Source organism: Phyllopteryx taeniolatus, chromosome 9, assembly GCF_024500385.1.
Source record: "Phyllopteryx taeniolatus isolate TA_2022b chromosome 9, UOR_Ptae_1.2, whole genome shotgun sequence".
Classification (NCBI taxonomy): domain Eukaryota; kingdom Metazoa; phylum Chordata; class Actinopteri; order Syngnathiformes; family Syngnathidae; genus Phyllopteryx; species Phyllopteryx taeniolatus.
In genome coordinates, this window is record NC_084510.1 from 6,097,490 (window position 1) to 6,241,668 (window position 144,179).

At 41.1% G+C, this 144,179-nt stretch overlaps 1 protein-coding gene and 1 long non-coding RNA gene across 11 annotated transcripts in view; one reads left to right on the forward strand and one right to left on the reverse strand.

Moving 5' to 3' along the window:
• Positions 1-3,423: 3,423 nt before the first annotated feature.
• Positions 3,424-106,015, reverse strand: chl1b (cell adhesion molecule L1-like b). Of its 10 annotated transcripts, XM_061785371.1 has the most exons (29): positions 105,653-106,009; positions 52,303-52,491; positions 47,510-47,527; positions 45,324-45,432; positions 44,935-45,125; positions 42,807-42,929; positions 38,894-39,064; positions 38,662-38,691; positions 38,429-38,540; positions 38,038-38,219; positions 37,324-37,455; positions 36,439-36,579; positions 34,606-34,717; positions 33,785-33,951; positions 33,536-33,701; positions 33,302-33,426; positions 32,446-32,547; positions 31,978-32,175; positions 31,672-31,742; positions 30,842-31,064; positions 25,203-25,238; positions 24,823-24,938; positions 24,396-24,600; positions 24,154-24,276; positions 20,554-20,733; positions 13,082-13,213; positions 12,192-12,264; positions 12,018-12,098; positions 4,515-4,654 (listed from the first exon to the last, which is right to left on the reverse strand). In XM_061785371.1, exons 2-28 carry the CDS (start codon positions 52,409-52,411, stop codon positions 12,038-12,040), a joined length of 3,408 nt encoding a protein of 1,135 aa, XP_061641355.1. In that variant the 5' UTR covers positions 52,412-52,491; positions 105,653-106,009; the 3' UTR covers positions 4,515-4,654; positions 12,018-12,037. The 10 variants fall into 10 exon arrangements, with proteins under 10 accessions (XP_061641347.1, XP_061641348.1, XP_061641349.1 ...); XM_061785363.1 differs by lacking the exon at positions 12,018-12,098 and having other exon boundaries at positions 3,424-4,654; positions 105,653-105,983; XM_061785364.1 differs by lacking the exons at positions 12,018-12,098; positions 105,653-106,009 and adding an exon at positions 66,054-66,216 and having other exon boundaries at positions 3,424-4,654.
• Positions 106,016-140,646: 34,631 nt separating this feature from the next.
• Positions 140,647-144,179, forward strand: part of LOC133483349 (uncharacterized) — a 4,658-nt gene continuing 1,125 nt past the window's right edge. The window contains exon 1 of the long non-coding RNA XR_009790082.1: positions 140,647-140,756. This is a non-coding gene — a long non-coding RNA (uncharacterized LOC133483349). The remainder of the gene's footprint in view (positions 140,757-144,179) is intronic.

The window sequence follows — 144,179 nt, forward strand, 5'->3', positions numbered from 1 at the left end:
AATTCACTTGCAAGTGTCCGTAGACACACACACGAGGGACTTATTGGCTGGGTGTGGGCCCACTCACTCATTGCGACAAATAAATGACAATGCAAATTTCTTGGGTATCCCCTCACTCACACTCTGGTCCTACAGACATTGATAATTTACATAGCCACCCCCACGACACTTCAGTTGTACGTCCGGGTTCACGACCCTTGTCCTGCCTGCTTCCCCTCCTATCCTTGTCCTGTCCTATCTTGTCCTTCCCGCACAGGGTGTAGTACTACTGCACTCATATCAAATGTGTCATTGTTCTAGGTATATAATAATTTACTTTCCTCATCTTGTTTACAACTAGTGCTTTGTCTTTTGTTGTCTTCTTTTCTCACTGCCCTCTAGAAACCTTGTTCTGTTCAACTGATCGATTTTGAGTCTCAATAAATTGATTCTCAATAAATATGTCATGCCTTGCCTCTCTCTCTCCCCAGCAATCAGCATTACCTTGGCCGTGCATCTTTCTTCAATCAGCACTTATCATTGCCTGCATATAAGACTGCCAGATCCAGGATTCCACTGCCAGAGCATTATCACTCAATTGTGGTACACAGGCCGACTCTCGCACTCTTGTTGTAAGTTACTCGACTTCCTGCAATCACATTTCCCTCCTTGAGTTCTTCTACGTCTCCAGTGCTCCTTACGTGCCCCTCGCTTCGCTGTCCACCCCAGCCATGCTGCCAAGCTCTCCCATAATCTAATAAAATAATAAACCATTCTCCACTACTCCCTCCGCCGCCGTCTGCTTCTGGGTCAGTCAACATTGATACGATTGTATCGTGACAGAATACTCTGGTGCTCGTGGACCCAGCAACCCCAGAAGCATTAAGGGAAGCGCTCACCCACCAAGGTGCCCACATTGGTAGACAGGACAAAATTCTTTGTAAGATTATGGACTCTTTAAAAACCCTCTTCCAACAAGTATCCTTCATATCTTCCTAAATGCCAATTCCTCTTAAATTGTTCCTTAGTATGCAATCTGCTACCCTATTGAACAATCCAAAGTCGCATTTCTCACCAATCTCCTACGCGGTAAGGCTGCCAAATGGCATAATTCCTCCCCGGTACTCGCATCATTCAACTACTTTTTGGCGGAACTTAAAAAGGTCTTCGACCACCCCGTTCATGGCCGGGAAGCCACTCGACACCTCCTTACTCTCACTCAAGGCTCTTGTTCTGTGGCGTCCTATTCTGTAGAGTTTAGAATTCTGGCGGGTGAGTGTGGGTGGGATGATGCTGCACTAAGGGGTATTTTTTAAGGGGCTTTCTGAGCAGCTCAAGGACGACCTCGGAGCCAGGGACGAGCCCTCCTCACTCAAGGACTTAATTTTGATATCTATCCGACTTGACAATCGCTTAAAGGAATGAGCACGGGAGACGGAGGTGAGAGCTCCCAGACTAACTATTCTGCCGCATCCTAAAATCCTGACCACCTCCTCATCACACCCACTGCTTTGAGTGAGCCAATGCAAATCGGCAAAACCAGATTAGACCCTCAGGAAGGTCAGCGCCAACAATTATGTATCTATTGTGGACAACCAGGTCAATTCATTGCCACATGTTCCGTGAGACCAAAAGACCAGGCTCCCCACAAACTGAGAGCCCTGTGGTTAGCCAAACTAACACTTCTCCCGGCTCTCCCTCCCGCCTGGCCGTTTCCTCATTTATCTTGGGCCCTGATTGCAATACTCCGGTTCCCGCTTTTATCGACTCCGGCGCCGAAAATAGTTTTATTCGTGAGGGTTTAGCACGTCAGCTCCATCTTCCTCTCAAACCCCTCCCTTCTTCAAAAAAGGTCACAGCCAAGGACTGGCGACTTATCTCCCCTGTCACCCACCAAACAGCTCTGTTTACTGTACTCATCTCAGGTAATGACCGGGAAACCTCCCCTGAGACTCCGTTAGTCCTCAGGATCCCCTGGCTCAAAAGAAGCACAACCCCATCATCAACTGGACCCACCTATCAATCACCAGGTGGAGTCCTTTCTGCCATTCTTATTGTCTACTTTCTGCCATTCCCCCCTCCAGCAAACCTCAGCCACCTGCCACACCTGTCGATCCCGTGTGCCAGAAGAATACCACGACCTCTCTCTGGTCTGCAGTAAAGATCTTGCCATCTCACTACCCCACCAGCGCCCCAATGACTGAGCTATCGATCTCCTGCCGGGAGCCCCTCTCCCCTCCAGCCGTCTCTTTAACCTTTCCCGCCCTTAGAAAAAGTCTGTGGAGGACTATATCCGTGACTCCCTGGCTTCTGGAGTCATCCGGCCCTCTTCTTCCCCCGTGGGGGCTCCCTTCTTCTTTGTTGAGAAGAAAGATGCCACTCTCCGCCCCTGCATCGATTTCCATGGACTCAATGACATCATCGTAAAAAATAAATCCCCCATCACCCGCACCATCCAATTCGTACAACAACACTTCTAGTGGCCCAGCCTGGTGAAAGACACCCGGGAGTTTGTCCAAGGCTGCTCTGTCTGTGCCCGAAGGAAGACTTCACATCTGGCCCCAGCTCGTCTGCTGCACCACTTACCTATTCCGAGACGCTCTTGGTCCCACATCGCCTTGGACTTTGTAACCGACCTACCTCTCTCTGAAGGTAACACTTTCATTCTTACCATTATTGATCGGTTCTCCAAATATGTCCATTCCGCACCCCTCCCCAAGCTACCCTCTTCCTTTGAAACTGCTAACCTCCTTGTCATTCATATGTTTAAACTCCACAGAATCCCCATTGAAATTGTCTCGGACCGAGTTCCTCAGTTCTCCTCCAAAGTATGGAAGGAGTTCTGTAAGGCTGTGGGCACAGCAGCCAGTCTGTCTTCTGGGTCCCATCAACAGTCCAACGGCCAGACGGAGTAGGGAAATCAGAATCTGGAGTCGGCTCTTCGATGCGTTACCGCACACAGTCCCACCTCCTAGAGCACCTTTCTCTTGTGGCTTGAACATGCCCACAACTCCCTCACCAGCTCCGCCACAGGTATGTCTCCTTTCATGGCATGTTACGGTTTCTAACCTCCGTTGTTTAAGGAACAGGATCATACAGTGGCGGTTCCCGCGGTGAGGGATCACCTGTGACGGGTCCAGTCTGTTTGGAAGGACGTCAAGGCGGCTTTGACTCCGTCTGCCGATAGGAATAAGATATTTTGCTTGCTCTTCAGTAAGGGGTGACAACTCGTGATGACTTGTACCTTTTCCTCTCTTTGCAAAGATTTATTTCTTGGAACAAAAAAACACAAAAACAAGATTGCTTCCTTCATTATTCTGTCCGAAAAAGATTCACCAAAACATTGGTTACAGTAACACAGCAAAAAGGAAAATCTATCTTCCATTTAAAAATAGTCATCTTAATTTATGCTAAATCCTGCCTCTTTTACTAAAGATACGTAGCTCTAGAAAGGGGAGATTTATTTATCTATCCATGTTGTCATCTAAAGATAGTACATGGGGTGCAATGTACCAAGTGCATCTGACCTCAGAGAGTCAACAGGTGAAAAATAATTTTAAAAATGCAGGAAAAGGCAATTTAATACATCAAAAAACACAAATTAATCTTCTCAACATGCAAAATGACAGATTTTTTTTTAATAATACAGTTACTATGGTGGTATGTAAAATAACAAAATCAAAGTGTCAACTGTAACAGTGTTTCTTTTTGTTAACACTAATTTTTTAAATATTTTGACACATTGATATTATGTGAATTGCACACAAATTTTGAAATCAGTGTCATGAATTTGTAATCAATAACTATTCTATACATTCATCATGTGACATTTTGTAAACTGGGCTGTTATAGCAAACAAACAATAATGACCATATTCCCTATGATGCATAATGACAACATTTTTACTATCATCACAAGAGAATCAGGACTCACAAATATTTAAATGTCCAATAAAATATCACTGGAAAATGAACGACAAAATAGTTTGTCTGTATGTCTGAAACAAACAAAAAAAAATAATCACAAATTTCTCTAACAAAAGAATGAATTTGAATTGATATACAGGTATTTGTGTTTATCAAAATAACATTAAGGGCAAAGTTTCCGCAGGGAGGTGAACTTATTGTAGATCCAACAAAAACAACAACAATAACAATCATAATAAAAAATAATAATTAAAAACAAGTCCTCTATATTTTATTGTTGTAATAATGATAAGCATTGACACTTCACGTGCAATATATTATACACCATATATACACAGGTATTTATTAATGGTCATTGAGCTGCAATCAAACAAACAAGGGCTTTATAAAATGAGGATGGCAGTACCATTGGCAATGACGCATTGCATGAGACACAAAACGTGTGCTCTGCATCACTAACGTCTGTGTTCACTTCCATTTGTCCCTCTGAGCAGATTTAATGAAAACAGTGTGCATGGTGGAAGATGGATGCAAGTTGAACTGCTCACGCCGGGCTCTGAGTGGTGGCTTTGATCTCAGATGACACCCTCTTCTCCTTACGGCCCGCGTACTCGCCTATAAAGGAGCCATCTTCGTTAAAGTGAGTGTCTTCTTCAGCGTAGTCTACCAGGCTGTCCCCGCTGTTTCCTGCTTTGATCTCTCTGCTCAGAGAGCGTTGGCTGCCTTTTAGTGGCTTCTCATCGTTGTCGCTGTTTGAGAAGCACAGTGGAGTTAGATTTCTACCATGACTGGATTTATACTGTATGTACATACGAAAGGCTTCAAGGAGAGCAATCTTTGTTTACCATTTCCAAAAAACGCATCAGTGCATTTGGACAAAGTATTGAATGGGTGCAGTTTTAAATTGTTTGGAGATCATTTATTATGTGGTCCCATGATTATGTATTCTCTCCGAATACTTACGAAACGTAATAAGTAAAAATAAGAATAGAATGTTCTTAATTGGATAGTTGTTAATAGTTTTCACAAAATATGATAATTTTTCAAAAAGTTAAATTTAAAACGACTGGTTAGCACATCTGCCTCACAGTTCTGGGGACCGGGGTTCAAATCTCGGCCCCGCCTGTGTGGAGTTTACATGTTCTCCCCGTGCCTGCGTGGGTTTTCTCCGGGCACTCCGGTTTCCTCCCACATCCCAAAAACATGCATGGTAGGTTGATTAAGACTCTAAATTGCCCGTAGGTGTGAATGTGGGTGCGAATGATTGTTTGTTTCTATGTGCCCTGCGATTGGCTGGCGACCGGTTCAGGGTGTACCCCACCTCGTGCCCAGAGATAGCTTGGATAGGCTCCAGCAGCCCGCGACCCTAGTGAGAATAAGCGGTACAGAAAATGGATGGATGGATATTGAGTCTTATTAACTTTAATCTATTTGAAGTCTCTGTCCCAATACTATTAATGACCTAAAAGCAGAGCAGCCAGCCTATAGAAATTCACTCCCAAGACAATCTGTCCAAATTTGTCGGAATGTCCATATTATCAAAATTTCGTCAAGAACATTACCGCGGAACAGTAGTATATTTTGGAATAAGATCAAAATAATTCTGCATAATGTTCAATTGCACAACATGATCATTACTCTAAATCTTAATCTAAATTACAACTTCAATATTTGTTATTTTAATGTTTTTATTGCAACAACCTTGTAATGGCGGACACAGTTGCATCCTGATTCAAAGTAAATAAGATTTCAATGTGCCATCGTCAAAAATATATGTGTCTATGGATTAATTTGCCTTCACAAATTCTGTTTTCAACCGTGGTGAGAAAACAAAATTAAAAAAAAAACCAAGTCTATAAAGTCAGATTAATCAGATCTCAAAGGTCAATTAAAACTCAGCACTCTATTTTGTAAACAAACAAATAACATTGCTGATAGATTAAATTGGATAGTTTATGACAATAGTTTAGATTTTTGTTTTGTGAATGTACTTGTATAGATGTCTGCTCTTGCACGACTATATATATATATACACGCACGCACACACACACACACACACATACAGTATATATATATACTGTATATATACTGTGTGTGTGTGTATATATATATATATATGTATATATGCTGTATATATAATATGCTGTATATATATATATATATATATATATATATATATATATATATATATATAGTGTATGCTATATCTATAAACACAAATAAACTTGAAAAAAATATTTACTACTTACATAATCAACAGTTCACCAATAATTTAAGGACTTATATACAAATTGCTCATGCAGTGGAAGTGAAAATTCTCTCACACCAAGACACATTTTGCTTCATACTGCCTTTGTGATGTGTAGATCCCACTGATTGGGAAATTATAGTATACCACAACCCATGCGGTGGTAGTCTGTTATGAGTTGGACCACTACAGGATTAATGAAACGTGCACAGATAATCAAACACTGATTGCTTTCAGCTTCCTGCTGTGTACTGGGCACTTTGTGCCCAGTGCCATCAGAACAGGAAATGGCAGACTTTCAACACTGCAACAGCTCCCTTCAGGATGCAATGTCTATAAAAAAAATTGTGCACACCACACTGTTAGGCGCTTTGTGACCAGAGGAAGTTTTTATAGTTTGAGGAAGTGTTGGCTAAACTACAATCCTTTTGCGTGTGTCCAGCAAAAACTAGGGAAGATACTTTTTGCACAACATCCCCATTTCCACCAAGCAGAACCGATCAGATTAGCCACAATTTACATATTAAGATAGAAACGGCCAATCCACTTATTCCTGTGCATTCAAATAAAAGGTCAAGAAGAAAGAAAACTAAATACTAGCGTTCCTTCAATGTTGCTTTTTGATTACAATCACGTTTACACTTCGTTATCAAATAGGTATGATTTCCTAGTATTTAGATTGCTCTTTTTGCTTTTACACTCCCTTCTTCAAGCTACATTGTAAAAATACAATCCAGTTCTGCGTTCAGCGTGTCAAACCATACAGTAGCATGCTGAATTGAACTGTACCAGTTGGTGGAAACATGACTCATGGCTTGAGGGATGTTGTGGCATCTTCCATCTTGTTGTGTAACACTTATAAATTCAGTACAGAGCTTTCGTGTGAATGCAATCAGAACTACAGTGGAAGGAAAAAGTATATAAACCCTGCATAGATTGGTAATCAGAAGTAGTCTGATCTTCATCTAAATCACAAGAATAAGCAGTCTTTTCAAACTATGTTTTTATATTTTTATAGAGCTTACAATGTAAACATTCACAGGAGAGGGAGGAAAAAGTAAGTGAACCTTTGGATTTAATAACTAGTTGACCTTCCGTTGGCATCAAGATACCAGGGATTTCTGGTGTGAATGGCTCCCTTGAAGTTATGCCACTGGATCGCTATTGGGTTGAGGTCAGGACTTAGACTGTGCCACTTCAGAACACATATTTCCTTCTTCTGAAGCCATTCTGTTGTTGATTTACCATAATTTATTGTGTATAATGCACATTTTACACAATTTAGTTTTAATTTTTTGTTTTGTTATTTTACATACCACAATTTAGTTTTAAAATCATATGACTTTAAAATGTTGCAGTCCATTTAAGTATATGTTTAAAAATACTATAATTTAACTACCTCTATATAACATGTTTATGAGACTGTGATGCACCCTTGTATTTCATTTTCATAATGTGGCTTTACGGAGGTATTTTCCACCTGCTACGTGGCTATCAGCACGTGAGCCGTCAAGACTCTGGGAAACCCCATTAAAACATGGCGGCTTGCTATCAGAGGATTTCCCAGCGTACTTAGCGCCGTTGTATAATGGCTAAAATTCTGGTTTATGTCAGTTAGTTTCCGAATTCCATGAATAGTTGTTATAATGTGAACGTCGTGGGTGGTGTGGTTCGTATCCCCGCCCGAGCGCATGGCATCGTTGTGTCCCTGGGCAAAACACTTAACCCACATTGCCTACGAATAAATGTCGTTGGATGTTTGGTGGTGGCCGGAGGGGCAGTAGGTGCAGAATGGCAGCCACGCTTTGGCCAGACTGCCCCAGGGCAGCTGTAGCTACACAAGCAGCTTACCCCCATCAGAATATCATGTATATAATATAATAGAATATCATGGAAACATTTATTTATTTCCATTTGCAGTGACGCTGACCCAATTGCCATAACCTCCCCCCACGTGATGGGCTGCATTATTCCAGGCTGCCCTGCTGTGGGACTGCCGCAAGATCACCTAATGGACCCTAAACTAATTAACATCTGACCAAGAAGTCTGAACTCACAAGCATCAGAGGCCCCCAGAACGTTCCCACTGGACCATCTGTCTTTGAATAGGAACAATTACTGGGACAAGGCAATACCCGCTGGCGCTGAGAGGAACTGCAAAGCCGAACCGTGAACTCGCATTTGATGTTTAACCAAAGGAAAATTTGTGTTTTGAAATTTTACGAACTCTGCTGAATTATTCCAAATTTATGCCTTAATGTCTGTGTCAGTGTGTCAACGTTACAAGCGCAGCTGCGAGATTTTAAGAACTGTTTGTCTTGATTTGACTCCAAGCAGCATAAAATGTGATTTGAGCCATAAGCAGTTGATTTGTCAAGACTAAAGTATAAACATATGCTATATATATATATATATATATATATATATATATATATATATAATATATATATATATATATATATATATATATATATATATATATATATATATATATATATGCTGGACCTCTGAGTAGAGAGTACAAAGTTGAGGGTATTTTATATTAAAATATGATTTTAAACCCATTTTATGGGTCAAAGTTGGAAATTAAATTCACGCTGATGGGTTTGGTCTTGTCTGGTCCTCGGTCGTCTTCGACAATCCCCTGGGGTATTTACCTCCTGACTCCCGCCTTCTCGCTCTCTTGTGTCTTTTCTCTCTTTGTGTCCTGGTTGGCTAACATCGCACCCACACCTCTCCTTTCCTTGTTCGGGCACACGGCTCGGTAACCGCGGGCCTTGGGGATGGAGACCCGGCTCCCGAGCCTCGGGGATCGCCGCTGCTAAGCCTCCGGAACAGTTGCTGCTGAGCTACCAGATACGCTCCCAGCCAAACGTGAGTTCTCTGAACTTGCTAGCGGATGCTGGAAAGCAGGCGGGGAGAGAGACGATAACGATCCCCCAACGAGGCGTGACGAACAACGATTTTTTTTCTTCCTCCTCTTTTGTTATTGTTTAATTTTTCTGCATCCTTTTTCTCGTTCGACCAAACCTGTCTCCGTGCTTCCCGAGACAACTGAGACAGACCCCCACCACCCCATCTACCAGCTGATCAACGTTCGTGAGTAACACACCAGTGTTTGCCAGACTGCACAATATTAGTGCCTAATAATTTTGGGGAAATTACAAGCTTCACACCAAATCCTAACTTTGTCCTCTCTCTCCCTCTCTCCCATCCAGACGCTCGTGTTTTCAACATGCTGCAACACGTTCCAAAAAAACTGGGACAGGTGGCAAAAAAGACTGAGAAAGTTGAGGAATGCTCATCATACACCTGTTTGGAACATCCCACAGGTGAACAGGCTAATTGGGAATAGGTGGGTGCCATGATTGGGTATAAAAGGAGCTTCCCTGAATTGCTCAGTCATTCGGAAAAAAAAAGATGGGGCGAGGTTCACCTCTTTGTGAACAAGTGCGCGAGAAAATAGTCGAACAGTTTAAGGACAATGTTCCTCAATGTACAATTGCAGGGAATTTAGGTATTTCATCATCTACTGTCCCTAATATCATCAAAAGGTTCAGAGAATCTGGAGAAATCACTGCATATAAGCGGCAAGGCTGAAAACCAACATTGAATGCCCGTGACCTTTGATCCCTCAGGCGGCACTGCATCAAAAACCGACATCAATGTGTAAAGGATATCACCACATGGGCTCAGGAACAATTCAGAAAACCAATGTCAGTAAATACAGTTTGGCGCTACATCCGTAAGTCCAACTTGAAACTCTACCATGCAAAGCAAAAGCCATTTATCAACAACACCCAGAAATGCCACCGGCTTCTCTGGGCCTGAGCGCATCTATGATGGACTGATGCAAAGTGGAAAAGTGTTCTGTGGTCCGAAGAGTCCACATTTCAAATTGTTGTTGGAAATTCTGGACGTTGTGTCCTCTGGGCCAAAGAGGAAAATAACGATCCTGACTGTCATGGATGCAAAGTTCATAAGCCAGCATCTGTGATGGTTTGGGGCTGTGTTAGTGCCAATGGCATGGGTAACTTACACATCTGTGAAGGCACCATTAATGTTGAAAGGTACATTCAGGTTTTGGAGAAACATATGCTGCCATCCAAGCAACGTCTTTTTCATGGACTCCCCTGCTTATTTCAGCAAGACAATGCCAAACCACATTCTGCACGTGTTACAACACCGTGGCTTCGTAGTAAAAGAGTGCGGGTACGAGACTGGGCTGCCTGCAGTCCAGACCTGTCTCCCAGTGTGGCACATTATGAAGCGTAAAATAGGACAACGGGGACCCCGGACTGTTGAACAGATGAAGCTGTACATCAAGCAAGAATGGGAAAGAATTCCACCTACAAAGCTTCAACAATTAGTGTCCTCAGTTCCCAAATGTTTATTGAATGTTGTTAAAAGAAAAGGTGATGTAACACAGTGGTAAACATGACCCTGTCCCACCTTTTTTGGAATGTGTTGCAGCCATAAAAGTTAATGACTATTTGCTAAAAACAATAAAGTTTATCAGTTTGAACATTAAATATCTTAGTCTTTGTAGTGTATTCAATTAAATATAGGTTGAACATGATTTGCAAATCATTGTATTCTGTTTTTATTGATGTTTAACACAACATCCCAACTTCATTGGAACTGGGGTTGTACTCGAGAGCATATCTGTGTTTTGGATCATTATCCTGTCAACTGTTGGACCCCAGAAGGCCTCAAGTTCTGAAAAATATCTTGATAAACTTGGGAATTCATTTTTTCATTGTTGATCGTTAGCTGTCATGGTCCTGAGGTAGTAAAGCATGCACAAATTCAAAAGTTCAATTTTGCCTCCACACATGGCATTGTGTGTTCCTCCCAAACAATTCAACTTTGGTTTCATCTGTCCACAGAATATTTTGCCAGTAGTGCTGTAGAACATCCAAGGGCTCTTTAGCAAACTTCAAATGTGCAGCACTTTTTCTTAGACAGCAACGGCTTCCTCCTTGGACATGAACTTGTTTTATTTTTTACGTATAGTAGATTTGTCAACAGAGATGTTGGCATGTGCCAGTGATTTCTGTAAGTCTTGTGTGTTTTTTTTTTTTTCATCTCATTGAGCATTCTGTGCTGTGCTCTTGAAATAATCTTTACAGGAAGGCGACTCCTTGGAAGAGAAGTAAAAATGCTGAACTTTCTCCATTTAGAGACAATTGGTGTAAATGTGGACTGATGAACATAAAGACTTTTAGAGATAATTTTGTCAATGAATTTTGTCCTGACCTCAACCTGATTGAGATGCTGTGCCATGACGTCAAGAGACCTATTTACACCAGAGATATCAGGAATCCTGCTGAACTGCAACAGTTTTTTAAAGAAGAATTGTCCAAAATTCATTCTAATCATTGTGCACGTCTTATCTGCAACTATCAGGGAACGTTTGGTTGAGGTTATTGCTGCCAAAGGATGGTCAACCATTTATTAAATCCAAGGGTTCACTTACTTTTTCCTCCCTGGCCTGTGAATATTTGTTATTTTCACTAAAAATATGAAAACATAATTGTTTCTGTCGTTTAGTTTAAGCAGACTCAGTTTGTTTAACATTGTGATTTAGATGAAGGTCAGACCACAGTTTCTGATCAATTTATACAGAAATGTAAGAAATTGCAACGGGTTAACATACTTTTTCCTCTGACTGTATTCCCAAATGTTTGCTTTTGGGAACGTTAAACAGCATGCTATTCAACAGATAAATATCTTTCCTCGCTCTCAATGGTCAGAAACCACCTTGTGTCTAATGATAGACCATAGCTACAGTAGATGCAACTACTACTGCAACAACACTGATGTGCAAACGGCTCACAAAGCTATTGCTGTTTATCACGTACATTCCAGTTCCCCAGCACCATCAAAATTCTTCCACAGAAGAAGTATGAGGCTCCGTGGCAACCTCGTGAGTGTTACGTTCTCTTTGCAGCAATAGGGGAAAAATAAAGAGTAGTACTGAGAGAGGAGGAATAGAGACTTTGATAGTGAAATACTGCTCTAAGGGTGTCACTTACCTGTATTCGCAAAATGTGTCGTCATTCATACCCTGGGACTCCACGTCTGGATGAAGGTCCTCTTTTTCTTTTACTGCTCACAAAATGAGGAAACAGCGTCAGACATATGCTGAAGAGCTCTGCAAATGCGCTCCCATCACAAATTGCAGCCAAACTCTGCACATTCAGATTGTAGTGAAACTAAATACAAGATTGAAAACAGGTCAGAGAGAGCGGTTCTTTGAGGAAAAATTCTGCCTCTTCAATTTAGATATAACATAGACAATTAAGTGATTTACACTGTACACAGGGGCCTATTAGTTTTACACAAATAATACCAATTTGAGACAACAATAATGGGATCTTAATGAGAGAACAAACAACTGAGCTGTGTATCCCTTTTGTTTTCATGATTGGGTGAATGCTACCCAGACACCAACCTGAGGGCCATTAGCTGAGGCTGTGAATAATAAAGGCAATTACAGACTCTCGAGATCCCAGTAGAAGGACAAAAAACATGAGATAACCATAAAGCTTATGTCATTATTAACTACGCACAAACAATATGCAGCATTTGCATCTTGTTCCGCAGTGGGCTCTACATTGTATGGAATGCTGCTGGAAAATCTGAGTGTGTAAATAATGCAACATTCAAATGCAGGACAGAGAAACTAATTTCCTATCACTACACAACACGCAACCATATTTTATGTATAAATTTACATAGTTTTGAGACCTAATACTTGTTCTACAAAAATAACATATTGCTCTATTCATTTTTTGAATAGCTTCTGTAATAAAGAAGATATTTCCATAGCATCATATATGCCAACAGAAATGCAATAATAAAGGAATAATCAATTGATGGAGTAATGGTAAAAGTTTGTGTGTACATATACGTGAGCACATACCTGAATACTTTCCTCCTTTATTTCTGTTGACAAAACAGGCAATCAACACAATGAGTGTGAGTAAAGCGATGGCACACAGCAGGCCAATAAACCAACCCTGGTTAGATATTCCTCCGTGGATGCTGGGAAGACCTGAGGAGAAGAATACTCAGTGACTTTGACACGCCTTAACCTTTTTATCGGACGGCTTGATTGAATGTTTACATCGACAACGACGTCCAGTATTAATATTAAACAGCTAATTCGCCTGTCTAATTAATCAAGTATGGAGCACTACACAAATGGAATTCCTTGATCCATGCCGCCAAATTAAATCCTTCAGACAATGGAGGACCATGATCCTCAAGGACGCACCTGTAGTCAGTAAAAAAGGAGAGGTCATTTCACTCTACTACTTTTTGTTTGATTAATGGATGGATGGATATATCTTTTTGGAATCATTAAATGGAACTTGTAAAGAAAACATGATTAATTAAATCCAAGGAGCAGAGTGTCAGTAGGTAAATGGTTAATCTTAGGTTTGTACACATATAGTAACCTGTGCATCGGTCAGCAGAAGATGCTTGGAAGAAGAGCAGAAAGAATGTCAGCGGAAGAACCCCATTCTGACAAATGCCTGTGATGTTTACAGTTATACAGCTGACACAAGCCAGAAAACTCAATTTTCTCTTAGCTTTGTGCAAAACTGTCAGTCTAAAACAGAAATGTTGACTCGCAACATTCATATCATGCAAACATGGCCTTAGTGGCATGTTTGGCAGGATGGGGTACACTTTCACACGTGCAATTTGCTTTATTAGGTTTAAATAAGTTGTCAACAGTCTATACTGGTTCCATTCGTCTTCACACAATACAAATTGCAAAGCGTACCAAAATGTGTCAGATTAAACTCTGCGATATTTCTTAGCAGTCACAAGAATGTAAACATGATGTACATTTATTGGACTGATCAGGGAAGTAATAAGACAATTAAGCAACAAAAATAAACATCAAATAAAGCAAAACTGTCCTGTTGATAACTTGGACAATCGACCAGGCTACAATACACCAGCAAATAGCCAAGTGCACTTTCAAAGCACGACTAGCGCTTATTATACTTGTTTGTTAAAGAAGACTGCTATCAGACATCCATGTGGGGTGCAAACTACAAACCAAAGACACACTTTAAACTTTGGTAAAAAAACAATAAATGTTGCTTGTGTGAAAGCAGCAGATGCAGTACATACTTTACACAATAAAGGGCACTTCCAGACAAAGATCAAATTGTGCAGAAATGCTTTCCATAAGTTTTGTTAGCATCTGTCAAAACATAGTACTGGGGACTGAGCAATAGTGTCATGATTACTTTCCCACAAATAGAACTACAGATTTTGGGGAAAAAATGGTCAGCACAGAGAAATTAGTGTTATACAGTTATAAGTATTATAAAGTTATACAGATAGTACATATACTGGCAATCTTAGCTAATTGAATAACCTGTTGTTCAATAAAATAATATAAATTCTGCTTAAAATTCATAAACTGATGGAGAAATAGCAAGTTACCTTGGGCTTTTTAATCACATTTAGTTATACATTTGCTTTTTGTAAAATTAAAGTAATTTTTTATTAGCTTCATTAGAATTGACATTGACAGTTTTTGTCTGAATCTCTTCTCTAATTTGCACCATCAAATTTAGACATATCAACGAACTTGGCCGTTTGCTTGCCAACCGGGGAGGAACAACTTCTAATAATGTAGTGAATGATGTGCATCATTAGTATGCCTTGACAGCTGCTGTCTGAGGAGGTTGACATCAATCCACTTCATTTCCCCATGGCAAACATGCAAATCTTCTGTCGTGCCTTCAGCTCAGGTGCTTTATTTACTCAGGTGATAATTCAGCACACATGAACACCTGCGTCTGTGTTGCCCATCCCAACCAGTGCAAATGACACTCTTTGACTAATGTTGATGGATTAGTCTGTGACTATGGTAATTCCAATCATTGGACCAGCACAAGTTTGACTAAGATCAGACATCAGACCCTGGGCTAAAAATATCCCTGGGCTGTCTCCTGTTTATTTTTATTTATTTATTTTTTTGTCATTGCACTTCTTCTGCACTTCACAGCTTGCTATAAAAATACTGGCGAAAGACCACAGGGAGTTGTTCAGACCACAGGGAGTTGCTATATAATATACAGCGTCAAAGTCCAGGAGATTTTTGAATTAAGAGATGCCACCAAATATTCTGACATGACTACTTTTAACAGCTTCCACTTATGCATTTATCTCACTGACCTATTAATATCACCCTTCCCAGTACGTGCTCACATGAGGACATTTCTCCTCATTTTCTCTCCATTCAGACAACTTCTTGTCTCACTGCGGTACTGCTGCTTAGGCAGTTGAGGATGATATGGAAATGTCAGGTGACTGTTGGGTCAATACACTGCCGTGTAGAGTGGGGACTGGGGCCCAACAAATCAATCACTGACAATTAGATGTGTTTGTCCCATTCAAGTGATGGCACTCTCCAGCTACACCGTCTGGCTAGAATATAGATCTTGTCTCTTTTAATTCCCATGGTACAGCAGTGAAATGAAAACTATTCGAACCAAGTGATCCGTAAGTATCAGTTGTAACTCTGCTCATAATTACTAACGGCAGTAAATTATGCACACAAGGGCTGCAAGTAACGATTATTTTTAATAATTGATTAGTTGATTTTTTTTAAATAATCGATGAATCGGATTTAAAAACATTTTAATTTACATCCCTTAATTAAAAAACTGGACATTATTCCAAATCGACTGTTGTTTGTGCGTATGCACCAAACAGCAGTTCAGAGTACCCACCCTTTTTGGAGTCCTTGGAGGGGGTGCTGGGGATCGCTCCCGCTGGGGACTCCATAGTTCAGCTGGGGGACTTCAGTGCTCACGTGGGCAATGACAGTGAGACCTGGAAGGGCGTGATTGGGAGGAACGCCCCCCCTGATCAGAACCCAAGTGGTGTTCTGTTATTGGACTTCTGTGCTCATCACAGATTATCCATAACGAACACCATGTTCAAGTAGATAGGTGTGCACACGTTCACTTGGCACCAGGACACCCTAGGACGCAGTTCGATTATCGACTTTTTGGTCGTGTCATCGGACATGCGGCCGCATGTCTTGGACACTCAGGTGAAGAGAGGGGCGGAGTTGTCAACCGATCACCACCTGGTGGTGATTTGGCTCCGATGGTGGGGAAGATGGTGCCGGTCCGACGTGGCAGGACCAAACGTATTGTGAGGGTCTGCTGGGAATGTCTGGCAGAATCCCCTGTCAGAAGGAGTTTTAACTCCCACCTCCGACAGAACTTTGCTCATGTTACGGGGGAGGCAGGGAAGATCGAGTCCGAGTGGACCATGTTGCCGAGGCGTTCCCGGCCAACTGGAGCTGTGGCCGTAAGGTGGTTGGTGCCTGTCGTGGCGGCAATCCCCAAACCCGTTGGTGGACACCAACGGTGAGGGATGCCGTCAAGCTGAAGAAGGAGTCCTATCGGGCCTTTTTGCCTGTGGGACTCCTGAGGCAGCTAATGGGTACCGGCTGGCCAAGCGGAATGGAGCTTTGGTGGTTGCTGAAGCAAAAACCCGGGTATGGGAGGAGTTTGGTGAGGCCGTGGAGAAAGACTTCCGGTCGGCTTCGAGGAAATTCTGGTCCAACATCCAGCGTTTCACGAGGGAGAAGCAGTGCACCATCAACACTGTGTATAGTGGGGATGGGGCGCTGCTGACCTTGACTGGGGACGTTGTGAGTCGGTGGGGAGAATACTTCGAAGACCTCCTCAATTCCACCGACACGCCTTCCAATGAGGAAGCAGAGTCTGTGTTCTCTGATGCGGGCCCTCCTATCTCTGGGGTTGAGGTCACCGAGGTGGTTAAAAAGCTCCTGGGTGCCAAGGCCCCGGGGGGGTGGATGAGATTCGCCCGGAGTTCCTAAAGGCTCTGGATGTTGTGGGGCTGTCCTGGTTGACAGCCCTCTGCAACATCGCGTGGACATCAGGGACTGTGCCTCTGGATTGGCAGAATGGGGTGGTGGTCCCCCTTTTTAAGAAGGGGGACCGGAGGCTGTGTTCCAACTACATGGGGATCACACTCCTCAGCCTCCCTGGTAAGGTCTATTCACGGGTGCTGGAGAGGAGGGTCCGTTGGGAAGTCGAATGTCAGCTTCAGGAGGAGCAGTGTGATTTTCGTCCTGGCCGAGGAACAGTGGACCAGCTCTAAACCCTCGGTGGGGTCCTCGAGGGTGCATGGGAGTTCGCCCAACCAGTCTACATGTGTTTTGTGGACTTGGGGAAGGCCTTCGACTGTGCCCCTTGGGGAGTCCTGTGGGGATGCTTGGGGACCGAAACCCCTGAAACGGGCTGTTCATTCTCTGTACGACCGGAGTCAGAGTTTGGTCAGACTCCTTCTGATGAGGGTTGGACTCCGCCAAGGCTGCCGTTTGTCACCGATTCTGTTCATAATTTTTATGGACAGAATATCTAGGCGCAGCCAAGGCGTAGAGCGGGTCCGATTTTGTGACCTCAGTATGGCATCTCTGCTTTTTGCAGATGATGTGGTTCAGTTGGCTTCATCAAGCTGTGATCTCCAACTCTCACTGGAGCAGTTTGCAGCCGAGTGTGAAGTGGCTTGGATGAGAATCAGCACCTCCAAATCTGAGACCATGGTCCTCAGTCGGAAAAGGGTGGCGTGCCCTCTCCAGGTCAGGGATGAGATCCTGCCCCAAGTGAAGGAGTTCAAGTATCTTGGGGTCTTGTTCATGAGGGAGGGAAGAATGGATAGGGGGAAATTGACAGGGGTATCGTTGCAGCGTCTGGAGTGATGCAGACTTTGTATCAGTCCGTTTTGGTGAAGAAGGAAGTAAGCCGAAAGGCGAAGCTCTCGATTTACCGGTCGATCTACGTTCCTACCCTCACCTATGGTCAAGAGCTGTGGGCCGTGACCGAAAGAACAAGATCCCGGATACAAGCGGCCGAAATGAGTTTCCTCCACAGGGTGTCCGGGCTCTGCCTTAGAGAGTGGGTGAGAAGCTTGCTCATCCGGGAGGACCTCAGAGTAGAACCGCTGCTCCTCCACATCAAGAGGAGCCAGATGAGGTGGCTGGGGCATCTGATTCTGACGCCTCCCTGGTGAGGTGTTCTGGGCACATCCAGCAGAAGGGGACCCCAGGGACGATCCAGGACACACTGGAGAGACTATGTCTTTCGGCTGGCCTGGGAACTCCTCGGGATCACCCTGGAAGAGCTGGATAACGTGACTGGGGAGAGGGAAGTCTGGGCGTCCCTGCTAAAGCTGCTGTCCCCGCGACTCGACCTTGGATAAGCAGTAGAAAATGGATGGATGGATGGACATAGGCAGTTTGCTTTCATGGAGGACTACAGAAATCAGAGAATATTTACTGTTGAGAGAAGATTTGGACCATTTTAAGTTAAACAAGATCTCAAAACGATTAATTTATTTGCGAACTAGTTGTCGAATAATTTGATAATTGCTTAGTTGTCCATTAATTGATTAAATGTTGCACTGCTAATGCACAGAAACCCGTAACCATGTGGATGTTCATAAATTATGAATAATTTACTTTACAGGAAGACAACATAAAGGTCCAGTAAACAAGTAATCACGTTTCAAAATGCCCTGACAAGACTTCTGTCACTTTTTTTTTGGAAGACTTATTGTGTCAGTATGTCCTGAGGTTCTACCTATGGTGGACTGAGTGGATTTGGTCATGGGAGACTTGGGAGTACTTGGAGGTGAGGGAGAAGCTGATTTGCCTGAAAAGAAACATATACCTTAAGGTTATTAATTGTGATAGGGCTCATATTACTACTTTCTAGTGTTGCAATGCATGCTTTTTAACTACCCAATGGCTTCTCACTAGATTAGTGACTAATCATGCTGCTACAGCGGAAGACAAAATTAGAATTATACATTTAATGTTGTTTATTTAGTCTGGTATGATTCTTTATTTTTATTTTTTTCAGTTTTTCACACATTTATGTATCACTGCGGGGACAAGGTTAATATCATAAGAGAATTAATTAGCATTTAGACTGCTAAATATAAGAATTATTAGGAGGTGATTAGAGCTAAGAAAAATATGTTCTTATTTTCTTCATAACAGTATGCATCGAGTGCTTCCTGCTGATGGCAAGGACAAACAACACACAAAGCCAATTATCTGCACACAAATTATGTTAAAAATACATTTTGTCCAAATAATAGAAACAAGTCAAGTATGCCCTTGAATAAGGCATAGCAGGATTTTCATTATATTTAGAACTATGCCCAAAGTTGTGGATTACTATTAGTATTATAATTAGCTTTAACACAGTGTGTACGTGTATACGTGTATGTGTGAAATGCCATATATCTACACTGTTCTACATACTGGGGCCATCAGTGGGAGCCCGAGTGGGAGCTGTAGGGGCGGAAAAATAAATGAAAGAAAAATACAAAAGGGGCAAGCCAATGCATTGCTAAGCAAGCGTTGGCACACATTAGACATTGCGTGATCAAAGGTTCCGCTTGAAGCGATTCAACTTTTACTGTAAGCAGCACGACAGCGAGAAGACAACAAAAAACAAAGGTGCGCTTTCACAAGGCGGTAGCGAATATGGAACTAATACCTTTAATACTGTAGTTGTTCCACATGCAATGATGTAAAAAAATTGAAACGTAACACAGAAAAGACAATTATAGTAATCATTTCTCTTTGCTTTTCAACATTGAAACAAACAATCACAGACAGAGAGACAATTGAGTTTCTCTTCGCAGGATTGGCAGCCAAATAACAATAACGTTCATTATGGCAGAGTGATAGTAAATTAAAAGCAGCATCTAGTCATCTAGGATGCCTATGGTCTGTTTTTATTGAAACTTAAATACATTTCTGTTTCATTTCCTCTCTAACTGTTCACACCACAGTCGAGTCCACAGATTGCTTTGACTCGAGGTGTGCCATGTAATCCTCAGCAAATGATATGTCATCACAAAGACACAATTACATGCTACAAGTTGGATCATTATGCTGACTTACCCAGCGTCTCTTTCATGATTGCGCAATTAATTATCTGAACCCTCAATTACTGCACAAAGCAATTTTCTTTCTTTCCTGATTGTCTCATAACTTGCACTTTTCATTTAATCAATAAGCACTTGCTCTGACAGTGACAAACGAAAAGCGTCAGTACAGACATTAAATTGCTTGTCCACAAATATAACTTAATAGGACATAAGAAAATCTTTGCTTCCTAGGTTTCAGCTTTTGCAGGCTGAATGCTGTTTGGAAAACAAAAAAACAAACAAACAAACAAGGCTTTGTGAAGCGCCTCACTAAACCCTGATTATAGTGAACCAGTTCTCTGCCATAAATCTAATGTAACAGAAGCACAAAACAGTTTATTCTATCCAGTTTAAACATTGTTGCTTCCACATTTGACTTACTTGCTTCCAGGGTGGTGGTGCTCTCCTCACTGATAATGGGCCCACAGCCTACTGTGGTGCAGGAACGCAAGTGGAACTTGTATTTGCTTAAAGGCTCCAAGTCCCGCAGGGTCCACTTGGTTGTATCGGGTTTGCTGATGTCGATAGTCTGCAGTTGTCCGACATCCTCTGTGTTGTTAACTACAGTCAATGATAAATTGACAGAAACAAATGTTACACTTGGAGATTTAATCCACAGATGAATTGTAAAATACTGACTATAAAAGACGTAGTTAGGAAAATGCCCTTTCATTAAATGTATTGAATCAAATTTAGTTATGAGCTTTGGAAAGTGTTGCAAAAAGCTGCCAAATACATTGTAGAGCCGAGTACAATAGGTAAAGTAAATAGTATATGGTTGTGTGTTTTTTAAAAAAATCCAGTATTTTAGAAAGGATTGTTGACATCTCAGCTGGTAACACCATTGTTTTATGTGTTTTACATGGTTTTTTTTTTCAAGGGCAACGTTTGGTCCAATGATAAAAATGCCATTGTGAACGCAAAATAAACCAGGACCAAATATGTGACACAAAATGAAAACAGTAATTCGGTCTGAACCAGTACACTAAACTACAAGTGTGATCACAGCTTAAAATCAACTGACACCAAGGATATCAGTCAAATCTATCATTGTGATTGGGCATTAAGTTTTGGACTAAAAAGACATTTCTGACCCTTTTGACCTTTTGGGGACACTTCTTTCTCGTGAAAAGCAGCAAAAACTGTGAACATTCTTCAGCCCAACTCACCAAATGGGTTCCTTTGAAACATAGACTTATATGTCGAGGTCATAAATCTCCCTAACATCCACTAACACTCTTATGGAAGCAACAGGAAGTACTTGAACCAAACTCACTTTAAATACAAAGATGGGTGATATGGACAAGAGCACTGGAACAATTAGCAATTTCATCTCCACATACCAAATATGGAGTCACATTCCCCTTCCACAATTCTGGGAATACTTTGGACAGTATTTTGTGTCTACATTTGTACAGACACAGTAGTTGACCTAGTCCAGATTACTTTTCCATTTATTCTTTTTTTTTCCCTCCTTGTCCCAGTTTACATTTGCTGGCTGTCATTTGATTCTTGACCGTATATATTCTTTCAGCTTGATTAGAAGAGGGCCTTTTCCAGTTGACCTACTAGATCACGTCAAGACAAGGGAGCAATGGGTTGCGAGTAATACATTGGCACCACGCTGAGCAGGGAAATGGATCAGCTTTACTGCTGTATGTATTGTTGGTGATCATTTTACTCACTGAAAATATGTACATTTTTTTGTGTCTTTAGATATTTAGGGGCACTTTTGTCATGGTTTTATTGCACAGTTGATACAAGGTCAACTGTGCTAAGGAAACCTTCAGGAATATAAACATTAACTATAAATAAACATATACCATATGTCATAAGGCATCAGATAGAAGCCCATAAGCAGCCAAATGGGAAAATTTAATTTTTTGTGTTTAGTTTGATGTGCTTGAACCTAACATAGATTTGCGTAGGTGTCTACTTAAACCTGCCGTTCTTGTGCTAGTGATACATCTACATCATTCATTTTCATCTGTTGCAGCTTGAAATCTCATTGTTTTTTTTCTGTCCATCTTGAAATGTTCATCTTTCGTTGTAGTTTTTGCCATAGTGTCACCAGATTCATCCTCATTTTCTCTTGTGCATTTAATGATACTGGTTCAAATGCAGCTCATTTCGGTGAGCTGGGGACAGGAGCATGCGTAGAGAGCCTTGTCCAATTTAGGGCCCATCTAACCTTGCACATTCATTCACCTCTCAAAGCCATGCTTTTTACACTGGGGCATAGTTATTCTGTAAAACAGTTTTTGCAAATTTGGAAACATAGAATTGTTCAAAATAGTTAAGTGAAGAATTTAGAGTCAGGGGGAACTTAAATGTCGAATCCAACCCATGATTAATGTCTACTTGATTAAGAGGTGTCTCAAGACTATTCTATATAGGACTGGTCAGTTGCTGAATCACCAGGAATACTGATTCAAATATCTGTACTTAATCAGGACACACGAGTCCGAGGTCTCTATTAATTGAGAACACGAGTCTTCGGGCTGGCTGCCACTAAGGACTCAAGGCGAGTTAGCGGGCTCACAAAAGGCAGCAGACTTTCAGACCATTTGGTTTCCTGACGGACTCCAGACATACTTGAATTAACGAACTCATTGCAAACATGTGACTCGAGTCATTGCAATGAACCAGACGGTGTGATTCACTTAGAGTAAGTCCAGAGTAAGTTGTTTCCCATCACTACATCGATATAGCACACTCAATGAGTCTTCCTGAAAAGATTAGTGTCTGAAATGATGCTATTGCTATTATCAAAAGGGAGGTAGGGAGCGATTAACCAATGTAATGAGGAAAAACAACCATCACTTCCACAGCGGCTGCTTGGATGCTTCGGATTGATAAGCCAGTGATGATTTGACATTCATTCATTCATTCGTTCATCTTCCGTTCCGCTTCTCCTCACTAGGGCCGAGGGCGTGCTGGAGCCTATCCCAGCTACATCCGTGATGATCAAAATATTTTACGCAGTATCCGTTCTACTCCATTGCATCTTCAATGTTAAAATGTAGACACACTAATATTCCTGCATATAAAATGATGTTACAGCAGACCTGCCAGTGAAACTTTGGAGATGTAAACCCATTAAAGGCTGACGTGCGGCTGGGTGTAGCCCTGTAACAGCTGCTGCTTAGTTTCAAATTTCACTTGTGTCACTGAAGGTACCTTGGCAGCTGGCTGCATTATCACGAACTTTTCGCACATGGCTTCCTTCAAGGGGACTTTAACATAGTCACACTTCAATGAGTCCATCAGCTTTATTGCCGAGGCACACTGAAAGTGTCCTCTCCTGAAATACACTGTGACATTTGGCCCTCTTCCCCAGCTGCCAAATCAAACTCAATTAGCCAGGAAATGTGGCAATAAGATGATGTTGGAAGTTACTCCTGAGCTTTACTTTTACTTTTGTTTGAGGACAACAGTGTGTGTCAACACGTGGGATGTGCTCCGTGATCAAATCCCTTTGGGACTGTGAGCTATCGCGGTGATGTGCCCTGTCGACACCACAGGCTCAGTAAAATGGAACCCTAACAGGCTATGACATAGTGGCCTTGCTCTGCTTGAGTCAAGGAATGATCAGGATATGCAGGCAAGCAGACATCACCCTGACATCCAGCTGACATGTTTCCTGTACACACATTCTGACTTCAGTCCCATTTATAGGACAGAACGATTTCCCTTTCTGTGATAGTAATCATGGGCTAGATGACAATCAACAACATAAAGTGCTGCAAATATTTGATGTGATGTGGACGACAAGCCAAGACGTTCTAATGCTGTGGTACACTGTATACAAAAATTGTACATTTGTTATGTCTATTGATTTGCTTCCTTGTTTAAATATTGTAATGCAAATAGGCCAGGGACATTAAGATTATCAATCAAAGGGAAAAATGCTATATTGTCTTGTGGTAAGATCATATCAAAGTCACTTATTATTATGAAGCGATTGGATACTGTACATACTTAGCTGATATTCTAAAAGATATCCTGTCAAAATCCCATTGGGCTCTGATGGTGGGGCCCAAGCCAAAGAGACAGTGTGCTTCTGTGTATGTGTGACTCTGAAAACGGGATTTTTCTCAGGAACTGCGGGGGAAAGAAAGTTGATAAACACAGTAATCAGTTGAATTCTGCAAGCCAGTTTTCCTTTTATGATATTGTGCATTTAAATCAATATATTTTGTGTTGTTTTTCCACATTCCTACCTCCCTCTGGGGTTTTAAAGTTGACAGGATGGCTCCCGGGACCGTTGCCACGACCGTTAAAGGTCATGACGATGAGACTATACTCGGAGAAGGGTTGCAGTCTGGGTATGATAGCATGGTTGCGATCGCCTGGTAATGTTAATGTCTGTTTGTCTCCGTGGCTTTTCTTCAAATCCACCAGACTCCGCAGACGCCACCAGTTTATCTACAAAAAGAAAGAGAGGCCCAGTACCACCTCAGTAAATATCGAACATCACATAGTCCCCTTTGTATGTGTGACATAATGTTGAGGAAGGTGTGCAGAAGTGCATTGTGTTGAAGAGGATGTATAGGAAACAGAGGAATGAGAGCACCAAACGCTGAGACCAGGTCAGGGTCATTTCTTTTAAACTGTGGCTGAAAACAAAGGTCTGTTTTGAGGTATTACCCTGTAGCCTCCCAGATGTCCATGCAACTTGTCCTTGTTTACACGAGTCCAGCTGACCTTGACCACTGAGCTGTTGATCACCACCACAGCTACATCATCAGGTGCTGCGGACGGAACTGCAGAAGCAAACCCAATAGAATACTATATATAGCATGCTGTATGTATATAAGACAGGAAGAGCTACGATTTGGAATACAGACAGGTATTGTGACAAAATCCAATTTAAAAGCTACATCACAAATGAAAAACAGACAATACAGTTATAGATACAGTATATTGGGAAAACACATAACTACAGGGATGGAGGGGCTCTACCATCAGCCACAGAGATGTGTATAGTAACATAAAGGACCATTTATCTTCTATCTAGAGGTCGTGACCTGTGTTGGTCTCCTGGCGACAAGTCCAAAAGAAAGCTACCGGTAAACACAAGAATTAACAGTTGGTTGGTTTTTGTCCAGAAAACATCAAAGTACATAGCCTTGAAAGCCAAACCCATATGAAAATATTTCAATCAAATGTTAATGAATAGCTAAATAGTACTGCATAAAGATGAATTAGTGAAGGTGAAATAAAATGACTTATTTATATATAATCTTTTTCTTTCTCGTCCTTTTTATATTAAAACAATAGATCACAAACACACTGGCTGTAAAAATTTGATTTACACAAAGGTAATCATAAACAAATAGAGCAATGAACATTTTGCTTTGCGGCGGCACGGTGACCGACTGGTTAGAGCGTCAGCCTCACAGTTCTGAGGACACGGGTTCAATCCCCGGCCCCGCCTGTGTGGAGTTTGCATGTTTTCCCCGTGTCTGCGTGGGTTTTCTCCGGGCACTCCGGTTTCCTCCCACATCCCAAAAACATGCATGAATTGGAGACTCTAAATTCCCCGTAGATGTGAATGTGAGTGCGAATGGTTGTTTGTTTGTATGTGCCCTGCGATTGGCTGGCAACCCCGCCTCCTGCCCGATGACAGCTGGGATAGGCTCCACCATGCCCGCGACCCTAGTGAGGAGAAGCGGCTCAGAAAATGGATGGATGGATGGACATTTTGCTTTGTAATTGACCAACATGCATGAAAACTACTGAAATTTAAATTACCAAAATGACTTTTTGACTTTATTTGTGAATAGTGCATCTTTCTTCCTTCTATCCATGCTCTATGACTCCTGTTCTGGGTCACAGGGAAACTCCAAGCTATTGGGTGCCATTTGAAAAGCACCATACTCTGAAAATATTGCAATCACAATACCATAACAATAACAATAAAATTTTCTTGCACATTTAAAATATTTCTAAACTTAAAGATGTATTAAATAGTTCAATCCAAATAATAAATGCTACACCTAAATGTTTAAATACAAATGTTAAATCTAAATATCATTATATATGTTAGAAGATACCTGAGATAGGTTCCAGCACCCCGCGACCCTAGTGAGGATAAGCGGTAAAAGAAAATGGAAGGATGGATGTATCCTAAATGTAATTGTAAAAATAATATGAGAGGAAACAGGTGAAAAAAAGGAGAGTGGATATTTGAGACATTCATTGACTACTCTTGTGCATTTTAGCGAATCTCCAGAATCTCCTTGCTTCGCTTTTTAGCCACAAGCATATATGAAATTCTGAAAATAGTTAAGTGTTATTGTTATTTTTTGTGTGATCCCCTTCACAAATGGCACTACATACGCAGCTGGCTTTGGGGAAGAGGCAGGGTACACCCTGGACTGGATGCCAATCAAGCACACAGGTGATATAAACAAGCAACCATTCACACTCACATTCACATCTATAGGGAATTTAGATTATTCAGTTAATTTAGCATGCGCGGCACGGTGGCCGACTGGTTAGAGCGTCTGCCTCACAGTTCTGAGGACCAGGGTTCAATCCCTGGCCCCGCCTGTGTGGAGTTTGCATGTTCTCCCCGTTTTCTCCGGGCACTCCGGTTTCCTCCCACATCCCAAAAACATGCATGAATTGGAGACTCTAAATTGCCCGTAGGCATGACTGTGAGTGCGAATGGTTGTTGGTTTGTATGTGCCCTGCGATTGGCTGGCAACCAGTTCAGGGTGTACCCCGCCTCCTGCCCGATGACAGCTGGGATAGGCTCCAGCACGCCCGCGACCCTAGTGAGGAGAAGCGGCTCAGAAAATGGATGGATGGAATTTAGCATGCATAATTTTGTAGTATGGGAGGAAACTGGAGTACAGTACTCGGAGAAAACCCACTTAAGCATCTGGATGCACTAATGTATCAAATATGGTTGTTTTAGCCAAGATTATTTTTGCAAGATCTTTTATTTTCAACCACATTAAAGTCCCCTGTTACAGACTAACAAAACATTTTGCACGTTGACAGTGATGGTAATTTCTGAAAATTCCCATTCATCCCTGTCAACGTAAATAGTGGGTCAATATCTTTAAATACATTATTCCATAGAACGCAATGTTATCGCTGTATAAGTTTGTTCTAACGCAGTACCTGTATGTTACAATGTGCAAAGAAACAGTTGCTTATTATAGTACATCCAACAAAGCTACGTTTCTAATGTTTGAAAAGCAAAAGACTATGTTCACAAGTTGTGGTCTCCCATATGGTTTACATGTTACACTGGAAAATCTCAAATGTCATGAATGCTGGCGCTTCTATTAAAACTAAGACAATCTTGAGGTGACATAGAACACCGAGGAGGAGCACAATGATGGAAAAGACCTCTAAATCAAAGTGTAGGAAAGCAGAACGTAAGTGGAGAGACTACACTCCAAATTGACTACGACCTCTACAAAGTCTTTGTAAGTTTAACCAAGAGTTAGTCAGGGCTGGACAGCAACACCTTTCTGAAATAAATAGTAAGAACTTCAACAATACTAGCCCTCTGTTTGCTGTGGTTGACAATCCCCCCTGAGTCAGATCGCTCCAGAACTCCTAATAGCGGATAAAAGCAATGAATTTGCTTCTTATTTTAGTGAAAAAATACAATCCATCAGGTTAAATAGCAGCACAAATCAGCAAAATGATAAAATTATACTACATCTGAAGCCACCCAGGAAAATCTACAGTTGACCAAAAATCAGTTCAGCAGCTGAAACCATCAACGAGCTGTCTTGACTCAATATCATCTGACTTTTTCAAAGCTATTGCCAAGTCTGTGCTAGCTGATTTACAGTAAATATTGAAACGCTCACTTCCGTCAGGCGAGTTTCCCAAAGCTCTTAAAGTAACTGCCATTAAGCCTCTTCTAAAAAATAGAATGCTGGACGCTTCCATGTTAGCAAGCTATAGACCTATCTCAAATCTCCCTTTCATAACCAAGATTGTTGAGAAAGTTATTTTTAATCAACTCAGCAATTTCTTGAACCTAAGTGGACTTTTGGACAAATTTCAATCAGGTTTCCAAACTCATCACAATACTGAATCTGCTCTTATCAAACCGCTAAATGATATAAGGTTGAATACTGACTCGGGAAAGGTGTCAATTTTGGTCTTGTTGGATCTCAGTGCGGCTTTTGATGTGGCAAATCATAATATACTGCTGAACAGTTTGGAAACGTGGGTAGGACTAAATGGAACAGTCCTTAATTGGGTCACGCCCTACCTGGAGGAAAGGAGTTATATTGTAACCATTGGAGAAGTGTTCAATCTCATTGAATGGCGATGACCTATATGGTCCCTCCAGGGTCAGTTATTGGACCCCTCCTGTTTAGCCTGTATATGCTACCCTTAGGTCAAATTCTTCAGAACTTTAATGTTGTAACGGACACACTCTCGCACGATGGCACTGTGACCCCATAAAAACTCCAGCCCAAGCGGCACTGCTCCCCCGCCCGCCGAGGTGGACGACCACGGAGCACGGCAGATTCAACTTCGCACACAGACACTCAGTGAATTACAAGCCTAAGCATCAAAGCGGAGACACCGATACTGGTTTAGAATGCGGACGCTAAGTGAATTACAAGCCCACGGAGCATCAAAGCTGAGACAAAGCCATCAGTTTTCGCACTAGAACGCAAAATTAATTAACTTCCACCACCAGCCAGCCTGGAGAGCCTCAACAACAAAGACTTATCCTTCCTGTTGTGTGCTGTGACACCTGCACATGTGGGCTGGGACAATGGACAATACACGAGCGACCCCCACAGGTGGCGGAAAGCCACTGCAAACCTGGATTAACTGATCACAGTCTTCACTGGATTTGAATGTGATCTAATATTTTAAGAACTTTACATGACTGCCACTAGTGACTGTATTTCTGCAAACTTGAATGTCTGATGTCAAATCTGTTGTCAACTGAACCGGATTAAATGTTATTAAAAAACCTCTGGTCGTCTAGAACTCTTATCTAATTCATGTAGCAACCTTCAAAAAAGACTGAGGATAGGGTTTAAAAGGTTTGTTGTCACTCTGTCTTGAAATTTTATACATCTAAAAAGTGATGTGGTGCCCCATTTCTATGTAGAATATCTTGATTTATAATGCTGTAATTTAAAATTACGCTAAACTGGAAGTAACACAGGTGTCGCTTCCAGCTTACTTTTCTCCTAAATTAATTACATTTTTATTCAACTAATATACGCTACAATGTTGACTATCATAATTATGCAGATGACACACAGTTATATCTTGCAGTGTCTCCAGATGACTACAGTTCAATTGAGGTGTTGTGTCACTGTGTAAAACAGATAATTAACTGGATGAGCCCAAATTTCTTCAATTAAACCACAACAAAACTGAGAGTCACTCTCTGGAGTCACTCTCTTTAAAAACCAAAGGCCAAGTCCGAAATGTTGGTGTGCTGATAGATTTCAACCTGACTTTCAACAGTCATATCAAATCAAATACTAAAATTGCCTTCTATCATCTGAAAAAACATATCCAGAATGAAGGCTTGCATGTGTCAAGCAGACCAGGAGAAGCTCATCTATGCTTTTATCTCAGTAGACTTGACTATTGTAAGGGTCTTCTGACTGGACTCCCCCAAAAGAGCATTCAACAGCTGCTGCTCATTCAGAATGCTGCAGCTCTGGTTCTGACCAGAACAAGGATGTCATATTACTCCAATTCTAAAGTCTTTACACAGGCTCCCAGTTAGCTTTAGAATAGATTTTAAAGTTCTGCTACTGGTCTATAAATCACTAAATGCTTTTGGTCCTGAATACATGAACGAAATGCTAATGGCATATAAACCAAGTCGGGCTCTGAGGTCTACAGAGTCAGGTCAAATAGTGGAGCACAGAGTCCAAAGCAAACATGGTGAAGCAGCATTTAGCTATTATGATGCACTCAAATGGAATAAGTTGCCAACAGAAGTGACGTCAGCCCCAAGTGTCAATGTTTTTAAAACCATTTTTTCCCCCGTCAGGCTTTTTAGAGCATTTCCACTTTTAAATATTTCTTCCACTGTACGCTGTTTTAATTGTACTTTTATTTTTCTCTTTATTTTAAAGGTTTATAAGATGTTTTTATTCTTTGTTTTTAAATGCTTTTAATCATGTAAAAATGCACATTGAGTTACCTTGTGTATGAAATGCGCTATATAAATAAATTTGCTTCGCTTTCCTTTGCTGAATTGCTTGAGGACTCTGCATCATTTGCACAGTTATCATTGTATCAGCATTACCACGTTACTGGCAACCCTTCATTGCTAGGTGACTCTCCGTAGTGTGTTCTTATGTCCTAAAAGTATGTTTTGTCACAATGGCTGTCTGTTGTCATACTAGAGCGGCTCCAACCACCGGAGACAAATTCCTTGTGTGTGTCTGACACACTTGGCAAATAAAGATGATTCTGATTCTGATTTGCTGCAAGGGGTGAGATAATAAAAGTTGCAGTCTGCAGCTGTTTGAAATCAAATTGAAACAGTATAACCAAAACACTTGGTTAAAGCCAGTGTCTTGAAACATTACTGGTAATTATTCTTGCAAAAGCAATGCCTCCACATTAGATACCTTTGCTTGTAAGGATTAAAAACCAATTAGTGCAAGTTTCAAACCAAAATAAAAGAGTGAAGACTCACAATCTTCGCTGGAGTAGCCTGTCACTATGGTTGGCTCTGGGCCCCAACCCTGATTGTTCCTGGCTTGGATCTTGATCTCATAGGGCACAAACGTGGGTGTGTTCTTCACCACAAACGAGTGTCTCTTCACCATGTGTTCCCTCCAGTCGTCCTCCAAGTCCTGCCGTCTGTGGCTTACTTTGTACTCAAGACCTGGCCCGTTGTGTTCAATTGGCAACAAGGGCTAAATAAAAACAGTGAATTGCAAAAAAAAGACGCAGCTTTTAAACTTGGCTTCCTTTATTGTGTAAAATGCCACTTGTATTTCTCTTACACAGTGTCACTCATTTCGTTTCACTAAAATGACAAGTCAGTGCTTGAAGCACTTTCAGTGTTTTTATCTTGCAATCTATTAAAAGAATGGACTGAGTATGCTGCTGGAACGAGGCTTTTCTTAAATTTAGGATCTGGCTACAACATAATACAATTTATCTCTGAATAGAGGACAGTCTGAAAGAAATAGAATGAGGTACAATAATCCACAAAAGCACATTATTAACAGAGGGAGAGCTCATCAATCAAGGACTCAGAAGCCATCTTTTTATGACACAGGAACCAGCTAATAAGTCTCAAGCAAGATTTATCTTGCTGCAATAAAACAGAATAGGAGCGTTGTCTTTCGCTTGGACAGCTTTCAATAGATTCTCATTTAAATAAAGATCTAAGCCAAATAATTGAAATCAATGTATTTTTCTGAAACTTAAAAGGTAGTAGATGTGAGTTATTCAGTTCTTCCACTCAACAAGATTTGCTGTAAAAGTAATAATGAAAAGCCTATAATCTTTTCTTACCTCCCAGTTGATAGCCATTTCATGCGGCAAATGACCTTCGATTTTGATATTTTCCGGGTTCTTGTCAGGGGCTGTGGAAAAGAGTGAGTATAGATTTTGACAGAATTGTTACAGTAGTGTGAAAGAAATCTCAAGTGAAATAGGGACACAAAAGAGAAGATTCTCAACAAGAGTGGAATCAATTATGTCACAGCTTGGAATGTTTTAAAGTTCACGCAGAGCACACTTTGGGCAGCTTTAGTGGCCTCAGGCTCCTTATCCAAAAGTATAAAGTATAATAAACAATACACGGAGGATGCATTAGACCTGTTGGAGGGGTTTTGTATCTCTCTGTGGGCTCACTGGGAGGGCCCCTCCCCACACCGTTAATACCAGCCACACGGAAACGATAGTCGACATGACCGTGGAGTTTGAGGATGGACGAAATGTGATTCCCCGGTACCCGGAGCAGCTCCTTCCAATTTCCAGGCTCCCACTGGCTCTCCTCGTATTGAATAATAAACTCTGTTGAAAGGCAGAAAGACAATCAGCTCCTCACTGCTGTGGTTCTTGCCAAAGAATTGCTTATCTAACCGCAGGCTGTGCAGAGCTCTCCTCACTCTCTGCTTTGGGCTTGTATATTGCACAGAAACACTGATCCCAATTCATGCTTAAATGGATCAATAATTGATACATGTTGTATAACATGTGCTAAACATATCACTTGCACAACATTATAAGAACAATTAAGCATGTTGTATTAAAACCTGACCGTAGCATGGATATTCCTTTTACCTGTGGTTGAGCTGTTGTGATCGTCCCCTGGGGTCCATTTCAGTTTCACACTTTTGGTCTTGTGTTCTGACAATACCAAGTGCTGAGGTGCATCAGGGACATCTGAAAACCATGACATGAGTTTGGAAAAATCACAGACACATCAATCGCAGCATGCAGAAAAGACGGCCAAGGGAACAATTTTCGATCAACTCATCACAATTGTGACTAGATGTGGAATAGCCTGCCTAACTATTGCTCATGCTTATTATACACCATGTTTCACTATTAAATCCATGGCATACTCTGTTGTGACTTGCTGAGATGTTGTTCTGTTCTCAAATGTCACACATCAAAGGTTCCATGTTTTACTAAACCAACCGTTTCTAGGATTTGGGATGTTATATTGGCTCTATGGTGCCTCAGTAAACGTGAACTATGAATTTAAAGTAATCCACACATTTCTGAGTTCCAGACGTTTTTCTGCCGAGAGGCCTGAAATCAGGGCATTCAAATTTCTCGAGCTTATCTACGTCACTAGCGAAGATTTCCACTCCCGAGCCAGCACTGTCAACATAACAAACACATGCTCCCACAAGAGGGTCTTCTGTGTTCACTGTGATGGGTAAAATCCAGAGAACAAATTTCATGTGCATGCATGCATCTCCGTTACAATAAAAGCTGATTCTTCTTCTTCTTCTCCATGGAGGCAAAACCAAGGTGTTTTTTCTTTTTTTTAATGAAATTGATACTTTTATATTAAGTTCATGTTAGAGAGTGACTCTACGGAGGTCTAAATTGCCAAAATATGGCACCTTTAATGTATTATCTGGGTTTTCTGGACTGAATCTGAAATAGTATTTATATGTTAGCTCACCTAATACCATGAGCAATGCAGAGGCAGTGTCCTGGTCCACTGGTGTTCTTCCCACACATGTGTACACACCCTGGTCCCTGTGGCTTACGTTGAAGATTTGAAGGATACCATTCTCCACAAAGTATCTGTCGACAAGAAGATGGAGACACAATATTGATTGACAAAAGTAAGCGCTAAAATTACTTTCCAGCTGGGAATACGTCTGTAATACAGTACATAAATCCAGTACACTACCTTGAATTGTCAGTATAATTTAAGCCTATGTCCATATTGTCTTTTTCCCACAGGAGTTCAAAGTCATTGCTGAAGGACTTGTCGTATTCTGCCAAGCATGAGAGCTGGGCTCGGGTGCCTATTAAGATCTGCTGGTTTTCCGGGGCCACCGTAATTCTTGTAGGATCTTTATAAGCAGGAAACTATTTAGTTTCCTCCTAAAGGAGGACTAGGAACCACTACAAACACATCAGGTACAAAATACTATACCTTTCACATAAAGGGAAGCTTCAATGGCAGATGAACCTTCTGTGTTTTTGGCGTAACATGTATATTGTCCGGTATCACCTTTTTCTGTGGTGTAGATTTCCAATGAGCCATTGTCATGAACGGTAAACCTCGGCCCCACCACAGATTCAGAGGAATCATCCTTGTTCCTATATAAAATAAAGAAATGAAAATACGTCAGCCTCTTGACATTCTTTGAAGAACTAATGGAAAGGCGGAATTTTGCATCATTTTACTTTAAAATCAACTTTACCATTTTTGAAGTGTCTGCCATCACCTTCTCTAATGTTCTATTGAGTTGTGCATAATGATTGCGTAAACTTTGTTGTGAGCTAAAATGAATGTACTGTATGTTGATGGTGATACGAAGACATGATGATATTACAAGCGTACTGCTGCCACACCAGTAAAAAAAACTCGATAACCTAACACATTAACACATGACACTTATCGCGTTAAAATGTAAATTTTATCATGTTACAATGTGAAACTTTCTGATGTTGAAAGGTGAATACTTAACTTTTTCTCTGGTATCATACGCTTCAGTATGATACAAACCTGCAGGTTTTCTTATTCTTCAACATGTAGCAATTAGTGTGGTTTGTTAACTACGCACTTTGTCTCTGTCAGTTCTATTCACTTTAAAGGTCATATATGACACTTTACATATGTACAGGAGCACATAAAAATACCCTGGAAAGCAAAAGGTTTTAATGAAGGATGTTGATGGTGTACGTATCCAGTGGTTGAGCTCTACTGCTCCCTGTTGTTGCGAGGAAGAATAGCCCACCCTGTCCACCCACCAAGTGATAATAGATGGTGGAGAGCTGAAGACGTTGCAGTGCATCATCACTCCCCTCCCTTCGACAGCAGAGTAATCCTCCGCCTCCTTTGTAAGAATCATTGGAGGGAGATCTGCAAAGCAGTAGATTTGAATGAGAAACAGTTTGCACGAGCTTGTGATGGGAACAAAACTACTCTGTGAACAAAAGAAGGCGTGGCATTTATCTGCAGCACTGTGCAGTATCTGGTGTACTGACTCGAGTGAAACAACTAATATTGGTTGGATTTGGTGAAATTCTGTGCCTAATCAGGGGTAATTGTGAGAAGAATACAAGGACACAATAAATCAATGAACATACAGTACACCTAAACAGTTTTAGCCAAGCATCCTACTCAACTGTCTCGCCTAGTTATTTAGCTTTCTGATAGTGTTCACCTTTTTCAACTCCCATATGTCACTCAGAACAACCTGCCCACATTCATTTTCCCTCATATAAGTCATTTTCATAAAATTTCATCAATAACGATAAAGACTTGGCCCACTGAATTTCCTTTTGAAAATAAATTTGACTGAAATGAGCATTTAAATTATTGGCAGTAGTTTGCCATCAAAATGTCATAATTGTTTCGAAAAAAAACATATTCTGAAGTAATATGTTTCAAACTTTCAATGACAAAATGTTTCAACTGTTAGGCATCTGAAAAACGTTTCATGATTTGCAACATGTTTTCTGAAAATGCAAATTATATTTTTGGATACATAGGATTATTCTCCTTTTGCTTAAGATGCCTTTTCCATGAAAATGAATACAAATCTATCTTATTGTCTTCAGGGTTCTGTTTTTGTTGTTGTTTTACAAAGGGTCCTTCTTTGTCACTGAAGCTGTTTTTACCGTTAATGCCACTGGAGAAAGCCTCATTATGTTGTTGCAATACACCAGAGAGAACTGTGAGTTGAAAGGCCAGGATGAGGGAGCCATTTTGCTGTCACACAATAGCAGATAGCAAAATAAATTGTGTTATTTTTTTTTTAGATAAAGATGAATTTGTGGAAGTGTTGGAACTATTGCATGTTTTTACCATTATTACCGTTGTATAAAGACAAGAGTCTAATGGGTTTAATGAGTAGTGGGGATCATTTATGCACTTGTATCTGCAGAGTTTGAAGGGCAACACATGTAAATTGTGCAACTCACACGATTTTTGTGAAGTTGTTTGTCTTTACTGTTACACACTTTTGTCTTTACCGTTATAAAAAGAAGTGTATTTCAATGGGTCACCACCATTTGCTCTGTCAATAAGGGTTGCCTTTACTATGAATGCCTAAAATTTAAAATCAACAATAATGTTTTGAAAACAGGACTTTTAAGCGTGGCTGTTTCAGCATGGGAGACATATACATATAAAACCAAGGCGGCATATATATATATTTTTTTTTTACAAGTTGTTGATCAAATTACATGAAAATAACCCATATACACTTCTACAACTTGTACTTGGACAACATGCTCGTCTTAAATTGTGGAATGGGTGGGAACTTGTTAGCATTTAAATGGCAAGGAACAGAACTTGTCCTTCCTCTGGGAGTGCAAATAGCTGCAATGAAGGAGTGAGGCTCATCAACAGCTCTCCTGCCCTGAGCCCCTTTCAGCATTATGGACATATGCCAACATCAGTACCAGCTTTCTAATGAACACATCAGTCAGCAATCTCAACATGACTCACTGCCAAGCCTGGCATTTAATCCAATATTGTATCAAGGGAAACCTTGCAAAATGAAATTACAAGATGAATTTAAAACAGAGGATGTTAAAACAAAACTTTGGAGTCCAGTACATATTATACATACTTACTCATAACCATGATGTTTGCATTAGCGAGGAGGGTTCCATGTCTGTTGGATGCTTGGCACTGATAGACTGCACTGTCAGATGCTTTGGCGTTGTGCAAAATAATGGTGTCATCAAATACCTTCCTGTTAGCTGCAGGGGCTTCTGGAAGTTAAAATTAAAGAGCAATTGACAAAACAACAGCGCTGTGTTTATTTATTTCGGTACATAAACAGGAAAACATTTTGGGAATAATCATATTTACTTTTGATTGATGGATTGCGCTGACAATTATGCTGGTGTCTTGCAAGTACATTGTGATGTCAGTGTTAAGCTTCTGACCCAATAAAACAAACCTCTTGTTATTTGCATATTTGAATGCCGTTAATGACACCAGCATAACAAACATAGCGCAAATGATCCAATGTTTCTGTTTTCTATTATCTTGTTGTTTGTTTATGCAGTCAAAAAATAGCTCCTCCTTTAATAATACATATATTAAGATGCCATCTTCCCTCCTTCTCATATTGTATCACTTAAAACCAGCCAGCACATTTCATCATGAGTTGCAATACAGTGCAAAAATAGGTTTTCCTTCATTTTAGATACCATCTTTGTATCCCAGTAGAGAGATTTCTATTTGGCGATTCTATTATTTGACGAGTTGGTGACAGCTCAGGACTAAGCTCAAAGTATTTCAAAGTAGATTCCCGTCATCCTCTGAACATTTGATAGTTCACTACCATTCCAGGCCGCTTTTAAGCACTCTCTCCACTTCTTTGCTCTATCATGCACCAAGTTGCGGAAAGTGAAAGAAAAGGGACACAAAACTGTTGATGATTTATAAATTCAGATTCAGTAGATTAGGTCAAACACGAGACAAGTGACATGAAGATCTGTGGGACAAACCATGCAGAGGCAGACCGTTCACCCTCCAAGATATAGTTGGCTGGGGAGTTCCAGTCGCTGAGCACTTGATGAGGACATTTGAGCCGATCATACTGAGCTGACTCTCAGGCTCCAACACCCACTCTGGAGGCTCTGGGAAAACACACAATCAGGAGGCTTTTCCTCAAACTACAGCACATATGTTAATCAGTTACAAGGAGAGAAGAGAGGAGCAGTAACAATATGGTTCATTCAGTACAAGAGCACCGTTGCAATAAAGACATGGGTGTCAGACAGGCAAAGCAAGACACAGTGTTGTCATTAGAAAACCAGTTCAAAAAGCTCTATTGCAACTGAAGGTGACCCTCTATTTTTTACAGACATTTTGACTGCTTTCTTGGAAGGACAATGAAAAGTGACATTCATCTACCAGTCACAACAAAATGACCAGTTGTATGATATCATCGTATCCGATGTACAACTGTATCATATATTCTGCCTTTACAAAGGTAACAAAACTCAGCTTTTTATTTTTTTTATGCCTCAGATGCTTTGCATATGTGATGTGCCAATAACTCCAGATATTTTGTTTCAATCAAATTCCACACAAACAACTACTTTATCTTATAATAAACTCCATTCGGCTCTTTATTAAATCTTGAAGAATGAAGAGTGTTTTGATCAGATGAGATGTGACTGCAAAACGTCTACATCATCACGACACATTTTATTTACCTTCCACGGTTATTGTGAAGTAATGGACTACTTCTCCCAGCCTGTTCTTAGCCTTGCACATATACTTGCCGCTGTCTTCTTGTTCAACACTTGGTACAATCAGCAATTTTCCATGACTCTCCAGTTTGGCTTTAATTGGAAGCTTATGACCCATTTTGACCCACTCGACCTGTGGAGTTGGACTTCAAGAAAATGACCAAAAATTAGGCGTGTAAATACACCGCAGCAATTTATGACCATTATTTATTTTTCAAATTGATTTTACAGTCTAAGAATGCACTTAATTGATGTCAAACTATAACTCTACTGTTGTTTTATATGGCTATATGTTTTCCTCAATTAATGATATATACAATTCTAATCACTCTTGCATACATGTAGTTTAACTCACAATCCCTCAGGAATGCAGTCCAGTTTCATGTCATCTCCCCTGACAAAATGTTTCTCTGTTCTGACACCAGATGGCGTCATAAGCAAGGGTCTCCGCTGCAGGATGGCATTGGCTAATAGGATATGAATAAGGGATAGTAGATCAGGAGTTTATTAAATATTACAATAATACAGCTGCTGTGTATGTTCTCTCACATGTAACACGAAAAAGTACACAAGAATCTGAAAACTCACCAATTTCAGGACTCATGCCATGACCTTTTTCTGAAATGTAGCAGGATGGGATGAAAAAAAATAATCATAACACAAAGTGGATGCAAAATTACGAGCATTACTGAGTTCACAAACTAGAACCAAGGACATGCATATGAATAAGAAAGCATGGCACAGGTATGGCAGTATAATTGCATGACTATGAATGTGCAAATTAATCATGCTGATTTAGGAAGAAAGAGGTGACACCTACTGGTCTTGACAATGACCGACATGGCTGTCTTCTGAACGATGGTTCGTATTCTTGGGAAGGCGGCGAAGCAGCAATAGTCCCTCCTGCTGTCCTTGTCCACCGCGTGAGAAAAGTACAGATCTCCATTCAAGCCCATAGACACCCTCTCATCTTGTTCTATATGTTGAAGGTCTGAGCGTACAGAATGTACACAAATTATTCGCAAATGAAAACAATTATTTGGTGTTTCTAATCACACATGTAAAGAAAATGAGGGCTATGGAAAGCCGTTTGAGCCTTTTAATCAATATTCTTGATTCTATTCTTCTTCAATCTCTTGTACTAGTACGCTCTTTGTCCAACATGCTCTTCGTCAATTCAGCGCACTAGTATCATTTCTGTTCCACTCACTACTCGTAAGGACACAGCGCATACTAATACATTGACCTTAAGATGGATATCAAAGATATCGAACAAATGTCTCCCCATTTTATTCTATTTAACAGGGGTGTCAAACTAATTTTTGTCTCAGGCTGCATTGTAGTTATGATTTCCCTCAGAGGGCCATTAGAACAGTGAAACCATATAAATGTTTAATCAGCAAATCATATTATTACCATTACACAACAAATTGAGGGATAACTAGTTTTGCAATCAGAAGACAAGGATAATAGATTGTTCAAGTAGTACAACCCCAATTCCAATGAAGTTGGGACATTGTGTTAAACATAAATAAAAACAGAATACTATGATTTGCAAATCATGTTGGACCTATATTTAATTGAATACACTACAAAGACAAGATATTTAATGTTCAAACTTTATTGTTTTTAGCAAATAATCATTAACTTAGAATTGTATGGCTGCAACACGTTCTAAAAAAGCTGGGACGGTCATGTTTACCACTGTGTTGCATCACCTTTTCTTTTAACAACATTCAATAAACGTTTGGGAACTGAGAACACTAATTGTTGAAGCTCCAATTAATGCATGTTTTTGGGATGTGGGAGGAAACCGGAGTGCCTGGAGAAAACCCACGCAGGCACAGGGAGAACATACCAACTCCACACAGGTGGGACCTGGGATTGAACCCCAGTCATCAGAACTGTGAGGCAGACGCTCTAACCAGTCGGCCACCGTGCCACCACTTGGGAGCTCTGATCGATAAATCGATGAGATGGAATTTTCATGTTGATCTACAACCCCAATTCCAATGAAGTTGGGACGTTGTGTTAAACATAAATAAAAACAGAATACAATGATTTGCAAATCATGTTCAACCTATATTTAATTGAATACACTACAAAGACAAGATATTTAATGTTCAAACTGATACACTTTATTGTTTTTAACAAATAATCATTAACTTAGAATTTTAGCTGGGACTGTCACGTTTACCACTGTGTTGCATCACCTTTTCTTTTAACAACATTCAATAAACGTTTGGGAACTGAGGACACTAATTGTTGAAGCTTTGTAGGTGGAATTCTTTCCCATTCTTGCTTGATGTACAGCTTCAGCTGTTCAACAGTCCGGGGTCTCCGTTGTTGTATTTTACGCTTCATAATTTCAATTTCAATTTTCAAGCAGGCCAGTCGAGTACCCGCACTCTTTTACTACGAAGCCACGCTGTTGTAACACGTGCAGAATGTGAGTTTGGCATTGTTTGGCTTACTGAAATAAGCAGGGGCGTCCATGAAAAAGATGTTAATTGGATTGCAGCATATGTTTCCCCAAAACCTGTATGTACCATTCAGCATTAATGGTGCCTTCACAGATGTGTAAGTTACCCATCCCATTGGCACTAACACAGCCCCATACCATCACAGATGCTGGTGAGGTGGATTTTTTCACCTGTGGTTCCGAGTCGAAGGTCACCCGAGAGAACTCCGATGTCCGTCGGGCATGGGATGAATGGGCTAATTCGATATATTGAACAAGCCTTAGTGTCATAACAGCTGCTTACATTGCCAGAACAACGAAAAAGCCCCCGAAAAACCCCTGGATCTCAGTTTATCAAGGTTTAATTCTCTGGGCGTGGAATTAGCCCCTCCCTAAATGCTCCCGGCAGATGGCCGTTCCTCATGACCATATTTGGAATCTAACCCGACTGCTGGCGCCTCACCTTCTAACTACGCTCACACCCGGTTCCCTCATCATGTAAGATGCAAAACAATCCTCTTTGCAGACCGGGATGCCTGTTGTGAACCCAAGACATGTTATTATCTGGGGGGAGAATGAAAACCCTAATAAACATACAAATGGTTTAAGGAAGTCCTTTGATGTAGAACTTCAAAGAAAAGATAGTTGGCTTGAATACAGATCTCCAAACATTTGGCCCTTGCAAAGGAACTCTGATTGTGGTACTACTGAAATATACTACACTGGCTTTTGAACTTTGCGTCCATAACAGTCCGGATGGTTCTTTTCCTCTTTGGCCCGGAGGACATGACGTGCACAATTTCCAAAAACACTTTGAAATGTGGACTCGTCGGACCCCAGAACACTTTTCCACTTTGCATCAGTCCATCTTAGATGAGCTCGGGCCCAGAGAAGCTGGCGGCGTTTCTGGGTGCTGTTGATAAATGGCTTTTGCTTTGCACTTACGGATCTAGCGCCAAACTGTATTTACTGACATTGGTTTTCTGAAGTGTTCCTGAGCCCATGTGGTGATATCCTTTACACATTGATGTCGGTTTTTGATGCAGTGCCGCCTGAGGGATTGAAGGTCATGGGCATTCAATGTTGGTTTTCGGCCTTGCCGCTTCCATGCAGAGATTTCTCCAGATTCTCTGAACCTTTTGATCATATTATGGACCGTAGATGATGAAATCCCTAAATTCCTTGCAATTGTACGTTGAGGAACATTGTCCTTGAACTGTTCGACTATTTTCTCACGCACTTGTTCACAAAGAGGTGAACCTCGCCCCATTTTTGCTTGTGAATGACTGAGCAATTCAGGGAAGCTCCTTTTATACCCAATCATGGCACCCACCTGTTCCCAATTAGCTTGTTCACCTGTGGGATGTTCCAAACAAGTGCATTCCTCTACTTTCTCAGTCTTTTTTGCCACCTGTCCCAACTTTTTGGAACGTGTTGCAGCCATAAAATTCTAAGTTAATGATTATTTGCTCAAAACAAATCAAGTTTATCAGTTTGAACATTAAATATATTGTATTTGTAGTGTATTCAATTAAATATAGGTTGAACATTATTTGCAAATCATTGTATTCTGTTTTTATTTCTGTTTAACACAACGTCCAAAGTTCATTGGAATTGGGGTTGTATTTAAGTTACTGTAGAAGAAGGTTTTGATAACAGAAAAAGGCAATAATTTTAGCAAAAATCACGGAAGTTGACGAGCATGATTTGCTTTCGCGGGCCATAAAATCATGTGGCGGGCCGCATCTGGCCCCTGGGCCTTGAGTTTCACACCAATGCTCGACTAGTATGTAATTACACACCATTAGTGCGTGACTAAACATAACTAGTAGGACATTTCTGTAACATGTATGACATTTTTGCACACTAGTAATACTACTAAAATTAAAAGATTATAAAATCAAGTAATAAATGTCGACGAGCCCACAGTTTTGCCTCCCGAATAATATCTAGTTGTTCAACTTGTAGGCTAAAGTTGTCCTAATAGTGTGCAGAAATGTCATTTTGTAGTTGATGGCAATAGTGGAAAAACATTACTCGTGGAATAAATGTTACGAGTAAGACAATCGTTCCACTAGTGTGCTGAACTGTTTTACGATAGTGAGGACAAAGCGTATGCATGGACAATAAGCTGGATATCAAGAATTTTAAATAAATGCTCAAACGGCTTTCATATGAAGACACAAATAGTGTTAACCATCATTCGTGGAGATAATATTTGCAGAGGTATATTCAGGATTCAGGAGATATATTAGACTGAAGTATTACTTACTGATCGTCATCCAATAGATCTGCAGAGGGGGTATTCCTTTCGGTGGCTCACATTTTAAAGTAAAAGCCTGGCCTTCCTCCACCACAATAGGATCGAGCGTTTCTTTTGGAAACTTTGGGACATCTAGAAAAGTAAGACAAAAATTGCAATGAGTAAAATAGTGTCCTATGGGTGGAAATTATTAGCAAAATTTTGTTCTCACCGACTCCCAAAGCTTTCCTAAACTGCAGGTCAATCTGAGAGTGTCATTTTCATATAATGTGATAAATAACAGTCAGGTGTCGGTTGAGTAGCCCAATATTGTACTCGAGTAAGAGTGCTGTTACTTCAACTGCCATAAAGTCGTATCAGTTAGTTTGTGTGTAGTTTTAAATATGTATTTTGTTACAAACGATTCTTGCGGGTTCTGTAAAGTATGCAAGAAGTAGGTTAAATTGATGCACATCCGGTTTGACGACTGAGAGTATAATCCATCAGTCAGAAGGTTATCGACACAGTTGAAGGTACAAGAAGATTTGTTGTGATTTTGTGCAAGTATATTGGACATTTTTGAACTCATTCGTTTCCCTTTTGGATATGTGCAGCCAGCGAGGTAGATCTTTTGTTGATTGAACACTTATGTTACGTGTATGACGTAGTTAAGTTTCTTTTCCACATTGTTTACTCTAGGTGTAATAGTTCGACGACAGAATTAATGTCAGAATGTGACGACATTAAGCCATTACATTAATCAGTGACAATAGAGCTGCAGTGTCCTATGATGTACACTATCCATGGGAAGGAGTGATAGTTAATTTCGAATAATATGACTCAAGTAAAAGTAAAAAGTAGTTTTCCAAATCAGACATCAAATAAAATAAAAATAACTAAATAAAATATGAATGTGCAAATTCAGATATTGCTGAACAATATCACTGAATCTAAAACATTAAAATCTTTATAAAATATACTCTTTGTAAAATAACAAATTAAGGCAAATTCAGCTCCAATAAATGGTCTTATACTATATTGTTTCTACTTGTTAAACAGCACAACCAGACTTGTGAATAGTATGTATGTAGGTGTGTGTGTGTGTGTGTGTGTGTGCGTGTGTGCAAGAGAGAGAAAGAGAGAGAGAGAGAGAGAACACAACAGAACGTACCCTAGAAGATGCATGTTTTAAACTTGTGATGAAAAAAAGAGCTAATGTTGTCATATGCACAGCCAAAACAACAGCAAAAACCGCTACGCTGCATGTTAAAGCTGTTGTTTGTCGTAGTCTGTAATGTAAACATGAGTCGTGCGCGACTGTCATGACTCACTTTGATGGGTCCATGACGCCCAATGGAAGACTTTGTGTGCGGACAATTTTCTTTCTTGCCTTGTTTGATTGGTGAACTGGAGTCAATTATGGTGGATTGGCGCAACGGCGCCCGATGCGGAAGTCAAAAACGAAAGTAAACGGGAGTAGCGTGTGGCATGTAGATTATTGTAATGGAATAAAAGTACGGTTTCTTCTTAACGTAAAAACTTGTGTAAAAGTAAAAAGAATGCTTCATTAAAAACACTCAGACAAGTACAAGTACAAGCAGCCGTGGCCCAGTGGTTAAGGTCATTGCCTGCCACCGTGGGGGACCTAGGTTCAAGACCCTGACCGGACCATCCGCCAACATCCCCCGGACTCACGGCTGCGGTGTCCTTGAGCAAGACACTGATACCCTGAAATGCTCCCCGGGCGCTTCAGCTGCCCCCTGCTCCAGTGTGTTCCACTAACACGTGTATGTGTTCACTGTGATGGGTTAAATGCAGAGAACAAATTTCGTGTGCATGCATGCATGTTCATGACAATAAAAGATGATTCTACTTCTACTTTATTCAAAATGTTACTTGAGTAAATGTAATGGAGTAAATGTTGTACGTTACTACCCACCTCTGATAACGGTAAAGACATTGCCCACTGAATTTCCCTTTGAACGCCTTGGAATCCTTTCCTGTTATTGATCAAATTATATGAAACTGACCCTTAAATCCTTTCTGCCACCTCAAATTGACTCACAATGGAAAGGGCTACCACGACTGGACTGCTCTGAAAAAGGTGTAACCTCCCCACACACACACACACACACAGGCAAGTGTATATGTTACTCACGAGGGACAATGAATTCAATCTCCTTGGATGTGGCGGTCCCCAGTTTGTTTGAGGCGTAACAAAGATAGGTTCCCTGGTACTCTGTAAGGTTCCCATTATTGGGTATCACAAAGGTCCCAGAATCCTCTTCTTTCATCAGCCGGGGATCTAAAGAGGGGTCGAATTCCTGGCCATTTTTCATCCATCTGATTCTACACAATGAAAGTTGTGAAAAGGCAATGCCTTCAGATGAGATTGCAGTTTGCATGTTTCCCACTATTTGTGCTGAGGAACACAAAGTCAATATTTATCACATTGTTGGCAACATAACATTGTCTTCATTTGGCTGCTATCAAGCTTTCCTTCCTCTCTGTCCTTCAAGCTGAGGTGATGCAAAACTTGCTACTCACTCTGGCTCGGGATTCCCTTTGGCCTCGCACGTCATGGGATAACTCTCATCAAAAGGGAAGGCAATGAGGGAGCTTGGCGACTGGGCAGTGATGGTGGGCAGCTGCTCAACTGGGCCACAAACCAGAGCACATGAACATTTGAGTAAATAATAAAAGGTTATATACAGACATTGACAAGTATCACACAATCAATATAATTTACAGAGCATGTTGAAAGGTTCGAAGGTTGGATCCCAGCACGAACATTTCCCCTAACAGTCATTCAATTTGGTACTTTTTCTTTCCAGATTATTCATTCTATATTCAGAATATATACTCACTCTAAGTAATGTCAGTGTGTTTTGACTAAGGTGGTCTTTATAGGTATCTCTAATTGTATCGTGAGACTTTTTCTCCAAAACATATCACAATACTGTTGCCCTATAATTTTATTTATTTGAAAAAAAAATAACACATCACAACTAAAGTATGGACAATATGGAGAAGTGTAGTCCAATGATAAGTTGACTTGTCTAATTTTATTTCATGAGCAAGAAAAGCAGACTACCATTTCAGAACACACACCACGGATCAAAAAGTCATTTGAATTTACTTAATTTGAACATGTACATTGGTTACACATGATTAAAAGGTGTTAAACTAACATACAGTGTTCCCTCGCTATATCGCAGTGCACCTATTGCCGATTCAGTGCAATGCGGGGTTTAAAAAAAACATTTTTAAATATTCAAAGAGCGTATTACATAAAGTAGGTATAAAGAAAATGAAAAAACTCTTCCACATTGTATAAATGCATAGCAGAACCCAGGGGTTGTGAAAAAAATTGTACTTTCATTCTAATATGATATGATATTTTATGTCTAATCTTACTTTCACCGCTCAGCCGTGAGAGTCATGCAGCCCTTGAAGTCCATATTGATGTAAAATTCACAAAATACAAAATACTGGGCATTTCGTTCTGATATTTTCAGATACAGAAGGGGGCATAATTAGAGATGTCTACATAAATTTTGGTGACGATTGGTCGCAGTTTTGTGACTTTAAGAGACGTTAAGATTTTCTCTATAGTGAGCGCCTACGAAGAGGAAAACGTTTCACGTCCATAAAATCCAAAATATTATATTATTATATATTATTGTATTAAATATTGCATTCTCATATTTTCAGAGATTGAACTAGGCATCGGTAGATGGCCACATACATTTTGGTAACTATTGATCGCTGTTTTGTGACATTAAAGAGACATTGGCTTTTTCTCTATAGTGAGGGTTTATAGAGAGGAAAACGATTAACGTCCATAAAATATTAATGATTTCATTGTGATATTTTCAGATGGGGAAGCGGGCATACTTAGAGATGTCCACATAAATTTTGCTGACAATTGATCGCAGTTTTACGACACTAAGCAACATTAAGATTTTTTTTACATTAAGCTTGGACTGTCCCAACGCGGGGGATAGAAAAATGCACGCTATTGCGTGGATTTCACCGATTGCAGAGGTGGTCCTGAACCTAACCCCTGCGATATGCGAGGGATTGCTATATAATATTTGATTAGTTTTTAGAAAAAGAATGTAAAATTACATCAATTTACCACATTTTAATTGTGTGCTACAGAACATGAACTTTTTTCAGTTCATTAAGTGTGGTGTGCTGGCTGAGCCGTGATTCTCTGTTTATTCTTCTATTTTTTAACAATAGTTATCAAATATTTCTTTTCCTACTTAAACAGAAAATCATGATATCAAAACATGACATTCGTTAACCATGGTTGTCTTCAAAAAAGCGAACCAAGTAGGGGGCAATGGAACAACAAAAAGACATTTTTATTGGTCATGAAAGACTGTTAACAGAACGTACATTGATACACAGAACCAACATCCCATGTTGGTGTATCACTACTGTACCGTGAGTGATAATATTGTTGCAATATTGATATTTTGTCAATATGATGACAAAACGTGAGTTACGACATAAATTAAAAACATAAACTCTGCACTACACAACATCCATTGTATGTTTCAATGAGAAAAACAATCCCACCATGGAATGAAATGGGCTATTGGTGAACTAAATATGGTTAATAACAAATGTGCTGCTCAACAACATGACAGTAGATGAACATATGAGATGGGGATGGAATTCCAATAACACAAAGCCACAGTTTTCTTGTTGAATAGACTTACTGTTTACATGACCTAAAACTAGAAAATCCAACGCAGCAATGGAAAGATATTAGAGAAAGCAAAAAGTGAGTAGTTTGGGATTTAATCCTTGTTCTCACATGCTATTCCCCCTTAAGACTGAGCTGCAAAAAGTTTTTTTCATTTTTAGAAAAACTGTTTGAACTCCTCTTTATCGAACCCTACGAGACAGTCTTGAATAATTTAGAGGGAGGGATTTGCTATGCGTTTCCAAGGAAACTCAAATACACACACATTAAAGATACAAGAACATGATACAAGTGAGATAATAGCTGTAAATATATTCCATTCACGCAGTGCTTGATGAAAGTAAGCGTACTCTAAATTATTCAACGTCTTTGTTTTCCCAATGAGGATGGATTTTTTTTTCCCATTTGTTTATCTGTATATGACTGTAAGCAAAAGGAATTGTAAAAATTATAAATAACCTTTCCTTGTACAGTTATGCATTTAGTTAACATGTTTTCCTCACACCACCAAGGCTTAGCTTCAAGTTTGAATTTATTTTGGCTCAAGTCTTTCTGTGTGTAGTTTGTATGTTTTCCCTGTGCTTTTGTGGGGGTTCTCCATGGTCAAACTGCCTCCCATAAAAAAAGGGTCATTGAAGACTAAATTGCCTGTAGGTGTGAATGTGAGTGTGAATGGTTGTCTCGATTTGTCAGCTCTGTGATTGAAAGGTGACAGTTGAGGTTTTACCCCAACTAAATTCAACGACTCCACCTTCCCTGCAAATCTGAACACAATGGAATTTCATTAGCTTGTATGCCATTTTGATGTGCATTGAGTTTGATGGCTGCTAGATTCTTCATGTTTTCATCTTTTTATCATCACTTCTCTTCAGTGTAAAATATATTTTATGTTACATTATTTCTGATGATAATGGCATTTCTAGTGGGCAGCTCCTGCCTTAAAGCTTAATTCAGCATTGTCAAACTCAAATTCGCATTGGGCCAAAATTAGAAATTGAGACAAATTCGCGGGCCAAACTCAATATTTATTGTAATTGACTTTGATTGTGCATGTTTTTCCTTCTCTCCAGATATGGTATGCAATATTAAACCTTATCATACGACAAGACAACTTAACTAAATTGAGAATAAGTAAACTTTAATATTATGAACACGAGAAATCAAATGTGCAATAAAAGACCCATCAGTGGTATTTGTTTCTGATTTAAATAGATAACATCTGTCGATCTAAAATGTAAAATCTGTCGTAAACCTCCTACGAACCTACCTCTCATCTGTCTTGAAAGCTTAACAGCTTTCGTTTGGCAATTTTTGGGAAGGGGAAGTACCGTAATTTCTCATGTATAAAGCGCTTTTTAAAAAAAAAATATTTGTACCCCAAAAACTTTCAAAAGTCAATAGTGCGCATCCATCCATTCATCCATCCATTTTCTGAGCCGCTTCTCCTCACTAGGTTCGCGGGGGTGCTGAAGCCTATCCCAGCTATCATCGGGCAGGAGGCGGGGTACACCCTGAACTGGTTGCCAGCCAATCGCAGGGCACATAGAAACAAACAACCATTCGTACTCACAGTCATGCCTACGGGCAATTTTAGAGTCTCCAATTAATGCACGTTTTTGGGATGTGGGAGGAAACCGGAGTGCCTGGAGAAAAGCCACGCAGGCACGGGGAGAACATGCAAACTCCACACAGGCGGGGACGGGGATTGAACCCCGCACCTCAGAACTGTGAGGCTGACGCTCTAACGAGTCGGCTACCGAGCCGCCTAATTTTAGAATAATTCTTTGAAAAAACATCATACATGGGTTCGCATTATCCACGAGAAATTACGGTATATAATTGCTTGAGGACTCTAGTAGTATAGTTGCTAATGACTGCAACAGTAAAAGAGGGTGCCCTTGACTAAATCTGTAATAATAATAATAATAATAATAATAATAATAATAATAATAATAATAATAATAATGGCGGCACGGTGGGCGAAAGGTTAGAGCGTCAGCCTCACAGTTCTGAGGAGCGGGGTTCAATCCCCGGTCCCGCCTGTGTGGAGTTTGCATGTTCTCCCCGTGCCTGCGTGGGTTTTCTCCGGGCACTCCGGTTTCCTCCCACATCCCAAAAACATGCATTAATTGGGGACTCTAAATTGCCCGTAGGTGTGAATGTGAGTGCGAATGTTGTTTGTTTGTATGTGCCCTGCGATTGGCTGGCAACCAGTTCAGGGTGTACCCCGCCTCCTGCCCGATGATAGCTGGGATAGGCTCCAGCACTCCCGCGACCCTAGTGAGGAGAAGCGGCTCAGAAAATGGATGGATGGATAATAATAATAATGGCGGCACGGTGGGCGAAAGGTTAGAGCGTCTGCCTCACAGCCCCGCCTGTGTGGAGTTTGCATGTTCTCCCCGTGCCTGCATGGGTTTTCTCCGGGCACTCCGGTTTCCTCCCACATCCCAAAAACATGCATTAATTGGAGACTCTAAATTGCCCGTAGGTGTGACTGTGAGTGCGAATGGTTGTTTGTTTGTATGTGCCCTGCGATTGGCTGGCAACCAGTTCAGGGTGTACCCTGCCTCCTGCCCGATGACAGCTGGGATAGGCTCCAGCACGCCCGCGACCCTAGTGAGGAGAAGCGGCTCACAAAATGGATGGATGGATGGATAATAATAATAATAATAATCTTGACTGATGCGCTAAAACACTAGCAATGCATTCTGTGATTTATAGTATTAGCAGCGCATGCGCTATTAACTAGTGGGCCAGCTTTAATACACATTTGATATGGTCTTGGTGGCCAAATATAATTACATCGCAGGCCGGATTTGGCCTCCAACCCCAGGGCAAATTATCCTAAACATGTCTGTCTGGAATTAAAAAAGACATTGTGACAAGATGTTCCACCCCCACCCAGTGGGTAGCAGTATGTACTGTGCATGTGTTGGCTAAGTATTGGTTTTATGGTATTGGGTATATTTTTTTGGTTATAAGTTTTGGGTGCCTAGTGCCACACACCGCAATTGTTTCAGTGAAGCTCCCTCATTGATCTGGTGGGCCCCACAAGGCACACATGTAAGTGGAAAGTAAATTAATTTCTCAATCTGCAGCAGAAATGGTCCAATGTTTTCCATACAATTTTAAACAGTACAGTGGGACCTTGACTTAAATTTAATCCATTCTGTGACTGTAATAAGAAAACTAGCAATACAGTATTGTACTCTATGAAAACATACAAACCATAAAACCATACAGAAATTAAACAATTTCAGCTCATATTTTTCATGCTTTAATTCAATGGATATTGTGCTGCTCCTTGTGGTGTGCACACCTTAAGGCTTCTTTATACTCGCGCAGCCGGTGACCGCGCTAATGTCATTGCGGCTATCCCACGCGCAGTTTGCCTTTATACTCGAGGGCAACCCACGCGCGCAGTTTTGAAAATGTACTGCAGTTCCCCTCCAAGTCAATGGTGTCTCTACGGCTGGTATTGGCGAGGACACCACAGGGTGGAGTTTCCGCTACATTTTTTGGCCATTTCCGGTAGCCGTTTTTACTGTCCTTTCCTCAACAAGGAACAAAGCAACAACAATGGCAACCGCGGAACAGTGTCTGATAGAACAAATGGACCTAGATGACCAGATCATACGTTTAATTATGCTGCAAAATCGATCAAGAAGGTGGCGGCGTAGATGGTATGTAGAACCAAGGGGCACGCTGAGAAGGTCATCACAGCGTGTGACTAAAACGGACCAATCACGAGAGATGATCTCCGCGGCGTTCTACGCGCAGCAACAATTTTTGCCGTGTGGGCGTCAAGTGACGCAGAGGGGCCGCGCGGGCCAATGCGTCGGTCACGTGATGCAATGCGGGCACTGTCGGCCGCGCGAGTGCGGGAGTATAAAGAGGCCTTTAGTCACCAGGGGGACATTATAATACATACAGGCACATATAAAACAAGCATTGCAGATTTGATGGTGGAACACAAAGAAGATTAAGCTGCAGTAACATTAGTTGTTTCTATTTGTAATAATATATGCTTGTGAGTATTGTTATAGTGTCTGTGTGCATGTGTTGTTGTACTGTTTGTGTTTGAATATCCGTTAAAAGGTGTAAAACCATTCCAACACTGATGCTAGTTTCGTTAGCTTGTCTATGACATTTTTCATTGTGTGTTAGCATTGCACTATGAGACTTTTGTAAGGCAAAGTTATGTGATTTGGTTAAGTACAAGATGTGTCATTCTCTGTATTGTATGTTTAGTTTTACAGTAAACTTGAACAGGGAGTGGCAACAAACTAGTACACTTGCATAGAGTAATCCAGACCAGAGCATAATTTACTCTCCCACACTTCACTATTTGTAAGTTATTGTATTTGGAAGAAGTCTGATAAAGTAGTCCTCTTGTATTCAGAAGAAGAACTTTAAAATGATTCATATAAACAGTTGGAAACAAATTTATGGTTGAAGTTTGGTAATCTTACAGTCCAAGTCTTTTTGGTTTTTGGGATTCGAAAGATATTTTGCACTTTCGATTAGAGCAATGGTACAGTGTTTTGTCGCGTACAAGTAGTAATTTAATTTTAAATATTTGATCAAATATATTTGATTTTTCATTTTTTCTTTTCATTTTAACAAGTTTATGGAAAATTTCTGTAGTTAAGAATTGTAACAATTTGTTTCTGACATCTTGGATTACTTTAAATTACTTAACATGTAATTTTTCATGATAATTTTTTTTAACCTCACATCTAGTTTATTATATGTTCGTATGTACATATAGAAGTTTTGATATAAAGAATAAAAGATATCACTAACCTTCCAGTGGGATATCAATGGCTGTAGAGATACGAAAGACAGAGATAAAGGTGACTGAGGCAAGAATGCCAATGATTCTCCAGCTTCTCTGTAGTGTCATGACTTTCATTGTTGATCTTAGACGTCAGGAAAAAAGTGCTTTCCAAGGTTTCCTCAGTTTTTGTCTCTGGAGCACTGAAGAAGTTGTACCTTTGAATGTAGAGCAGACGGAGAAGCCCCCATGAGTCCACCCACGTGTTGGCAAAGCAAAAGGCAAACCCCAGACACAACAAATCCCCCGTGACTGAGAGCTCTCTCTCTCTCTCTATTCAGTCATGCATAACCAGGAATCCCAAATATATTCATTTACGGCAAAAGGGACTCTGCTCAACATGTAAATTTTGATGAAATATTCACATCAAAGTCTTCTACCTGCCCACTCAAGTGAGCCACCCACACACATATATACCCTCCATCATTTGTCTCTCAGTATATTTTGTAAGTTTGATGCCTAAACCTGCATAAAGTGTATTTTCTTTAAGACCATCGAAATAAAATGATAGAGACTGTTGATTTAACGATGCTTGACAAATGTTCAACATCATTCTGGTGTTAATTTTACATTCATTTGAAATTCATGTTAGTCACTGACGGTCTAGTGATTCACTGACTTCAGTGTAGGCACTTCAGCTCTCACTCAGTTGGAATCTGAGTGTGAAAGGTTGGTGTCTTGACCAGGGGATAGTCTGCCTTTCAAATGCAATCAACTGGGAATGGCACCTGCTCGCTGTGACCCCATGCAGGATATCCATCCATTTTCTGAGCCGCTTCTCCTCACTAGGGTCGCGGGCATGCTCGAGCCTATCCCAGCTATCATCGGGCAGGAGGCGGGAGTTCACCCTGAACTGGTTGCCAGCCAATCGCAGGGCACATACAAACAAACAACCATTCGCACTCACAGTCACACCTACGGGCAATTTAGAGTCTCCAATTTATGCATGTTTTTGGAATGTGGGAGAAAACCGGAGTGCCCGGAGAAAACCCACGCAGGCACGTGGAGAACATGCAAACTCCACACAGTCGGGGCCGGGGATTGAACCCGGGTCCTCAGAACTGTGAGGCAGACACTCTAACCAGTCGTCCACCGTGCCGCCATACTTAGAGATGTCCACATAAATTTTGCTGACAATTGATTGCAGTTTTATGACACTAAGCAACATTAAGATTTTTTTACATTAAGCTTGGACTGTCCCAACGCGGGGGATAGAAAAATGCACGCTATTGCGTGGATTTCACCGATTGCAGAGGTGGTCCTGAACCTAACCCCTGCGATATGAGAGGGATTGCTATATAATATTTGATTAGTTTTTAGAAAAAGAACGTAAAATTACATTAATTTACCACATTTTAATTGTGTGCTACAGAACATTAACTTTTTTCAGTTCATTAAGTGTGGTGTGCTGGCTGAGCCGTGATTCTCTGTTTATTCTTCTCTTTTTTAACAATAATTATCAAAGATTTCTTTTCCTACTTAAACAGCAAATCATGATATCAAAACATGACATTCGTTAACCATGGTTGTCTTCAAAAAAGCGAACCAAGTAGGGGGCAATGGAACCACAAAAAGACATTTTCATTGGTCATGAAAGACTGTTAACACAACATTATTCACAATTAACCTACCATGCATGTTTTTGGGATCTGGGAGGAAACCGGAGTGGGTGGAGAAAACCCACGCAAACACGGGGAGAACATGCAAACTCCACACAGGTGGGGCCGGGAATTGAACCCCGGTCCTCAGAACTGTGAGGCAGACCCTCAAACCATTTTTTCTTCACCGTGCCGCCACTTCAAATGAAGTCCTGATAAAAGTAAAATACAACTACACATAAAGCTTTTGTTCAATTACAAAGCATAACATCAGACTTAAACAACTTAAAATCAATGCCAATAATGTGATAATGCCTCTCAAAGTTATGGTTAACAAACAAAGCAATGAGGGACTTGATGCTAACACACAGTGGCAGTTCTAAATAACAGGCTAACGGAAATTAGCATCACAATCGTGAACATTGTAAATGTACTTATGATCATATATTTATTCTATGGAAATTTTTGTTCGTTTGTTTGTTTGCTTGTGCATCCATAGTTTGGTTAGCAGAAAACATCTGGTTTCACAGAGGCTGACAATTGTACTGTACCATTTTGGCTTCTACGTGGAGGATGACAGGGTGTTTGTAACTCAAACATAAAAATTCCTCTCACAAAAGAAAATAAAAATGTTGCAGTAGTTTACATTGTTTGGTTTATAATGTGTTCAATTGTATTGTTTTTTTTCTAAGCAATTAAAAAGATATACATCACAACTCATAGTACAGACTATTTTTCCACTCATATCTCCGTCTATTGACCTGATTGCTGCGTTATCATTGTGGCTGTTGTCATAACATATATCTTTGACCTTGGCTGAGGTCTTCACCAGCCCTTCTGTCTAAACATATTGATATTCATAAAAGCCCAATCACTCTATCAATCTGCGAGACAGAGATCTAATACAGTACAATGAAGAAATAATGAGGACAGGATAACCTCAATAAAACATTAAGGATGGATGGTGGAATGTCACATTTAAAATCACATTCGTTCATCCTTTTTCTTTTTCGCTTATGCTCATTAGGGTCACAGCTGAGCAGAAGCAACATTTAATCTGGGCCAGAGGGCTACACCATGGACTGGGAGGCAATTGCAGGACTTTAAAAGCAACATAAAATTCATAAAGTCTGTTTAGGCGATTTAATCAGAGAGCTGTTTGAGGGTCTCCACGTCTGATAAAAAAGGTTTCAAAATTAGCATACAGTAACATGTATCATTGCAGTTAGTATTGCTGCTTGGGGTTTTGAGGCATAGTTAAATTGTTGAAAGACTGAGGTTTGGCTGCTTTTAGCGTCAAGCATCTCGGCTGTATGTTCACTTGTCTTCCTCATGTTGACAGTAACCCAGTGCACTATATCATGCTTGAGTAATTAGTTTACCAGATAACGCTCAAAATATGGTAACACTGAAAGGGATATTTATGTTAACACAGATATGGTAACACTGAAAGGGATTTTTTGCGAAATGGCATAAATGTAAGGATCGGATTTTTTTTTTTTCCCCAAGTTGCAGAGTTTGAGAAATAGTTTGTTTTCCATTTAGGAAATATGCAAGTGAAACCATTCGGAAAAGTCCAGGCAGGTCAGTGGGCAAATGTGTTTTTGTCACAACCATAATGGATGCGTAAATTATAAGGTAATTCTAAGCTGCAATAGACATTCTCTATCTTAATGAAAAGAAAACCAAAACAAAACAAATCATTGTAACAAGGATATGCTCATGGAACAAATAGTGTGCGGTTATATCTGATGACGTAAGATCAATTGTAGAGATGCAAGAACAAAAGTCCCTGATGTAAAAAAATATATATCTTTTTTTCATATGACAACATTTTAAATATTTGACAAAAACTGTTGAAAATGGGTCTCAAAGTGGAAGTTTTGACAAACCAGCAAGCCTTTCCTTGCATTTGCTATGCTCATATTTAGCTTGATGAGGCAAATTTTTCAGTGAAGATTAGCAGGTGCGTGACCAGCTGACACACAACTCAAAACATAACACATGGTACTGGCACTGTAAGCAACATTATACAGTAACATTTCCAGGCGTTTTTTGTTTGTTTGTTTGTTTGTACGTCCTTGTGAACGGGGATACTATTGACAACATTTTAATCTGAACGTGAAACCTTTTTAAAAAAAAAAAATACGTGAAACATTTGAAAGTTAGGTATTATGTTTTTACTAGATTGTTATTGTGTTAATGTACCCTAAAATGAACAAATCTCCATCAAACAATTAAAAAAGAATAATTGAGCATTGCCATTGTATTTCTCTTACAGTGTGCACTTTGTATAATAGCTTAATGCTCAAAGTAGTTGTATGATTTCAGTCGGCTTTTTTCAAATCTGGGAATACACTGGGGTCAAACTGCTATAGATGCAATTTTAATTAATGATTGACCAGAGACCAAAGAGCAAATTTATTTAATTCCACACAGACTTATTTTCAAATGAACATGCCCTCTGAACGTAACAATAATTCCTCAAGTTAATTACCTAGGGTCCTCGTGGGTCAATACTACTATTTAAACCAGCCTGTGACCTCAGCTCCACCCACATATATCAGCAATGGGGTTCAAGGCTCTCGGTTAGCATTACATACAACACACTCAATCACAATTCAGTGCTATTGACCTTATCTGGAACTGAAGATTGGTGTTTCATTGTTATAAGTCACCCTGAAAAAAAGCTTGAGGCATTCTTTTGTTTCAACGTTTTTCACACATTTTGATTTATGTTGTGAAACGCGGAATGAAATCAAAATGTAGAGGCTTGCTGTAGTTGATTCATGCATTGTTCATGGGTTCGGCATGGTTTAAAGAGGAGGGATAGGAGGAGTTCCAATTCCCCAAAGCATTGTTTTCTTAATGTCCACATTTGCAATGCAGCAAAGGTCGCTCCCCACCTCACACCACTTTGCATGGTTTACATTTTGTTCAAACTGTGCTTAGTGATTTGCCTTCTAATTTAATTTGTTACCCCCCTATTAAACATTTATTGAGAACTAACACTGCCATCTGGTAGTGGGAGGTTCGCTAAGGACTTGACTATGGCAAGTGATAATGTCTACATAGAAGTCACGTTTATGCTGCCTATTCGACGTATATGATGAACACGAGGGGCCCCCTAAAGCTTGCCTGATTTAAAGACCACAGGGTCTTCTTAATCCCCGCCCCATTCAACAGTGATCAGACCAGCCGGAGATTGATGAATCTGGCAGGAGGTTAAAGGCTGTTCACTGTGGGAAGGCCGATAAAAACCCTAACTTTAGTTAGCCAAGACTCAGAGGGGACAGACGCGCTGCAGTGGAGGGGGCAAGAAAAGGGAAACAGTCGGAGGCAAATGAAATCATTTTCACTACTTTGAAAGTCTTGGCGTGACGCTTGTTCTTGAAAACAGTGTCAAAGAGTCAAGATGCAGAAAGACAATTCAAATGTCGACAAAGATATATTAAAAAAATCTACTCGTGGGGTGCTTCACTACTACTTGCCGAGTTTATCATTGTGCATCATGCCAGTGGTTGGCAAACTACGGCCTGCGGGCCACATCCGGCCTGTTGATCATTTTAATCCGGCCCACCAAAGATTGGTACAGAATCGTGCAAATCATATCAAAATCATGACTACATTCATTTGACCTTGTCCTGCAATGCCAAGTGGTTCGACCAGGTTGTGCTGTAATGCCCAGTGGTTTCACAAAGTTATACTGTAATGCCCAGTCGTTCCACCAGGTAGCGCAGTAGTTACAGTGATACATTGAGTTGACTTTGGCTGTTCTGTTTTTACTCTGCCACTGCTCTGAACCCTTCTTCAACCATGAGTGGGCCAAAGAAAAGAAAAGTCGACAGTGAGTGCCAAGTGTTTAATATAGAATGGACTACTAAATACTTTTTCACTGAAGTCCAGTCAAAGGCTGTATGTCTAATTTGTTAAGACACCATTGGGGTTTTAGAGGAATATAACATCAGCTGTCACTTTTCTACCAAGCATGCTGATTATGCTAACAGCCAATCAACGCAGTAACTGATGGCTATGGCTCAGCGGTTAAAATCAAGCTTACAGGCTCAGCAAAACACCTTTATCTGACAAACTGCCATCCAAGATTCAGTCACACAAGACCTTGAAACAGCGCCACGGGACCTGCAGATGCAACTGATTGATCTCCAATGTGATACTGTCTTAAAAGAGAAGTTCAACTCACAAACTGGATGAGTTTCAAGCTTCATTAAGCGCAGACAAATTCCCAAAAATCCAGAACATGCCACAAAGGATGCTGGTAGTGTTTGGCTCTACATGTGTGTGAACAGACTTTTAAGTGTGATGAACACCAACAAAACATCGTACAGATCCCAGCTGAGTGATGAACAGCTCAGATGTGTTCTGAGAATTGCCACAACAAAATGAACACCAGACTTTAATGCAGTGGCGGTTATTAGTGAAGCATAAAAAAATAAATTGGGAAAAGAAAAGTATATTACTACTATAGCTATTATAAATGTACCATAATGATTTTATGCCATTTAAAGTTGATTAAAAAGGACCACAAAATTAACAAACAGTTGGTTGCTAATTTTTCATACATCTATTGGGGACATTTCTTTGAATGCCTATCGGTTATTTGCACAAATAATTTTTTTTGTCAGAATGAGGTTTCTCTTATTAGTTTCTGTGTAAATACTTTTTTAGCTTTAGTTCATACCACTGTCTTTTTTAGTATATGTATTTTTACATTTTTGCTGCAAATCCTTTATCTCTATGACACACTCAATGACTTATTGACTGTTGAAACAAAAATTGGCAAACCTGTTCTATATTTTTGGCAAGATCCGTCATCATATTCCAACCATCTGTCCTGGCCTTGCACCTTGGCTTTGACCCTCTAACACCTTACACATTACAAATTCACAATACTGTATCATTACTCACTTTAAGGGGAAAGAACACAGACAAGTTGTTTTCTAGGGAATTCCACACACTTGTGGAAATGTTGTTGAGGGCGGTGTGGGGTCCAAGAGAAACCATGCAAAGTTCAGTACAGCAGTCTCTTTAGCTGGCACCATCTGCTGCTTTCTCACATAGAGACAACAGACAGGCACGTGTGGACCTAGTGTAGTTTACTGTGAAAGCCTGTAATAGGATTAAGCAGCTCTTCGTCTTGTCTGCCTGGATTAAAATATTGCCTTTGCTTAAGACCAGTGATGGAGCTTCACACTCTTCTGACATTCATAATAATAGTTCCACACTAAATCCTGTAATCATTTATCATTAAAGAAGAACCGCTTAATAAAGAGCCTGAATTTTCTTCTCTGCAAGTGTGAAGACGGACTGTTTCACACATGGTGAAAAAAACACATTGTGTATTTATTTACAGTATTTTCCAGATTTTGTCACAAACCAGTCTTTCCTTTGGCAATAATAAGCGCATTCAATTTGCTACTACAAGCTTGGCCATGCAAGTCATCTATTATTAAAAACATTATTGGTAGGACAAAATCTGAAACAAGACACTAAATGAGATTGGGAAGTGGGAACAAAATTGGATAATTTGCCTCTGTAATTGTTCTATTTTGCTGCACTTCAGTCACAGTAGCAGTGACAGTTCAATTATGCCACCATTAATATTTCAGGAGTGTGTAGCATTAGTAGGCAGAGGGAACTTAGAAGCTCTGTAACCTGTGTGTTCTGTATGAACTGCTGAAGAGTGACCTCCCCAATCCAATATGAACCCTGAGAGACAGCAAGAGTCGATAGAGCTGCTGTCACAAAACAGCAAGAAAGCAGGAAGTGTCGGAGAGTAATATCCACTTATTTTGACCCATTACAGGGGTGCCTGAGTTGAGTTCACTGCCACCATACAGCATATCTGCGCTCACAATCAAAGCAAGAAAATTGGCAGAATGACAGCTCATATTGCAAAAAACTCGAAAGACGAGTGACTCGTGTCTCAAGGCACCACCATACATGTTTCTGCATACCGCGCGATGGGGTCAAACCTGACTTGGATCGGACCATCACAAAAAAAAAAAAAGACAGTTGGTGACTCACACCCGCACATTGAGCGATTTGATTTATGGACGCCCTGAACACTTGGATAGACACTTTTGAGGCTGCACATACTGTACAGTATATTGTACTTTATCACTTTTATTAAACCATAAAAAGATAGAGTGACAGTTAAGGGAGAAACTGGTTGCTACAGAAAGGATGTGGGCTTGAATAAAAGAGAAGAGTGGGGATATTGAATGGCTCGGCCTCGCTCCCATTCGCTTGAAGGTACTCGGCATGGTACTTACATCACTCGTGTACATTTTGGCGACAGAGACTGCGAGCTTCGTTATTTCATCAAGAGGTAGATGTGGAATTATAAATATAGTTAAGTATTGCTGTAAAACATGTATACTTTATATACTCTGGCTCAGGGGGGTCTCGCCAGCGCAAAACTGAAAGCTTATATGCATTTTGATTGCCTGTTATATGCATTTTGATTGCCTGTTATCTGTGAGTTGCTACAATGTGCAACTCCGCAAAACCAGTGGCCGAGTGATGGGCTACGCATCGCTCGGTTTGCGGCAGGCTCAAGGGACTTTTTTTTTTTTTTTTTTTTTTAACCAATAACAAAAAGAACACAAGAACAGATGTACTTAGTCTCTTTTAGTGCGAAATGGTTTGCAGCTGGCCGTATTGAAGCAACACAGAAATCAGGAACATAGCAAAACCTTTCCGCTCTCTTCTCCACATTGGCAAAACATTTCCTAAATGAAATATGTAATCTAATTATTTGAGCATGCTGTATGCATGTCAAAACAAAGCCAATGCTGTCCTCACGATAAACCTGTTAATATGTTTAAGCTAAGCTGAAGGTGTGCCGCACCTGTGTGTATCACATCTTACAGCTTTCTTTTCATCATATTGCTTCTGATCTGGTCTCTTTGAAGCACCACAGGAGTGCCCCCTTCCTAGGACAGTAATCACATTAGTGTGGGAGCATTGCCCAGTGGCCAGCAGAGAGATGAATTCACTAGCTGTACTGCACTGACTGGAGTAATATTTTTGGGGAACAAGCACAGCGTTCTCCTCTCTGCATTCATTCACTTGGGTTGACAAATGCTGACAATTTCCCCTGACGTATCTATGCCACAGCAGGACATGATTAATGCCACTTGTATTTCAAATCTTTCCCTACATCAAAACCTGACGCAATGTATTTTAGTTAACCACACTAGATTTCTGATTACAGTCAGAACAAAAAAGAAGAAAATACATACAGCGCTTGTATAAAATGCCTGTTCAAAGACATAACATAATTACCAGTGAAACAAAAGCTTCGGTGTTATAATTCAGTGCTTGAATTTCCTGTTCTGGTCCTGAGCAGAGCATCTGGACAATACTACAGAGGGTACGCTGTATAATGCCGCTATCAGATATGTGGCCTACTTCCTGTCATAGGGTCAAGCCGAGGTTGTGTTGAGACAAATCCAGTGGAATGATTACAAGACTAGAAACTCAAGATTTACGTCACAGTGACAGTATTTATACTGAATACTACAGGTTTATAAACATTGCAATACTGAATACTGGAGGTTTATATTATTGCAACACTCACCCATTCAGCATTTAGTCAGCATCTACATTTGCTTGTTATGTGGAAATTGTTTTCAGGTAAAGAGTAAAAGTACAAACTGTATCACAAATATTTCTGTCAGACAAGAAATTCCATGGCATGTTTTAACAGGCATACATGGCAAATGAAGTACAACCATCAGAGGAAACATAATTCTGTGAAACCAGTTAAAATCTTCTGGTTTATTTACTGGTTAACTCTAAAAGTAAATGAAATCACAATAATTATCCTTGGAAGATGTCAAACACATTAAAAGAAATATTGAATGAGATGATATAATTATATTTCAGAAAATGTCTATGATTTCTTAGTATCATCAATCCTGCAATTAACAATATTATAGACATGCTGTTCTGAGCAAAACATGAAAATAAAATTAGATAAAGAAATTATTAGCAATTCAACTCTCAGCAACTCTCTCTCTCTCTCTCTCTCTCTCTCTCTCTCACACACACACACACACACACACACACAATCTATTAAAAATATAAGAAATGGTGTTTCTATCTACCAGGGGAAACCCCTCCTTGTCTCTTGTGACGTGAAGCGAATACAGATTTGGTTTCTACACTACCCCAGCTCCATATTAAAAAAAAAAAAGAGAACAGCGATCCAATCAGAGTGTAGCTTATTTACTTGTCAAATATTAATGAGAAATCCAGCCGTCTCATCTACCAGGTATTTTCGACCAACTAGAATAGCTTGAAAAAGGGCATCCTGGGCATTTCTAACACATTATCTTGCAAACCCAATAAAAGGGCATCAAAGAAAAAATATGTCGGAAAAGATGTTAATATATATACAATTGCATGACAGATGAGTTTGTCAGGAATTTGAAGTTGTTAAAAATGTACTGATCATTACTTTAGTAATAAAAACTTCATTGACATAACGTTTCATGATGACTGGGATAAAATGCGACTACATGATGATTGATTATTATCAAAACAAAAATTACTAAGGTAAAATACATAGCAACTCTTCAAGTTCACAATCCCCAAGTATACAGCTACCTGTACCAATGTAAAAGTATTTGTAAATAATTCCAAATGATCCACTTTGAAGTGAGAGAAAATGCAATGTTTCGGTTTTATATTAGATCAGCATGGTAAAAAAAAAATATCCCAGACAAACATGAAAGCTTACTGTAATTTTTCATTCATCAATTGAAATTAATTACCAACATGTTCATGGAAATATACAATTTTATAACGTGTACCATAATCCTCATATCTCTTAAATACATTACCAATTTGAGGACAATTTTAACACATTGCATTGCAATGATAAATACTTGATATTTGTACAACTAAAACAGACATGTCAATCTCCCAGCCCGCGCGGCAATTTTGTCCGGCCCGCAGGATCAAGTTTGAAGTCACCATGACACTGGCCCTTATAACCGCATCAACCAAACCTGTGCACATAATTCCATGAGCAGTCTTCTTATTTGTATGAACTATACAGTACTCAGTGTTGGGGGTGTACATAGCGACTCTGCAAGTGAAGTCCCACGCCGCCATTGTCTCGCATTGGGAGATGAGAACGCTGACCGTTGAGCTAATAGGCCGACCCGCCAGCTCAGCGGCCAGTACCCTCTTTAAGGATGGGAGAGTGAGGTTTATTAACATACATCTGCAAAGCCGAGCTTGCTCCCGTTACACAGGAACCAGTTTCAAAGGAGCCACATGGCTACTTATGCGCCACTCGTGCATTTTAAGTACTAGTAACTGTTACTGTACTGGTAATTTCATTCGTTGATTGAATGAAGATGCATTGCCGAAGAACTCTGAGCTGTGTCAGCGCAAATCTGACTGCAAATATTTTTTTTTCTGCATCAAAAATCACACGTTTATAGGATTTGGAAACAATAGAATACTATATGGTGTAGCGGACATGCACGCCGCAACTTTGAGGTGTCACAGAAACTCGCGACCACCTGAGAACCCCCACTCCTCCACACTGCCCTGCTGTGAGACGGCAACTAGGACAGGGCCTGGTGTACGTCAAGTGGACTTTTACCTAATTAGCAGCTTCCCGTCAAATTTTGATTCCTGTCTTCAAAAGACTCCTTCCCCGACCAAAAGATTGGAGGGATACTCCCTTCATATTCACCCATGCGCGTGAGGTGCCACCCACTGGCGTTGAGAGGAACTGCAAGCAGAATTTGTGGACGTGCCTTTGATGTTTGTTAAAGGAAGATAAAATGTCCGTTTTTATATCTTGCAAACTAGAAATATTCCAAATGCATGCCTTGGTGTTTGTGTCCCCATTCTCACTTTGACAGGTCCTCTGCAAGGTTTTGAAAGCTGTTCAAGATTTGAAATCAAACAGTACGAAATGTTGTATTGAACAATAAGCAACCCATCTGCCACGACCAAAGTTAAAGCAATGATTATATGCGTGTGAGTACAAAGTTGGGAGTGTTTGAGATTAATGTTATTTAAAAACCCATTTACTCAAATTTGCAGACAAGATTCAGGCTGGTGGGCGTGGTCTTCTCCAAGTCTGCACTCCCTCTTCCTACGCCCCGCCCCTGGGGTATTTAACTCTAAACTCACACCTTTCTGAGGAGGACTGGAGTAGAGTAGAGATGAGCTGAGTTGGGTTGAGGCTTCTTTTTCCTTCTGTGCTGGGAGCTCGCCAGCTGGGTGGCCTCCTCCTTCTTTTGTTCCCTTTTTGTCCTCGGGCACCTCGGAGTGCCACCATGTGCGCGAGCAACCAAGCTGGCGGCGTTTTCGATCGAAGAAGTCGAGCATGCGGCTCCGATCACTTTCCCTAGCCACGATCGGTCGGCGGGGCCTCAACGAGCAGCTGCTGGCATCCCTGACGGATCTCGCAAGCCTCTGAGGGCCAGAGCTTGGCTCGCCACCAGGTCAACCGGCAGGGAAGTTATGAGCGGATCCCAAACGGGACAACAACTTTCCTTTCCTAATTCTTTTTATTTTTGTGCATCTGGTTTTTCTTCAACCGAACCTGCTTCTTTCCCGCTTGAGGTCCGGACGAACACCACCCCAAAGACCAGCTGATCAGCATTCATGAGTCGACACTGCAATCCTTACTATGATGTACAACATCAGTGCGTAATAATTGTGGGGAAATTATGAGCTTCATGCAAAATCCCAACTTTGCATTCTCTCCCTCTGACTCAACGCATTAAACGCTCACACGCTCATTTAGTTTAGCCCAGCGACCACACACAATGTCCTAATTTCCATTTTCGTACGCCTTATTTTTTTTCTTTCGTTTACCCTTAGTGTTATTTTCTTGTTGTAGTTTGTAGTTGGAGTTGTGTGTTTCATTAAATATACCATAGAATTCCACTCGTGGTCGTATTTCGTGTGTGTTCTGAATTTAAGTAAACCTCTGTAACCTAGGACTCAAAATGCCGTAGAGTGTAGCAACCTACAGATCATGAGACTGATTTAAAAACGTTTGTCGTCATTTCGCCTAAAGTTAAACTTGAAAAATTTGACATCAATAGTGTAGTTACACATTTCATTGATACAGCAGTTGCTCAAAATACATACTACAGAGTTGAACAAGTAAAAAACACAAAAGACACCAATTAATAATTTCATAAAATATGAAAGCAAATACTGTTAAAACAAATAATATCTTTTAATCCTCAAGCAACACCTCTCAGATGAAAAGAGTATCAAGTGGATAGAATAAAACCAGAGCAGGCATGTCAAACTCGCAGCCCAGGCGCCACATCCAGCCCGCCACATCATTTTATGTGGCCGGTGAAAGCAAATAATTTGCTTCAACATCCATATTCTTGTTAAAATCTGCACCAAAATTTCACATTGTAATATGCAATACATTAAAAATGTTGCAATATTGTAATAATTTTTTTGGTTACCAAACCCCTTTTTACAGTAACTTGAACAATAGTTGAACAAACTATTATCCTTGACTTCTGATTTGAAACTAGGTATCCATCATTTTGTTGTGTACATATAATACAAATGATCAGGTGATGAAACATATGGTTTCACAGAGATAACGACCCTCTGAGAGAAACTGTACCAACAGTGTGTCCCGTGACAAAAATGAGTTTAACACCCATTAACTAAAGCATTTCAGATAATTCTAACATCCAACATTAACCATTAAATACAACATTTTCTAAGATAAAGACGGGAGTTTTACAATAAATCCAACATTCCAGAGATAAGCATCATATATTAACTTTTGTAATGCTAAGGTTTGGCTTTTCAGTTACACTCAATTGTAACGCGGCTTTGAGCTGCTGAAGTGTTGATGTTGAAATCATGACAATTATTAATGTTTGGTAAATATTACACATACATATTTAAAATACATTTTAATTAGGTACTGTATATGTCCCTTCCATGCAGGAAAAAAGTTTTAAAATAATTATCATAAGACAAGCATTTCTTCTATCATTAAAGCTGCCTGATTGTGTTATCTAAGGATGAAATTCCTCAATATACATAAATGTAAAGCCAATTTGGCATATATAAATGTTACTTACAACAAGTGACATCATCCTTTGCTCTGGCCCCCATAAGGAGAGTATATAGTCTTTCAAAGGCAATAACATCCAGTATAAACAAGTATTTATTAGTAAACGACCAGGAAAATGCAGACAGCTGAGCTGGCTTTGTGTTGTGCTATGCAGGCTTGATATGGAGGAACATGAGCACTGAACACTGTGGTCACATATGTTGCCTAAAGCCTCTACCTTGGTTAAGGCGCTCATTAAGCCTCTGACAATCAATCCCACAAAGCCCCATGTAAAAGGCTATTCACATGGAGCGTACAAAGGAATTGTGGAATGCAACTTCCACTCCCCAATCTCTCCTTGTGGCACAAAACTAGAGATGAAACTGTATGAAAATGCCATCACGATTAGAGTGACCAAAATGATCATTTATCAGTCCGATTTTGATATTGCTATCGTAAAAAGGAAAAAAATCCAACAAAAATAAAAATAATACAATAAAAATACAGTGCCATGAAAAAGTATTGGCCCCTTTCTCAAATTCTTATATTTTCCCATCGTTTCCCCACTTTAATATTTAAGATCATCAAACAAATGTAAATATCAGACAAATATAACCCAAGTGAACTTAAAATGTTGTTTTTAAATGGTGATTTCATTTATTAAGGGGAAAAAAAACTACCATCACAAGACCACCACCATGTTTGCCTCTTAACTGAGGCAAGGGAGGCCTGCAGTTCTTTAGAAGTTGTTCTGAGTTCCTTTGGCCTCCTGTATGAGTCATTGAAGTTCTTTTGGGGTAATCTTTGTAGGCCGGCCATTCCTGGGAAGGTTCACCACTGTTCCATGTTTTCTCCATGTGAGGATAATGGCTCTCCCTATGGTTCGCAGGAATCTTAAAGCATTAGAAATGGTTTTTGTAAACTTTTCCAGACTGATAGGTGTCAATAACTATATTTCTCAACTGTTCTGCGATTTATTTTGATCGTGATATTTTGTTACAGCTTTTTTTTTAGATCTTTTGTCTGACTTGATTTGGTCGGGACAGATTCTGTTTAAGTGATTTCTTAATTGAACAGGTCTGGAGGTAATCAGGCTTGGGTGTGATCAGTGAAATAGCCACAATTAATTCATGATTTAACAAGGGGGTGATTACTTTTTCACATATGGGCAGATAACTTTGAATACTTTTTTCCCCCCTTAATAAATGAAATAACCATTTAAAAACAGCAATTTAAGTTCACTTGGGTTATATTTATGATATTTGTTTGATGATCTTAAACATTAAAGTGGGGAAACTATGCAAGAAGATAATAATTTGAGAAGGGGGCCAATACTTTTTCACGGCACTACAGCACTTTTTAGAGATTGTGAAAGCAGCGACTGAAATTAATATTGTATGTACTTAAAATGACTAAGATGACAGTGACTTACACTCCCCACCAAAAAAGAATAGAATAGTGAGGTGAATTCTTTTGTTCCTTTTTCTGTAGACCAAAAGCATGTGAGTGTGAAATTAAAGGATGACTATGAGGCAAGAGGTACACATTTCAACTTGTATTTCCAAATGTTTATATCTGGGCCTGATGCATACCTTAGAAGACAATTGTTTTAATGAAACCACCAAATAAAAGGGTGAGTAAAAGTACTGGAAAGGCTTTAAGTGAATACGTATTATTATTTTCGAAAATATTTCTGTATTTTTTTTTATACAATTCGTTGGGTCTCTGGAGTGCATGCCACCCAATCAAGTGAGAAATTAATTGTACATATTGTTATGGTTACATTATGCAGTGGTGGTTACCTTTTGATAAGTTTCACTTAAGTGATTGCTCTGTTATGTTGACAACTTCTTGCTAAAGAGTTGTTTTGTAACTGAAGTATTTTCTGAGCAATGCATTGTGATACCTTAACTAACCAATTGTTTCAGGGTATTTTTTTTAAAGCTCACAAAAAGTTCATCAGCTGCTGTTGTTTTTCTTGGTATACCTGACCAAACTCTGTTAGTATACATGTTTTTTTCTTCTTTAGGATATTCCTTATACAACCCCAATTCCAATGAAATTGGGACGTTGTGTCAAACATAAATAAAAACAGAATGCAATGATTTGCAAATCATGTTCAACCTATATTTAATTAATTACACTACAAAGAGAAGATATTTAATGTTTTTAGCAAATAATCATTAACTTAGAATTTTATGGCTGCATCGTGTTCCCAAAAATCTGGGACAGGTGGCAAAAAAGTTGAGCAATGCTCATCAAACACCTGTTTGGAACATCCCACAGGTGAACAGGCTAATTGGGAACAGGTGGGTGCCATGATTGGGTATAAAAGGAGCTTCCATGAATTGCTCAGTCATTCACAAGCAAAGATGGGGCGAGGTTCACCTCTTTGTGAATAAGTGCGTGAGAAAATAGTTGAACAGTTTAAGGACAATGTTCCTCAACGTACAATTGCAAGGGATTTAGGGATTTCATCATCTACGGTCCACAATATCATCAAAAGGTTCAGAGAATCTGGAGAAAACACTGCATGGAAGCGGCAAGGCCGAAAACCAACATTGAATGCCCATGACCTTCGATCCCTCAGGCGGCACTGCATCAAAACCGACATCAATGTGTAAAGGATATCACCACATAGGCACAGGAACACTTCAGAAAATCAATGTCAGTAAATACAGTTCGGCGCTACATCCATATGTGCAACTTGAAACTTTATCAACAACACCCAGAAACGCCGGCGGCTTCTCTGGGCCCGAGCTCATCAAAGATGGACTGATGCAAAGTGGAAAAGTGTTCTGTGGTCCGACGAGTCCACATTTCAAAGTGTTTTTGGAAATTGTGGACGTTGTGTCCTCCGGGCCAAAGAGGAAAAGAACCATCCGGACTGTTATGGACGCAAAGTTCAAAGGCCAGCATCTGTGATGGTATGGGGCTGTGTTATTGCCAATGGCATGGGTAACTTACACATCTGTGAAGGCACCATTAATGCTGAAATGTTTTGGAGAAAAATATGATGCCATCCAAGCAACGTCTTTTTCATGGACGTCCCTGCTTATTTCAGCAAGACAATGCCAAACCACATTCTGCACGTTACAACAAGGTGGCTTCGTAGTAAAAGAGTGTGGGTACTAGACTGGCCTGCCTGCAGTCCAGACCTGTCTCCCATTTAAAATGTGTGGCGCATTATGAAGCGTGAAATACGACAACGGAGACCCCGGACTTTTGAACAGCTGAAGCTGTACACCGAGCAAGAATGGGAAAGAATTCCACCTACAAAGCTTCAGCTATTAGTGTCCACAGTTCCCAAACGTTTATTGAATCTTGTTAAAAGAAAAGGTGATGTAACACAGTGGTAAACAAGACCCTGTCCCAGCTTTTTTGAAACGTGTTGCAGCCAGTTAAGTTATTGATTATTTGCTAAAAACAATCAAGTTTATAGGTTTGAACATTAAATATCTTGTCTTTGTAGTGTATTCAATTAAATATAGGTTGAACATGATTTGCATATCATTGTCTTCTGTTTTCATTTATGTTTAACACAACGTCCCAACTTCATTGGAATAAAAACATAAACATGCATATGAATATGGACAATGTTTTGGGAATGGATGTGATTGATTTTCTTCTCTCAGTTTCAAAATGTTTTTCAGCCATAGACACCTTTCTGGTTTTCATGTCAGTTGGACGTAGAACTGTAAATCTAGCATGGACAGGCTAAACTCAAACCCTAAAATGAGTGTAGGCATTCAAAATGTATTTGGTCTACAGCAGACATAAAGGAATTGGGCTCATTTACTTTAGAGGGGAAATGTTGTTAAAAGCAAACTTGCATTAATGTTTCATTTTGGGATGTGATCACAGAGTTGACAAAAATGTTCATCAAATACAATAGTTATCAATTGAACATACTCTATTCATATTCACACTATCTATCTATTCATACTAGCTACCCTTTTGAAGCACACACAGTTTGTTGCACGCCAAGGACATTATCTCGATAAACAAATGAACTAATTGACTGGTTTAGACTTTTGGAATTAGACAGAACCTGATTGTTGAACTCTGAGGAACAGGGAGCTCAACTCTATGGCTATACAGATGGACTGAGGCCGAGTGACATGTCAACAGAAAGCTCAGTGAAGTGCTGAGACTGTTGATACAAACCTTCCACGAAAAGCACAAGCTCTCTCCCCCAGCACAAAGAGTGGAGGAAGGGACAGCACGAAGGGTGCTCAGTCTGGATGATGTATGATGGAGGGACTGGTCTTATACTTGGGTTTTACCAAGGGGAAAGGCATAAATGAGAAGGGGGGCTTGGGGTCAAGCTTGAATAATGCTGATGTGGGGGATAATCGCAGTGGAAAACCAACCAAAGCTTCCCTTACCAGAACTAGCAGCAACAAATAAGGTAATTTCTTGGGCATGTTTATGGATAATGGTTTGGAATATGCAGCAATGGAAAAACTGTTCTATGATGTAGTAATCCTTTAGTCATTCTTTACAACACTGTGAAGTTTGCTTTGAATCCTATAAAAAAACAGACTGTTCGACTATCTTTTCATACAGTGTTTTAACAAGATTAAAAAATAGGTTACACTGGAGCTGGTGAGGGGCTTGTTTATTGTTGCCATTTTTTTGTAGCGGTGGAGGGTGGGGCTCCGAATGAGTGCAGTCAGCCTAAGTCAGTAATTGAGAGCACTCCTACTTCTCTGCAGTGCCAGATCCTCAGAGTTCATGAGCACTCATTAAGCCACAACAGGATGGAGCTGCCATTAAGGCCACACAAATACAGGGAAGCCTTGTGAACGCTACACAAATGCTTAATGCTCTGTGGCTGGGCCGCCCTGGAAGCTGAGTGAGATGGGTGACTACCAAGACAGGCAGTTCCGAAATGCCTAGTGTTCATGCATTTGTAGCAGGCAAACCTGACATTGTCCTGGGCACAACTCCAAGGGAAAGTCACTCTTTCCGCTCTTTGTGCTACTCTTGCAAGTTACTTTGAATCAATTGTTAAAATACCTGAGAAGAAAGCAGGTGGAATGCATAAGCACTCTATTTTCGAACAGAATTTCCTACAGGATCAATATTGTATCTACCAATCCCACATACATACCTACTGAAGCACAGCTAACCTCATAAACTCTTTTTTTTCTCTCATTAAAATAAAGTATGTCTGATGTCACCAACCTCACAGTCACAGTTCCCCATGCCATAGTTGAATGTAATCTTTCCAAAAAAATAATCTGCTCTACTGCCAGAGAAAATGCTTACAACATCTTTAATTTATGACATGCCTCTTATCTCCCTAAAGCAGCAATCACTAAATATTATCAGAGTGCTACAAGATGGAGGTCCGCAAGTATATCTTTCTGGTGGGATTACAATAATGCTCTCTTGACCTGCTGCCCCTCCTCAGGCAAGCAAGCCCAAATAACATTTAAAAAACAATAACAGGCAAATTCCGACCTGGAGCTATGTTTCTGCCTGTTTTGAGAAACATGCTACACTGCAATTCATGGCTCCAATTAATCGAAAGTGGCCATGTGTTAGTCATCGTGTGGACTGAAATGGTCGTTCCACCTGTCCACAAATGATAAACGCTATTGCCTTGGAGAGAATTTCAAAAATGAGTCAGGGTTCAGCCATTAATATTCCTGATGACTGCTGAGGTAGGGAACACTTTCTCCCTTTTACGTCAGCTGGCAAATGTGCAGCTATACACAGTGTGAGGCTATAAACTGAGCTTGGGGCGAGCAGCCCTTACCAAGAAGAAGTTGTCTGTTACTCAGGCTGTCAAAAAGTACCAATAAATCTCAATCCTGGCACATACAGACAAGTGTGTCGACCTGCCCTTGGCTGATAAAATATGTTCTGTACCTACCATACTGAATACAGTTAACTTCCGTTTTTATTGCAGTCCAGACGTTCTGTGTCGTACAGGACAGCTAATTCACCATCATCACCGCACATATTTCATATTTTCACTGGTAAATCAGCTAAATTGAGTTATCATACTGATATTTATTCTTGTGTTCGTCTCTAGAATGCATTTGAAGAGTGTTGGGAGGGTAATTTGGGGATTATATATATATATATATATATATATATATATATATATATATATATATATATCTAAACACACACTTCTTTCTTTTCTTTTAAATAACCCCAGCGAAAGACCTACTAAGATCTACTGTATGACTACATACTGAATCAATATGGAAACCAAAATTTTCTGGGGATGTTTTCCATTTCATATACAGTAACTGATGTATAGATTAAATGTTCTCCGGTGTTGTTGCCATGTTTAATTCCATAAACCTGTGTGAGCTCACTGTTTGTGAAATTACAAAAACTATTTGAAATGAGCAAGCCCAGCAGATCACGGCTTTCAATGTGCATGGTCCTCTTAATGATCTGTGACTGCAAATGAAAAAACGGCAGAATTCAAGCACTATATTGGCCACATTTGGATGAAATGTGCATTTTGTTTCTCATCTGTGATGCTTTCATTGTCTCCTCAATTATTTCCAGATCCGTGTTGACAGCGGACTTATTCAGCACAGCACTACAAATGATCTGATCAGACAAAAATCTCACTTAAAAAGCCACATCAAACAACTTGCTGAGATTCTACAATGGATCATCATTTGCAGAACATGTTTGGTGTTCTGGTTGCGGTTAAGCTTAGCAAGGACTTTGAGCACATGTTGAGAGTTTCTATGCTAAAAGTGTGAATGCAGAGTCCCGATTCCAGTCACACATGACAGACACTTCCACACTTTTTTCCAGCTCTCTCAGCCAGCCGTAAGAGCATCACAGATGGCATACTTAGTGACTGCAGTAGTTATCTGCACTCCTGATACCACACCTATTGAACATCTGCTTCATCTCTTGCAGCACAAAACCTGCACTATGGTAATGATGATATTGAAATGTATGCTATTTTCGTTATAGCACAACTAAAATATCCAAATTGTTGTGGATTGTGGATGGATAAGAATATGTGTACTGACATTTAATGCATGTGTGCAGGAGTAGTCGTGTCTTATCCTCTGTCTGTCTTAATTCCTCTATAAAGGGCTACACATTTGTCTTGTGTATGAGTGCTGCTAGACAAATAAACTTGCGTAGAACTAAATTTCAACATGCGACCAGATCAATATGCTATTTTTCCAGGTCAGTGAGGTCACTTTCACAGTGGAAAAGGCCTCTGCTATACAACTATTTGGAGTGTGTACACAGCTGACAGAAAATACAGATGCAAACATGATCTTGAAAATGAAATCATTAAGATAAATGCAGTGCTGCTTAGTAAAGCAGGGAGGCATGGTAACTGTTTCAGTTGGACAGCCTATGGAGATCAGCATGCATACATTCATACATGCATCTTTAGAAAATGATAATGAAAAACACACTTACATGGAGAAACTCACATCACCTTTTCTAGGGTAAATTACTCATTTTTAATTAACAATATAGGCGAGCATGCTGGAACATGTGGTTGTCATGACTGCCTTACAGTCAAAGGTCCTGGAGTTGAAGCTCGACTTGGGCTTCTCTGTACGGAATTTTCATATTCTCCCTATGCTTGTATGAGAAGATATTTAATGTTCAAACTGATAAACTTGATTGTTTTTAGCAAATAATCATTAACTTAGAATTTTATGGCTGCATCGTGTTCCCAAAAATCTGGGACAGGTGGCAAAAAAGTTGAGCAATGCTCATCAAACACCTGTTTGGAACATCCCACAGGTGAACAGGCTAATTGGGAACAGGTGGGTGCCATGATTGGGTATAAAAGGAGCTTCCATGAATTGCTCAGTCATTCACAAGCAAAGATGGGGCGAGGTTCACCTCTTTGTGAATAAGTGCGTGAGAAAATAGTTGAACAGTTTAAGGACGATGTTCCTCAACGTACAATTGCAAGGGATTTAGGGATTTCATCATCTACGGTCCATAATATCATCAAAAGGTTCAGAGAATCTGGAGAAAACACTGCATGGAAGCGGCAAGGCCGAAAACCAACATTGAATGCCCATGACCTTCGATCCCTCAGGCGACACTGCATCAAAACCGACATCAATGTGTAAAGGATATCACCACATAGGCACAGGAACACTTCAGAAAATCAAGGTCAGTAAATACAGTTTGGCGCTACATCCATATGTGCAACTTGAAACTTTATCAACAACACCCAGAAACGCAGGCGGCTTCTCTGGGCCCGAGCTCATCAAAGATGGACTGATGCAAAGTGGAAAAGTGTTCTGTGGTCCGACGAGTCCACATTTCAAAGTGTTTTTGGAAATTGTGGACGTCGTGTCCTCCGGGCCAAAGAGGAAAAGAACCATCCGGACTGTTATGGACGCAAAGTTCAAAGGCCAGCATCTGTGATGGTATGGGGCTGTGTTATTGCCAATGGCATGGGTAACTTACACATCTGTGAAGGCACCATTAATGCTGAAATGTTTTGGAGAAAAATATGATGCCATCCAAGCAACGTCTTTTTCATGGACGTCCCTGCTTATTTCAGCAAGACAATGCCAAACCACATTCTGCACGTTACAACAAGGTGGCTTCGTAGTAAAAGAGTGTGGGTACTAGACTTGTCATGAACATGGTTAGGGCGACGGCGAGGAACGCAAGGCAAGAACATGGTGGACCCAATTGCAGGGAAGCAGGGAGGCAAGGCAGGAGTGCGGGAATCTCAAAATAATAATATTTAATCACAATGATAAAACAACAGGCGACTATGACAAAAACAACTGGCGACTATGACAAAAACAACAGGTGACTATGACAAAAACAACTGGCGACTATGACATGGTAAGACATGTGACAACGACAATGAACCGACGAGAACTGAAAGAATCCAGGGAACTAAATACAAACAAATTGACGAGACAACGAGGAACACCTGGACAAGACGAGTGGCTAGAGAGAGCTGATTGGTCAACACAAAGTAGACGAGAACAGGTGGACACAACAACCTAATGAGCACACGACAAACATGGAACACAGGAAAACATGGAACAAAACTAAACAACCCAAACCAAAACACAGACCATGACAGTACCCCCCCTCTAAAGGAACGGATCCCAGACGTTCCCCAAACAACAACCAAAAAGTCACCAACCCAGGGTGGGCGGAAGGGGGCCTGGAGGAGGGTACAGAGTCCACCCCTCAGGTCAGTCTGGTGGCCATCCAGGCCACCCGAGGTGAGGTGCTTGGCTGAGCGGGTCAGGAGGTCGTCCAGGACGCCAAGCACCAGGGTCTTTACAGGGCCATTCAGGCGGACGCCCACGGTGCCGAACCCAATGGTAATGCAGGGGCCAGGCAATAGGGTTGGGTGGCGGCCGCTGGACGAGCGCCGCCGGAGCGTGGTAGGGTGGCGGCCGCTGGACGAGCGCCGCCAGAGCGTGGTCGGGTGGCGGCCGCTGGACGAGCGCCGCCGGAGCGTGGTCGGGTGGCGGCCGCTGGACGAGCGCCGCCGGAGCAAGGACGGGTGGCGGCCGCTGGACGAGCGCCACCGGAGCAAGGACGGGTGGCAGCCGCTGGACGAGCGCCACCGGAGCAAGGACGGGTGGCGGCCGCTGGACGAGCGCCGTTGGAGCAGGGTCAGGTGGCGGCCGCTGGACGAGCGCCGCCGGAGTAGGGTCGGGTGGCGGCCGCTGGACGAGCGCCGCCGGAGCAAGGACGGGTGGCGGCCGCTGGACGAGCGCCGTTGGAGCAGGGTCAGGTGGCGGCCGCTGGACGAGCGCCGTTGGAGCAGGGTCAGGTGGCGGCCGCTGGACGAGCGCCGTTGGAGCAGGGTCAGGTGGCGGCCGCTGGACGAGCGCCGTTGGAGCAGGGTCAGGTGGCGCCCGCTGGACGAGCGCCGTTGGAGCAGGGTCAGGTGGCGGCCGCTGGACGAGCGCCGCCGGAGTAGGGTCAGGTGGCGGCCGCTGGACGAGCGCCGCCGGAGCAAGGACGGGTGGCGGCCGCTGGACGAGCGCCGCCGGAGCAAGGATGAGTGGCGGCCGCTGGACGAGCGCCGCCGGAGTAAGGTCAGGTGGCGGCCGCTGGACGAGCGCCGCCGGAGCAAGGACGGGTGGCGGCCGCTGGACGAGCGCCGTTGGAGCAAGGACGGGTGGCGGCCGCTGGACGAGCGCCGCCGGAGCAAGGATGGGTGGCGGCCGCTGGACGAGCGCCGCCGGTGCGGGAGCCTGGCGCAGCTGCCGAGGAGCCGGAACGGGAGCCTGGCGCAGCTGCCGATTGGGCGGAACGGGAGCTGCAGTCGCTTCCTCAGCCTGCCGCCATTGAGGTATGGGAGTAGAGGGTACGGGAGTGGAAGAGTGCACAAGGTCTCGGGAAGGTGAACTAGGAAAAATGGCTGGTACTGAACATGGCTTGGGGGCAGGTTTGACTAGACGTGACTTAATTGAAGCCGTGGAACAACGTGTGGGAACAGGTGAAAAATCAAGTGATTTGTGAACAGGGGGGAAAAAACGAGGGGGCAAAATTTGACCTTTACTTGGGCGCCTCCGTTGGCCACCACGCGGCGGTCCCGGGTAGATGGCCAAACGGGTGCCCAAGAAAAGGTCAGAGGGAAAGGATTTGGACTCACTGGGGTTGGAAACGTGGAAACGTGACAAAAACTGACGAGGACGGGATAAACTAGGGAAGGAACCAGAAAAATCTGTGTCAGAGTCAGAATCCGACAGGAGGTTAACTAAATCAGGGCCATCTTCACAATCAGAAAAATCTGAATCTAAAGAAACATGTGGATGTACAATAGTAGGGCATGGTGAATAGCTAGGACAAGTGGGGGGACCCGAGGAAAAGGACAGAAAAGACTGAATGATAGGGCTTACTGGAGGAGGGTAGGTATGGATGGCAGGCTGAGGACGGTGGGAGCCAGTTTGGTGGCGTCCAGGGTGACGCCATGTTCTTCCCGCTGGGTCCTGTTCTGGTCGGTTCATTCTGTCATGAACATGGTTAGGGCGACGGCGAGGAACGCAAGGCAAGAACATGGTGGACCCAATTGCAGGGAAGCAGGGAGGCAAGGCAGGAGTGCGGGAATCTCAAAATAATAATATTTAATCACAATGATAAAACAACAGGCGACTATGACAAAAACAACTGGCGACTATGACAAAAACAACAGGCGACTATGACAAAAACAACTGGCGATTATGACAAAAACAACTGGCGACTATGACATGGCAAGACGTGACAACGACAATGAACCGACGAGAACTGAAAGAATCCAGGGAACTAAATACAAACAAATTGACGAGACAACGAGGAACACCTGGACAAGACGAGTGGCTAGAGAGAGCTGATTGGTCAACACAAAGTAGTTGTGTCAACACAGGTGGACACAACAACCTAATGAGCACACGACAAACATGGAACACAGGAAAACATGGAACAAAACTAAACAACCCAAACCAAAACACAGACCATGACAAGACTGGCCTGCCTGCAGTCCAGACCTGTCTCCCATTTAAAATGTGTGGCGCATTATGAAGCGTGAAATACGACAACGGAGACCCCGGACTTTTGAACAGCTGAAGCTGTACACCGAGCAAGAATGGGAAAGAATTCCACCTACAAAGCTTCAGCTATTAGTGTCCACAGTTCCCAAACGTTTATTGAATCTTGTTAAAAAAAAGGTGATGTAACACAGTGCTAAACAAGACCCTGTCCCAGCTTTTTTGAAACGTGTTGCAGCCAGTTAAGTTATTGATTATTTGCTAAAAACAATCATGTTTATAGGTTTGAACATTAAATATCTTGTCTTTGTAGTGTATTCAATTAAATATAGGTTTTTCCCTCGAGTACTCAGTTTCCCTCTTATATTTGAAAAACATGTTACATTAATTAAAGACTCTGGCGACCAGTCCAAGGCGTACCCCAGTTCTCACCCAAAGTCACGTGGGATGGGCTGTGGCTCACCTTTGACAGTGGACAGGATAAACTGTAGAAAAGTAATAGATTAAAAATATATAGTAATAACACATTGAGCCATTGGTAGTGTAGCGATTCACAAAGCTGACTACAATGCGGCTGTCAGAATATGCTTAGTTTATGTATTAATTTTTACTTGAAGTGTGAAATATTAAACAAACACTTATAAGTATCCCCTCCTTGAGCCGTCACCTTGTCGTGGTGGAGGGGTTTGTGTGTCCCAGTGATCCTAGGAGCTAAGTTGTCTGGGGCTTTATGCCCCTGGCAGGGTCACCCATGACAAACAGGTCCTAGGTGAGGGACCAGACAAAGCACGGCTCAAAGACCCCTAATGATGACGACAAACAATGGACTTCGTTTTCCCTTGCCCGGACGCGGGCCACCGGGGCCCCCCGCTGGAGCCAGGCCTGGTGGTGGGGCTCGAAGGCGAGCGCCTGGTGGCCGGGCCTGCACCCATGGGGTCCGGCCGGGCACAGCCCGAAAGGGTAACGTGGGTCCCCCTTCCCATGGGCTCACCACCTGTGGGAGGGGCCATAGGGGTCGGGTGCAGTGTGAGCCGGGCGGTGGCCGAAGGCGGGGACCTTGGCGATCCGATCCCCGGCTACAGAAGCTGGCTCTAGGGACGTGGAATGTCACCTCTCTGGCAGGGAAGGAGCCCGAGCTGGTGTGTGAGGTTGAGAAGTTCCGACTCGATATAGTCGGAGTCGCCTCCACACACACCTGGGGCTCTGGTACCAGTCCTCTCGAGAGGGGTTGGACTCTCTTCCACTCTGGAGTTGCCCATGGTGAGAGGCGCCGAGCAGGTGTGGGTATACTTATTGCCCCCCGGCTCGGCGCCTGTACGTTGGGGTTCACCCCGGTGGACGAGAGGGTAGCCTCCCTCCGCCTTCGGGTGGGGGGACGGGTCCTGACTGTTGTTTGTGCCTATGCACCAAACAGCAGTTCAGAGTACCCACCCTTTTTGGAGTCCTTGGAGGGGGTGCTGGAGAGCGCTCCCGCTGGGGACTCCATTGTTCTGTTGGGGGACTTCAATGCTCACGTGGGCAATGGCAGTGAGACCTGGAAGGGCGCGATTGGGAGGAACGGCCCCCCCGATCAGAACCCGAGCGGTGTTCTGTTATTGGACTTCTGTGCTCGTCACGGATTGTCCATAACGAACACCATGTTCAAGCATAAGGGTGTCCACACGTGCACTTGGCACCAGGACACCCTAGGTCGCAGTTCGATGATCGACTTTGTGGTCATGTCATCGGACTTGCGGCCGCATGTCTTGGACACTCGGGTGAAGAGAGGGGCGGAGCTGTCAACTGATCACCACCTGGTGGTGAGTTGGCTCCGATGGTGGGGGAAGATGCCGGTCCGACGTGGCAGGCCCAAACGTATTGTGAGGGTCTGCTGGGAACGTCTGGCAGAATCCCCTGTCAGAAGGAGTTTCAACTCCCACCTCCGACAGAATTTTGCTCATGTTCCGGGGGAGGCGGGGGACATCGAGTCCGAGTGGACCATGTTCCGCGCCTCCATTGCTGAGGCGGCCGACCGGAGCTGTGGCCGTAAGGTGGTCGGTGCCTGTCGTGGCGGCAATCCGCGAACCCGTTGGTGGACACCAACGGTGAGGGATGCCGTCAAGCTGAAGAAGGAGTCCTATCGGGCCTTTTTGGCCTGTGGGACTCCTGAGGCAGCTGATGGGTACTGGCTGGCCAAGCGGAATGCAGCTCTGGTGGTCGCTGAAGCAAAAACCCGGGCATGGGAGGAGTTCGGTGAGGCCATGGAGAAAGACTTCCGGACGGCTTCGAGGAAATTCTGGTCCACCATCCGACGTCTCAGGAGAGGAAAGCAGTGCACCACCAACACTGTGTATAGTGGGGATGGGGCGCTGCTGACCTCGACTCGGGACGTTGTGAGTCGGTGGGGAGAATACTTCGAAGACCTCCTCAATTCCACCGACACGCCTTCCCATGGGGAAGCAGAATGTGAGTTCTCTGAGGCGGGCTCTCCTATCTCTGGGTTTGAGGTCACCGAGGTAGTTAAAAAGCTCCTCGGTGGCAGGGCCCCGGGGGTGGATGAGATTCGCCCGGAGTTCCTAAAGGCTCTGGATGTTGTGGGGCTGTCCTGGTTGACACGCCTCTGCAACATCGCGTGGACATCGGGGACAGTGCCTCTGGATTGGCAGACTGGGGTGGTGGTCCCCCTTTTTAAGAAGGGGGACCGGAGGGTGTGTTCCAACTACAGGGGGATCACACTGCTCAGCCTCCCTGGTAAGGTCTATTCAGGGGTGCTGGAGAGGAGGGTCCGTCGGGAAGTCGAATCTCAGATTCAGGAGGAGCAGTGTGGTTTTCGTCCTGGCCGTGGAACAGTGGACCAGCTCTACACCCTCGGCAGGGTCCTCGAGGGTGCATGGGAGTTCGCCCAACCAGTCTACATGTGTTTTGTGGACTTGGAGAAGGCGTTCGACCGTGTCCCTCGGGGAGTCCTGTGGAGAGTGCTTCGGGAGTATGGGGTACCGAACCCCCTGATACGGGCTGTTCGGTCCCTGTACGACCGGAGTCAGAGTTTGGTCCGCATATCCGGCAGTAAGTCGAACTCGTTCCCAGTGAGGGTTGGACTCCGCCAAGGCTGCCCTTTGTCGCCGATTCTGTTCATAACTTTTATGGACAGAATTTCTAGGCGCAGCCGAGGCGTAGAGGGGGTCCGGTTTGGTGGCCTCAGTATTGCATCTCTGCTTTTTGCAGATGATGTGGTTCTGTTAGCTACATCAAGCCGTGACCTCCAACTCTCATTGGAGCAGTTCATTGGAGTGTGAAGCGGCTGGGATGAGAATCAGCACCTCCAAATCTGAGACCATGGTCCTCAGTCGGAAAAGGGTGGCATGCCTTCTCCAGGTCGGGGATGAGATCCTGCCCCAAGTGGAGGAATTCAAGTATCTTGGGGTCTTGTTCACGAGTGAGGGAAGAATGGAACGGGAGATCGACAGGCGGATCGGTGCAGCCTCTGCAGTGATGCGGACTTTGTATCGGTCCGTTGTGGTAAAGAAAGAGCTAAGCCGAAAGGCGAAGCTCTCAATTTACCGGTCGATCTTCGTTCCTACCCTCACCTATGGTCATGAGCTGTGGGTCGTGACCGAAAGAACAAGATCCCGGATACAAGCGGCCGAAATGAGTTTCCTCCGCAGGGTGTCCGGGCTCTCCCTTAGAGATAGGGTGAGAAGCTCGGTCATCCGGGAGGATCTCAGAGTAGAGCCGCTACTCCTCCGCATTGAGAGGAGCCAGATGAGGTGGCTGGGGCATCTGATTCGGATGCCTCCCGGACGCCTCCCTGGTGAGGTGTTCCGGGCATGTCCCACCGGGAGGAGACCCCGGGGACGACCCAGGACGCGCTGGAGAGACTACATCCTTCGGCTGGCCTGGGAACGCCTCGGGATCCCCCCGGAAGAGCTGGATGAAGTGGCTGGGGAGAGGGTAGTCTGGGCGTCCCTGCTGAAGCTACTGCCCCCGCGACCCGACCCGGATAAGCGGTAGAGAATGGATGGATGGATGGACTTATAAGTATGATTATTTCCATCAACAGTAGCTCGTCTGTCAAAGAAAGTTTATGAGGAATCACTCAAACCACTGGCAACTTGCTATCCTTAATCCTGTTATGCCAACAAGGAGGTTTAATTATATCCAGAAAACAAGCTTTTTCCTTCTTATGGTCTTATAACAAAGAGAAGCAGAGCTGACCATTTACTTGGACTCTCCCTCACAATAAGCAGTAAGGCTCTAACAGCCTTTTAAGGAGTGTCCTTCTGGCCATTTGCTTCCACACACATCTTGGGTCAACCCTTCAGGATCACGAGGGATAAGAGGCCCGTCACACTACACAGCTAATCCTGCAGTGGAAAATGTCGCTGGGATCCGTCTCACATCACCACACAGCAAGAGATGAAGGCCAGACCAATATTTGAGACCATTTACTGATTGTGTGTGTGCCTTTGTGTGTGGAGGGTCGTGGGTGCGGTCATGTCTTTGTGTGATTTTACATAGATAGGTTGTCAAAAGACAGGCTGGCTAACTTTTCATGCCTCATTCTCATTTCCATTCAGTGGCTACATAAAGGCAACACAGGGAGGTCTATTTTAGACAGTGTGTGGGCTAACAGTATTGTTAAAACATCATACAGTATTGCAATGTTTGGGCATGCTTAGAATAATTGATTTTTACTTATTTGTAATTAAAAGAAGGAGTATGTTTGCAGCTTCATAGACCATCTATTTAATGTCCATGCTTTTGAAAAATCAATCTTACTGTTGTGGGAACCCCGTAACTATGTTCTTCTCAGAGCATCTTTGATAGCCAATTACTTCGTGTCAGGTGCCATGGCCTCGAGGCACATTTATATAAAATGCCAGCAACCAAACTAGCATTATGTTTTCTTTCTCGCTCCATTTTATGTGTTACACATGCATGATTATTGTCTTGTTAATTTTTTTTTTGTCATTAAAGCAGGCTCAGGATAGTTGGTATTTAGGGCTGTAGAGTATGAAGTATGGATCATTACACATTCGAGGAACATGTACTTAGTATATGCCCACAACTATATAAAATACATGCATTGCTTCGGCGGCATGGTGGTCGATTGGTTAGCACATCTGCCTCACAGCTCTGAGGAATCTGGGTTCTAATCCGGCCTTGCCTGTGTGGAGTTTGCATGTTCTCCCCGTCCCTGTGTGGGTTTACTCAGGTTTCCTCCCACATAACAAAAACATGCTTGGTAGGTGATTGAAAACTCTAAATTGTCCATAGATGTGAATGTGAGTGTGAATGGTTGTTGGTCTATATGTGCCCCGCGATTGGCCAGTTCAGGGTGTACCCCGCCTCTCGCGAAAAGTCATCTGGGATAGGCTCCAGCGCACCCTTAGCTCAAGTGAGGAAAAGCTGTACAGAAAATGGATGAATGGATGCATTGCTTAAAAAATCATAGGTTACCCAAGGAAGGTAGAACGGTCACAAAAGCAAACTGTCTTAGTTCCTATCATATGTGATGTCACCAAATGGTCACGTGGTGTCACGTGGTGTCTCGGTTGGCAGAAAGCCTAAGGAAGTCTATAGCTGGCCATGAGTTAATCGGGTTATTCACGCTGTCATGCGTATTTCCATTAATTAACAAATGGTAGTGTCGTGTTGCATTATGGACTGTACATACAGATTGCAAACGAAGGATTCTAAGAGCTTTTACGGCGTCCCATAGAAACATGAAGCTCATTGAAAGCTTATGTGAAGCCACATTACGTAACAAATGTAAACCTGCTGATCGACCATGTTGGCGTTCAGCACTTAATATAGTAATGGTAAGACACTTTATATTAACTTGTTTTGCAATATGTTCCAATATTAGATGCCATATATTGTTCATATTTAATGATATTTGGCACGAAGGCAACAACATAAAATGAATCATCCCATATTACGTAATAAATTCCATCTCACTCTTAAATACTTGATACCTCCATTATTTTTCGTGATATTTTAACTTTTATAGTAGGCCTACTATCATATACAAGCTACAAATTGATATGCGCCTTATATTTCACTACATACGCAAATGCACATTATGTTTGGAGACCTTTCGCCGTCTGAACATTTTCTAATCAACAACTGAATGATTAAAACGTACTTTTGTGCGTCAAGAGACTTGTAGAGTTTCATTAAATCTTTTGTGTAGGCCGAAATTAAAAGTTGTCCATCAAATACACATCCCCTCTGGTCAGGCCAGTAAACGGATTTGGGACATATTTGTCCGTAACTTTGTATTTAAGGCAAATTCTGGTTGCTGCTGTTGTACAGACGTTTGGCTGCTAGGTTTGCTTGGCATCAGGTGATCCAAACTTGCATACTGCGATAAAAAGTCACGAAAACGAGGTTTTTAAGCCAATATTATATGGAAGTGAATGGGGCTTCTGCCACTGAATGTAATGCGCATGCGCCCAAATTATGTCATGATGACGTTTTGTGAACGCTCCCTTTGATAGGAATGGCTGAAAATATTTGGATTCTACTCCTTCTTGTTCCAATTGTTCAAGGTGGAAATGCTCACACCAGGAAAACTCATATTGATTGCATGACTTCATGGCGCTTGTAGACGTGCAGTATGATTGCTTTGCTATTTATCAATAATACACGAGGAAGTTGGATCACTTCAAGGAGTATTAAAGGAATAATATGCACAAAATGTATGAAATGAAATGAAAAAGAGAGAATACCATTCCTTCATTGGCCACTTTGCAATGCTCTGGGTATAGAGTAACACTGTAAATCATGTTGTCAACAGGTTGTTAAAGCACTGGTAATGATTTTGGCCATGATTAACATCTATTACCAGACCTCAGAGTCTGTGTTTCCTTGTGCTACAGTATGCTGCAGTGTTGGTATGTTTCATTCAAAGTTTTGATTGAATTATTCAATTATTATTCAGTCAAGAAGCCTCAGAGGTCCATGCTTGTCCATGGTTTGCATTCATCATGCATGCAGAAATTAGATGTATGACATATTTACAATCTGCAATGATTGCAGTGTATCAAGCCAATAGTAAAACAACAACGGAGTCATTATTACAATAAATAGTATCATATTAAAAATCTCAGAATTCTCATTGCACTATATGGTTTTTATACTGCATGATCTATAATGAAAATGATGACCATACAAGGACTGGACTTGACGATCAAATTTTCCATCCATCCATTTTCTGAACCACTTATCCTCACTAGGGTCGCGGGCGTGCTGTAGCCTATCCCAGCTATCTTTGGGCGAGAGGCGGGGTACACCCCGAACTGGTCGCCAGCCAATCGCAGGGCACAAAGAAACAAACAACCATTCGCAATCACAGTCACATGTACGGGTAGTTTAGAGTCTTCAATACAAACTCCACACAGGTGAGGTCGGATTTTGAACCCGGGGATGAGGGGGATGTTCTCACCATTTTTCATCGTGCTACTGATAAAATTTTGTAATGCATAAAAATATTTGATAATTTGATTGATTTCTGAGTCACCATTCGTATTAAATATTGTACAGTATTCGTTTTATTGTGTATGTGTCAGTATTGAAAATATGTGGTATAGTCAAACAAATGTCATTTTTTATTTATACTGTATTTTTGTTTTAAATCATTAATATGGTTACCTCAAATAATAAAGAACATGTATGGAATGTCAAGATGTGAGAAGGTAACGACGAAAAATGATTAAGAGGATGTTAATAGTCTTTCGTTACAATATGGTTATGCATCACCTTGAGCAATTTATTCCGGGACAGCATATCATCTTCGTTGCAGTGTAGCATTTAGGCTAAAATCAAGTTGAACATGCATCTCTCATGCGACATTTGTCTTGTACTTTCAGGGGTTGCAATAGAGAGTCAGTCACATGATTTGTTTGGCACAGTTTTTACATCAGATTCACTTCCTTATGCAACATTCCCATTTTTTTTTGTTTATGTGGGCTTGTGTACTACCAGCTGTGGTTGGGTTTTAGGGCACTGACTAGCAATTGAACTTGTACCAGTACACCAATGTTGTCCAAATCCTGAAGCCATCTAAATTATACCAGCATGAAAGTGTGTGACTTTTAGAAGCATATAGTTAGGTTTATCCAATATGTAGGGTTGCAAAGAAAAAAAATTCCCATGATCCATTTAGGTTCTGTCTACTTCAGCTTGAGCTGCAAACAAACATTGCAACACACCGTCACTCAATCGCTTCTTTCTAAAGATTGCTTTTCAGTCAGGAATGCAAAGTTTAAACAAGTAAAACCAAAACATAAACTTGAGGTCGAGCAACAAAAAGTCTGCATTTGATCTTAACTTCTAACCTGTGACAAGAAGAAAATTAGCATAGCCACTTGTCCACAAAGGGTACTCAAAAGACTATTCCAGAAAAAAGCATTCCTCCGTGATCCATGAAGTAGTATTCAGGGTCATTGTTGGTGTTGGTCTGCAGAAATACAACAAGCATATACTGGATTCTGGATTGTTATTTTGGTTACTCTTGTCAAGTGTGGAAGATATGAGGTAAGGTTGTGATTGGTAAGTTAGTTTGTTTTAATAATCAGCTCGCTCAAGAATATACTTGTGGAACCATTCACTGACAGCACCTTTGCTATCACTCATTTTATCAGCAAAATCACATTGTTCACGATTACTACCCTTGATAAGACTGTTGTAATATCAGCCCATGCTACATTCTGAACAGATGTTTCATTGTCTAAAGACAAATCTCACTATTCAATGTAGCCATCCATGCTTGCATGCATCTTTGAGAGGGGAAGAATCAGGGTCAAATGCCTGGAAACCATCTGCCTTATTTTCATAGTTCTCATGCTGAGTCATAAGTCTGTCTTTAATGCAATCCCAAGTCAACATCAGTTAGTGTGGACTATTCCATGTCACGAAACGGGAACCATTATGAATGTGTTAAGATGCGGCGGCAGTGGTATTAGCATTTTGGACACAAATGAATAGATGGATTTGTTCCTGTGACCCCTGAAAGACTCTATTAAAAGGACGTTTATGAATTACTCTTTGAACTTAGTGAAATTTGGGGACCACAGTAGGAACCATTGACAAGATATCCATCCATCCATTTTCCGTCCCACTTCTCCTTACTCGGGTCGCGTGCATGGTGGAGCCTATCCCAGCTGAATCCGGGTGGGTACTTTTCCTAATTTTAGATTTAGTTTGTCATTTGCCTGAAACCCCTGCCTGCAACTCTCAAATAACATTCAGAATTTGTTGAATGAATGCTACTAACTGAGTTGACTAATCCCACATTTCTACTGCATTGTACTCTTTTGGACGCCATGGCTCGTTGACAGTTTTTCATTGGAAAAAGAAGGTAGTGCTCCGATTTTTAGTGCCTGTTCAGTTTCCAAGTGTGCCAAATCAATACCATATGGGTAACAAACTACTTCTGATTGTTCATTGGTCAAGCAGAGTCATCACTGCCGCAACATTGTAACTTTTGAGGAAACACTGCTTAAGAGCGTAGCTTTCATCTCAAGATCCACATTAGTGCATGTGTTATTGAATAAGTAACTGTGCCCAAAGGTTACTCTTTAATTGAATATTGTGCATGCATAATTCAGAAATTCAGAATATTTTTAGCATAATTTAGATGGATTCATTGATTGAATTACTTTGCTTGCAATCCAAAAAATGTATCACTATCACTTCCTATTAAATAACTTAAACCCATTTTTCTACAAATTGCAGTTTTATTTCAGAGACTGGAATTGTGTGTGTTTTTGTTGTCCATTTGAAATTGTGAATTGAAAAGAATTTAACGAAAATACATGCACTGATTACTATCTTGGAAGTGACATAACTAAAAAAAGACCAATGGTGTTATAACATTTCAAGAACAATGTTATCATGATATCATCTGAGCAAAAACATACAGGTTTTCATTTAATCATTTAATCTAAAATACCGTGTCTTCTGCTACAAATTGTCAAAGCAAATGAATTACCAACCATGCAACATTTTTACTGAGAATGTTTAACAAACTCAGATGACCAATTTAGGTCAGGCTCCAACTGGATGCACTACTGGAGATTCTGACCTCTGCTTTATATGGGTGACTGATCCCATGAACAATTGGTATTGATCTGCATCAGGTAGGACAAAGTGTAGCCACTGGGCTGATCATTATCAATGACGCTCTATTTTCCACAATATCATCAAATTCAATAGGATTGATTGATTTATCTAGGAATAAATTCTTGATATACAGCTTTTTTGGTGTGCAGCAAAAGGGGGTTTGCAGAATAGGTGCTAAAACAACCCTACTTTGCAGTGTTTTCATGTATAATGCAATAAATTAATTAGTTCTTGTGTTCTGTTCAACCAATGATATAAGAGGTAAATATTGTAGCAGAAACTCTCAGGAGCGCATTAAGTTCAGTTACTTTGAAAGCATATTGATTGAAAAAACTGTACATTTTGAGAAGAGGGCAATGTACAAAAAACTAGAAAAGCACCCAGAAATATGAGTCCAGGCTCATCTATAAAGAGCTAATTTGGGCAGCTGAAAATCTACATTTTCAATTTTTAAACAAAAGCGGGATAGTCCTACATACCCATATAATTGGAAAAAGATAGCCATGTAGGGCTTGTCATGTTTTCTGAATAAATAAAGAAATGTGATCAATGTTATTGTCCTGACCCTGTATAGATTTTCCAAATATTGCACTCCCATACCTTCCAAAGGAAAATAGGCAATCCATCTTTATGAAATATGGTTGCACACATTTGACTTTGCAAATTTCAATGCAGAAATATTTTCTTTCGAAGATGCTGATGATGCTATTTCAAATCTGAAACACAATTCAGAGTCATTGCCTCCATATCCACAACCCATCAATTTTACCAGGCCCATCCCCCAGTTTAACACTGCTTCCTCTGTTTCCTCCCATCTACTCCCTACTCAATATTGGAACGCCATGTTTTCAAGCTCTTAAAAGAAGATAAATGAGGATAAATTCCCTAATTAGTCTCCTTTGTTGATTTAGAGTGGTTTTAAGAGGGTTTATTGTATGTCTACTGCACACCACAGCTTTCTTCTTAAATGTAAGTTATGAACTGTGAATTCGCCTCAATGATTTCATGTGTTCACACCATGAAGTCTTATATGAGCCATCTGAAAGTGCAGAGCAGGCAGTACAGTAACAGCCATTTGTGTTCAAAGCTCTAATGATGATGGTTGTGGATTTGCCGTGGTCTGCATTGTGGGTACCAGAGCCTCTGACACTGGTCAGTGGAAGTATTCCTCAGCATGCTCTTTGTAGATGCATTTACTGTGCCAAGGCAGGAATCAAATAGAATAAACATGATTTCTTGTGGTTTTCGCTTATGAGAACACAACCTATTCAATAGCAATAAATGTGATTTGATCTGTTCCCTTTTTTCCAGTTATCATTACTTGTAACGCTGTCATTTAATTGACTTTAACACACCATAGTGTGTGTGGCAGGGAATCATTTTGAGAGGTGCCCTTAGTATGGGTAGCATTCTTACAATTTGACAGAAAATTAACAAATACAGTAGATCTAACTCAAATGACAAAACTGAGAAAAAGTATTTTCACAAACAGCCATACACACTGCGCACAATATTGGGGTGCAGTTTACACAGCAACACTTTCAACTCCATCTGCTGAACTGTATATATCAATCCATCCAGGTTTTGAGTTACATGGAAGCCAGTCATAATGACAGTAAATTAACTGACCTGTGGGGATCTTTTACACAAGGTCAACATTCGTTTTTAATAAAAAAGATAGCATTTTATACCTAAAGAGTACTATTTATGTGATAATACGCTTCAATTCTAAAAATCCAGAAGTAGTACTACGGTATGTTGAGTAGTAACTATGAGGATGAAAAAAATCATAGGGTTAAAAACTTGACAGAATTAGTTTATTTTCTCAAAATACATAGATGACAATTGAATACAGATGAGTTTTTTATGAGGTTCTATTGTCACAGTATGTTACTGAAACACTTCTTTTGATATACATAAAACACAGTTATTCCGTGAGGATATGCCAATAGATTTTCTATGTAAACTAAATGTTTTCCCCACTATTTCAATAATTCTTTCCACCGCATGGCAAGTGTCACATGGGAGGAAACAAAACTGTTTTTTTACAGGACTGAGATAACCAAAGACAGTCCCAAAAAGACCCATTTGGGTTTAAACAACATTGGAATATAAGGGTTTTGTAAAACATGTCATGTTTGAGGTCACTGATGGTGTAGTGGTACACTCGCCTGACTTTGGTGCAGGCAGCGTGGGTTCAGTTCCCACTCAGTGACGGTGTGAATGTGAGTGAGAATGGTTGTCCGTGTCTATATGTGCCCTGCGACTGACTGGCGACCAGTTCAGGGTATAGTCCGCCTTTCGCCCGAAGTCAGCTGGGATAGGCTCCAGCTTCCCGTGACCCTAACCAGGATAAGCGGTGTTGAAAATGGATGGATGGATGTCATGTTTGAGAAATTTTTACGCAGAGGAATGCAGTTTGCTATGTTATGAGCAGCGGGAGAGTCTCATGCTTGCTTGGCCTTCACAGAATGACACAATAAACAAGGTTAATACTGAACCTTTTGCCACACTTTCAAGTCTGGCTAAGAACCATCCACACTGCAAGTAATAAAGAAAAAGAGGGGCTCAAGTAATAAAGAGGCCTCCACGTGGTATTAATGATACTGGGCTCTAAACAGCAGAAACAGACTTTGAACCCGCCACACCTCCTCCACTGGTGAACCACAGGAAAAGGTACAGCCATCTGTAAATTTGCTTGGGGACATAGGGAATGCTCACTGCTTGTGGACATAATGCTAATGTTTCAAAAGCGGGTGAGTTATACCACACAGCACAGCTAAGGGGCCTATAAAGCACCAGCTAAACAAGAATAGACACCCTGGGGGAGTCAAATCCGTGAACAGGCCCTCATGATTTGCGAAATGCCAACCCGCCTCACACTGTGAAGAGGATAATCACAATTCCATGACATAGGGTGCAAACTGTGGGTTCAGCTGGGGCAAGCAAGTTTTAGAAAGAGATTACTGAGGTGTAAAATGGTTTTAAAAAGCAGGTATGCGTTTGTTGTACAATGCAGAGAGCAGACAACCGTGAATTCAACAACTGTCAGAAAAGTGACAGGCCTCAACATTACTGCCATCAATTATTTTGGCTTTCTGAAAGGATCTCTGAAAAGACAGCTCAACTGTCACTTCAAGATCTCTGCACTCCTACTAATTTATTATGACCCCTGCTGAGAATTTTTTTTATTTTTTCAGCAACTGAATACATTTTAGGTGTCATCAATGTCACAAAAACATGTGTGATTACCCTTTCAGTGAGACTCAGTACATTTGTTGACATCTGGCAGGACTTCACATCTCACAGAATTTTTAGGCTCATATTACACATACTGCCCTCAAATTGGTATCATAAAAAAAAAAACCTCAGTGTGACACATTAAATAAGCATACAACTTTAGATCCCATGTACAATCGAATGAAATCTCTGCCGGTCCACCACCCACAATAAAAGCAGATATTTACAAGCAAAGCTGTGACATGAACTGTCTGACAGTTTCAGTCAGGTGGGCTTTATGTTGGTGTTGGTTAGTGAGTGTATTTTCCTCTGAGGAAAAGGGTATGTGTGTGTGTGTGTGTGTGTGTGTCTGTGTGTGTGTATATATTAATTGTAATTAATAAATCTCAATTAATCGTATCACAATACTTGGTTTTACTTACTTACTTAATACTTGGAATTAAGTTCACGACTGAATCAAATAATTGACACAGTCAGGAATATTGTTAACTCTGGACATAATATAAAGCAGTAGAAAAACGAATAGAAAATATCCCTGGCCAAAATTAATCAGACCTAAAGTTGAAGTGGCATTTTAGGACAGTTTTTTTTTTTTTAAACTGTCTTGCCTATAAATGGTTTCTGCGTGGTAGTTGAAAGCAGTTGTCGGAGGGTTGAAGCGCTTCAGTGCTATGAACACCCCTTTTTGCCCAACTTGCACAAAACCACACTTAACAAAGCTTCCATCAGGGAGTATTTTTGTAATGAAATTAGCCTCCAATCAATCCGAGCAACGCTGTTTCATCCAATTCCTCCATTTTTGGTAGAAAAGCTCAGAGGTGTGCGTCAGTGTAATCGGTGTACCAGGAAATACTGCACTGACAAAGGTTCTGCATTGTTTGAAGGACAAAATGTGATTAAAGTCTGTTATTTTTAAAAAATTATTCATGTTAATGGAGCCCTATGGGGGGCACAAGCCAGTGCAAACTGTAGGCCGGTCCCAAGCCTGGATAAATGCAGAGGGTTGCGTCAGGAAGGGCATCCGGCTTAAAACTTTGGCAAACAAATATGAGCATTCATCCAAAGAATTCCATACCGGATAAGGTCTCCAAGTTCCTTTCCTGGATGCCGTACTTACCCATCACTTCTTCATCACCCCTATTTCCTTCACCAACATGTCCATTACAATCTGCACCAAACACGAATCTCTCTCTGTCTGGGATGCTCAGAACTACTTTGTCTAGCTCCTTCCAGAATATCTCTTTCACCTCTAGGTCACATCCTACCTGTGGGGCATAGCCACTAATCGCATTATACATAACACCCTCAATTTCAAGTTTCAGCCTCATCACTCGATCTGATACATTTTTCACCTCCAAGACATTCTTAGCCAACTCTTCTTTTAAAATAAACCCGACTCCATTTCTCTTCCCATCTACACCATGGTAAAATAAATTAAACCTGCCCCTAAACTTCTAGCCTTACTGCCTTTCCACCTGGTCTCCTGGACACACAATATATCAACCTTTGTCCTTTGTCATGTCAACCAACTCCCGAGATTTCATAGTCCCAACATTAAAAGTTCCCACATTCAGTTCTAGGCTCTGTGCTTTCCTCTTCTCTTTCTGCCGAAGAATCCGCTTTCCACCTCTTCTTCTTCTTTTTCGACTTCGACCCACAGCGGCTGAATTTACACCGGCGTCCTGCAGGTACTTAGTGTATCTTCTGGCAGGAAAGGAGAGAAGGAGACTTGGTGGTGGAACATCACAGTACAGGAAATCGTACAAGGAAAAAGCTTAGCTAAGAAGAAGTAGAGCACTGAGAGGACCGAGGAGAGGCAAAACGAATACATTGAGATGCGACATAGGGCAAAGGTAGAGGTGGCGAAGGCCAAACAAGAGCATATGATGACATGTATGCCAGGTTGGACACTAAAGAAGGAGAAAATGATCTAAACAGGTTGGCCAGACAGAGGTGAGATGGGAAGGATGTGCAGCAGGTTAGGGTGATTAAGGATAGAGATGGAAATATGTTGACTGCTGCCAGTAGTGTGTTAGATAGATGGAAAGAATATTTCGAGGAGTTGATGAATGAGGAAAATAAGAGAGAAGGGAGAGTAGGAGAGGCAAGAGAAGTGTGGTGGACCAGGAAGTGGCAATGATTAGTAAGGGGTAAGTTAGAAAGGCATTAAAGAGGATGTAAAATGGAAAGGCAGTTGGTCCTGATGACATTAATTTTTTTTTTTTGTCATGTTCGGCTGTTAGGTCAAGCAGAATGGAAAATCTGTATCGATTTTATGCCGAAACAGTTTTACTGTGTCACAGTGTAGTTTTTAGGGTTCCGCTGTGGTATTATAATTGAGTTTTATTGAGAATCAGACTTGATCAGTCAAACAGAACAAAGTTTCTAGAAGGGAGGAAGAAACAAAGACAAAAGACAAAGCACTAATTGTAAACAGGATGAGTCAAGTAAATCATTACATTATCTACAACAATGAAACGTTAAATATGAGTGTTGCATGGGGCTGCAGTGCTACACACTGTGAGGGAAGGACAGGACAAGACAGAACAGGACAAGGAGAGGAGAAGAAGCATGCACGACCAGGGTCGTGAACCCAGCTGCACAACTGAAGTGTGGTGGCATTAATTATGTAAATTATAAAAGGGTACAGGACGAGAGTATAAGTGAGGGGATACACAAGCGATTTGCATATTCATGAGTTATTTGTTGCAGTAAGGGGTGTGTGCCTGCGCAGACATGCAAGTGAATTGACACCGTTTTACATGCACAAAGACTGATAGAAATGTCATGTAATTGCTGTGGCCGCACCGCGGCGGCTGAGGACCCCACCCAATCAATCGAGGGGCGGGATCAGGACCAGGGTCCACCCGAGAGCAGCCCGGCGGACAGGACACGTCCCACACCGAGGGACCCAGGGCGGTATTTATATATATATATATATATATATATATATATATATACATCCATTCATTTTCATTACCGCTTATCCTCACGATATATATCCGCACGTGTGTACACAGTATATACAGAATGTGAAAACTTTCCTGCTTTGGCGAAGAATAATTCCTCTGCAATGTAGTCACGCATGACTGAGTCGAGTTGAATCGGCAGTTCTGAGAAAATTTGTCAAACACCAGTTGTCTGCGCTTTGCCTATAATATGAAAAAAGTTTGACTAACTATTCAATGAATATTAATCCACCTTATGTTATCAAGCAAGAGAATTAGAAGCAAAGTCACTGTCAAATCTCTGTCACTCTCTGAAGAATTCAATCAGAGAGCCATGAAGTCAATTTAAATGCAAATGAGACAACAAACTTTCAAGGAGGTGTGGAGCTTCTCTCTGAATTACTGCTTTAATGTCCATGCCAGGAAGATGACACAGTGTGTGTTAGCTCATTGATGACCCACCTCCTGAAACTCTAAGGGTCATAATTAAGCCACATTGATGGAGGCCTCGATACAGAGATAAAATATCGTGTCATATGTTTACACAAAGACTAATGGAAGCATATCAAAGTTGGATTTCACTGGGACCGCTGCTATTGATTTGTTTTTGTCCTTTATATAGAATAATTTCAAGCCCTTAAATGTGGTAATGGTTCAAAAAATAAAATAGTTAAAAGCTGTTTGTGGAAATTGTTACAGTGGAACCTCAGTTTACAAATGACACTGTTCACAAAGATTTGCTATTCAATCTAAATTTATGAAGAAAAATTACCTCGGTTCTCGCACTATTTTCGGTTCACGAACAGTCCGGCATGAACTCGAAGGCTCAGTAGTGCTTTTTCTCGCACTGCATAAACATCATTGGCTGCTGATTCAAACATTGCAGGTGTCCGTGTTCTTGTTTTGTTTTGGGTTTTTTTTCTAAATCAGGTGGCACTAAAGCTTGCAGTCTTTAACTTATTACATTTGAATATTTTTTTAATTTATCGAAACAAAGTTTTCCTTCCTTCTTCGAAAAAAAAGTTTTCCTTCCTTCCTTCTTTCCTACTTAGTAGATTCATGAGGATTTATCCGAATTTACATTTCTCAAAACAAAGCACCCAATCAATAATTAGCACAGACATTGCAACTAATTATCATTAATTAAACAGCATTGGAAGCAACTCGGGGATTAGCCTTTTGGTTAAAAAAAAAACATCTACGCGAATATTGGATGTAATTGGTGGTTCATTAATCTAACATATTACAGTACACCAATCATTATTTAGCTAATATGAAATTAAACCTTATTCAGAATATACCTATGGTATACTGATAGTGATTTAATGTCAAAAGATGTACACCAAACTATAACTATGATAGTTATGTTTTCTCATTTTAAAGTATTTTCATCCTGACACTAACTGGATGACCTCTAAGAGGCCATAAAAATATATTTTGTCAGAAGCGTATTTATTTCCAGAAAGAATCTGCCCATACAAAACTAATGAGGTCACACCAGTCCGTAGTTCATTGGGGGGTGGGGGAATGCTCTGCTAAGGAGAAAAAATAATTTGGATATGAACCAGTTTGGCACGACTGTTTCATTCATCAATTGTTCAACGAAGCAGGGAAAGTATACTGACCACGAGACAAGATAAGTCTTGCACTCAGTGGGAGATGCTTAAAAATGACTGAACGACTCTTGGATGCTTATCTTACATTGATTAACTGGTTAAAGAAAGTTCAAGGAAAGTACATCTAAAAAGGTCCAAACATATCACAGTAGTGCACTAAATTGTCCAAACTCTGCTACAGGACCCAGCTAGAACGTTTTTGTTGTTAGTAAGCTTTATACAATCCTCTCTGCCCATTAGGATGAAGAGATTAGGTCGTTTGTTGTTCAAGAATTCCCCAATAAATTAAATGAGTCAACAATGGGACTGCTGTTACAGAAAACAAATACGGATTACAGACCTGGTTCAGGTGGTAGCCCAATTAGCAAATTGGCCACTCAGCAGGTCAGACTTTGGTTTCATGAGTCTAATGAAGCTTGATTTGCTCTAATCTTCACTTTACAAAACAGTGTTGTGTTAGCCCTGAAGTTATCATTGGCCAAATAAATAGCCACTTACTATGCAGAACAGACACAAGGACTTGCTCGTTCACACCAAATCAACGTGGCCGACATGGGTCTGTGCCTGCTTGGGGCCACCCTTCTACAAGACCCTTGAGAGCACCACATACATTAATGAGATCCCAGGGGAAGCGTGTGGATGCACAACCGACCTTGTCATACAGACACCTACTATACAATTCATTTTAGGCCCATTGTCACAGTACCTTCAGAATGACATGACAAGTTAGCAACCTGTGATATGGTTCAAATAAATGTTACCTCTACGTTTTCCACTATCATTGGGCTCTTTGCACTTAGCATAGTGACATATTGGTCGGAGATAATACAGTTGACCCTTTTACGGTTCTGGAAAAGATGACAGCAGTCATCATAATCTTGAGAAAAACAGCAGAGTACAGTATGTGTCTCAAAAAAAGTTAGATTTTTTTCCTCAAAAGCAACACAAACAATTCTGTGAACATTATTGTGTTCCTTTGTCTACATCGTCAAAATCGACGGCGTTTAAACTAGCGTAGGTTTCACAGTGATGTTAAACTCACTCATGATTACGATTACGTGTACTGCACTGCCCCAGAACCTGATTTCCTGGACACAGCATTGCATGAAAAAAATCATTTAAAAGAGAGATAGTGACTCGTTAAAGAAAGAGTTACGTAAATTAAACATATGAATTGCAATGATTCGCCTCATTCAATGATGATGTTCGATTCTACTGTATACAAGGTGAGATGGGAAAAAGCTACCCATAGCATTAAGCAGACCTCCATTTATACTATAAGGTTTTACGTGCTTCTTCAGAGATCTGAAGCAGAAAGCCCAGCCACCTCCCCTGTCTGACACAATCTTAGCTATTTTCTGCATTAATAACTGGAGATAAAAATAAATAACTGGTTCGTAATAACATTAATACTGAGGCGTCAGAGACTCTTTTGGCTTGGAGAAGAAGAAGCTTTAATGAAGGGAAGTGTAAGGCCAATGTTTACCACAAAACCCACTGTCAAGGTTTCATGAAACATATCAACCTTGTCCGACATATCGCTAAGACACACACTCATAATACAGGCAGGAACAAATCTGAGTAAAGAGCAACGTTTAGTTTGTTTTACTACAACTACTTACAGAACGCCGCAAAGCACACTGGGACTGCACGGTTTCACCGTCACTACAATACATTATCACATGCATATTCTGTCACTAATCGGGTTTGTTATATTAGCATATTGATAACCTGACTGGGCGGCACGGTGGCCGACTGGTTAGAGCGTCAGCCTCACAGTTCTGAGGTGCGGGGTTCAATCCCCGTCCCCGCCTGTGTGGAGTTTGCATGTTCTCCCCGTGCCTGCGTGGGTTTTCTCCGGGCACTCCGGTTTCCTCCCACATCCCAAAAACATGCATTCATTGGAGACTCTAAATTGCCCGTAGGCATGACTGTGAGTGCGAATGGTTGTTTGTTTCGATGTGCCCTGCGATTGGCTGGCAACCAGTTCAGGGTGTACCCCGCCTCCTGCCCGATGACAGCTGGGATAGGCTCCAGCACGCCCGCGACCCTAGTGAGGAGAAGCGGCTCAGAAAATGGATGGATGGATGGATAACCTGACTGTATCTAATGTAACCTCAACATCAGGAAGAATATTTACTTATAGCTTCACATATGTGAATGTAACAAGATGCATACATTAAATCCTTTCTCTAATTTGCTGCTCAGTGCTTTGGAGAAGGACTTGCAAAGATGATGTACGTCTAGGATGGTTAGTTTGGACAAGTCCCATAGACACCATATGTAGAATAACACAATTGTTCGAAACTGGAAAAGACCGAACCGAATAAATGGACTATAAAACTACTACACATTTAAAAAAAATCATGTAACATATCCTGCACATTGATTTGATTGCATATTTGATGAATATAATTTAAAAGATTAATTCAAACTACATTTAACAGTGGTAAAATAGCATTTGTTGCCTGTCCCCCCTTCCTAAAAAATTACTTTACCATGAAACGTAATCATTTAAATCCTTTATAAATGTTGTATTTTTTACATGTTTGTGTTACTCCTTATCCCAACTATATTTTAGTTTATTTTGTCAATTCTGGTACTTTCACTCCTGTTACTCAAATGAGGAATTTCAGTAAAATAAAAGACTGACCAAAATAATCATAATAATAATAATACGTTGCCTGAGATAGGGCAATACACATTTTCAGTAGTTCAATTGTATTATTAGATTTAAAGTTATAATGAGGCAGAAATTACACTTTATTTTGTAAGTAAGAACAAGCAAATGGCACCGATTCGGTGAAATGGCCCATATATAGTGTATTCATACATTTCAAATATGAGTCTTTTATATACAAATTGGAATCAAATTGTCTTTGAGATCTGCGCTTGTTCTTGTAAGGAGCAGACTTGTGAGCGCCGAAAAACGATGTGAAACTGCATGTGTTTTACCAACTCTTTATACTTATATTTTAAATTGTATTTCATATCATTTGGCTATTTCTGCAAGCCAAACCAGTGAAGCGAGACATTGTACTATACATATTGTACTATACTGTACTACTACACAATACTATACTATGCTATACTATACTATACTATACTATATTTTACCACACTACACTATATTAAATTACATTACACAATGAATCAACAAAATATTAAGATGTAATAATGTTTCTACTGATGGAAATTATTTTGAATTAATTTAACTGTCTCAATTGAATGTTAGTAAATGTATGTATTGAGATTAGTGGTTTTTTTTAAATGGAATAATTCTGTAATTCAATTTGTTGATGATAATCAGCAATTACATCTGAAGAGTGTGAGAATAATATGAGGTGTGTATAACTGCGGCCAGAGTTCATCCTATATGCCCTCTGTCTGTCACATGTGTCCTCCCTCCTCCTGGGTGCCCTACACTTCCATGTCCCAGGGGTCCCCCTTGGATCCTTATCCATGCAACCACACACAATACCCTTCATGGAACACAAAGCTAGTAATACCGTGCTCTTCAGTTCTATTCTTTACATTAGTCACTTTTATTCTATTGCTCTTTGTTCGCCTTACCTCTGTATGCATGAGTTGTCCCAAAGTCAATCTGCAATTGAAATGGAAATTTTTGCTTTTACCAGTAACTTCTTTCTCGTGTGGGCATAGCTGTCATGTTTGTTGTTCCTTGGAGAGTCTAGTGGCAGTGTACAACAATGTTTTTTACATAAACATTGAATTTTATGGATATGTGCTGTCCAGTGCTGTCAAATTTCTGTTTTAAATCTCAGCTGAGAAACTTGGCTCAAGTCTGAAGTTGACAGCAATCTGAGCACATTGGGATTAGAAGTACAGACTTTCACTAAGCATACCCCGTTGTTTCTCTTTTTTCCCCTTCTTTTTCTTGATTAATCCAATGATTCCTAACCATTGTCCCGTGACACATTAGTTTGCGGTGAGAGGTCTTCAGGTGCACTGCGGAAATGTATCCAATTTTACTAAATTGGTCAGAAAATTATTTGTCTACAACAAATGCTGTATATTTGTTCATCTGGCTATGCCAGCGACGTATAGTGACAGAAACTAATACATGCTCCTCTGTTAGATGGCAGAGAGTACATAATTGACTTGTGTATCCACTTTTTGTGACATTTTGTTTGGTGGTGTTCCGTGAGATTTTTCCAAGGTAAAATATGTGCTTTGCCTCAATAAAGGTAGGGAATAAGTGGATTAATCAACCCCACTGGCTCTATTCATAATTTAGAAAAGTTTTGCAGCATACATTTTTATGCATTGGAACCTCTGTTCACAAACATAATCTGCCATAAGACTCTCTTTATGAACCAAAATGTTTGCGAACTGATGTAATGTTTTTCCACTTATTCATTTCCCATATCGCTTATCCTCACAAGGGTTCCAGATGTGCTGGAGCCTATCCCAGCTGACTCTGGGCGAGAGGCGAGGTACACCCTAAACTGGTCGCCATACAAACAACCATTCGCACTCACGTTCACACCTACGGGTAATTTTAGAGTCTTCAATTAACTTACCATGCATGTTTTTTGGATGTGAGAGGAAACCGGAGTACCCGGAGAAGACCCACACAAGCACGAGGAGAACATGCAAACTCCACACAGGTGAGGCCGGATTTGAACCCCGTTCCTTAGAACTGTGAGGCAGATGTGCTAACCAGTCTTCCACCATTCCACATTTTTTTTCTCTATTAAATTCAAATTTGAATGAATCCTTTCCAGCCCCAGAACCAAGGCGCCATCATGCAGGGTGGGTACAGACTCTTGGCGCAGACACCAGGCAAAGAGTGTTGGGACCTACCCGCCTGTACGCATGTGAGCATCTCAAGCTAGGAGATGCCAGCCCAACCCCATTCCCCTCGCTGGGTGCATGTTTTTCAAAAATGTGCCTCGCCCAACCTCAACCTTGTTTACAGCTCTTCAGAAGAAACAATTCAATAATAACAAAAGGTGGTGGCAAGCACCCAAGCCCACCAGTGAGAGCTGACCAGATGTCGCCGGAACTGCAACACTTTCCAGAGCTTCCTCATTGCACAATAACTTGCACGTTGCACTTTCTTGGGAGCCATCCTGAAGACTAATTTTCAGCAAAAACAAAGATACCTGAAACAGTTGACGCAAAGAACTTATTGTGTTTACGCAGTGTGAGAGAACGTACAAAGAGTGTTGCTTTGGGTTCACCACTATTCCCAAACTGAAGCAATATTCGTCAAATGTTTTTGCTCTTAAACTGATTTGTTCGTGAACAGAACTGAACTCAGGCTCAATTGTACATGCCATGTTTTGTTGAAAGTGTTGAAACAAGTGCTTTTTCATTCTTTATACTACGAATAAAGTAATGGGTGGAAATATGAGCAACATAAGCATGAAAAATAAATAAATAACAATGTACCGGCATTACCAGATAACTAGCAACCCTTTACTGCTCAGTGACTGTTTTTTTTTTTGTCAATGTCTTTCTGTCTCCAAAGTGTTCTGTAAATTGACTGTCTGTTGTCCTACTAGAGCGGCTCCAACTACCGGAGACAAATTCCTTGTGTGTTTTTGGACATACTTGGCAAATAAAGATGATTCTGATTCTGATTCTGACTAGTCAAACACAACATTCCAATTAAAAATCTTTGTAAAGTAGACTGAGGTCGGGGCAAAATAGCACGTGTAAAATGTGCAAAGAAATTTGTTTCTTGATTGGCTTGGTTTGTGGCAAGCTGCAAGCTGTGTAAAATATGTTGTGAGAAAAATATTCTCTGTACCCTAAGTGAAGGACTACCCTCGGGCAGATGTGCATGCACATGAAGATGGCCAGCAACTAACCTTTTATGCTATTCCAACATGAGAAAGAAGTGCTGAAAAAATTGCATACCATTTAATTGCCTGCCAGTGCACTGATTAATTTTGTGTGTTGCACAAGAAGCCATTCATCCCATCCAGTGGCCCTGTTTATAGAGTATGTTATATTCAGCAAGAAGAAAACCTTTATTCTGCTGGCCAACACCTGTCTTATATTCCCTCCATTCCATCTCATACATCCTTTTTAAAGGATGCAAAAAAAATTTTTTTTTCTGACACCCCTCTATAGGTCTTCTCTGACCCAGTCCGGTATCACGAGAATACAGTTGATAAATTTGCACATTATTAGAAAGCAGTCAGGGAAATTAACATGTTATCTTACTAAACACACTTCCAGGTAAATCAGTCCCTCTGCGCATGTAGCTTGTGACTATCATGAAAAGAGAGGGCTTTGGTATTGCAAAGCACCGAAGTGCTCGAAGCCTGCAGCTGGGATCATGGGTCACCAATATAATTGCTTGTAGCGCTGGAGCCTGAGCTGAACCTCAATTAGGATCTGGGTACTTGCTAGGTGCCACATGTCACTTGATATGTCTGCCAGTCACACAAGGGAATACTTTTTAACTTCTCAAAACCACCCGGTTTCAGTGCTATGTTCTCGGTTACTCCTGAAATGACTAATTGACTCTTAGGGCTCTATTTTCGTGACCGGTGTAAATCTGCATACAGGCAGGTTAGATTGTTTTTTTTTTTATTTTGCAGACATGTGCAACCCGGCATATTTAAAAGAGTGGTTATCTGCGATGTTGTGGGTGTGAACACAGCCGACTTCATTTGCCACCAATTCATTCTCTTTAAATGTGGAGCAATGAGTCTCGCATTGAGACGTCTCTGTGTGGAAAAAAGATCAGTGCACAATTGGAGCCTTGGCCAGTGTGGCAACAGACAGTGTGAATGAGTATCCTTATTAGATACATTATGAGCTGGTGATAACTGCTGAATATGTCCGTGGACGTCAAGTATCTACCCCCAACACCGATCGTTCGTGTGCCCCCCATACCTGCATGCCAGCCAGTGTGATGATTTAAAATATATAATAATGCTAATAACAATATTACGGTCATTGAATTGATTTGTAGAATGATTCAAAAGGTTTGAAGCCTGCTGTTCACATATTTATGAATTAAACACATCTGACATTCACTACACATCCACAGACCTCAGAATCTGTTTGACTATGCCCCGATCACATTCACCAAAATCGGGTTAGACCAGCGGTTTACCTACTGCGCGAGACTTATTTAGATGTGGTCCCAGTAGGCATAAATTTAGACTTTCTGCCACCAAATTGTCATATGCACCGGCCGCATGTCAAAGCACACACCCTCATTGCGTCCGTACGCCCAACATGTAGCTGACCGATATGCTAAATTGGTAATCATGCACAGATAAAATCAAAATCTGCCCGCATTTGCGCCCGCCGCAGATGCGCTGTCTACGAAAATAGAGCCATTAGTGTGATATCTCAAATAACTGCTGCTCACTGATCTCAGCTAAGTGTACCTAAAATCTGCTGCAGAGATGCTTCTCTATCCATCTGACATGCCACATAGCAACAGATATATTTGCTGATGTTGATACAAGATGTACACCAATATAATGTTGGCCGAGTTCATCCTTCATTCTGTCTGTACAAAGATAACTTTTTTTAAGGTAAGCTGCAGTTGATTTGACCATATGTGGTGTTGAATGGGACATTCTTTTAGCTGTAATGTACATCTTTAATAATTAAATGTGTACACTCTTTTCTCTTTAAAGTCACTTGATTTAAATTGATCTAGGACAGACCTGATAGTGTGGAGGTGGGTTAGCCTATAATCAATTGATCATCATCATCGATCCATCCATCCATATTCTGAACCGCTTATCCTCACTAGGGTCACGGGCGTGCTGCAGCCTATCCCAGCTATCCTCGGGCGAGAGGCGGGGTACACCATGAACTGGTTGCCAATCGTAGGGCACATATAAACAAACATTCACACCTACGGGCAATTTAGAGTCTTCAATCAACCTACCACGCATCTTTTGGTGATGTGGGAGGAAACCGGAGTGCCCGGAGAAAACCCACGCAGGCACGGGGAGAACATTTGCATGCTCCACACAGGTGAGGCCGGGATTTGAATCCCGGTCCTCAGAATGGTGAGGCAGATGTGCTAACCAGTCGTCCACCGTGCCGCCTGATCATCATCAATCATAGTTTTAGTTCATGTTTTATTCATTAATAATCCACTTGGTAGCAAACTATTTAATAAGCTACTTACCTTCAAGGTAAATGAAATGGAATGTTACAAAACCACGATCAGAGGCTTATAAATTCAAACCAATGCATATACTGTACAGGATAATGTACCGTAACATACATTGTGTTATCCATTACTGTAAGTGTGTGCTTATGGGTGAGTAATGTTACTATGCACAAACACAAGAGGTTTCTTCACTGGTCTACCAATATTATAGACCACTAAGGTAGGTGATTCAGCGTTGCCATGGTGATGACAGAGACAAGCAAGTCTCCTTTTTACAAGCCAGTGTACCATCCACATACAGTGAAGCTATCATTCTAAGGTAACATTACTACTTTATATTGTTGTGTCTTACCATACATGTGTATCGTTTAAAGCTTTGGAGACGCCGCCTGCTCATAGAGAAGGGAAGTCTATGTTTCTTCAGGCTATGAATTCTCTCTTACTCTTAATTCAATGCAATGCACGAAGGCATGTACACACTGTAATCACAGGTGTGTCTGCTGCAAGGTAAACACTATGTGAACAGGTGAAGCCTGCTTTTATCTCACATCTTCAATGCACATTCACCTTCAGAGGCCCTTTGTGAAGTTGTGCAATCACAAAAACAAGAAAGAAAGGCTCATTTGGAAAACTGTGTGTTTGTGAGTTTTAGTGTGGATGAACCAAAGGGAGCTGAACACAACACTGGAAAACCTCAGTGATATAGCCGGAAGTTAGATCTCTAACAGGGTGTTTCCTGACATTGGAGGAAACATTTGATGTGCATTCAGAGTCAACTGAGTGCACTAACCGCTAAGATATGAAAAACGAGCTTGTCTGCCATTACAAAGGATGTTCTGTTTGGTGCATTTTGTGATCTAACTGATTAAAAGCATGAAAAGGTCCATGAAATGCATCAGGTTGGAGCTGCATATTAAGAGGCTAGGGACTGGCTGACATGGGCTCATTGGGAGATGGTGGACACTTTGCTTGTCCAATTACTGGCTCTTGCTCAAATTGTTTGGTGAGAAACATTCGACCTACTTCTGGACACAAAGCACCACTGCCCTGAATAGTGAGAGGCTGTGGACCATGTGTGATGACAAGTGCTATTACAAGCTCTTGTCTTTGGCCTACAAATTAAATTCCAGGAACCATCCAGGTAATTATTGTCTATGTGTGCTTATATATGTTTGAGGTGACCGTAAATAGGATGTGCTCCACTTGAAGAGCAGCTTGAAATGATTACATTAATTAATGTCAGTCTGACCTTCAGAAGGTCTACATGTTAAGTAATTGAGCCATATGGAATGGGACAATATTAGCTATATTAAATTTCTCAAAATTAGCATTTTATGAAAACAAACCAAAAACTATTACATACAATATAAACCCGACAGATGGTGTCACAAACAACAGCAAGTAAAAACCATAAAAAAGAAGAAAAACTTTAAAAATTGGGCTTTCTTTAAAGGCATCATTAGTAATGAGAAACCACGGAACCACTGACAACATCTGAAATTAGGTGCTCACTGTGCTACCCAAGTGAGATACATCTGGTCCATAAATTCATCAAGGGCACCAGCTCAGTGCACAGCAGTTACACACAGCCCATCAATTACTGGAATATAAGCAACAACCGCTGCACCAATTTCTTATAATGTGTTTTTAATCACACTCACTAAAGTCTCATCAGTCATTGTAAACTTGTGTCACACATTTGCAATTGTAGCATGGCAGGCAATGGGAAAATACCATTGTTTATTTAATAGCATGTTTATTACAATTTACCTTTTCACTTAATACCATTATAACTCTAATGCTGAAACTTGCTAGTTCATGATATTTGCCCAATCTTATGATAACTCTAAGTTATGCTGCTGATTAAAAGCTAGAATGAGTAAGTTGAGTGTCAGGCCTGTATTATTGGTAGTATAAAATATGTATCTGTACAGTATATCCAATATACATATGTATCCAGCAACCTGCCTTTAACAGCAGCCACACGTACTCAAATACTATCATAAAGTGCAACAACTAATTTACAAAAACTAACAAAAAATGTCAAAATGTTTTTTAAACAAAAGCATGATCGCCGGCATTGTCTTTTGGAAATAATAATTCTTAAAACTAACCTTCAGGTGCAACATAAGGCAGTCCTTAACCAAGTTGGCTTAAATCCCCCCAGCCAAGGAGAGCAGATGGATATGCAGCGGCGCTTCGCCTGGCTCGCAGTGAGTGGGTTTGAGTGGTGGACCAACCTCCCCTCCTCCTCTCGTGGATGCTGCTTGTGTCACTCCCACCCGCCTCTGGAAGAAAAAAAGTAATAGCGGTTTCTTCCTCCGCCTCCACAAAGACTGACTCAAATAAAAGCGGGGACCCTGTCCCAGTCAATAGGTTTTAGAAAAACCCCATGGCAACACAGAAAAAGCGGTGGGCAACTTCCCCATGTCGTGACCGGGTTAAAGCCCCTCCCCTGCAGCCCAAAAGCGACGTTATTCTCCGCATGACTCCAGAATGAGCAGGTTTTATTGGGTGGAGGTGCAGTGAGGTGAGCGTTAAACTCAGTGGATGAGGATGCTGTTCATTCGTGAATGGGAGTGAATAGCATTTAAGAATGAACTGAATATAAATCCATGCTCACGACATCTGGTACACTTGCACAATGACCACTACCGAATTAAGAGTTACCTATTTGTCAGCAGATTTACAAAGAATGTTCATTTTTCATTGACACTGTCATTGGTTGTAAGGGTGGAGCAAATTAAGGCAAATTCAAATACTATACTGTTTCTACTTGTTAAACAGCACAATACTGTAGGCTCACCAGGCAGATTACAAAAACAGGAAAGCGGCTGCAGTGGATATAAAAGGTATACACACCCCTGTTCAAATCCCAGGGTTTTGTGTTGTCAAAGAATCTTAAGCAAAATAAATCATTTTAAAACTTTTTTCCACCATTAATGTGACCTAGAATTTGTACAACTCAACTTACTTATTTTTGTATCTTTTTGAGAGGGGAGATAAAAATAAACAACGGAAATAAACTTGAATTAAAAATAAACGTTTGTTTGTTTGTTTGTTTATTTAACTTGCTGCCTTCTTGGCCAGGTCACCATTGCAAAGGAGATGCTGTTTTAACCAGTCTTTCACCTGGTTAAATAAAGTTTAAATAAAATAAATAAAAATGAATTGGTTGCACAAGGATGCACTCCTTCTTATACAGTCACTGGCATGTGGCAGTATGGTGCATTAAAACTACTCTGACAAGTACAATTTATCCAAAATGTTACTTGAGGAAATGTCCATCGATCCATCCATCCATTTTCTGAGCCGCTTCTCCTCATTAGGGTCGCGGGCGTGCTGGAGCCTATTCCAGCTGTCATCGGGGAGGAGGCAGGGTACACCCTAAACTGGTTGCCAGCCAATCGCAGGGCACATACAAACAAACAACCATTCGCACTCACAGTCACACCTACGGGCAATTTAGAGTCTCCAATTAATGCATGTTTTTGGGATGTGGGAGGAAACCGGAGTGCCCGGAGAAAACCCACGCAGGCACGGGGAGAACATGCAAACTCCACACAGGCAGGGCCGGGGATTGAACCCGGGTCCTCAGAACTGTGAGGCTGACGCCCGAACCAGTCGTCCACCGTATATTGGATACCTCAGTATGACACAATAAATTGGAAAATTCATATACAACCCCTATGAAAAATGAAGCTGGGACGTTGTGTTAAACATAAATAAAAACAGAATACAATGATTTGCAAATCATGTCCACCTATATTTAATTGAATACACTAAAAAGACAAGATATTTAATGTTCAAACTGATAAACTTTATTGTGTTTAGTAAATAATAATTAACTGAGAATTTTTGGGCTGCAGCACGATCCAAAAAAGCTGAGACAGGGTCATGTTTCCCACTGTGTTACATCACCTTTTCTTTTAACAACATTCAATAAACGTTTGGGAACTGAGGACACTAATTGTTCAAGCTTTGTAGGTGGAATTCTTGCTTGATGTACAGTTCCAGCTGTTCAACAGTCCGGGGTCTCCGTTGTCGTATTTTACGACTCATAATGCGCCACACATTTTCAATGGGAGAAAGGTCTGAACTGCAGGAAGGCCAGTCTAGTACCCGCACTCTTTTACTACGAAGCCACGCTGTTGTAACACATGGAGAATGTGGTTTTAGATTGTCTTGCTGAAATAAGCAGGGGCGTCCATGAAAAAGATGTTGCTTGGATGGCAGCATGTTTCTCCAAAACCGTACGTACCTTTCTGTATTAATGGTGCCTTCACAGATGTGTAAGTTACCCATGTATTTGCACTAACACAACCCCATACCAACACAGATGCTGGCTTTTGAACTTTGCGTCCATAACAGTCCGGATGGTTCTTTTCCTCTTTGGCCCGGAGGACACGACGTCCACAATTTCCAAAAACAATTTGAAATGTGGACTCGTCAGAGCACAGAACACTTTTCCACTTTGCATCAGTCCATCTTATATGAGCTCGGGCCCAGAGAAGCCAGCGGCTTTTCTGGGTGTTGTTGATAAATGGCTTTTGCTTTGCATAGTAGAGTTTGAAGTTACACTTACGGATTTAGCGCCAAACTTTATTTACTGACATTGGTTTTCTGAAGTGTTCCTGAGCCCATGTGATGATATCCTTTACACATTGATGTCGGTTTTTGATGCCGTGCCACCTGAGTGATCGAAGGTCACGGGCATTCAATGTTGGTTTTCGGCCTTGCCGCTTACATGCAGTGATTTTTCCAGATTATGTGAACCTTTTGATGATATTATGGACTGTAAATGATGAAATCCCTAAATTCCTTGCAATTGTACTTTGAGGAACATTGTCCTGAAGCTGTTCGACTATTTTCTCACACACTTGTTCAAAAAGAGGTGAACCTCGCCCCATCTTTGCTTGTGAATGACTGAGCAATTCAGGGAATCTCCTTTTATACCCAATCATGGCACCCACCTATTCCCAATTAGCCTGTTCACCTGTAGGATGTTCCAAACAGGTGTTTGATGAGCATTCCTCAACTTTCTCAGTCTTTTTTGCCATCTGTCCCAGCTCCCATAAAATTCCAGGTTAATGATTAATTGCTAAAAACAATCAAGTTTATCAGTTTGAACATTAAATATCTTGTCTTTGTAGTGTGTTCAATTAAATATAGGTTGAACATGATTTGCAAATCATTGTATTCTGTTTTTGTTTATGTTTAACACAACGCCCCAACTTCATTGGAATTGGGGTAAATACAGAAAAGCAGTGGCAAACTGCACTGTAAATCACAAAAAGTACTTTGTTTTCATTAAATTGCATAGTGTTTCTAACTGTGTTCCTTCCTGTTGACCATGGCTGATGGTAGCTCCAGCATGTTTCCATTATTTCTGTTTGTGAATGGCAGTTGCGAGATACAACAAATAACTGTGATTTGGTTGGACCGTTTCACAAAATAAGAAATATTTCAGCCTGTACTTATGTGACCACTGTCCACCAGAGTGTAGCGATACAGTATTTAAAAGGGGCTAAAAAATGTTCTATTTAAAAACACTTCGACGCTTTTAACTACATTCTTAACCCCAAGTGTGTTTTGACTCTAACCAGCTGTTTGCTGTAATTTTGAATGATTTTAATAATTTTTAAACTCTTTGTAGTACTTTGAGATTTCTTTGAAATGTAAAGTGCATTACAAATCAAATATATTATTATTATTATTATTATTATTATTGTGTAATGCAAAGTCTCTCCATATATAACCTCCTATAACAAGTCGTGTTTTTGTATTAGGTCACACGCTAAAGCACTGGTGTCAAACTGGTGGCCCGGGGGCCAGATCCGGCTCACCACATAATTTTATCTGACCCGCGAAAGCAAATCAAAATTGCTCATTGTGTTCTGGTGTAATAACAATGAGATATTTGCAAGCATATTTTTGTTACCAATCCCCCTTTGAAAAGAAATGTAATAGTTAATAAACATGTTTTTATAGGCTTCTGATTTCAAAACTGGTTATTCTTCAACGTGTTGTATATAGTGTATCTAATTATATGATGTCATCTTTCATTTATATGGGTTCACAGTCATAACAGCCTGACGAGGAAAGTCGTAACTCCAATGTGGCCCATGACAACAATGACTTTGACATCCCTGCTAAAGGAACTCTATCAGCTGAATCATTGTCCCGTTTAATAATTTAGAAGGAGATACAATCACCATAGCAACCTCCAAGTGCATTTAGATATTTGCCATTGATGTTATCTTCTCTAATTGCGAGATTGTCCAAGACTTTTTATGGCAATTCTACCAATTGAACAATCATCTGTTCACTGCTTCCTTTTTTCATTGGACTGCTGTACATTCACATAGTATGTTAACATTGTTACATCATCCCTTCTGTTACACTGTGTTCTCTCATTTCATCCGAACACCGACCTATTGTATTGCCAACTAATCTCTGTAGGGATGTTTGATTTCAGCATCTCTGACCGCACCAGATCATTAAAAACTCTTTGAATCAGAGGAGCAGTCAGAAAAGGGCAGAGAGAAATCTATTCATCCAGTGACCTCAGACGCTCCGAGAAATTGAGTGGATTTCCAACCTAAAAGTGACGTAGTGGGAAGATTTTATCACCATTGCTGGTAATAAGAAGCTCACTTTCCAATCGCCATTACTCAATGAGTCACTGTGTTGATTACCCCAGTACAGGATGACGGGAAAAAACCCATCTATCATTGGGAATATTCCGCTGCATTCAGGGAAATGTGCGTGACAATAACATTTTGCCGAAAAAAACGAGAACGTTTCTGCTTCTAAGTCCTACTTAGGGAAATAACTACTGATTCCTGCTTCTATTTGGAAAAAAATATAACAGGACGGAACACAAAAATAGAAACACATTTAATATATTTACTACAACAGTTAATGTGAATGACAGTGGATGTGGCAGCTGTACATGAATACAGTGTAGTGACTGACGCTGTTGCCAGAACCGTGATGGGCTGCATTCTTCCAGGCCGCCCTGATGTGAGACTCCCCCAAGAAGGCCTAGTGGACCCTAAAGTAATTAGCAGGTCCCCTTGAAATCTTGGTTTACAGTCATCAAAGAGTCGTTCTCTTTGTTTGAACTGGCAGCAGCCCAAGAGGGGACCGTTCGACGATGGGATGCAAATACAGCAACAAACTATTTGCTTAATATCCAAACGTGCATGCAAGGCGCTACCCACTGGCGTTTGAGAGTACTGCGACTCGTGAACTGTCATTTGATGTTCAACCAAGGATAAATGTCTGTTTTGATATTTCACGAACTCTGCAGAAATATTCCAAATGTATGCCTTGATGTCTGTGTCAGTGTGTCAACTTTACAACCGCAATTGCGAGATTTTGAGAATTGTTTGCCTTCATTTGACTCCAAGCAGCATGAAATGTGATTTGAACCATAAGCAGTTGATTTGCCAAAACTAAAGTTTAAACTCTCACACGATATGTTTGACCTGTGAGTAAAGAGTACAAAGTTGGGGTTATTTTATATTAATATATGATTTTAAACCCATTTTATTGGTCAAAATTGGAGTCTATATTCAGGCTGATGGGTGTGGTATTCTTCAGGTTTCTCCGTCCCTCTTGGTCACGCCACGCCCCTGGGGTATTTAACTCCTGGCTCCCACCTTCTTGGGCGCTTGTGTTGTTTTATCCTCTGGCTTCTTAGCTCTTGTCTTGGTGGCATCTAGCCAGCTACGGGCTGGCCTCGGCCACCCCTGCCCTTTCTTTGTTCGGGCACACGGCTTGGTAACCGCGGGCCTTGGGAATGGAGATCCGGCTCCCTAGCCTCTGTGGACCCCCGCTGCTAAGCCTCCCGAACAGTTGCTGTTCGGCCCCCAACCAAGCGTGAGTTCTCAGAACTTTCGAGAGGATCCCGAAAAGCAGGTGCGGAGAGAGACGGTCATATTCTCCTAAGGAGGCATGACGACCAACCATTTTTTGTCTTCTGCCTCTTTTGTTTTTTGGTTTTATTTTTCTACATCTTTTTCTTCTTCAACCAAATCTGTCTACGTGCTTTCTGAGATGCGTCCAGAGAGAGACCACTCCCAGAGGCCAGCTGAACTACGCTCGTGAGTACACACGGCAAGTGTTTGCCAGACTGTATAATATTAGTGCCTAATAATTTCGGGGAAATTAATTGCTTCAGACAATATCTCAACTTTGTCCTCTCTCTCTCTCTCTCTCTCTCTATCTATATATATATCCATCCATTTTCTGAGCCACTTCTCCTCACTAGGGTCGCGGGCGTGCTGGAGCCTATCCCAGCTGTCATCGGGCAGGAGGCGGGGTACACCCTGAACTGGTTGCCAGCCAATCGCAGGGCACATAGGAACAAACAACCATTCGCACTCACAGTCATGCCTACGGGCAATTTAGAGTCTCCAATTCATGCATGTTTTTTGGGATGTGGGAGGAAAACGGAGTGCCCGAAGAAAACCCACGCAGGCACGGGGAGAACATGCAAACTCCACACAGGCGGGGACTGAACCCCGCACCTCAGAACTGTGAGGCTGACGCTCTAACCAGTTGGCCACCGTGCCGCTTATATACATATATATATATATATATATATATCGTCTGTGCCTGTGTGGGGTTTCTCCGGGCACTCCGGTTTCCTCCCTCATCCCCAAAACATGCATAGTATGTTAATTGACAACTCTAAATTGCCCGTAGGTGTGCATGTGAGTGCGGATGGTTGGTTGTTTTTTTGTTTGTATGTGCCCTGGCACCAGATGGCGACCAGTTCAGGGTGTACCCCACCTCTCACCCGAAGATAGTTGGCTGGGAACCAGTTCAGGGTGTACCCCGCCTCCTGCCCGATGATGGCTGGGATAGGCTCCAGCACGCCCGCGACCCTAGTGAGGAGAAATGGATGAGCAATCTGAAATTTTTAACGAAAATGATTTCAACAATATTATGAACCAGTGAGCGTGCGCCATTCAGTTTTGCAAACTTTGTAAATGTCTACAAAGGTTATGGCAGTGCATAACAAAAAAAAAAAGGTTACACCAAACCAACCTCTTATAAAGTGAAGCTTTTGACTGAAATTTTGCAATATTCAGTGTCTTAAAATATTTTTCCAGGAGTTTTTTGTTTTTTTTCCCCCATAGAACTGTAGTGCACAGGTGGCATATCATTTTATATTAGACTAGTGTGCGCCTGCAACTTGCCATCGTTTGGTTCAATGTCATTTAAGTGTTTTCAGTGCGCTCTTCAATTGACAAAATTAGCAACAACAGTTTTATGTATTTATTTATTACAGTAACAGTGAATGTGTTCTCCATCCCCATGGGTCTAATTGGATCCCTGATGGGCCAGTTCTGGCTAGCAGTCCTTGTGTTTGACACCACTGGGTGAACTGACAGAGTTTCCACATAACCTACTTTCTGGAATACCCCCATGCTTTTAGTGAAAAGGATTTTGAGGTTTTTCCTTCCTGCACTCCTGGTTGTTATTATTGTTATCCACCGACCTAAGCCATAGTCACCTCTCTTCCTTATCTTCAACAACCTTGGTGCTATATTTGTACCTTTGTTAGTAAAAGTTAAAAAATGAAAGTAAATGTGAACTGTAACATATTCATGAATAGGATAGAGCTATAGATCAAATTGTATTGCCTCTTCTCATTGGTTTCATCCTTGGCACCATAAAGAGGAAGCATGATGCTCTAGTTCTGCAAAGAAAGAGATCGGATTCTAAAATCTGATTATGGATATCATAATCACATTGAAATTATTACAAAATGGAGTAAATGAGCCATACATGTAAAAAGATACTTTTGTGAGGTTTTCTGAACTTCAGTGAGTGCTCTGATTAGATCAAATTAGATTTGTGGAGCATCTGCTTCTTTTTTTCCAGAAGGAACTCCCTCATGTCTAGGGGGTGGATGTTTTACAAGAGCCTGAGGTCTTCTTTCAACTGACCGAGCAGATACTTGATCAAACATTATTTTGAGAATAATATAATAAAAACCCGTCACGGTGGCACGACTGGTTAGCACTCACAGTTCTGAAGACCGGGGTTCAAATCCCGGCCCCGCCTGTGTGGACTTTGCATGTTCTCCCTGTGCCAGCGTGGGTTTTCTCCGGGTACTCTGGTATCCTCCCACATCCCAAAAACATGCATGGTAGGTTAATTGAAGACTCTAAATTGTCCATAGGTGTGAATGGTTGTTTGTTTATATGTGCCCAGTGACTTGCTGGCGACCAGTTCAGGGTGTACCCCGCCTCTCGCCCAAAGATAGCTGGGATAGACTCCAGCACGCTCACGACCCTAGTGAGGAGAAGAAAATGGATGGATGGATAGTAAACATCAATCAATAAATAAACACTAGTCTAATTAAATATTTTGAGGTAAACAACAATATACATACAGTATATTAGGGGAAATCCAACCCGGGGTGTCAAATTAATTTTTGTCACTGGCCGCATTGTAGTTATGGTCTACCTCGATGAACAAGGGATGGGTGAGTACCAATACCAGGAATCTTTATTGAGCTGATACCAGCCTTATTTCAAGGTATGGGGTCCTCGTGAAGGCTGCCGATACCAACCACCAATACTTAAGGCAAAAAAATCTGACCGAGTAAATCCACCTAACCAGTAGTTGCCCCTACACTGCTGTTTGACACATTAGCGAATGATCATGTGCGTCAGTAAGAAAGAAAGGAAAGAAATTGATTGAAAGTGGTATCGGTACTAAGTACTCGGTATAGTTGAGTACTCAAGTGTGAATACTCATACTAGTACCAGTCTAAAGAAAGTTGTATCAAACATCCCTCCTGTGAACCCATATAAATGTTCGATCACCTAATATTATTGCATATGCAGTATAAACAAACTGATGGATAACTAGTTTTGAAATCAGAAGCCAGTAAAAAATATGTTCAACTATTATTATTTAAAAGGGGGATTGCTAGCAAATAAATGCTTGTAATATTTCAACTTTATTAAAAGTGAAGACAGTCTGCAATTTTGGTAATTTTTTTTAAGTCAACGCACATGATGTGATTTTGCAGGCCACATAAAATTATGTGGCGGGCCAGACCTGGCCCCCGGGCCATGAGTTTGGCACAGGCCCAACAAGGATTTCTTTATGATGGCACAATCTGGATCTGGCGGTGAGGGATAAGAGCTGCACATGTTATTAGTTTGGTTTTTTTTCAGTTTAAATGGAAGTCAGACAACATCTTGCTTTCAAGCAGATAACGATAATGTCAGAGATTAAATCTGGCTTTGAAACATCCTCAGTGGGGTGGAGCATGCTTGTTGAAGAAAAAGTAATTCACTGGCTAGAAATACACACACATATTCACATTATAGCAATCCTATGATGTTAGGTGCTCACGAATGGCGCGGAATGAAGTAGTTTGCGCCCCTTCCAGTGTGCATGCCAACCACAGGAGTAAAGGTAGATGTACGGAATTATTCATTTTTTGGTTCCTTTTCTAAATTTAGCTCGCCATAAAAGTGTTTCTTATAAAAATATTTATATTGTCCATATTATATTTGGATAGTGGATGACTGGTTAGCACATCTGCCTCACAGTTCTGAGGACCCGGGTTCAAATCTCGCATGATATGGCGTTTACATTTTCTTCTCGTCCCTGCGTGGGTTTTCTGCGGGTACTCTGGTTTCCTCCCACATCCCAAAAACATGCATGGTAGGTTAATTGAAGTCTCTAAATTGCCCTTGAGTGCGAATGGTTGTTTGTTTATGTGTGCCCTGCGATTGGCTGGCAACCAGTTCAAGCTGTACCCCGCCTCCTGCCCGATGATAGCTGGCACTCCCGCGACCCTTGTGAGGATAAGCAGCTCAGAAAATGGATGGTTGGATGGATCAACTAAATTGCCCATACAGACACTTTCCAAAAAATTTTAATATTATGGAAACGTTTATTTATTTCCATAATCCCATTCAAAAAGTTAAACTTTCATAGAATATCGATTCAGGGCATACAATTTAAACAAGTTCAAGTATTTATTTGTTTATTTATTTTATTTGTTTTTCATAATTTGGGCTTCCACCTCACAAAACCCACGAAATCAAGAATTAAAAAAATTTGAAAACTGTGAAGTAATCAGCCAAAATTTTGCAGGCCATAAATGTTTTTAACGGAGTGTCACACATTAATCATCTACTAAACTCAAAGGACCTGCATAGGTTTCCCCAGGAGTCATTAAATTGCTTCAGTTTGGTTCAATTGTCTCAGTTGGGTTCAATATGGGAAAGACAGCAGACTTGAAAAACTGGCCAGAAGACCTTTGATACCCTCCATAGGATGGGTAAGCCACAAATGTTCATAGCTAAGGAGGCTGGCTGTTCACAGTGTGCTGGCTGTGTCCAAGCAGGAAGAATGTATGATTTCCACATATACACAAAGTAAAAACTGTTCAACTTCAGTGTGAATCAATTTTATTTTGAAAGTGGGCTTGGTAACCAAAAATGCTTGAAATATCTCAATATTTTTAAAAGTGAAGACAATTTGTAATTTTGGTATTTTAGCAAGAAACACAAAGGCGATGCACACTCTCGCGGGCCACATAAAATGACGTGACGGGCCAGATCTGGCTCCCGGGCCACCAGTTTGACACCTGTGGTCTAGAGGAAGGACAAAATGTGGCAGGAGAAGATGCTACAGCAAAAGAGATGACCGTGGGCTTCAGAGGATTATCAAACAGAGAAGATTCAATAATCTAGCAGAGATGGCTGGCGACCGGTTCAGGGTGTACCCCGCCTCCCGCCCAAAGATAGCTGGGATAGGTTCCAGCAGCCTGCAACCCTAGTGAGTATAAGTCGTCCAAAATGAATGGATGGATGGATGTTATATCGTCTTCAACCTGTGGCTCCAGAGCCGCATGTGGCTCTTTCATCTTTCTACTGTGGCTCTCTATAACTTTGGAAATTAAATAATGAGCATTTAATTTACATTTGTTAATTTTTCAATTGTAATTCTAAATTTAAAGATTACGGTGGTTGTATAACATTAAAATGAAATTTATTTTTCAATCGCTTAAAATGTGCATCACAACATAGCGTCAGGGTTTTTTGAGCTATTCAACCCCTGCGATGCAAACCATGGATATATCCAAGAAAATGAAAGTTTCTGAAAAAAAAAAGAATGCTATGTGCTCCAACCAGTGTACCACCACACCAATGTCACGTGATTGCATTTCTTCGAATTTGAATGTCTGTTGTAAAATCTGTTCGTCAGCTGAACCGGATGAGACGTTTCACTTCACACAACACAAATCCCACATTGCAAATCCTAAATGCCCTTAGTACCCACATAAAATTGAAACACTCATTACATGGATTAAACAGGGTGTGTGTGACAATGCAAAGCTGGAAACCGGTTTCCTTATCTTAGACCCAATAATTAATATTTTATTCCCACTGGTTTAAAACCACACATAATCCAAGGATGAAAAGTAGTACTAATAGGTGCGGTCTATCTCCCTTTTGGTCCCCGTGGGGGGACCACTCCCTCGCTCTCTTTTATTCATAAAAGGCTCTCGCTCGCTCCTTCACCTTGCCGAAGAAGCTGGCTCAGCCAGGAAGCCCCACCTCTCCCCTTGAGGTGGCAAGGATGCACCTGACCTTCCCCCGCCGCAGGGGACCTCTCTGCATGTGCTTGGGCAGTTTACTGATTTAGGGCGAGAGGCGGGGTGATTAAAGATTAGTATGATTTAAAACCATAGTTCACTTGCTGTGGGCATGCAATAATTTCAAGCGGTATATTGTGTATTGCTTATACTATATATATTTTATATTGTGACATGTTACAGATCATATTAAATCCATCCATCCATCCATTTTCTGAGCCACTTCTCCTCATTAGGTTTGCAGGCGTGCTGGAGCCCATCCCAGCTATCATCGGGCAGGAGGCGGGGTACACCCTGAACTGGTTGCCAGCCAATCGTAGGGCATCATATTGAATACTTCAGCATACTAACTCCAGGGATGTGAACTACTGGGAATCATAGTACCACCACACAGCAGGGCAGGCTGAGAAGAAAAGAACGAGCTGGTGCCATCGGATACCCGGAAAACAGAGGGTAACTCTGTCAAAGGTGTCAAAGTTCACATGCAGAGAATGAATGCACCCCCATTGGTTTGTTTCCGTGCACTTGTTCTCTCTCTCTCTCTCTCTCTCTCTATCTCCCCCTCTCTCTCTCTGTCGCTCTCTCTCTCTCATTCGCTCTCCTCTCGCTCTCTCTCTACTCTAGCTCTCTCTAGCTGTCTCTCTCTTTCTCTCATTGAATCACTATGGGGGAGAAATCCCCTCACTGATGTCTGCTGGGCTGCATAATGAGAATAAATGAGCTGGTAGTAAATAAGCAGGCTTTGTGTTGCTTAACACTCCATACCAGTCACATATAGCCTTTCATCAAAAATGAAGATGGATTATGTTGGCAAAGGATCAACAATAGTACAGTGTTCTGTGAGTGAACCAGAGAAGAACAACTCCAAAGCCTTTTAAAAAGACATAATACATAAATTGTATACCAATGTCTGACATTTTGCCTTTTTTGTTTCATTGATTTTCTTTACTGCTTGTCCTCATTGCAAATATTTTTTAAATGAATAACAGAGGATAGTTTCCCTAAAAAATTGTGGATAGGTATATTTGCGAATGCCAAACTGTAAATATGCGCAGTTCCACAGTATATGGAGTCTCAGACACCTTAGAAATCTTGTCATTCCCGACACTTTACACAGCCTCTGTTGCAAAAAGGAGCACCAAACTCCACCATTGGATCTCTTGAAGGTTAAGAGGTGAAATGAAGTAAAAGGTAACAATCATGCAATAGATAGTTGGATCTGTGTGGTATCTCCACCTAACGTCATAATGGGCACCGTAAAGATGGAAGACTAATCTCATGCACAAAGAAAGGGGCAGAACAGGTCGACTGGATTTAAAAATAATGATGTTATGCTTATCATAACCACATTGAAATGATTACACAATGGATATACGTATGTGACAAAGATGCTTTTTTGAGGTTCTCTGTGTTACACTGTGTGCTTTTGTCATTAATCCAGCCATCCCTTTTGTGTACCACTTGTTCTCATTACCGTTGTGTGTGAGCTGGAGCATATATATATATATATATATATATATATATATATATATACATACATATATACATATATACACATACATACATACACACACACACACACATATATATATATATACATATACATACATATATACATATATACACATACATACATACACACACATAAAAAAAAATCTTAGTTACATTCTGGAATAAAATTAAGCTTCAAGTAAAAAATGATGCCCAGGTTCGTTATACACTGTGAGTGTTTAAAATTAGTTTTGTCAACAGTTTCTCTCTGCCTTCAGGACCAATAAATAAAAAATTTTGTCCCAGTTGAGATGTAGGAAATGCACTGCCAACCATGACTTAATATCTAAAATACAGTTAAGAAGGGTATCAATTGGCCCTGCATCATCAGGAGACACGGCGATGTACAACTGTGTGTCATCTGCGTAACTATGGAAGCTGATGCTGTGTCTCCTGATGAAGTTCCCAAGGGGAAGCATGTATCGATTAAAAATAATTGGACCTAAAATTGACCCATGGAGCACCCCATACTTAACTTTTTGTTCTGGAGGAATATGAATCCATTCCTACAAAGAAACTTTAATCTGTGAGATAGGAACTGAACCAAATAAAAACAGTACCAGAGAGGCCGAATAGGTTTCAGAGTCTGTTTAATAAAATGTTATGTTCTAATGTATCGAAGATCCAGTTTAACCAAGACTGTGAATTTCTGTGAATCTGCAATATAGCTGATGTCATTTAAAATCTTTAAAAGGGCTGTCCTTTTAAATTTTTGGATTGGATAGAATATTTTAAGTCACTTAACAGAGCCCTCAATGGACGGACAAATTAGTTTTAGGCAGACATTCCGTTAGGAAAAGGTTTTGAACTGATTTATCTTGGTCTCAAACTGGCATTTGAACAAACCTGTGTAGATTTACTATATTCACTGTATATTAACTGTATAATTTCACTTTGTAAAGCACTCTCTTGGATGAAATATATCAGAGACTGTGGGTCAGGCCCTCTTGTCACAAATGCTTTGAGATTTACTTGTAAACATAGAGACAGTCCAAAATCTCGGAAAAAGTCTACCCAAAAGAGTAGGAGGGTTACAGTTACAAATGTGGACTGACATCATATTTGATTCTGCTTTCAGGTGCTGTTGGTGTAAAAGCACTGTTTGGTTTGGTTCAGTCCCACTTGACAACATGATATTTATGATTTTTCTTAGTTCCAAAAATGAATTGCCCAACAACAAATAACTTCTCGGTGTTTGCTGGCTTTTAATTTAAACCTCAATGAAAGTGGTAGAGTCAACAGAAACCAGTTGTTGTACAGAGATTCTGCACCATTTTTGTGTGGAATAAAACATCTGCAGGCTATTTTACTAGAATGCATGTATACTGGTGGTGAATATTGAGTTGGCATAGCACATACTGTGTAACTATTTAGGGCAGCTGTGACATATGTCTTGTAGCCTTTTTGAACAGTGAGGCACACTGCCTGTAAAAAATACTTGCCAAGAGTTTTAATAAGCATTATCTATCAATTTCATCTGTAGGAATGTGACATTAGCTTTCCTGCTGCTCTTGTGAGTTGTCTTGTATCTTCCGCCTGCATCCATTAGGGATGTATACCACAACCTTATTTTCAATACATAATTAATATCAGCAGCAGGCAGGATGAGGGAGTTTTTCCTTCGGCAGATTGTGCCATGTGTAGGTGCTCTCTGGAGACAATGTTGAGCTCTGTTGATATGGCTTAATCATATGCCTTTGTGGAACAATTCCCTTTTTATGAGAGTAACAAGGCGCATCCCCATGCTAGATATTGGTTGGGAGATTCGGAGATGTCTGGGAGAAGGCAAGTAGAGGGCTTACTGTATTGAATCTGTTACCATAGTAATCCACATATTGCCGTTCTAAAATGTGAGCTGAGATTGGAGACTTGTGCCAAAGTCTGACAGACATTTTATAAATAAGGGAATGGAGAATACGCTGCTCGTGTCCTATAGTAATACAGCTGTCACACCCTATGATAAAGATGAAGTGTTCTCATTAGATATGTGCATTCGGGTTTGGCAAAGTTGTCTTTTACTGTTTAGCACACTGTTAAGAGATAATTTATTCAGCAGCGCCGAGACCTATTCTGCACCATTTTTTTGTCTTTATTGAGAATCATGAGACAAATGAGTACAAATAGATGATGGCTTCATTTCACCATCATACATATTTAACCAGCAAAAACAACATTTCCAGCTTTTCTTTCATGTATGGGGTCTAACCTTCAAGATTAACTCATTTCATAAATGTAAGTGACCATGTTAGGAAAGACATGAATAAGAACAGAAATGAAACCTTTCTTCTCCACCATGAATGAGATTTGACGATTTGATAATTAAATTTCTCTGGAATTGGATGAACACAATGGGGGTCTGATCATGCAAATAATTGTAAACAACCCCATGAGAAAGACATAGACATCACCCTTACCTTTGACTCCTCCACTGGGCAACATGTAAGACTGTAAGAACATTTGACATTGTTTGAATGAGAATGAGAAATGGTGCATCAGTAGGAAGGGGAAGTAGTGTATGATGGTAACGTAATTGTGCCCATGGGATAACTGTGTTGGTTATTTTGTTTCAATTGAATCTCTTCAGGAGCCTTCAGAGGGGCGACTAAACATTTGGTAGCTACACGAACGCTGCCCACAAGGGAACAAGAAGGATCAATTGATAATAACCAGCAGAGTGGCTGTGAAGGAGTTTACCAACAGATCAATCATTTTAGATCCAGAATCGAGACTTAAGCCCTGGAGCAATTAAGAAGAGTAAAATGTGAATCGACAGAAATTATCCTTTTTATTTGACTGTTTTGTTTGTTTTGTTTTACTCTTGGTCTTTAATATTAGAGGATTAGTCAGAGAGATAATCTTATCGTCTATGAATAGATTGTTGTAATATGCAGCTGTGATTATTACAGTACAAGTACATATAAAATAGTATGTTTGGGACAGATTTCCTTTGGTGTCAAAATGCAAAATAAGTGGAGAGTTTATTTACTTTTTTCAAGCTTTGTTTATTGGGTTTTACAGCTGAATACAATTGTATCAAAACATTATCAAATTGTGCAAAATTCACCCAAAAAAGTAAAAACAGAAACAAGTGTTCATTGGCTGGTAATAAAGCCAATTGGTTGTATGCTTTAAACAGTCAGATTTAGCAACAAATAAAGTGTGTTTATTCGGAGCGACTGTTTGGAGCATTTTTTTGTGTCAATTTACTGCATGATCTTTAGTAGCCTATTTCCTGTACCTGCATTTGGATAAGACATCCTGGATCTTGTTACCCGTCTAATGCAGTTACGTGACCTGATCTATAGGAGTTGGGGGTCAACTTGTCAGTGAGGGAAAGGAAATCACACATGTGCCGGCAAGGAGGCGAGCAGCAGTGATTCAGGACTGACTAATGTCACTTTGACAGAGAACAGAAAGGACTGTGTTGGTCTCAGCAGGGAACAAGACAAGCCAACATGCCAAGATCCTTCTTCTACTACACTATCCGCTATTAATGGCCTTCACCTCAAAGGAACCCCCAGTCACACGACCCTATGGGAGTCATGAATGGATCTTTCCCACATTTAACTCGTAATCGTGTGTTGCATTGATTAGCCCTAATTATTCATTCAATATTATATTATGGACATAATATCATCAATCTATTATTTAGAGGATGAATATGGGCTATAATAAATCTCACACCCAAAAATAGTAAACTCAACAAAGAACAAAAACTTTCCATGGGAGTGTGAAAAAGGATGGCTGGTTTTGTTGCCATGGAGATCAAGCTTACATGGAACTCGGGAAGTCAATTAGCAATCTGGCTGCATCTCATTAAATGTTGTCTGGCAGAACGGAGAGGCTGGCAGTTTCAACATTTGAGGCCTGCCACCAGTGGGAAGGTTAAACACTTAGCTCTATTTAAAGGCTTTAATGGAACTCTTGTAAATCTTAAATGGGGTAAAATCAGGACAGACCACATGTTATTGTCTCCACTCTCTTTGCTGTGTGCAAAAATGTGTTGTAAACTGGGAACAGACAAAAAAGACTCCACTGATAAATCTGACAGTGCAGCTAAGTCCTCAGCAGAGAGACACACATGGACACACACACACGCACGCGCACACACACACTTGATTTGGATGAGCTTTCAGAAATACACAGAAGACGTTGCTTAATGCTCTCTCTGTCTTGCAGCTTTGTTGTGTATCTGGGGATCAAGTGTGGAGCATGAGCACTGAGCTACACCAATGAAGTAACCTCCCAGATGCAGCTCACCCCCCTGAAACTTCCATTTGAATTCCAAACAGCATCAAACCCCTACGAATGAAAACCAATATATATTTGCCAAATGAGTTGCAGAGCTTGTTATCAGCCCTGCACATTGCAGGTATCTAGGAAAATACTAATGCACTCTGTTCATTATTGCCACTGAACAGTTTTATTGTAGGACTAGATGAATCCGCCAGTAGGGTCCATTCAGCAGCATGGCTTCCTGTCATCGTGTTTGACAAGCAGATGACTTCAGTGTGCCCGAGGGCAGCTGTGTAGGGATGCAGCATATCTTCCTCATCACACAAAATAAAGGGGAATCATGTGTCAATCACCCCCCCCCCCCCCACACACACACACACACACAAACCCGCGCACGCAAAACATAGTCTCACAACAGAAGACTTCCATTTCTCCAGTAATTGAGTTTCTGTCTTGCCTCTCGTGTTCAGAAGAAGCACAGCTGAAGTAACCTCTCACTAAACCGTACCCCCCCCCCCTTCTTGAAATAGAATTCCATCTCCTAAACTTGTTCGTGTCTAGTACTCCTGTCCCACTTTAGTACACAATGAATATTAAATAGGAACCTTGCTTCCAGAAAATCTTGGTCAATTGAGGAGGGTGGGTGGGGAGTCTTGGGGCATCCTGCCGGAAAGCCAGGAGCCCCACAAATGTTAAAGACCACAGGACAGTTGTAACCCCCCTGTTCAACACCCCTGCTTGTTATAATGAAGTAATTTACGAGAAAATCATATTTTGGTCATGTTTGGACATCGTAGTGTCCTAGTTATTAGCATGTCTGTCCCACAGTGTTACAGCTTTGGGTTTTTGAGGTGTTTGTGTGGAGGTAAACGTGAAGGACCCAAATGCAGGGAAACAGGAGAAGTGAGGCAAGGGATCAGGCTTATTCTAAAAAAAAATTTTTTTTTAAATAAGTATTTATTCACAACAAATGCAGGAGAAGCAAGGCAAGGGAGCAGGCATATTCTCCAAAAGTAATTATTCACATAAAAACGCAAACAAGGTATGTAGTAGAATCAAAACAATAGTGATGTTACGATTCGACGTGGGTGTCAGGCAATGGAGGGGACATTTCTGCGATGCGTACATCGAGGCTTGATTCATTTAGGGGAGTAGCCGAAAATGATGACACCGGAAGCCTCGCTGCCCAGCTGTACCACATGACCGATTGGGGAAGTGCTTCAGATATTGCCGCGAGGTTTGACAGCAATATAAACCCCTCATGCAAGCTCTATTCAAAATGTGCAAGTTTATTTTATAGCCGAGGTCCACTTGAGTTTTTATAATTTGTTTAGTGGAGTTTGCAGCGTGTTTATATAGTTTTGGTGATAGTTAAGAGATCTACTCAAGCAGAGAGCTCAAGCGAGTATAGCGTACTGTATGCCAGCTCAAACCAGGCAAATGTACGCTGGACACTTCACTCCTTGGAATCCTAAAAAAAAATCATTGTGCTGCCTGCTAAACTGAAGGCTTAGTCTTTCAATCCAGCAGTTACTCTCATCCTGGTGGACGGTTGTCAGGTGGGCTTGAGCCCTGGGCAGATCACCTACAGATGCATTAGGTTTGTTTATCAAAAACTGTATTTGTCATTGTTTATTCTATTTCCAATGAAGTAGGGTACAATTAACAACACCTCACTGGTAGAGGAAAAAAAAATACTGTCTCAATTTCTATAATCTGTAACTCCTTTGGAAATTGGATATAACGTTGGGAGACAGATATCAAAAATAGAAAAACAACAGTTTCTTTTATTTGTATTTTAAAATAGAAAAAAAATATTTTCAAATTTCATTTCTAAAACGAAACTAGAATATAGCATGGGACACAAATCCAAAAATGGTCTGTATATTTGTTTTGGATTGGCAGAAGTTGTCACCGACAAGAACAGTGCTCATGCTGGCCAGTAGAGGGAGACAGCATGATACCTACACATGCCAACCGTTGGAAAACACAGAAGAAGAACGAGGGGGCGCAATTAATAGCCTACAGTGATGGGAGAAATCAAATTACTGGTACTCAGTAAGCAATTTTGAGATGGAGATGGAACATTATATTGTCTTAATTTGACTTCTCTCCCTCCCACAACTCGAGCCTACGAATCTTATTAAATTGACGACTCGTTTCCGGTTTACATACATTTAAAAAAATAATAATTATTCAAAAATAGGGTCGTTTCGTGTTTTTTGTTTTTGTTTTGTTTTCCTACATCAGAAGGAAAACTGAAAGGCCACAAAGTACACAGACCCTGGAGAGATGTAATTTTAAAAATGAATAAATTCAAACCAAAGACTGTTGAGAAATCATTATTTCTGACAAAAAATAAAAACTTTTACCCTCTTCTATACATCATTTTCCAAGTTACACAAAAATTTTTTGTGTCTTCTTCCTGGTTCCACAAGCACTTCTATCCTCTTGTTTTCCTTCTGTGTGCCATCTTGGCGCAGGACTCCCTGGAAGAAGAGACTTTGTATCTAAATGGGACAATTCCTGGATAAAGAATTTTAAAAAATGGCAATGCATTTTTTTGTAATTCATTGTCATTCTCAAGCGCCAAACCATGAAAAAATTCAGTGCATCACACATGGTTAAGACACACCTGTCTGTGATTATACATATAGCCAGCAGGTGGTTTTGTGTGCACCTAAATGGGGAGAACAATGCCTCATGAGGCTTAATCTTACCATCACTACAAAACACTAACAGAAAAACAAGATTCAACGGACCAAGACACGAAAGAAATCACTCACCACTGTAGACTAAGGACAAAATGAGGTGACAACGGAAACGTGACGTATGGCGATAGCAATGAACTGACACAGACTGAAAGGAAGCAGTGAACTTAATACAAACAAATTGATGAGACAACAGGGCACACCTGGACAAGACACAAGGGGCTGGAGGGATCTGATGGGAAGACACAAGAAACAGGGGCTGTGGAGAACAGGTGGACACGACAACCTAACGAACCTACAAGACATAAACAAGGGAAACAAGAAAAAATCAACAAACAAAAATAAATCACAGTCAATGTAAAAAAAACAACAAACAAAACTAAATCACAGTCAATGTAAAAAAAAAAAAAACAGATCATGACACATGGTTAAAAAAGCCAGAATTAGCCTTCTGGCTAATTCTGGCTTTTTTAACCATGTGTACTTCATGTGTTTTATGAAATTGCATTGTCCCCTTTCAAAAATAAACTGATAAACTAAACTAATTCTGAGGCTCTGGGCTTCCGGTGTGGAGTTTGTATGTTCTCCCTGTGCTTGCGTGAGTTTACTTATGCTTGCTTCCTCCCGCATTGTAAAAACCATGCTAGGGTCACCGCCCTCACAGTCAGCTGAGTCAGTACATTGAATAAGAAAAAAAGTGAAATAGTTAAAATTAAATATTATAATAAAAATATTATAAATTATATGTAGTTTTAGTTGAGTAGAATAAAATCTACTTCTTTTCCTTTCAGCTTGTCCCGTTAGAGGTCGCCACAGCGTGTCATTCTTTTCCATGTTAGCCTATCTCCTGCATCTTCCTCTCTAACACCAACTGCCCTCAAGTCTTCCCTCATGACATCCATCAACCTCTTTAGTCTTCCTTGAGCTCTCTTGCCTGGCAGCTCCATCCTCATCATCCTTCTACCAATATACTCACTCTCTCCCCTCTGGACATGTCCAAACCATCAAAGTCTGCTCTCTCTAACTTTGTCTCCAAAACATTTAACCTTGGCTGTCCCTCTAATGAGCTAATTTCTAATCCTATCCAACCTGCTCACTCCTAGAGAGAACCTCAACATATTTATTTCCGCCACCTTCAGCTCTGCTTCCTGTTGTCTCTTCAGTGCCACTGTCTCTAATCTGTACATCATGGCTGGCATGCATGCACGCTAAAACAATGTTTTTAAAAAGGCAGCGGGAGCAAAATTTAGTTTGGTTGTACTTTATTGAAGTATTTAACAATGTAATCACGTTAGTTTTGGATCAATCCTCATTCACAAATCCATCAAAGTCCTCATCTTCTGTATCCGAAATTAACAGCAGGGCAAGTTCTCTAACAAACACGACGGGTTCCCTCTCGTCATTGTCAGAGTAAGACTCCGAGCTGGGGGGGCAGTTCAGCAATTCTGTCCATTACAATGGCAACCAAGCAGTAAACAGTAAAAGCTGACTTCTCGTGCCCCGTTGTGCGTATCGCTACCATCTATCAATTTATCCATCACCACTGCAAACAGGAAGGGGCTGAGGGCTGATCCCTGATGCAGTCCCGCCTCCACCTTAAATTCCTCTGTCACACCTACAGCACACCTCACCACTGTTCTGCTGGCCTCATACATGTCCTGTATCACTTCACTGCCACTCCAAACTTTTGCATGCAGTACAAAAGTTCCTCTCTGGGTACTCTGTCATAGGCTTTCTCTAGATCTACAAAGACACAATGTAGCTACTTCTGACCTTCTCTGTACTTTTCCATCAACATCCTCAAGGCAAATAATGCATCTGTGCTACTCTTTCTAGGCATGAAACCATACTGTTGCTCGCAATTACTCACATCTGTCCTGAATCTAGCCTCCACTACTCTTTCCCATAACTTAATTGTGTGGCTCATCAACTTTATTCCTCTGTAGTTCCCACAGCTCTGCACAGCACCCTTGTTCTTAAAAATGGGCACCAGCACACTTTTCCTCCATTCCTCAGGCATCTTCTCATCTGATAGAATTCTGTTAAAGAAGCTGGTCAAAAACTCCACAGCCACCTCTTCTAGATGCTTCCATACCTCCACAGGTATGCCATCAGGACCAACTGCCTTTCAATTTCATCCTCTTGAATGCCTTTCTAGCTTCTCATTTCCAGTTCCTGGTCCACCACACTTGCCTCTTCTACTCTTCCTTCACTCTCATTTTCCTCATTCATCAACTCCTCAAAGTATTCTTTCCATCTGACCAGCACACTACTGGCATCAGTTAACACATTTCCATCTCTATCCTTAATTACCCTAACCTGCTGCACATCCTTCCCATCTCTAACCCTCTGTCTGGGCAACCCATAGAGATATTATTCCCCTTTTTTAGTGTCCAACCTGGCATACATGACATTATATGCCTCTTGTTTGGCGTTTGCCACCTCTACACGTCTTGCCTCTCTTGCCCTACGTCGCATCTCAATGTATTACTTTCCCCTCTCCTCGGTCCTCTCAGTGTCCTACTTCTGAGTTAACCTCTTTCCTTGTATGAGTTCCTGTACTTTGAGGTTCCACCACCAAATCTCCCTTTCCCCTTTCCTGCCAGAAGATACACCAAGTGCACTCCTGCCTGTCTCTCTGATCACCTTGGTTGTAGTGGTCCAGTTTTCTGGAAGCTCCTCCTCTCCACCGAGTACCTGTCTCAGCTCTTCTCGAAAAGCCGCACAACACTCTTCCTTTCTCAGCTTCCACCACATGGTTCTCTGGTCTGCCTTTGTCTTTTCAATCTTCCTCCCCAACACCAGTCATTTTACACACCACCATCCTATGCTGTCTAGCCACACTCTCCCTACCACAACCTTACAGTCAGTAACCCCCTTCAGATTACATCACCTGTACAAGATGTAATCCACCTACGTGCTTCTACCTCCACTCTTGCAGGTCACTTTATGTTCCTGCCTCTTCTGGAAAAAATTGTTCACTACAGCCATTTCCATCCTTTTGGCAAAGTCTACCACCATCTGTCCCTCCAAGTTCCTTTCCTGGATGCCGAACTTAGCCATCATTACTGCATCACCCCTGTTTCCTTTACCAACATGTCCATTACAATCTGCACCAATCAAGACTCTCGCTCAGAACTACTTCATCTACAGAATTTCTCTTTCACCTCTAGGTCACATCCTACCTGTGTGACATAGCCACTCATCACATTATACATAACACCCTCAATTTCAAGTTTCAGCCTCATCACTCGATCTGATACTCTTTTCACCTCCAATCCATTCTTAACTAACTCTTTCTTTAAAATAACACCTACTCCATTTCTCTTCCCATCTACACCATGGAAAAATAATTTAAACCCTGCCCCTAAACTTCTAGCCTTACTGCCTTTCCACCTGTTCTCCTGGACACACAATATATCAACCTTTCGCCTTGTGATCATGTCAACCAACTCCCAAGATTTTCCTGTCATAGTCCCAACATTAAAAGTCCCCACAGTCAAGTCTAGGCTCTGTGCTTTCCTATTCTCTTTCTACCTAAGAACCCACTTTCCACCTGTTCTTCGTCTTCGACCCACAGTCGCTGAATTTGCACCGGTGCCCTGCAGGTTGACGGTGCTGGTTGAGGACGTTGTTAACCTGGTCCACGCCCGATCCGGGATGGAATTCTTTGCATGAATGCTCATATAAGTTTGGCAAAGTTTTAAACCAGATGCCCTTCCTGACGCAACCCTCTGCATTTATCCGGCCTTGGCACCGGTCTACAGTTTGCACTGGCTTGTGCTCCCCATAGGGCTGCATTAGTAGGATAATATTTACTGTATACAGTTAAATGAAGAGAATTTTTTTTTTTATTGCTGCAGCCTCATTATATGACCTTAATTCCGGGCTAGGAATGCTCAGACATTTTTTGGTAAACTCTCATTAAAAGTTTGACATGTGCACTAGGAATGGTCACTGCAGTTCTTTTGAGTATACTGAATAATTAGAATCAGTTTGTTAAAAAGATTTGTTAAAAAGACTCATTCAAAAGATTCGTCCAGCGAATTGTTCAGTTCTTTTTCACAAAATCATTAAAGTACTTCCTCATTCAGTTAATGATGCTTCCCTGAATTTCACGTTCACTCAACACGTTCACCGAAGGACAATGCGTTGTTGTTGTCCCATATTGTAAACTAGGAAAGGCGGGGAGAATAAAAAAAAAATAACAAAAAAAAAACCTCAAGATAAATTATTACCTAGAGTACCTATCTCTCTCTCAGACAGATCTCGAACACCCATCTTCGGTTGTGACTCATGAACATGCGTGCAACAAGATCAGCTACCGAACATCCTTCTGCATCCCCTAACTTCCAGCTAGACTCTCGCCGGCCAGCGTGACTTTTCTGCGTTCCACCGTGGTGGACAGCATCACTGACACCAGCACCCCCCACCTGTGCCTCCTGCTCACTCATCTTATTGTTATTGTCATCTGATGAGTGTAAAGCATCTTTGAGTGTCTTGTGAAGCGCGATATAAGTTGAATGTATTATTATTACACAAAAAGATTTAATAATTCCATTACAGAGGGGGTGATATGTATGTGTAAATATATATTTATATATATATTTTATTTTATATTTCTTGTTAATATTTTCAAATAAATCTCTGCCTTTAAACTCCCTGCTGCTGCCGCTTCAGCTGGTCTTACACTGGCAAATGAAACTCGCATGTCGGTCTCCTGTCCTCTCATGCATTATGTTAAGATTATGAAGACACCGGCCGACCCACGCCCCGTGTTTGCGCTTCTTTCTGTGTGCTTAACTGACTCAACATTAGCCGTTAGCTTGAAGAAACAGCTGCTAGTGAAAGCTATCCCCTCAAGGACGTCAGGACTTGTGGTTAAAATCATTCGAGTACGTTCACTGCGGAGTACATCGTTCCTTGCGCAAATGAATCACTCATTGTACTAGTACATCGCTCCTTAGCGGATCACGTACGAAGAAGTTCAACGAAGTTCAATGAACAAATTCCTCTAACGGATCACGAATGAAGATGATCAACGAACAAATCACTCTTCAGTTCTTCAGTTCACCAGTACACCAGAACATTCAGTTCAATTAAATCCCTGCCCCGCCTGCACAGCGCTGCCTGACGCTGGCTGCTCATTGGTCATTCGCCGACATTTCAGAAGTGAGTGACAGAATGCTTCAGCAGTCCCGTTTCCACGCCCAGCTGACTCGCTCGCCTCCCGGCGGTAACCAAGCTCAAAGAACGAATCGTTTAATAAACTGATTCAGTTCAGTACGTTCACTAAAAAGATTTGTTCTTCTGAACGAAACGTTCGCGAACAAAACAACACTAATACACACTGGGTTCAATGCAAGAGATATTGCAGAGGGGGGACATTGCATTCCAGTGCCCATTTAACGGGTCTCAAAAGAAATTCCACTCGCCATTTGCCGTTCGTGTCAGTCAACGTCATTTCCGGTCTCCAGGCCCTCCACCCCCTGTCTTGATGTTTTCGTTTGGGCATTGTGGAGTTGAGTAGAGCTACGTGCAGAGTTTTAAAAATGGCGGCAGAGACCTTAAGTAACTCGGTGAAGTCTCTTAAAGCCGCACCTTTTGAGAGACGAACTTACCAGCTGAAGCTCGACGTTAAAAAACGTGGACCCGACCAGCCCAACATTTAAATCAAGCAGAAGTCAAAACAACAGCGTGGCTAACGGCGTGCAGCGAGACGAATGCTCTGTTTTGTTTCCCCTGCCTGCTTTTTCCAACATCGGGATATGATTCCGCATGGACAAGAACAGGTATGACACATTCAAAAAAGCATGAACTTTCTGGGATGCGCATAGCAAATCCACTGCATCTTGCCATGTTTGGGAAAGTAAACATTGCTTGCCAGCTTGATGAAAGCTACAGTTAGGGATTCGTAACCGCAATAAAGAGGTTGACAAAAACAGGAGAATCAAGACCTTCCTCAGCAACACAATGTCACAGGATCGTCTCAATGCACTGGCCATATTCTCAGTTGAGAAGAATCTTGTCAAAAACACACCTGACTTTACCCATAGCCATTGAGAAATTAGCCTCTCTCAAGGACAGAAGGGAAAAATTTATGGACAAAAAACAGAACACTGAACGAAACAATGAGACTCCTGAACAAACGACATCACAATCTGTGAATGTGCAATTTTTTTTTTCTTCTGTAATCCTGCTCACGTGGCACAGTGGACGACTGGTTAGACCGTCAGCCTCACAGTTCTGAGGACCGGGGTTCAATCCCCGGTCCCGCCTGTGTGGAGTTTGAGTGTTCTCCCCGTGCCTGCGTGGGTTTTCTCTGGGCACTTCGGTTTCCTCTCACATCCCAAAAACATGCATGAATTGGATACTCTAAATTGCCCGTAGGTGTGAATGTGAGTGCGAATGGTTGTTTGTTTGTATGTGCCCTGCGATTGGCTGGCAACCAGTTCAGGGTGTACCCCGCCTCCTGCCCGATGATAGCTGGGATAGGCTCCAGCACGCCCACAACCCTAGTGAGGAGAAGTGGCTCAGAAAATGGATGGATGGATGGAATCCTGCTCACTTGAATGTTTGTGCAATACTTCTTCAACCCGTAGTACTTAAATAGTTGACTTGAATGCCTCCATCTTTGCACATTATATGGATATTTTTTGCACCAGCTAAACTATTACTACTGCCAAATTGAAATTCACTGTTGTTTTTTAAAATGGTCATTGGTTTTAAATTGGTTCTTACGTCTGCAGTATTTATCTTTTGTGATTTAAACTTACTTTTTAAATTATTCGTAAACAGAGGTAGATTAGCAAAGTAATAATTTCAGTGCTACTGTTTGTACATTCCCTTACGTACATTACGAGCCATCTAATGGTGACAATGAATAGCACATCTTACACAGGACAGCTGTGTCATATACACTATATATATATATATATATATATATATATATATATATATATATAATACACACACACACACACGCGCGCGCGGGCCCTGGAGGAAACTCCACCAGCCACCACTGGTAACAACATGTATGTTATCTTATTTGAAGACTCTAAATTGCTCATAGGTGTCAATGTGAGTGTTAATGGCTTTTTGGCAATATGTCCCCTGCAATTGGGTGGCGATCAGACCAGGATGTACCCCACTTATTGCCCAAAGTCAGCTGAGTTAGGCTGTTGTTTAAGAATGATCTTTTGTGCGGTCAATGATGTGCCAATAGAAAGCAAGAAAGCAAGCAAGAAAGCAAGCAAGCAAGAAAGAAAGAAAGAAAGAAAGACACCTCCCTCCCTCAATGCTTTGGAAAAGGACACAATTTTGCTGGTGAACGTTATGTGCTGCTGCTCTCTCTTGGTAGAATTAAGAGTTACAGTTTGTGGGCCCACAATTCCATCCCAGTATTTTTGCTGTCTCACTCGCCCTCTGCAGACTGTCAGGGTTCCTACAAATTACACTGCAACAAGGGGTTAAGGGCTTAAATAATCACAAATTGTACCCTCACTGTTCGTATGCTTGTTTGTCATTACAAATAGATCCCACGACAATGATTAGAGCCAATGACAGAGACCAGGTGTACAATTCAGCATAATTTTTCAATTTACAATATTTTTTTAATGCCTTCACACAAAGGTTGAAGAGAGCTGACTCTCCCATGAAAATACATGACGCTTTTGAATTTCACGTTCTTTTCATACTCCCCTTGACTTTGAGGTCCCCTTGCCACTGGGGTATTGCATTATTTCCACGGAACATTTTCTCTTGAATATAATTAAAGTCCCCTTTTCTCCTGTGTCAGCAGGGGGATATTGTGCCAGGTCAATAGACCACTGATTTAACAGCATGAAGATGAATCAAGGGAAACACTCACATTCATACCCTTGAGCAAGGTGCTTGTTTTTACAAATGTAATTGCCCCTGAAGCAAAGATACAGCTGTTTTCCATGTATAAAACACAATATACGTCAAAAAGACGTATGGGTTAGGTGTGTACTAATGAGCTCAAGCAGCAGCATCCTATTTTGTGGTAGCAATAAGATAAACGAAATTTTTAATTTTTCTTAGTGCTGTTGCAGGACTAAGCAAAGTCGAGTTGTTCACTAATTTCGGAGTACTCCAAAATTCTGGCACACGTGTTCTTCCCAGGGATTAAAATGGTGCACAAAAACACAGTATTCTGTGCTGACTATATTCATTTTTTAAGATAAAAAAGAGAAGCTTTGATATTCTTCACCCAAGGTGCTGTGGAAACACAGTTTGGAGAAACAAACGTGGTACATGTAAATATAGGTGTCATGTCTTCATGTCTCCTGCTAACTTGTATGAATACGATTTTTGCACTCCACTGTCTGTCCACAGCATCTTCACACCAACACAGCCTCCTGCCATGTGTCAATGCCAGTCTAATCATACACCCCACACCATCTGCCGTCAACCCTCTGAATGGGCATCCAGATCTCTGTAGTGAGGCACTAAACATGCCACGCACACACCTATACATATTGGCCAGTTTAACTTAAGTGGACTGGCACATGTAACTTATTAACCACGACACAGTGGTCCAATAGTAAATGATCTATCAATAAAGCTAATGCACCTTCCTCTTGTGGTTAAATAAAGCATCCAACAAGAGCCCCTTGATTCCCCTAATTACCGACACCAAGCTCGAAAAAGCTTGGTGAAGGTGAGAGGCAGGGGCAATTCTAGGACCAGAGGTTTAGGGGTGCTGAGCTCCTGGCCAGGTAAGATAAATTTCACTCTTTTGTACATTTCAAAGCAATTTCATTCCCACTTTTTTTTTTATTACACTTTTTAGTCTGTGACTAAACCATCAAATTTGATAAAGGCTATTTAAATTTTGAGCCACAGCAAAAGAGGAATGGATTGGATTTATACATGTAAAACAAACATATTGTAACCCTACTAATTCCTAGAGGATGGCAACTAATTTTTATATAAGCAGCACTTCTCCATACACATTAACAGTATGCATTTTTTCTGGAGTAAACCAGCCCCATACAGTGAATAAAATGCCACAGATGTCGCATGTTTTCACCTGCAATTGGAATGCTGACTAAAAGAATGTCCACCAGAGCTGTTGCCCATGCATTCGACACTACATCTAACTGGCCTCACAACCGCAGCCCACGTGTAACCAGAGGCCTGTCACGATAATTACTCTATCGACTTATCGCTTGATAAATAAAAATGGACACGATAGTTTTTCTGGACTTCTGGAATAGATTTTCATTGTTGTGGTGAGCCGACACGCGGCTCACACAGTGACCCAATGGAGAGTTGGACGGCTGTGTAATTAGTCGCTAGTGGGCTTGTGGAACGCCGGCAAATCGTTGTTGACTCCGTCCAATACTCCACAGTCTGAAGTGCGTAGATTAACACGACAGAGACACTTAAGGGAGAGTTAACTGTTTATTATGTTCGCTAGCCCGTGAGCTAATGAGCTAGTCTGTGAGCTAATGACCTAGTGAGTGAAGGACCTAAATAACTCTCTCCACCGCGGCAACATCGTTTAAAACGTCAGCACCTTACTCCAAGTTGTTGTGTGTGTTAGTCCCCAGTTAACACACACGGGAAAGTTTTAACATGCATACTTTATTATGTTCGCTAGCCCACGAGGTAACGAGCTAGTGAATTAAGGAGCTAAATAGCTCGCTCCACTGTGGTAACATTGGTCTAAAAAGTCAGTGCCTCGCTCCGAGTTGTTGTGTGTGTTAGTCCCCAATTAACACAAACACTGGAAAGTTAACTGTTTATTATGCATAACCTCAGTGGCAGATGTTATTCAGCCAGTAATTGACGACAGCGGATGTATATTACATTTGATTGACTGGTGAAGGACTCATCTCCAGCGCCTTCAGTGGACCAACCACACAGTATTGCGGCACGAGGGAGGGCCTTATTTTGCATGATTTCAGAGGCATAAAAAAACAACAAAAAACAAACAAACAAAAAACAACAACAACAAAAACATTATTGTTTATTGTGATAGTTTTTGGGAAAATATTTCATCTTAAAAAATTGGTTTTGTGACAGGCCTTTAAGCACATCAGCCCAGGTAGGACCATCACATCCAGCATATTTACTTCCAAGATCGTCTGAGTCTTGCCACCGGACACCTAATAAAAAAATTGGTTTGCATAACCAAACAATTTCTTCAAAAACTGTCAGAAAGTGTATAAGGAAATTTTATCTGCATCCTTGTTGGGGTCTTGACCTGACTACAATTTGTCGTCGTACCCAACTTGAGTAGGCAAATGCTCACATTTGATGCATGTAGAATTGCCCACCCAAAACCAAATGATTTCAAGTGTCGCAAGTGGATGTAAATTGTGCTGTAATTCTATATTATTTGACAGAAGACAGTTTTTTTAATGTATGGAAAATAGGATGGGCATAATAGAGACCCTTTCCAAAAAAATTAGAATATCATGGATATGTTTATTTATTTCCATAATTCCTTTCAAAAAGTTAAACTTTCATAAATTATAGATTCAGCGTCCACAATTTAAACAATTTCAAGTATTTATTTGTTTATTTTTACAAAATTTGGGCTTCCAGCTCATAAAACCCACAAAAATTAGAATACTGTGAAGAAATCATTTACTTTTCAGTTTTTGAAGAGAAAAAAAAAAGAAATAAATTATGGTCACATTAAATCAAACAAAATATGGTACTTTCAAAACGATACGTTAATCTTCAATATTTGTTTGGGAATCCCTTTGCTTTAATCACTGCCTCGACGCGCTGTGGCATTGAGCCAATCAGCCTGTGGCATTGCCTGGGAGTTATGGAAGCCCAGATTTCCTTGATGCTTGCTGTCAGTTCTTTGTTTTTGGATCTGGTGCCCTTAATTTTCCTCTTGATAGTACCCCATATATTCTCAATGGGGTTTAGATCCGGCGATTTGGCTTGCCAGGCAAGCACTGTGATAGCATGGGCATCAAACTAGGTTTTGTTGTTTCTGGGGGTATGGGCAAGCGCCAGGTCCTGCTGGAAGAGGAAATCTGCATCTCCATACAGATCCTCAGTTGAAGGTATCATGAAGTCCTCTAAAGCATTCTGGTAGACTGTTGCGGTGACTTTGGATTTAAGAAAGAAGTTTACCAACACCTGCGCTGGACATTGCACCCCAAATCATGACTGACTGTGGATATTTCACACTGGACCTCAGGCAGCTTGCGTTCTGTTCTTCACCCGTCTTCCTCCAAACCCTTGGACCTTGAGTTCCGAATGAAAGGCACACTTTACTTTCATTGGAAAACAGGACCTTGGACCACTGGCCAACAGTCCAGTCCTTCTTCTGCTTGGCCCAGTTAAGACGCTTCCTACATTGGCTCAGGCTCAGAAGTGGCTTGACCCGATGAACCCAACAGTTGTAGCCCATCTCCCGGTTGCGTCTGAATGTGGTGGTTTTTTAAGCTGTGACTCCCGCCTCACTCCATTCTTTCTGGATCTCTGCTAGATTCTTGAATCTTCTCTGTTTGATAAACCAACAAATTCCACGGTCATCTCTTTTGCTGGTTAATCTTCTCCTGCCACATTGTGTCCTTCCACTAGACTTTCCCATCCTATGGAGGGCATCAATGATGGTCTTCTGGCCAGTTGTCAAGTCTGTAGTCTTCCCCATATTGAACCCAACTGATACAATTGAACCAAACTGAAGCAATTTAATGACTCTGGGGAAACCTGTGCTTTGAGTTTAGAAGATGACTAGTGTGTGACACTCAGTTTCTAACATTTCTAATTTTTTTAAATCCTGATTTTGTGGGTTTTATGAGCTGGAATCCCAAATTATGTAAAAATAAAAAAATAAATACTCAAAATTGTTTAAATTGTGGGCCCTGAATGTATAATCTATGAAAGTTTAACTTTTTTAATGGAATTATGGAAATAAGTAAACTTTTCCATGATATTCTAATTTTTTGGAAAGGTTCAGTGTGTCTCCTTTGAATATTGACAAAAACATTCTGTTTTCTAGTATTTAGAATACTGCATGTATTGAGGCCCTTGTCACACTCATTTTATTGTAGCCCTACCTTTGATGAGTTTGATGTTTGCTTTGGGTCTAAAAAGCCATGCTAAAATTTAAATGTCTCTTTTTTTTAACTTTGAAGCAGGTGCGTGTTAGGAAAACTGGCTAGTGTCCCTCCATCTGAAGCCTCCAGTTGAAGAGAAACTGCCATCCCAATGTTTCACTATTGAACCCCATTAAATGTTTTGGGTGAATTATTATATTCAGGCAAACATTTTACAAGAAAGGCTTCTGACTCTGATTGTGGCACACAACCAGCCAGGCCAACAAAAGCTTTTGCTTCTCTTTTCTTCAAGGAAAGTCTCCCTACACTCTCTGCTAAGGAAACAGGGAAACCTTTTCGGATATTTTCTGCAAGTTGAGATCTGTCACAAAAAGTTGACCCAGCCACTCAAAATTCTTTTGACGCAATACCAACCTGTAACCCTTAAGTAGCAGATGTACATTGATGCTGCTGCAAATATTTTATCAGTGTGGGTGAATATTGGCCACCCCTACTTTAGCCTTGCTAATAAGGCCAGGAGAGGTCCCAATTATTACATTATCAAGCCCAGGTCTCAAGGGCCCCAATCTTGTGTGCAGCAAGCAATACTGCCTGACTGCAGATGCACCAGGGAAGGTTGTTGACAATCCCCAACCTCATTAGAGGGCTAGTCAGAGGCGTCTTGTTGCAGTGCAATCTTGTGGAATGTGTCTCTGCACAGGAAGGGCTCTGAAGCCTGCTGTTGCGTTGTAGCCATGTCAGGGTGGGGGTGAAGCCAAAGTCTTTTTGTAGGACTAAACTGTTTTGACATTAATTGTCCTCCCACAGCAAACACACCGAGGCTCAGTGCCAGCAATCGAGGCTTTGTTTAGGGCTTAATGATTTCATTGGAGAAATTTAATTTTTAAATATTTTGGGGAAAACTATCTGCAGGATAATTATATTAGCATGTGTCTGTTTATTCAGTTATTTTTTCTCAATATGTGCCATGTTCTGTCCTTACTAATTGTATCGATGATTTGTCAAAATGTATCTGGAATAAGCTGTTATCTCTCACAGAACAGCCATCTGCAAAATACCTCCAGGAACAATTTTTAATCTGACGGGGCCAGGCTCCTATCCTAATGAATAGAGCTGACATTGTCATGGTGACTGGGACCCTCGAAATATGTAGTATGGAAATACTGGACTCATATACAGCGGCTGAAATAAGTATTTAACACGTCACCATTTTTTCTCAAATATATTTCCCAAGGTGCTATTTCTATGACATGAAATTTTCACCAGATGTTGGGAACAACCCAAGTAATCCATACATATAAAGTAAGTAGAACAAATAAGATCAGAACTAAAGTTGTGTTTAATAATGTGAAATAACACAGGGTAAAAGTATCGAGCACATGAAGTAAGGGAGGTGCAAAAAAGCATGGAAAGCCAAGACAACAACAACAACAACAACAAAAATCTAAAAAGCTATCAATAATCAAACAGCAATCCATCCCCTTGTCAGTGCAAATGAATAACAGCTGGTTCAGTCCGAATTGATGGCCAACAAAAAGGTCTTATTGCCAAGGTGTGAATCAAGACATATCTCTTGATGGTTAAGAGCAGGGACACCATCTCAAGATCATCGCAAACTAATTGTTGGAAAACATAACAACGGCATTGGTTACAGGCGCATATCTCAGCTTCTGAATGTTCCAGTAAGCATGGTTGGGGCCATAATAGGCCATAATATGTAAATGGAAAGCCAATCATTCCACCATAAATTTGCCTTGATCAGGTGCTCATCGCAAGATTTCTGATAGAGGAGTGCAAAGAATAATCAGAAGTATTGTCCAAGAGCCAAGGACCCCCTGTGGAGAGCTTAAAAAAGACTTGGGAATACCAGGTACTGTTGTCACAAGGAAAACAGTGAGTAATGCACTCCGCCGCCATGGCCTGTATGCACGGTCACCACGCAAGACCCCATTGCTGGGAAAGCATGTCAAAGCTCATTTAAAGTTTGCTGAACAACATTTGGACAAGCCAGTTAAATGCTGGGAGAATATAGTCTGGTCTGATGAGAGCAAAATTTAACTGTTTGGATGTCATAATGCACACCACGTTTAGAGGAGAAATGGCACTGCACATCACCCTAAAAACACCAAAACAACAGTGAAGTTTCGGGGTGGGAACATGATGGCGTGGGGCTTGTTTTCAGCAAATGGTACTGGTAAACTTCACATTGTTGAAGGAATGAATGGGCAAATCTACAGAGACATTCATGACAAAAATCGGTTGCCATCTACGAGTATGATGAAAATGAAACGAGGGTGGACGTTTCATCAGGCTAATGATCCAAAACAAATTGCCAAGGAAACTCTCAATTGGTTTCAAAGAAAAACATGAAAAATAAAGCTGCTACAATGGCCCAGCCAATTACCTGACTTGAATCCAATTGAAAATCCATGGAAAGAACTGAAACTCAAGGTCCATAAAAGCAGAGGTGCACAAACACAACATAACATAGTAACATATTCTATTAACTGTACTTCTCAGAGGACTTTAAATGCTCCGTACTTTTTACTTTTACTTGAGTATGTGAAGAACGATCGATACTTTTACTCCGTTACAATGATCGACATTCCGTTCACTACTTTTATTTATTCATTCTTACGTGTACGCGTCTATTTTTAGACTCCATCTTCGACTTTCGCACAGGGTGCCTTTGCGCCAATCAAACGGGATCACCAACGTCATTTGACTCCAATTCACCAATCAGACGACACGAGGCCGTCACATGCCCACGCACGTAGCCTTTTCAAGCCAATCAAAATGACTACTTTTTCACCAATCAGACGACACAAGGCAGTCACATGACCCCCTCACATAGCCTTTGCGAGCCAATCAAAATGACTCATTTTGGGGAAAAAGACAGCCGCGCGACTGTTTATTTTACAGACTCCAAAAAACAACAGCTTAATCATGCAGCTCTTAAATGATGACTGCTCAAACTTGGATATTTCAGCTCACTTCAAACTTGAGAAAACACCTTGCGGTAAGTTGCAGATGTTTCTTTTGTTGTTTTGGCAGTGGATATGGCAAAATTAGCACTATCCCTATGGTCTCGCACACACACACACACAATCAATAACTCTGGTCAGCAAACAGCTTCTTCATGTAGTCATTTAAGCGAATAAAGCAAATAATGTTTCTGTAGGGCCCAATGTATGTGTTGTTGGTTTTTGGGCAGTTAAAAATTTAAAGGGTGTCGACTCCCATATATTATATATATATTTTTTTAATTTAATTTGATTTCCATGTTCTGATTTTTAAAAAAATAATAATAATCAGAAGTTACTCACAAGTTACTCTTTACTTGAATAGATTTTTCATTGAATACTTTGTTACTCTTACTCAAGTCAATATTTGGATGACTACTTTTTACTTTTACTTGAGTCATATTATTCTAAAGTAACAGTACCGTATTTGCACGACCAAAAGGTGCACCGTATTAAAAGGCCCAGTCACAGTTACGGGGTCTATTTCTGCATTTAACACATACATAAGGCGCACCGTATTATTGGGCACAGGCATTTTAAAACATACGCTAGCTTAAAACATATGGTAGCATACATGCACGCTAAAACATACGCTAGCATGCATGCAAGGCAGCGGGAGCAAAACTGAGTTTGGTTGTACTTTATTGAAGTAGTTAACAATGTACTCACATTATTTTTTGATCAATCCTCATCCACAAATCCAACAAAGTCATCATGTGCTGTATCCGAAATGAACAGCTGGGCAAGTTCTCCATCAAACATGCCGGGTTCCCTCTCGTCATTGTCGGAGTCAGTCTCGTTGCCGGGGGGCTGTTCAGCAATGATGCTGGCTTTCGCGAAAGCTCGGACAACAGTCAAAGCAGATACCTTAGCCCAGGCATCCACAATCCATTCACATATGGTGGCGTAACTCGCCCGGCGCTTCATCTTCTTGACTTGGCGAAGCTCGTTTTCCTGCTTCCTCCACTTGCGAACCATGGATTCGTTGATCCTGAATTTTCTCGCGGCTGCTCGATTCCCATGTTCCTCCGCGTAACCGATAGCTCGCAGTTTAAACTGTGCTTCGTAAGCGTGTCTCTTCGTAGGTGCCATTTTCGGGGGTCTTTAGCCAAATCTACTGGGGGCGTGCCTTTAGCGTCCTCTTTCACGCGCACCCGTCCCCCTTTAACGTCCGGATGCTGTCAGTCCGGATGCTGTCAGTCACGTCCATCTTTCCTCTATATATATATACATAAGCAGCGAGTCGGCAGGAAATGCTCCCAGTCAGTCAAGCGGAGCGCTCATCAAAGTCACACAACAACATTTACAGATTTTGTGCACACATAAGGCGTGCCGCATTATAAGGCGCCCCGTCCATTTTGGAAAAAATTTAAGACTTTTAAGCGTGCCTTATGATCATGAAAATATGGTACTCTTACTTGAGTACAATATTTGGCTACCCACCTCTGCATAAAATAAGCCCACGCCACCTTCAAGATTTGAAGACTGCTTGTATGGAGGAATGGGCCAAAATCACACCAGAGCAATGCATGGTACTAGTTTCTCCAAACAGGAGGCGTCTTGAACTTGTCATTGCAAACAAAGGCTTTTGCACAAAGTATTTAATAAATACCAGTTGGAGTGTTCAATACTTTTTCCCTGTGTCATTTCACATTATTATTATTATAAATTACCATAATTTCTCATGTATAAAAATGTTCAATATTCAATAGTGCACATTATATATAGGTATGGGGGAAAACTTGTATTGTACACTGTACACTTTCATTCCAATATACCACCGCCCCCTAGAGGTTATGAAAAAGGTGTAGCCTACACTTTCATTTCAATATGACAGGGGTACATATGACTGTATATATGTACAATTGTGCTCAAAAGTTTACATGCCCAGGTAGATTTTGTGAAATATTTTATTTATTTATTTTTTAAATACGACTGATGACTGAACAACAACCATCTTTAATTTCTTCATGGTTAAGTTTTGTTTAATGATAATGCTTTCCTGAAATGCTTGACAGTTTAATTTGAATCCCATTCAAACAAAATGAAATGTGATTTGCCTGGTCTTTCATGTTTTCTTTAAAGAATTGTACACATATTACAAATTATGCCTGGGTAATAAACATATGACCATAACTGTCTGTTTTCTCATTTACTAAATAAAAGTAGGGCTGTGAATTTCAAAATAAGAGCAAATAAAAATAAAGTATTACATGTTCAAATAAAGTGCTTCAATTCAGAATAATTCTAAAAACTAGCAAAATACAGATAATACTTCATGTTTTGATGGTATGGGTAGAAGCAAAATCATGCATTGTAAAAATGCATTATACATAGGTAGAAGGGTTTTCCTGAATTTTGAGGTCAACTTTGGGGCTGCGCATTATACATGAGAAATTACGGTTTTCTAATTTTATTTGTTCTACTTTCTTTGTATGTATTGATTATTTGGGTTACTCCCAACATCTGGTGAAATTTTCATTTGGAAATATACAACCCCAATTCCAATCAAGTTGGTACGTTGTGTTAAACAAATAAAAACAGAATACAATGATTTGCAAATCATGGTCAACCTTTATTTAATTGAATACACGACAAAGACAAGATATTTAATGTTCAAACTAATAAACTTTATTGTTTTTAGCAAATAATCGTTAACTTAGAATTTTATGGCTGCAACATGTTCCAAAAAGCTGGGACAGGGTCATGTTTACACTGTGTTACATCACCTTTTCTTTTGACAACATTCAATAAACGTTTGGGAACTGAGGACACTAATTGTTGAAGCTTTGTAGGTGGAATTCTTTCCCATTCTTGCTTGATGTACAGCTTCAGCTGTTCAACAGTCCGGGTTCTCCGTTGTTGTATTTTACGCTTCATAATGTGCCACACATTTTTAATGGGAGACAGGTCTGGACTGCAGACAGGCCAGTCTAGTACCCGTACTCTTTTACTACGAAGCCACGCTGTTGTAACACGTGCAGAATGTGGTTTGGCATTGTCTTGCTGAAATAAGCAGGGCCGTCCATGAAAAAGACGTTTCTTGGATGGCAGCATATGTTTCTCCAAAACCTGTATATACATTTCAGCATTAATGGTGCCTTCACAGGTGTGTAAGTTACCCATGCCATTGGCACTAACACAGCCCCATCCCATCATAGATGCTGGCTTTTGAACTTTGCGTCCATAACAGTCCGGGTGGTTCTTTTCCTCTTTGGCCCGGAGGATACGACGTCCACAATTTCCAAAAACAATTTGAAATGTGGTCTCGTCGGACCACAGAACACTTTTCCACTTTGCATCAGTCCATCTTAGGTAAGCTCAGGCCCAGAGAAGCCGGCGGCGTTTCTGGGTGTTGTTGATAAATGGCTTTTGCTTTGCATAGTAGAGTTTCAAGTTGCACTTATGGATGTAGCGCC

Bases quoted from the DNA above. Each gene is read 5' to 3' on its own strand.
- chl1b (XM_061785363.1), bottom strand. From the start codon at position 52,411: ATGAAAGTCATGACACTACAGAGAAGCTGGAGAATCATTGGCATTCTT. The intron at 25,239-30,841 runs GTGAGTCTTCAC...GTTTACCGGTAG, and splicing joins AGGCTACTCCAGCGAAGATT to CTTTCTTTTGGACTTGTCGC. The intron at 24,277-24,395 runs GTAGGAATGTGG...TTTCCCCCGCAG, and splicing joins CTTTAAAACCCCAGAGGGAG to TTCCTGAGAAAAATCCCGTT.